Source organism: Eurytemora carolleeae, unplaced genomic scaffold (genome assembly GCF_000591075.1).
Source record: "Eurytemora carolleeae unplaced genomic scaffold, Eaff_2.0 scaffold301, whole genome shotgun sequence".
Lineage (NCBI taxonomy): Eukaryota > Metazoa > Arthropoda > Copepoda > Calanoida > Temoridae > Eurytemora > Eurytemora carolleeae.
The window spans coordinates 1,405-105,917 of record NW_019396211.1 but is presented as its reverse complement, the minus strand read 5'-3'; the positions used below and the strand labels follow the sequence as shown (position 1 = coordinate 105,917).

The 104,513-nt window shown below is 33.3% G+C and overlaps 6 protein-coding genes and 4 long non-coding RNA genes across 10 annotated transcripts in view; 8 read left to right on the top strand and 2 right to left on the bottom strand.

The window, feature by feature from the left end:
• LOC111698260 (nuclear receptor subfamily 2 group E member 1) overlaps positions 1-7,295 on the bottom strand; it is a gene marked incomplete in the record, with an annotated part of 10,234 nt that extends 2,939 nt beyond the window's left edge. The window contains 8 exon segments of the mRNA XM_023468548.1: positions 243-317; positions 1,497-1,591; positions 1,967-2,050; positions 4,338-4,622; positions 5,910-6,046; positions 6,324-6,485; positions 6,714-6,814; positions 7,267-7,295. Coding sequence (XP_023324316.1) covers positions 243-317; positions 1,497-1,591; positions 1,967-2,050; positions 4,338-4,622; positions 5,910-6,046; positions 6,324-6,485; positions 6,714-6,814; positions 7,267-7,295 — 968 coding nt within the window.
• Positions 7,296-7,376: 81 nt separating this feature from the next.
• LOC111698278 (uncharacterized) lies at positions 7,377-8,412 on the bottom strand. The gene is made up of 3 exons (XR_002764502.1): positions 8,318-8,412; positions 8,022-8,099; positions 7,377-7,450 (listed from the first exon to the last, which is right to left on the bottom strand). It is a non-coding gene; the product is annotated as an uncharacterized LOC111698278 (long non-coding RNA).
• A 15,612-nt stretch (positions 8,413-24,024) lies between these two features.
• LOC111698268 (cytochrome c oxidase subunit 7A1, mitochondrial) lies at positions 24,025-25,942 on the top strand. Its single transcript, XM_023468554.1, has 3 exons — positions 24,025-24,134; positions 24,755-24,840; positions 25,667-25,942. Exons 1-3 carry the CDS (start codon positions 24,050-24,052, stop codon positions 25,754-25,756), a joined length of 261 nt encoding a protein of 86 aa, XP_023324322.1. The 5' UTR covers positions 24,025-24,049; the 3' UTR covers positions 25,757-25,942.
• Positions 25,943-26,006: 64 nt separating this feature from the next.
• LOC111698270 (uncharacterized) lies at positions 26,007-27,814 on the top strand. Its single transcript, XR_002764499.1, has 3 exons — positions 26,007-26,024; positions 26,592-26,664; positions 27,791-27,814. It is a non-coding gene; the product is annotated as an uncharacterized LOC111698270 (long non-coding RNA).
• Positions 27,815-29,520: 1,706 nt separating this feature from the next.
• Positions 29,521-44,998, top strand: LOC111698259 (WD and tetratricopeptide repeats protein 1-like). The gene is made up of 20 exons (XM_023468547.1): positions 29,521-29,761; positions 30,523-30,610; positions 30,979-31,052; positions 31,630-31,750; positions 32,483-32,562; positions 33,297-33,382; positions 33,715-33,797; positions 34,931-34,997; positions 35,074-35,136; positions 35,461-35,577; positions 37,730-37,825; positions 38,843-39,040; positions 39,610-39,752; positions 40,383-40,474; positions 42,142-42,204; positions 42,836-42,891; positions 43,616-43,721; positions 44,160-44,237; positions 44,684-44,790; positions 44,926-44,998. The coding sequence occupies exons 1-20, from the start codon at positions 29,702-29,704 to the stop codon at positions 44,996-44,998; spliced, it is 1,851 nt and encodes a 616-aa protein (XP_023324315.1). The 5' UTR covers positions 29,521-29,701.
• On the top strand, positions 41,245-52,507 carry LOC111698265 (AP-4 complex subunit beta-1-like). The gene is made up of 9 exons (XM_023468552.1): positions 41,245-41,298; positions 47,181-47,268; positions 47,635-47,718; positions 48,764-48,849; positions 49,462-49,562; positions 50,032-50,117; positions 50,320-50,418; positions 51,102-51,214; positions 51,514-52,507. Exons 2-9 carry the CDS (start codon positions 47,188-47,190, stop codon positions 52,424-52,426), a joined length of 1,563 nt encoding a protein of 520 aa, XP_023324320.1. The 5' UTR covers positions 41,245-41,298; positions 47,181-47,187; the 3' UTR covers positions 52,427-52,507.
• On the top strand, positions 45,086-47,174 carry LOC111698267 (WD and tetratricopeptide repeats protein 1-like). The gene is made up of 4 exons (XM_023468553.1): positions 45,086-45,203; positions 45,470-45,573; positions 46,096-46,163; positions 46,837-47,174. The coding sequence occupies exons 1-4, from the start codon at positions 45,101-45,103 to the stop codon at positions 46,883-46,885; spliced, it is 324 nt and encodes a 107-aa protein (XP_023324321.1). The 5' UTR covers positions 45,086-45,100; the 3' UTR covers positions 46,886-47,174.
• Position 52,508: 1 nt separating the features above from the next.
• On the top strand, positions 52,509-53,644 carry LOC111698269 (uncharacterized). Its single transcript, XR_002764498.1, has 3 exons — positions 52,509-52,592; positions 52,912-53,004; positions 53,461-53,644. It is a non-coding gene; the product is annotated as an uncharacterized LOC111698269 (long non-coding RNA).
• Positions 53,645-53,664: 20 nt separating this feature from the next.
• LOC111698264 (probable ATP-dependent RNA helicase YTHDC2) lies at positions 53,665-82,304 on the top strand. Its single transcript, XM_023468551.1, has 35 exons — positions 53,665-53,865; positions 54,901-55,117; positions 55,454-55,569; positions 56,144-56,213; positions 56,780-56,826; positions 57,119-57,227; positions 57,840-57,941; positions 58,516-58,671; positions 59,075-59,203; positions 60,398-60,480; positions 61,858-61,954; positions 62,153-62,234; positions 62,486-62,790; positions 63,087-63,431; positions 63,849-63,961; positions 64,806-64,879; positions 65,468-65,553; positions 65,916-65,977; positions 66,348-66,493; positions 67,845-67,943; positions 68,129-68,216; positions 69,082-69,196; positions 70,338-70,439; positions 71,086-71,216; positions 71,511-71,607; positions 72,512-72,697; positions 74,569-74,648; positions 75,318-75,414; positions 75,847-75,938; positions 77,236-77,473; positions 78,475-78,546; positions 79,090-79,155; positions 80,768-80,833; positions 81,061-81,126; positions 82,012-82,304. Exons 2-35 carry the CDS (start codon positions 54,905-54,907, stop codon positions 82,063-82,065), a joined length of 3,984 nt encoding a protein of 1,327 aa, XP_023324319.1. The 5' UTR covers positions 53,665-53,865; positions 54,901-54,904; the 3' UTR covers positions 82,066-82,304.
• Positions 82,305-83,531: 1,227 nt separating this feature from the next.
• Positions 83,532-84,689, top strand: LOC111698262 (uncharacterized). Its single transcript, XR_002764497.1, has 3 exons — positions 83,532-83,620; positions 84,260-84,315; positions 84,581-84,689. It is a non-coding gene; the product is annotated as an uncharacterized LOC111698262 (long non-coding RNA).
• Positions 84,690-104,513: the final 19,824 nt, after the last annotated feature.

Here is a 104,513-nt window from a genome sequence, read left to right as displayed (position 1 = left end):
CCCCCCCGCCCACGCATACGTACACAGATACTCACATCTCCCATCCCCCCTCTAAACCCTCTTTATCAGAACTAATGCTATTTTGAACCAACGCTTTAACTAATTCATCTCCTTTGATCTATCTATCTATCTATAATTCTAACTATTTATCTATCTATCTATATTTTTATCTATCTATCTATCTATATCTTTATCTATCTATCTATATTTCAAACTATTCATCTATCTATCTATATATCTACCTGGAAAGAATCTCAAGCAAAGTTCTAATTTCTATTTCTCGGCCAGAATCCTTTCTCCCTCCGAGCAGGTTTAATCTAAAAAGGTTTATTAAAGGGACTGTAAAGTATTTAAAGGTTTAATCTAAAAAGGTTTATTAAAGGGACTGTAAAGTATTTATAAGTCGCCCTCTATTTAAAGAGCTGAATGCCCAATACTTTCAAAGTTTTGTCTGAGCAAAAAGGATCAAGAAATTTTTTTCAAGAAAAAACTTATATTTTTCAATCACGTTTGTTTAATCTGTTTTGATGACTTTTGCGTCAGAGAAAAGCAATATAATTGATTGAATAAAACACAATAAAAAACGAGGATATCCTCCTCATCAGTGCTCAGGGAAAAATGTAAAGGGTGCTGTTGTAAAACGGTCGTTTCATATTTTGTTGATTGTCCCTTTAACTGTAGAATACGATGAGTTTAAAGTGTTCTTTTTCTGATAGAGCATAATGGACCACTGTTCTACACTATACCTAGTGTATACTATTATAGATGTTAAATCCCAAGGTTTGGACCACTGTGCTATACTATACCTAGTGTATAATATTTATGCTAAATCCCAAGGCATGGACCACTGCACTATACTAAACCTAGTGTATAATATTAATGATGTTAAATCCCAAGGTATGGACCACTGCACTATACTATACCTAGTGTTTAATATTAATGTTAAATCCCAAGGTATGGACAACTGTGCTATACTATACCTAGTGTATAATATTAATGTTAAATCCCAAGGTATGGACCACTGTGCTATACTATACCAAGTGTATAATATTAATGATGTTAAATCCCAAGGTATGGACCACTGTGCTACACTATACCTAGTGTATAATATTGATGTTAAATCACAAGGTATGGACCACTGCACTAAACTATACCTAGTGTATAATATTGATGTTAAATCCCAAGGTATGGACCACTGTGCTATACTATACTTAGTGTATAATATTTATGCTAAATCCCAAGGTATGGACCACTGTGCTACACTATACCTGGTGTATAATATTGATGTTAAATCCCAAGGTATAGACCACTGTGCTAAACTATACCTAGTGTATAATATTAATGTTAAATCCCAAGGTATAGACCACTGTGCTAAACTATACCTAGTGTATAATATTGATGATAAATCCCAAGGTATAGACCACTGTGCTAAACTATACCTGGTTTATAATATTGATGTTAAATCCCAAGGTATGGACCACTGTGCTAAACTATACCTGGTGTATAATATTGATGTTAAATCCCAAGGTATGGACCACTGTGCAAGATGAAGAAGAAACAAATCCTTCCAGCTCTCCTTGAGTAATGTGACCTGAAAAGTTAGTAAAGTTCAGTTTAATGTGTGATCAAAAGTTTAACCCTATCCTTGCTGGGAAACTTCAATTCTGGGGTGGGGGGATTGTAAGTTAGTTACTCTCCTAATCCGCTCTTTATTGCGCAAATATGAAATTGATGCATGTTAAACAAGCTAAACAAAAAAAAAAGCCAAATAAAATCATTACAGCTGTCTCGTCTATGTATATGTATGTACTTTACTGTCTGTTTGTTTGTAACTAATAAAGTCACATGACCAGAGGGAAGGTTTATGGATGCTCAGTCAAATCTAAAGGGTTTCAGGTCGTTATTAAAGTAACCGTGCAGGAATAGCATTTTCTTGTTTGAGTTTCTTGTTTCCATACTGGCATACCTGATCTTCTTGTGTTAGGGTTTGGAAGGGGGTGAGGCATCTCGCCCATCGAACCGCCATAAAAAGAAGACGAGCCGCTGTTTCCTGAAACGGAGAAAAACTTTGACCAGACAAAACTTTTAAGGTTTACACCAGAGTGAATCGGACATTGCCGTATGGTCCCTTGAAATTACGTTTACAGTCCCTTTAAACTATATATTTCAGAGTAATATGAATAAGAGAGAATAGATATTTTCCACCCGATTTGAATTTATTATCCCTTGAACTGAATCTGTAGATTTCTTGAATAAATATTTAAATTTTACAGCACTGTGTCATATTTATTCCGGTTGAGTCCCTGGATGTACAACAACAAAAAGATTGACATCTTTAGGTTAAGTTTAGAAAATTGATCAGAGCTGAAAACTTTAGAATGGTGGATATTGAGATTAATGCTTGATCCTTTCTTTTTCTTAATATCGAGACTAATTTAATCTTGTATCCTTAAAAGTGTATAAAATTCAACCAATCAGACTCGCGTGTATGAAGCCGATAAATTTAAAAATTTTCGTGCCATTTAAGATTATAAACAGAAACGGGAGGGACTCTCTAATTTAGAAAAACCGGTTTTTGAGTTTTCTCTACTATATCCAAGAAAGAACGGTTTAAGAAGAAAATCAAAAGTGTTACCATCATGGATACTCAGATTAAGTAATTGGGATCAAGAATATTTCATTCCAAAGTTTTCAGCTCAGTTCATATTCTATTTACAAAATCACAAAAAAAAATTGGATTTTTTGTCCTAACCCAAAGCTTTGTTTTGTTTTAAAATTTTTGAATTGAGAAAACTTCAAAAAGTTGAATTAGCTGTACATTATTATAGCACGTGTGCTATAAAGTTTTGATTGGTTCCCGGATTTTCTCCAAAACAATTAGGATATTTCCAAAATATGTTTTTTCATTTGAAATGAAAATAGAATTGAAATCAACTTCATATTTTGACTTCTGCTTTGTTTCAAAGTTTATTTGATCTTAAAATAGCATGCACAGACGTTTAATAAAATTACCTATAACACTATTATTTTGGCACGACGTGCTATAAAGTTTTTGGACTTAAATTTTCTCTATATCTCGAAGGTGCTCGCCTTTTTAGATTATATTTTGTCCCTCGGAACAAAATTAAATCTAAAAAGGCTGTAAAATAAGGCATAACATTATGTAAAGGCACTCATTTGAAGTACTATTAGGTTCAACATAAACTTTCTTAATCTTAATCTGCTGTTGTGTTGGTACAGTACTTTAGTCAAGGTTGTTAATTAAGGTTGCTTACATGCCGTTTATATTCATTACGACATAAACTTTCTTAATCTTAATCTACTTAAGTGTTGGTACAGTACTTTAGTCAAGGTTGTTTATTAAGGTTGCTTACTTGCCGTTTATATTCACTACTACATAAACTTTCTAAATCTGCTTAAGTGTTGGTATAGTACTTTAGTCAAGGTTGTTAATTAAGGTTGCTTACTCTCGATGCGCTCCTATATATTTGGAAAATGTCGTCTCCAAGGTAATTGATAGTAAAATAACTTTGGAGATTGTTTACAATTGTTGTCATTGTTTTGATAAAACTTGGTTCTCTCAATCCAATTATGTCATAATTACACTTTTCTCTACTGTACTACAACTGTAGCATAGCATACATATCCTGACGNTTTCGTCCGACCACAAATGACGTCACAATTATTTCGTCCGACAATTTCGTCTGGCATTGTATAAATCCTTCTTAAAAGTACTTTCCATTATTTTTTTACGAATTTTGAGTTACGTCATGTCGTTTATAATGGCTTAGATATTTTATCCTGTTTTTTTCAAAGAAGAACATCTTATGAAGGTAAAATAGGCATAAAAACAATCCATGGACATTTTTATTCCATAATACCTTGAGCAAATCAAAACCACTTGCTATCATCCTTACCACAAATATGTAAATTTTATTTTTAAAATTCCAGCGACTATCACCTAAAAGTTGCAGTTTATGAGTAAAATACGAAAATAACAGAAAAAGTGTTTGATCCGAACGAGAAACAGGTGTGGTCTGGACGAAAAATAGGTATTTTCCGTTTTGTGCTGAATTGGGCTTGAATATCGTTTTATTTTTGAAACAAAATGCACCTTAAACAAAATCAAATCATATTGAATAACATGACGTTGCCTGAATTAAAAAAACACCTGAAAACGCTGAAGCAGTGCAAAGACGAAAAAAGGTGTGGCCGGAAGAAATAAATGCAAATTGTGACGTCATTTGTGGTACGGACGAAAAACTTATGCGGTGTGCCTTCCCCCGCTCCCCTGACGTAATGCATCTTCTAATCAGAATACTTGATCATAAGTTTACCTGTAGGGTCTCCCATGAAGCCGGGAAAGGATGCGCCGAAGGGGCGGAGAGAGGAGCAGGCGGAGAAGCAAGATGAGAGGTCGGAGCGGACAGATGGGAGGAGAACAACGGCGGTGGGGAAGAGAGTGCAAACGAGGACGACAAATCAGAGAATTTCGGCCAGATTGGCCGATTTTTGTCAAGGGTGGCGAGGGTTGATCTAAGAGAAGATTGTGTGAAGGAGAATGTTGGTATGTTAGGAGGGGAGGAGGGGGAACAGTTGAGGTTTAAGCTGGAAAATAAACCCTGGAATTTGCAAACATGAGTAGCAGAACAACTTGCAAGATATCTGATCAAACAGTGATAATGATTGCATGAAATGAGGGAGGGAGGGTTATACCACCGTAAGCCTCACAGATAGGGGGGAATACTATTCCGTGCCCCTTAGATTCTACTCCCCAACCTAATTTTAAATTACCCTTAAACTAAAGTGTGATATGCCAGCTTTATTGCAATACCCTTCAACCCTTTATGTAATTAAAGAGCAAGAAGATGTCATTGGTTTTCTGTTTCAAAAAGATTTATATTTCTTTGAATTTTCTTCCTGTCTCTGTTGCTTTTATCTCAAAGTCAATTGTATTAAAGGGAGGATTCGCTAAAAATTAAAGGGGGTATAGGCTTACAACGAACAAGTATCGATGGTGATCGCTACTAATCTTACTTCTATCTGTTGCGTCTATAAGAAAGTAGCATCCACACAAATTCAGAAAGTTGCAATATTCGACTTGGATCATAAAAAATCAATTTAATTCCAAACAAATTATTCAGATATTACAACTTATAATCATCAATAATTTAAACTGGAATAGATGTTTTTAAAAGTAGCTATCAGATCATAAAAAATGAAAAATATTATGAAATATCAACTATATACGAATGCGTCGATAAATTATTTGATGATTATAGGTTGTAATATCTGAATGATTTGTTTGGAACTAAATTGATTCCCAGTGAATATTGCAACTTTCTGAATTTGTATGGACGCTACGTTCTTTGGTATGAGTCGTTTTTAACAATTTTCTCCTTATAGACGCAACAGATAGAAGTAAGATTAGACCATCGATAATTTTTCGCCTATAAGTCTATACCCCCTGTAATTTTTCGCGAACACCCAATTTAACATTAATTGAAAGTAATCAATTTTAGAGAAAATAACAAAAGTTGAAAGGTTATTATTATTAAGTAGACTTAAAGCTCCTTTAGTGGAGGGGAACTAAATATTGTGTCTCATTTATTTCACTGTTTAGAATTTGTAATTAAACTCATGTTTCCCTGAGGTGTGGGTAGAAGAAGAGGGGTTGGTTTAGAGGGGAACTTAATAAAATATTTTCACTGTTTAGAATTTGTAATTAAACTCATGTTTCCCTGAGGTGTGGGTAGAAGAAGAGGGGTTGGTTTAGAGGGGAACTTAATAAAATATAATAATAATGTAATTAAACTCATGTTTCCCTGAGGTGTGGGTAGAAAAATAGGGGTTGGTTTGGAGGGGAACTTAATAAAATATAATAATAATGTAATAAAACTCATGTTTCCCTGAGGTGTGGGTAGAAGAAGAGGGGTTGGTTTGGAAATGTTTCCGAAGAAGTTTGAAGGATGATGATGATGATGGTGGTGGTGAAATCCTTCCTTAGAGATTTTTGGTTTCCTTGGTCCACGCTCATGTTGTACAGCTAAAAACAAAATCCTTTTTTATAAATTGTGGGAAATGTTTTACAAAACGCGATACAAAAATTTCAAAAGACCTATTTTAATCGCATATAGCGTACGTTTTTTTTATAGTTTTTACTTACAACTTAAAAGTTATTTTCGTTTGTTTATTACATTTTTTGGTAATTCTTAACACTCTGCATTTTGTGACAGAACGTTGCTCATTGTGCACTCTTCTTTCCACAACAACAATTGATTAAATTAATTTAATTATGATTTCTTCTTCAAAACTTGACCTACCATCTTTATTCATGCTGGAATCAAAACATTTCTTGAGTCTGCAGGCTCTGCACTGATTCCTGTGAGTTTTATCGATCGGACATCTTCCTTTGAGATCAGCTGCTGCTTTGCACGTGTACACGCGGTTCCGGTGAATTGAACGCTTGAAGAAACCGGAACAACCTGCACAGAGCTAGAAGTCAACTAGTTATTTTGGGCAATATTATAATGATAATTGTTATGTGTATAAGGAAGACATTTTGAAAAATGCATCGACTCAGAATTTCTTCTGGAATTTTTGGCATGGCTTAAGTCTTCCTTCTCATATTTGACATTTTAACTTCGGTTTTCAGGATCTTATATTTGGAAATTTATTATTGTTATTACTATCTTTATTATTATTATTATTACCATCGCAGCTGTATATTCCATAATGTTTTCCTGAACTCCTATCCCCACAAACTTTACAGGGAATATCCAGAAGTCTATCCCCTCCACCTCCTAGTTTCCTACTGAACCAACCAGGGTTAAATAATTCATTCAGATTGATGTTATTTGAATAAAAGAAGGGGATGCCGAATTTGTAAAAGTAGCAAACATTTTTATGAGCAAACGTTTTTAAGATATTCTTGGTGTATTTTTATCGGGAATTTGATCATTTCTCTGTATAAGTGACTTGGGAATCAATCGCCAGCAAAAAAGAAGTAAATTGTGAAAATGTAACTGTTTTCTAGCAGAAAAACTACGTTATAATTTCCTATGTGTAAAGGATAAAAAATGCTGGGAAGAAAATACTGATTGGAAAAAAATAGTTATAAAAGTCGCTGAAACACAACTTTTCAAGCATCTGTAGGGGGGGGGGGTGCATTCAACGCTGGTTTAAATCAAACCACACAAATCTACTTCGCGACAAGTTCACAGTTACACAGTACAATCTTAAATAAATTTAACAGATTTTGATTACAAATTAGTGTGGTATGCTTTCCCCCTCATTGTAGTTATATACTTAGGTTACTGCAGATTTGTATAATTGAGAGGGGGTCTCACTGTAGCTAAATTTAATACTGCTGGTTCCTTCGGCGTGCGCTCCAATCATCATGTTGGGAAAGAGTTGTTTTAAACTTCTTCAACTTGTCATCTGCCTCATCCTGTTTGTAATTATATTTAAAGATGTTTCAAAATTTAGAGTATTAACCCGTATATCTGTCCTATATACAGTATATACCTGTATATCTGTCCTATATACAGTATATACCTGTATATCTGTCCTATTACAGTATATACCTGTATATCTGTGCTATGAACATTTTATGCCCGTATATCTGTCCTATGTACATTATATCCCTCCTCGTAGTAGGTGGCCGGGCTGGTTCAGGATTTTTCTTACCGGTACGGGTCAGATAGTCCTGTAGGCGGTCTGGGTTGCCCAAGATGGGGCTTCTTGCAGATCTCATCTCACATAATCACACATATCCCTGTATATCTGTCCTCTGTAAAGTACAATGTATTCCTAAATATCTTTCCTATGTAATGTACAATGTATTCCTGTATATCTGTCCTATGTAATGTAAAATGTATTCCTGTATATCTGTCCTCTGTAAAGTACAATGTATTCCTGAATATCTGTCCTATGTAATGTACAATGTATACCTGTTATATGTCCTGTGTAATGTACAATGTATACCTGTATATCTGTTCTATATAATGTACAATATATACCTGTATATCTGTTTTATCATCCTGTGATGTTGAAATTGTATCTTCTTGAACATCTAATCCCTCTTCACTATCAGACTCCTAGATTTTATTCTAGTTATTATTCTACTCTACTCTACTCTACTCTACTCTACTCTACTCTACTCTACTCTACTCTACTCTACTCTACTCTACTCTCCTCTACTCTACTCTACTCTACTCTGCTCTACTCTACTCTACTCTACTCTACTCTACTCTACTCTACTCTACTCTACTCTACTCTACTCTACTCTACTCTACTCTACTCTACTCTACTGAACCTGTTTAAGATTAAGGAACTTATGAATCTGGAAGGAGAAAGAAGGAGTAGGTTTGGTTTGGCTGTGCAGTTTCTCATTAGAGAATATATTCTCAAAACTGAGAAAATTATAAATAATTTTAGTAACATTTTCTAATAACTGTAAATCGTAATAATCATGATGAGGGTAAAAATATTTCCATGAAAATATATCATTTTGTTAAGCACAAGCAAATAAAAAAAAGTTAAAATCTCAAACAGCAATAAACTAAATGAATTTTTTTTTAAAAACTACTCTAAAAATACATTTTTTTCTGGACCGGTTTTTTGCTTATAATTTGGTTGATTTTTAAGAGATCTTCATTTTTTAACCTGTTTGAATTAAGAGTTTCAAGACGCTATACTTGGATGTCTTTCATACAAAATGTTGACAACATTTTTAACAGACTCTTGTGTTTTAATCTTTACACAACAACGAAATGGGAATTGAAAAATGATCGAAAACTCACACAAAATTATGTCAAAGTTTTAATTTTTATGAAATCAAGCATCAACTATTGTTCTCTTATGTATTCATTGCTATTTGCATATCCTTTTTTGTAGCATGGCCATGACTGTTCTATAATTACCAATGTCTATGGGCATTTGAGGAACTTTGTAATTAGTTTAAGGTGGTTGACACTTCACAACATCTTCATGGTTATTTTTTATTATTAAGAACTCATGCACAGTGATTCAAAAATTGCAATTCTTAGAAAACTTTGCCAATTACTTCTTAAAAAATGAGTCTAAAAAGTACTTAAATTCTTAAAATGTACATGTTTAGGTCTCCAAAAAATATATTTCAGTAAGAGTGGTAAAATCAAATGCTAAGGCGTTGCGACACTTTAACGTCGATCCAGTCTTTTTAAAATGAATGCAACCAAATCTATCTGAAGCTGAACTATAAGCTGAAATGGAAACTAATTCTTTGAAAATTTCAAAAATCGTCCTAAGCTCGGCAGAAAACGACCTCTTGCATCGAACTGGTTAATCCTTGATTTGCAAAATGTATTCAATGTTATCCAGTTAGAGATAATTACAACACTTTTGTCAAACCTCTTATGGCACTGCAAACTTGAAGGAGAATTATGTTACATTACTTTGTGAGCTCGTAAGTCCAGTTTACTTTAGTTTCACGTGACGGTTATATTTAAATATTAGGTCCAGTTTACTTTAGTTTCACGTGACAGTTATATTTAATTATTAGGTCCAGTTTACTTTAGTCTCACATGACGGTTATATTTAAACATAAGGTCCAGTTTACTTTAGTTTCACGTGACGGTTATTTTTAAATATTAGGTCCAGTTTACTTTAGTTTCACGTGACGGTTATATTTAAATATTAGGTTCAGTTTACTTTAGTTTCACGTGACGGTTATATTTAAATAGTAGGTCCAGTTTACTTTAGTTTCATGTTGACGGTTATATTTAAATATTAGGTTCAGTTTACTTTAGTTTCACATGACAGTTATATTTAAATATTAGGAGTTTACTTTAGTTTCATGTGACGGTTATATTTAAATATTAGGTTCAGTTTACTTTAGTTTCACGTGATGGTTATATTTAAATATTAGGTCCAGTTTACTTTAGTTTCACGTGACGGTTATATTTAAATATTAGGTCCAGTTTACTTGTTGCATTTGTTGTTAGCTTTGGTTTTTAATAAGTAATTGGCAAAATTCTCATAAATTTTTTGCTTTAGAGCGTGATACCTTTAAATTACAGTGTATGGAGCTCTTTAAAACTGTTCCTGCATATTCATGGCTATTTATTAATTTTTGCAAACACTGAGATTTACGTAAAATAGTAAAAAAACCATTAAAAAATTGTCAAGAGACATTTGATAAATTCTTTCGATGTATAGCTCATTTAGGGTTTAACTGTACACGTACAACAACGGTTTTTATACAAATATTTTTCCACGACCTTTTTTTTGCACCTTAAAATTAAGAAATTGAAGTACAGGGTTTCCCAAAAAGGGTGAAATTTCAGAAACGATAGTACGGAACTTATCCATGTACTTTTTCTTACATTTTTGGTTTGCTTATGCAACATTAAACATATGAATATATTTGTCAATCCGATATTATATCGTCGACAGGATATATTCTAGTATTAGACCAATTTTAACCTTCATTAGTTTGAAAAAAATTTGTAAAATTTTGATAAAAATTTGAAAAAATTATTATTAATGTAAGTGAATTATAAAAAGGGAAATAGAAATGTTAAAAATTATTTATATTTTCCTGAAACTAGTCATGACCAATTATACAACGGGGTTCTCGTGTTAACTGACAATTCCCTCGGGAGCCAGGGAGCCAGAGGTCCCGAGAATTGGCTCTGTGACTCCCCCAGACACCATCCCGAGGTCAAACAAACCTCGGCCTCTCATTGGACAGCCTCACTGGCTCAAAGGACAAGTTCAGCCAATGAGAGACCGTGTTTGTGGCTGACAAGAGAAAATCAACCAATCAGAAGAGGAGTTAGTTAGCCAGGCTAAGCCCAACGACCAATGGAATTGGTTGCAAAACTGCCAAGTTTTTAGGAAAGTGATGGCACAAATTTTCATATTTTCCGAGAACAAAAAAAAAGCAATGGTATTAATTATGAATTTCCAAAATTATAAAAATAACTTTTAATTCTGGTAAATTTATAGAAAGGATGACATTTAAAAAATAGTAGAACAATAAACAATTATGGGATACATGACGATATCTTACGATTACTAAACAATAATATTGGAGATACTAGAATTAGAGCGCTAGCAGTATTTTTATTTTAGGACGCACTGAATGGGACACGAATACTTTTATTAGAACGTAAATCCAGGACACACTTCCAGGATATAATCCAGGACGCACTTCCAGGACACAGATCAAGGACACAGATCCAGATTTGACGCACGAGCTGTAAATATTATCAACTTTAAAAGGACTGTAGAGTGTAGAGTGTAGAGTGTAGAGTGTAGAGTGTAGAGTGTAGAGTGTAGAGAGTAGAGTGTAGAGTGTAGAGTGTAGAGTGTAGAGAGTAGAGTTTAGAGTGTAGAGTGTAGAGTGTAGAGTGTAGAGTGTAGAGTGTAGAGTGTAGAGTGTAGAGTGTAGAGTGTAGAGTATAGAGTGTAGAGTGTAGAGTGTAGAGTGTAGATGTATTTTCAAGTGATTCTTCATTTTTAAAAACTTTAAAATCTTTAAAAACTTTGTAGCAGATAAAGAATGAATGAGCTGATGTATACTTATATTTATGTAGAGAATCTACAATTGTAGAAAGCATAGAGGAATTTTTCAGATCGAATAAATACCTTTCAACATAGATCAGATAAAGACAGAAGGTTTTAACTAACACTAAACTAAACATAAGAAGAATAAGTTCAAGTTAAGCGACATTGTTGGTACGACTTTGGGACCTCGTAGCTCCTCTAGTTTGGATTTTAGACACAGTTATTAAAGTATAGGGTTTCCACGAAATGGCTAAATCTTTTGCGCAAAATTTGCGCTATTTTCGCAAAAGCGGAATAGGGCAATTTTGCGCGAAATGACTTTTGCGAATGATTGCGCAAATTGTTGTTTTTTCGCGCAAAATTGATGCGCAAAGAAAGAAAAATATTGCGTTTTGTTCCGCAAAAATTGCGCAAAAGTTTTGCGAATGGAAACCCTATTAAAGTACTACATAAGCAATATTTACTCTTTGCCACAAATTCTAATTTACTAATATATCTATATCTTTGCATCCCGTAGTGTACACCTTTTAATATTTCAAACTGATATTACTTGATGTAACAGAACATAGTTTGAAAAATCAAAGGTCTACGTTGACATTGGGTTGCAAAGATATAGGGATTTGAGTTTGTGACAACTATTCAATTTTTAGAGATACAAAACATTTTTGTTCTTCTAAATTGCTGTACAATAAAAGGAGTTGAAGTGTCGCAAAGCGTTGGGCTTTAATTTTACCGCTCTAATTTTTATAATCTTAGATATGTACATTTTAAGCTATAATGCTTTAGGTTTTAAGAAGTAATTAGCAAAATTCTAATCGAATTTTAGCTTGAGAGATTGCAACCTTTAAATCACAGTGACAAAAACAAAAATATAGTGCTTGGTACCCTCCTTTACTGTAAAACTTCCTGTTATTGGTTGACTTTCTAGCTGGAGGATTGAGTTCCCTGCTCTGATTGGCGTGAGGTTTGGGTTCTTTACTCCCATTGGTTGACTTACTGACATTCAGGGAGGTTATTGGCGGAGTTTAAACTCAAACCCCGCCTTGATTTTGTGCAAAATAATTCTAAAGGTTGGGGAGAATCCTTTTAGAGACACTTAGTTTGTAATAAAACTATGGATTATGTAAAGTCTCCGTTTTCAACCTGTTCGTTTGTTTGGATGTCCGATCATAACTCATGCACCCCGGACGATTTGCCTCAAATTGTGCACACCGTCGCGTACCTGGTTTCCACGCATGTAAGCTTTTATTTATATAATACTTAACAAATGTTTAACATGATCTTAATTTTTCTCAAATTCATTAACCATTGCCATTATTGAGAAAAAGTGCAAAATGTTCACCAATTAAAGGAAGAATTTTAGTATTTTATAGTATTTCATAATTTCGAATATTTAAGCATGTAAGGTTTTTTACGCTAGTTTTGACGGACTTTAAACGAAAATCACAATATAACTAAAAATATTTCAGAACAGACAGGATCTACTTCGTTGTAGTTAGTTTTACGTACCTATATACTTTTATGCACACAAGCAAAACATTTATTTGGTGACATACAATAAATTCAAAACATTTTAATTCTTCTTAAAGACCGTAAAAAATCCATTTAATTTCAAACAAATCATTCAGATATTACAACCTATAGTCATCGATTATCTTTCGCCACATTTGTATATAGTTTATATTTTATAATATTTTATTTTTTTTAGAAAACGTTTTAACTGATTTCGAAAAATGTGAGTGGTGTGCGGCATTCTTGATAGTTGCGCAAGCAATAAGAGAAATAATCAAATTCAAAACAAATTAATTAAAAAATATTATAAAATATAAACTATATACAAATGTGGCGAAAGATAATCGATGACTATAGGTTGTAGTATCTGAATGATTTGCTTGAAATTAAATTGATTTTTTTACGGTCTAAGTTGTATGTTGCAATTTTCTGAATTTGTATGGCCGCTAAGTTATTCGGTATGAGACGTCTTTAACAAGTTTCTCCTTATAGACGCAACAGATAGAAGTAAGATTAGTAGCGATCAAAAGCGCTTTTTTATCGCATTATGCCTATACCCCCTTTCATTTTTCGCGAACACTCCCTTTAATATCTCTTTAATAAGTGCAGTTGTTTATAAATATATAGTTCCTTGCTTCAATCTATTGTTATTTTACGCAAAGATAGTCCAATAGTAAAAGATAATGCATTTGGAATTTATCCCAATAGTGTGGACTTATATGACGTCATTGGCCTTTAAAAATAGTTCTGATACTATAAGGTACAGATATTTTTCAATTTTTACTAGTAATCGACTATAACTATCTTGAATCTAAAATAAGGGGTTTTCAACTTTTAATTGTGGCTTTATCTGTGTCATCCGTGAGCAACTTCTCCTTCTACAGTATAAAAAAAAGAAAAAAAAGTTTGCAGATTTCATAATAATTGTTTCGCGCATTTTCAACTTTTACAAGAATAAAAACTTTTAAGCACAAATTTCTGAAATTTTGATCATTCAATAAACCTTCCCTGGGGTCACGTGATGTCCCACGCAAAATTTGGGCCCGATCGGTTCAGCCGTTTTGACGTTTATTGAGTACAAACAAACAAACAATCAAATAAAAAACAGACAGGCAAGCAAAGTATATATATATTCATCAAAAATATATTCAGAACAGTGTACACTTTCTGATCTTTCTCTTTCTTTCCTTTATATTCACGCCATTTTGATCAGTTCCTCTTTCCCCCCTCTGATGTGATATATAATCCCTTTATATGTAATTTTAAGTGACCCTCATACAGAATTTCCATTTATCGATGAAGCAAAAATTCATTGTTTTTTTTTCTGCCGAAATCCGCAAAAACGTTTATCACGGGTTAAAACCGTAAGCACAGCAAACAATTTTACATTTAGACCGACCATAGAATTACTTTCTGTCCGGGAATTACAGAAAACAAACATATTTAAAACCCGTTTCCGACTGAACATATTTGATAATAATTTTTCCTTTTTTCTCTGTGTCATCTTCGCAAAGATAGATCCAGACTCCTTTGAAAAGTTTTTCAAGTTTTTAAGACTGGTTCGACTTCAAAGTGGCAGAACACTTTGACATTTGATTTACATAACTTACCCATCTTACTATTTTGTAGCCCTAGAAATGTGCACTTTAAAACTATAAAGCACTTGTTTTTAGCTTTAATTCTTATGGAGTAGTTGGCAAACTTCTCATCGATTTTTGCTTAAAAGCTTACAACCTTTAAATTGCTGCAGTGAACGTAAACACTGGAGATATGAAAATAGTTGTAAAGGTTACTTTGGGAATCGGTCATGTACCTTTTTTAAATAGAAATTTATCTGAAATTCTGTGTATATTTCCTTTAAAGGGACTGTAAAGAAAAAATGAAAGGGGTTTAGGCTGAAAGCTAATCACTTTTGCTATTGATCGTGACCCATGAAATTTATATCTGATGTTCTTGTCTCGAGAAATTGGTATAAAACTGTGTCAAAGGAATTGAGTCTTTGCCACAAACTCTGATTTTATCATCCTTATATCTTTGCAACCCACTGTTGTAGACCTTAGATATTTCAAACTATGAATGTTGTTATATCAAATAATTGAAGTTTGAAATTGCAAAGGTTTACACCAACAGGTTGCCGAGATATGAGGATTAGAAAATTTAAATTTGTGGCAAAGACTCAATTCCTTTATACAAAAATTGATATATTTACAATTTTGTATAGAACAGATCATATTTTCAGGAAATATGCAACCAATCTGAAAACGAAGATATCCCAGAGTGGTCACGTGTCTCTGTCTGTATCACGTGACCAATATACTATAACACTCTCATTGGTGGAAGTTCTTGTGGCGGAATTTTAAATAATATTATCAATTATATCTATTAAAAATAAAAAATATAAAATAATAATTGGAGAAATGCCAAGTTACAATTATGTTTTTCTGGGATATCTTCGTTTTCAGATTGTTTGCGTATTTGCTGAAAATATGATCATTTCTATACAAAGTTGTATAAATGAATTTTCGTATAAATTTGACAAAGTTTTATATCAATTTCTCGAGACAGGATTATCAAATATAATTTTCATGGGTCGCGATTAATAGCTTTCAGCCTATTCCCCCTTTAATTTTTCCTTTACAGTCCCTTTAATCATTTTTTCTTTTTCTCCCTTATCCCCCTGTGTTGTGGTATTGAGGTGTGAAAGTATATATGACATCTTGATCAGTCATCTTAGTTCAAGTTCATCTGTAGAGTTCCCATGTTTACAATACAGTGTATATTGAGTGCAATATACACACTCTATACCAATACTTAGTGAGGGATCAATACAGGGAATTAGGACTCAGCTAAGTTCTTTTAAAGGGACTGTAAGCGTCATTTTCAATGACCCTTAATGCAAAGATGACAATGCCCGATTTACAATGGTACCCTTGAAAACTTATTCTGTTCAACAATGTGGGAGATAAAATAGTTTTTCTGACACAAGAAAGTGTCCGTTAAAATTGCGCTTAAAGTCCCTTTTGTCTGAATAGAAAATAACTAAGATTTCCTCGCTTTTTCATCTAAAAATATGTACTTGCCTTTACAATTAGATAGATAGATAAATTATAGAACTAAATTGCATGCTTATTCTAGTACACAATTTAAAGCTTTATGAAATTTTATAATTTTTGCCAGTAAAAAATAAATTATATAAGTTTTGTAATATCATGATGAAGCTCTTCGCTCATCACTGAAATCTAGGAAACTCTGAAACTTAGTCATCAAATTTATAGACAGCCTTGACTTTAAAGTTTCGCAACGACTTGGCCTTTGATTTTACTTCACTAACTCACTGATACTTTTTGTAGCCCTAGATACGTACATTTCATGCTTTTATTTATAGCTTAAGTTTAAACGACTTTTAATAATAAATTGGGAAAATTCTCGATTTTTTTTGTTGGAGAGCATGCATGCGTAAGTTTTCAGTGTCATACATATATATTTATGATAGCTATAGCTGGCAAAACGACTGGACCAAATTGGCTAAAATTTTTAGAGAAAACCCCAAGGTCAGGGTTAACTTGGGTTAACTTAAAATATAGGTTTAAAAAATAAAATTTCTTTCAAAAATCGATTTTTTTCTAAATTCGACATTTTTTTTAAAAAGGGTTTCTAAATTCCAACGAGCAACGACGACACTTCATTAAGTAATAACATAATAGTAATGGAAAAACTTAAAGGTTAAATGGTTTCAATTCTAAAAATAAACGAAAGTATCTGTTCCTCAGTCTTTAACCAGTTTAAACTGGTATCGTGGTCTAAACCTTACGATACATATTGCACACAATAGAAAAATGTAAAGTTAAAAAGGTTCAACATTTTTCTTTTAAATATCTCCTTACAAACCGTTAATATTTTCAAAGTAACCAAAAAGGAAATTAAAAGTTTATTTTTCAACTTTAGACTTATTGAAGGCGTTTGATTGTTTAATTTAACATCGGAATGAGAAAGGAGGGAGGGGGGGGGGCTCGACGTAGTTTAAAGTAACCCTTTATAAATGGATTGGCATGTTACGATACTTTTTGAACTTTAGTCTGAACAAAGCCAAATGAAATATAATTTTTTTTCTTGCGAATAATTGGTTATTTTTAAATAGACTTTTACGGCGTTGCGCGCCCCCCTTTCCAGCAAATAATTTTAGCTATTACTGTTGCTCTGAAAGTCAGACAATTTGAATAATTTTCAAATTCCAGCGGTTTTTCCATTCCGAAAAAGCACATTTTAAAAAAAATCCAACTTTTTTCCAGGATTTTTTTCAATTTTGATGATGTTTCATGAATCTTCCCTTCCTACACAAAAATTTGGACAGGCAGACAAGTAAAGTAAATATAAAGATTATGTAATTTCGTCATAAAAGTGCATTTATGCACCGCAGACAAATATGAAATTACTTCTACTTTCCCTGTTAATGAATAAATTATCCTAATTATTCTAAAATGATTAAATATTTGAATATTTGCCTGGGTGGAGAAGAGAGAAGAGAGAAGAGAGATTCTCTTGTTTGTTTTCATTCTTTCATCTTTCTGATGGAACAATATGCTGGTATTTAGTCAACTTGATAGATAGAATAGATAGATACATCGGTAGATAGATAGATAGATAGAGAGAGATGGATACATAGAGAGAAAGATAGATTCATATATAGATAGATAGATAGATAGATAGATAGATAGAGATAGATGGTTACATAGAGAGAGAGAGAGAGAGATAGATAGATAGATAGAAGGATAGATAGATATATAGATAGATAGATAGATAGATAGATAGTTGAAATAAACATTTAAGTAATCAATTCATTTGTAAATGTTCCAAAAAATATCATTTTGGATTAAATTCCTAATAATCGCAACTTTTATAAAGAAAAGAATAAAAAAAGAGAAAAGTTAAAAATAGTTGATAAGAAGAAAGGATTAGTGAGCGCGTTTGAACTGCAGTGTAAACAAGTTTTCTTCATGGTTAAACCGTTAAACCAGTCCTGCGGGTAGAAAAAGTCTAAACAAAGGGCAACGACAAAGAATTGGAAACCAAATTGCTATTACAATTTAATTAATGTTAAAAAAATGGAGGGAAAAGAAAGGAAAACAAGTAAATAAACAAATCGAAATTTTAGTAACAGATAAAAAATTACAGAGCCGAACAAATGGGAATTAAAAGATAAAATTTGATTGCGTATGGGAAAGGGGGGATGAAGGATGAATGAGGGCGGGGGTAAGGGGTAGTTAGGGGGGATGAAAAGGGGGAGGATGGGATGAGGTTTCAACCCTTTCTCTCAAAGTTTAATCATTGTTTGCCTAAGGATCCAACCCTGATCCCTAGTCTGAGCCTTCTCATAATCCTCTCCATACACTCCTTTCATGAACCAACATTATTCATATTTTAGACATGTTTTCAAAACTAAGGACTCTTTATATTTCCTTCTTTCTTGTTCTTTCGGGGGTTTATTTCTTTTTAATTTCACTCTTTCATTAAACAGTCATTTTAGCGTTTATTAGATTTTTTATATCCTACAGTGGGGCCTATAAAACTGCGGAATAAGGAGACGAACTATTAAAACCAAGTTATGGTCTGCAGTGAACATGAAACACAGCAAGTGTGCAGTATACACAGACCCATATCAGTTAATAAGTTAATTTTTATAAAAAAAAATATTTTGTTTTGCCCCTCCCTGTGCGTTTTTACCGTTGTAACTTGTGTCCCCTATGTAGCCAACTGTTGTCTCAATTCAAGGAATTTATATTGCTATCCTAGTAGGGCACTTCGCGCCCATCTTCTATCTTAATTGTATGTTCTCTTTGTATACGTTGTAAAACAAAAACAAACAAAAATTTCGCAGATTTTCAAAATTTTCAAAATTTGTTATAGGCAAATTTTTGAAAATTTGATCATCCATAATAACCCTTCCCTTGGTCACGCGCGGTCCCACAAAAATTTGGGCTAGATCGGTTCGGCCGTTTTGATGTTTTTTGGACACAAACAAACAGACAAAAAACACCAATACACCCAGACAAGCAAAGTTTATATATAGATGATATACTACTGTGTAACCTTATACCATTCTCTTCTGCAAAAAAATTTATCTTTTTAAAATCTTAATGATATTTAATATTTCTTCATGCTTTTACACAAAATGGTGATTTTAACCCTTTTCTCAAACTGCGTGGACTCAGGTTTAATGCCGCGTCTTGTGCTTTGTCGGTAAAACTCCCTTATACTTTCAGGCCATGGACTCCCTGGACTTATAGATCCAGAACTCTATTGGGCCCTGGAACTACAAAACAAAATCTCGTCCTGGCCCCACAAATCATTGTCCCAGCCCTGGAAAACAATTGTCCGAGCCCCATATCGTTCACCCCCCCCCCCTCTAGTAACGGGTATAAGGGTATCTAATTCTAACCTCGTGGAGTGTGGAAGTTATGACTGTGTGAAATATCAGTTGTTAAAGACCCAGGATTAATTCCTAAACTTTGGTCTATCCGCAACTTAAACTTGCAACAATAACAAAATATTAGAATTTATTAAACGTTTTTAATTTCCATTTTCTATTTTTAAAAAAAAATAATGGACTTGAATCATTCGTAAAAACATAGATTTTTATAGAAAAAAAGTCGTAAATGTATTATTGTGAATCAGCATTCTAATTAAAGAACAGTGGTAACCAGAAAACTGTAGAATAGGAAAACGACATTGAAGCAACACCTGAGGTGCATTTGATGTTATTACTGAGCAAATATCTTTACTGGTAGGTTATCAAATAACTTATTCAGTGATTTGGGTCTGTTTACGATACACAATTGCTGTGTCTTATATTCATTTGACTATTTAAAGTCATAACTTGAGTTTAAAAGTCGTCTTCCTATTCCAGAGTTTTCTGGTTATCACAATAGTTACCTAGAATCATGGCAAACACCCTAATATTTGTTCACAGTATCCATCTTACCAAAAGTATAATTTATGTTACAAATATTTTGTTCTAAATTACGAATATAATGTGCAGATAGAACAAAATGTGAGAAAAAATCAGTGAAGATATATTTACACACATTGTAAAAAAAAAAAGGTTAAAATTAATATTTATCTTTAGATATATTTCAATTGTTTGTGTGGGTGCTTGTTTGCTGTTTGGATGGTTTGTTTGTGTCCATGAAAATGTTTGAATGCTCAACAAGGGGAGGAAGGCCAGCCACAACAATTTCTAGTCCGAGCCACATTCTCAGCATTTTCTCGTCCGAGCCACCTCGTTTTTTTTTAAAGTGTCAAAGCCGACAAGAAAAAACTATTTTTTTATGAATCAGGCAATAAATGAAATAAATGAAATATTGAATTTTTGTTAATCGAAAAAATAGTTCCAATTTATCTAAACTTTTTGAGTTTAATGTCTTTGAAAATGTTCACCTTTTTTACACGCATTTTCAGATATTCCTGGTGTAGAATGTCGCAAATAATTCCGAGTTTATAAAACTTTAATCTTTTTTAATGATTGTTATTTAAAAACCATAGAATTTTTCCGTTGGTTCCATGGGGAAAAATATAGGCAGAGGTATAATTTGCTATTTATTTCATATCGCGTATTGGTTAGCCATTATAGAGGCAAAGAGATTTAAGTTTTACCTGAATAAAGTTTGACATCATTCTCATGACATTAAAGATTCCAACTTGATGTAATACTTTAGTTTACCCATATTTTATGCCCTAACGTGGCCAGATTTTTAAAAATAATTTTATCTTCAAGAATTAGAAACGTAAAACAAATAATAATTGAAGGATGACGATTTTGTGGTTCAGACGAGAAAATGAGGAGAATGTGGCTCGAACTATAAATTTTTGTGGCTGGCCTTCCCCCCCTCGCTTAACAGATCAGCCGCAAATCTTTGAGGTAACTCTCTTGACCCCAGAGCCCGAAATTTAAGACCGGGTATTGTCATGAAACCCTGTGTCGGAATCCAGGGTTCATAAATGGGTTAATTTTGTTGATATATGATTTTTTTTTAAAAATATTATTTCATATGATTAGTCTCTTCTCTTTACAGAGTTTAATACTATTATAGTCATTCTGTTCAGTAATTCAAAAAGTTGGAAGAGTTTTTAAATTTACAGAAGATATTTTTTGTTGCGGATTTTCCATTCAAAATAATTTCTTTAAGTTTTTCATCTCCTTGATCTTGTCATTTAAAGCTGGGTCCCCTCACTCGATTCTATTTATAATGATCATGAAATTGTGGACCATATTTTTTCAAATATATAAAGAGAAAAAATATCAAAATATTTCTGTGGCGCTTCGTAAATGTCATTGCATCATACCTAATAGAAATTTGAACTATTTTCTCTTTTCCAACTTAAAGAAAGTCAATTGTTCTTAAGTAATCCTCTCACAAAAACCTGAATATATGTCTCTTTGTCTGCACAAGGTTATATAAAGAAACTGAAGATTTAAGAAACTGCATATTAATAACTACAGAACTATTAGAACTTTTACAGGCTTTAAGTTCCGTTCTTAGTTAAAGAACGAACAGTCATCCCATTTCGTTCCGTTCTCGGTGTTCTTAGTCGAAGAACGGTAACATCCCCCGGAAAAAAGGTGCACCGTTATAATCATGTCGGGGAGTTCGAAAAGCGGAACTCTGAATCTTCAAAAACAGAGGTTCTGCGGCAAACTAAAGTGATGCAATTGAGGTGCACCTCTCTTGGAGAATTTAAGGTGCACCTCTTTTGGTGAATTTGAGGTGCACCTCTTTTGGAGAATGAGGTGCACCCTAATTCTAATAGTCTTGCTGCTGTATTTTTATTGAAAATTGCTCTATGAACATACTTGAGTATTATAGCGACGTACTGCACTAAATAATTTATAGTTTAAACAGTTAAAATAAAACTTTATTTCAATTTAAAACAATTGTCTATGCAATGTGTTCATTGTTCAATACCCCCCCCCCCCCTACCCAGCTAACATTAAATCTTCGCCAGAGTTGGAGATAGATAGATAGATAGATAGATAGATAGAGAGAAGAGACGTGAAGATAGATGGATAAACAGGGGAATATTAAATTAAAGGGATCCGTTCACTAGATTTATTTTGGAACTGAGTTCTTCTAATCCCTGTATATTGGAACTGAGTTCTCGTCACAATCTCAAATGTTCTAATCCCTGTATATTTGCAACCTGGTGCATAATCCGCTCATATTTCAAACTTGATTTTTTCATCTAATATGAAGTCATAATTTGAGATGTCAAATGTGTGCTAAGTTGGGTAAGGGTTGCAAAGATATAGGGATTAGAAAATCAAAGTTTGAGGCAAAAACACAGTTACTTTGTGTCGAAATAATTCCAACGTCTTCATTAGACACTCAGGATTTCCAAATGAAAATATGATGCTAAAATTACCTTGAAAAGATTACATTTTAATTTTAGACACTTTTTCTGAAACTGCAAAAAGCATATTTTCCCAAAACAATAAAACACGTGAAAATGAGAGCTATGAATTTCTACGTATTTTTATGCCCACTCCCCTCTATAGCTGTATTTAATCATTGTGAAAATTTATGATTATCCGGCTTAGAATTTAACATCTTGTTTAAAACATATATCGTCATATTTCTTATTCCAAAAAATGTAATGTATTATGTATAATTTATAGAAAGTACGCATTCCCTTAAAAGATTGTGGGATAAAGTAGATTGTATTTGAATAGACTTAAATGAGATGATTTAGAATAACAGGTTTAACAACAATAAATTTTTCAGATTATCAAAATTTTCGTCAAATAATTCTGTCGTTTAAATCTTAACCTTAAAAAGGTTGGGGGGTTCACCCCTGAGTATGGTAGTAGTACGCTGACAATTCGGTGAGAAAGTCTACGATGTAGTATGTTGAATTCGGTGACATTTTTTCCGATATAGTATATTGATATCAGTGTATACCTCTCCGATATCGAATGTGGATTTTGGTGAAGAAGTCATCGCTGTAGTATATACTCCAAAGCACCGATGTCGAAGTGTAGATTTTGGAGTTCATTTGTGCGCTGTCGCATGTACGATTTGGTATATACGACAGTTCTGGGTGTGATCCTTTTACTATACCGCCAAGACCGACATCGAACCAGGTGATCGGAGCTCCGCCCAACTCCAGCGAAGCTTGTCGTAGAACGAGGTGGTATAACCGCCGTCGGTCTTTATGTTAGCTGGGTACTGAACTTCTGACCTTCTAACTTTCCGACCATACTGCAATATCGGACCTACACCAGCTGTTTCTTTTAGTATTATTTGAGGGTTAGGTTAGGTTAAGACAATTTCTGGGCCGAGCGCTGCGGCTAGGACAGGCTAGGGGCCGAGCGCCGCTGCTAGGACAGGCTAGGGGCCGAGCGCTGCGGCCACCAATTGTCCATATAGCTGCTGTAATACCACGTGCTAGTAAGTCGGATGTGTAGTATAGCGGATTTGGCGTAGGTCAGAAGTGGAGTATAGCGGATATGTGTAGGTCGAAAAATACACCACCAGAGCTGAAAACTTTAGAATGGCGGATATCGGGATTAATGCTTAATCCACTCTTTTTCTTGATCTCAAGATTAAATATTGGTTGTTCTCCTCTCATTTTTAATCTCCAGATTAATTATCCGATCAGGATTAAGGATATCCCATTCTAAAGTTTTCAGCTTCATGATTATTGGGAAACAAAATCGTCTTCGTTCAACGCCAGCTTTCCATATTTTGCCGCGGCATGTTATCAAAACCTTCTTCTAACGCCATTGTGGATTTATCAGCTGACATTTTCCCAGACCATTTCCATTTAAATTTTTCTAGTAATTTCTTTTCCTCAGGTCTGCGTCAGCTTTTTACAACCTTTAAAACATTTGGTTGATCTATATAAATTTCTATGTTTGTATTCTGAAAACAATATATTCGCTAAAATGACTAAACATGTCAAATTTATATAAATTGATTTTTTAGACAATATGAACGCTACCAGAGTTATTCTCCGTAACTTCAGCTCTACAGCTCGTAAGAATATTAAGGATGTCGAAGTAGACCTTCCAGCAAGTAAGTTGGGTCCGTCCAAATACACGGTTTTTTTCCCCCCCCCCCTTCCTATCCAATTTGTATAGGAGAACTAATCTTTAGCAAAAGTATTATCATCTATTTTTTATTATTTTAGGGTTAGGTTAAGACAATTTCTGGGCCGAGCGCTGCGGCTAGGACAGACTAGGGGGCCGAGCGCTGCGCCCACATGTCTTACATTTAATTTAAAATTGTTGAAAAAGTGGTCATGTACAAAATAGATAGGAGGGGGGGGGGGGTCCAAAAATCGTTCTCTAAGAAATTACCAAGACTTATTTCATTGTTGCATGAGGAAAGTAAATTATTGCGAAAGAAAACCGATCGATTCTGAGTAAACATGAGATTTATACTGAAGAAAAAATATAAAATTTTATATTATGAAAATCTTCTTGAATTTATAAACGTTAAATCAAGTTTCTGCGTTAAAGTATGAGGGGAGGATATTAACCGTCAATTTCCCCACCTCGTCTTCATAAAAACATTACATTTATTTCCCACAACTTACATGACCAAATTAACTTTACTGGGGGGGGGGGGTTTTTTTGAAATATACAAAACCTTCGGCCCCGAGAAACATATATATAACCATGACTTTTTAAAAGGCTACGCTAAGCTGAAGCAGAAGCAGAAGTTGTTCCAGATCGACAACGGGCTCAGAATTCACGAGAGGGGAGGAGCCATGGATAAGGTACTAAATTCTCTAAATATTTAGAATTTCCCCTCGCCCAGAAAATATTCGACCTAAAGGAATCTGATCTAGAGAATCTGACCTTGTATCCTAAATGTTAGGTATAGATAGATCGGACACGCTTCAGGTCGTTTCGTTTAAGGCACTTTTCATGTACCTCCCCCCCTTGCATGATTATATTTGTGTCGTAAAAAACATTCGAAATAAGGCAGGGACTCATTTAGAGATTTCATGGCTAGTGTGATACTTCACTTGCAGATTTTTATAGATTTTATAGATTTTATGATTGAACTTTAGTGGTGAGTCATTCTTCTGAATCCTTTTTACAGAAGTTAAGAAGTATTTCACTTCGAATTCTAAGACATGTTTAAAAAATACCTTTTTAACGAAATTCAAAAATGTGCACCGCACCTTTAATGGGATTTAATGATACAACTTGTAAAAAATAAAAATGTAATTGAAAATGAAAATTTTGATAATCTTAACATGGGTGATGGGTATTGGGTATCAATTAAACCGGCTTAAAACCGAAGTTTAAAACAATATACAAACTACAGAATTAAAAAGTATTGAAAATTGGGCAAGTTATTGTAACAAATTGTTTTTCCTCAAAATAAATTTCAGTTTTACTCTAAAATACTTTTTTTTGACCTAACTCAAACATTAAACCCCATTTGATGCAGCCATTATTTAATATTTGCGAAAAATGCATCTGATAAAGATGTCTTAGTATTCCTAGTAGAATACTTTTTTGTTTCTGTAAATTTTTTTTCAGAAAAGTTTGACACCCTTATTAAATATCTTACTATTTACATGTTTTATTTAGGTCCTGTACAACTTCTCAACCCTTCTCTGCATCGTCGGCGGAGCCTTGTGGGCTAAGAACGTTTACACCATGGCCTTTCCCCAGAAATAAATACTTAATCAGAGATTTACTGAAATTAGTATTCATATGTAAAGTAGTCGAAAGGGTTTAAATCTCAATATCATCTCGAGGTTTTATTTAATCCTTGATAGTTCATTGACCTGTATATTTATTTGATTAATTGACCAAGTGTTGATTTATTAAGATCAAATTAAGACCTGAGAACGATGTTTCAGATCAGTTTTCTTGTCTGATTCAAAATGTCCGGAGTTGTCGCTGAAGAGGGCTTCCTCAAACAAACTATTCCCTTCGATCCCAGGTTCCCCCCCCCCCCTTAACAAGATCCCCCATTCTTCTTCCGTCAACAATGGGTCCCCTTTCCCCATCTCTTTATTTTTTACCCTGAGCCCGTTCTCTCTATAGATATTGGTCCTGTAGTTCACGTACTTTGGGGGACGAAATGTTTGCCGCTAGATGTCTCGTGCTAAATTCTTATCTGATAGATAGATAATTTATCCGTACACTTGACGACCAATATATGAGACGTCAAGTTGTCGACCAATGTAGTTTATAGAAGGAACGGCCTCCGGTATATTCATTATTCACCCCCGACGCTCTTTCTTCGTCAAGGTTCTCAGACATGCACCCTAAACTCAGCCCCCCTCCCCCCCCCCCCCTATCATCTATTTAGGTCTCATTTTTACCTTCCCACTTTGCCTGCATAATATGACAAAGAGTTCATATCGATATATTCTGAACTTAAGTTGGTCGATTAATTTATTTATTTGATAATTTTGCTGATTCTAAAATTGATTTTATATTTTTTGTTGATTTATTAATTGATTTAATGTTTGATTGATTTATTTATTAATTGATTGACGTGTAGGTTCCCCAACCAGAACCAGACCAGGAACTGCTGGCAGAACTATGTTGACTTCCACAGATGTCAGAAAATAAAGGTTTGTGAAAACTTCAAATTTTTAGTTATTTCGCACATTTTCTGTACGGCTGGGCTGGGCGGATTTGACTGATAATATGATAAAAAAAAGTTCCTCAAGATGAAGGAGAATTCGTTTGTCGTTTTTTTTCTTTACAATTATTATCCTTATTATTAGTGGCCTTTATACAGGGACCTCCTTACATCGACTATTTTAGAGAAACAATTATTACGTTCTTTTGCCAATAGAAAGTTTTTTTAGAGGAGAGTTGGGAGGATAAAATGAAAAATATCCTTAGCTCGAAACTTCAGAATGGGAAGTCCTTAATCCCTATCGCTTAATCTGAGTATCCAATGTACTCACTTTTGATTTTCTTCTTAATTCTTCTACCCCTACTGTGTAAAAGTTACGTCGATAACAATTACAGATACGATGCTATATCGATTGAACTAATATCCGATTGGACTGAAGTCAGCTGTTCACAAGCCGGCTTTTAGAGCATTTAAACAAATATTAATTTAATTATGTTAATATGAATTTATTAAAAAACATTCTTTATCACATTTGAGGAATATCGTCATTTTGAACGTTAGTCTTGAACATTAATCCAAAACTTACGTTCCTTTAATAGATCATTAGTTCAATTGATATAACACCACAAATGTGGAAAAATTAAAAACCGGTGTTTCAAAAGTTCAAGAGCGCATCTTTAATCTCTAGAGATTAATCTGAAGTCTAAATTAGTCTTGAGATCAGCAAAAAATGGAGGATCAAGCATTGATCTCGATATCCACCAATCTAAAGTTTTCAGCTCTGTACAGTGTACACTTATTTTGTTTCAAATAATTGATTGATCATAGAATTTCATTTCACTCTTTTAACCTGTATTGTTGGTCACTCCCATTAAACACTTCTTTAGCTGTAAGCCAGCGGTCAAAACCGAAAGAAAACGGAATTCCAGAGTCCCGGGTTGAACGGGTTTCAAACATTAGCCTATGTTACCCCCGGGATTTTAGGGTTTTATTAAAAAATGTCGCCCATTCGGTCCAGCCGTTTGGCCAGCTATAGCTGACATATATACAAATATATCTGAGCGAAGAGCTTGATTAAATAGATTGTTTTTAATAATGATAATAATACTGTAAAGGGGGAGGAGTATGAACCGTGTCAGTTCTTCTACAGAAACTTCCATACTGTGTGTCCTAATGATAATAATACTGTATAGGGGGAGGAGTATGAACCGTGTCAGTTCTTCTACAGAAACTTCCATACTGTGTGTCCTAATGATAATAATACTGTATAGGGGGAGCAGTATGAACCGTGTCAGTTCTTCTACAGAAACTTACATACTGTGTGTCCTAATGATAATAATACTGTATAGGGAGAGGAGTATGAACCGTGTCAGTTCTTCTACAGAAACTTACATACTGTGTGTCCTAATGATAATAATACTGTATAGGGGGAGGAGTATGAACCGTGTCAGTTCTTCTACAGAAACTTCCATACTATGTGTCCTAATGCTTGGATAGAAAAGTGGGACGATCTTAGAGAGAAGGGAGCTTTCCCCGCCAAGCTGTAACTCCTCTAGGTCAGACTTTTTTACTTTTTTTTGCATCAGATTTTTTTCATTTTATTATTTATATGTTTGTCCTTTCATTTAGCCAATATCAGGGAAAAATGATGCATTCTTGTTTAAAATAGTTTTAATATTACATGTCATCTGTAATTGAATGTTTTTTTGGGGGGAAAATGTATAAAGGTATTTAGAGGATGTCTACGAAACATAACCGTAGCAAGACGACTTGAAAGTCGTCTTTGAACTTTTAATTTATTTGTGATTTTCAGTCGTGTGTATGATTCTTGAAACAATAACCACCTGGCATTTCCAAAATGCGGTGTGCCTTTATTGTGTTATTAACATTACCGGAGAATTTCATTCAAATTTCAATTTTATAAAATAAAACCAAAATTCTTGAAATCTGAACGGATTTCTTTATATTCCGGTGTCAAGCTAAATAAGGCTCGGGCGTTATATTTGGTCCGGGTGAATGTTACATGTGAAATCCATGTACAAAATTGATAGGAGGGGGAAGAAATCGTATATTAGGAAATTAATGCTGGTTATGTACAAAGTTGATNGTCCAAAAATTGTTTACTTTGACGGACCCAAAGCATGCACATTATCATTGTTATTGAAATTGTAACAATTTTTTGTTTCCCCCCGTTCTATCAATTTTGTACATAACCAGCGGTAATTTCCTAATATACGATTTTTGACCCCTCATATCAATTTTGTACATGGATTTCGCACGTAACACTCACCCGGACCAAATATAACGCCCGAGCCTTATTTAACTTGACACCGGAATATAAAGAAATCCGTTCAGATTTCAAGGAAAATGACAATGGAAATGACAAGAAAAGGGGGATTTTTATGATTTTGAACTTTGAATTTTACTTCAAAATCGTCGTTTAATTCCTCTTGCAACCTGTCATGTTTCGTGGGGCACACTGTTTTAAAACGTTGATACGGGGGAAACCCCCCCCCCCTTCCCCCACCACACGCAACCATGTAAGTGCAGTGTCAAATCAAATCTATCTAGATTTTAACCATAATAAAGTGCGCAATATCCTACAAAATTTGAACTACGCATCAAGCAGTTGTGAAGTTGTTCATTGTTTCCAATTATACGCATTAAGCAGTGCAGTTACCAGTTTACCTGGCAGTTTAATCAGTCTTATTTTTCTCGCGTTCATTTCATTGCCTCATGTTAATAGGAAATAATTTATTTATTTCAGTTTTTATTTTTCAAAATTTTCAATTGTAAATCAATATTTTTAATGAAATTTTATTATGCTAATTCTGATTATTTTTAGGATCCATGGACTGGTTTCAGAGTTAGTATGAATGTAGACATCTTAAAATTAAAGATAAAGCCAAGAAAACCTGAACAGGGGGATGTTATGATGTTTAACTAGGATATTATGATGTTTAACTGTTTCAGAAGAATGGTTATATTTCTTCCCAGGACCGGAGACGGGAAAGATTAGTGTAAAAATGGCGAAAAGACGGAGAAATTACAGTTTACCACATTTACTGAACGAGAGGGAGACGCGGGTAAGTTTTTTCTTTTTGATTAATTAATTGAAAATTTAAATCTGTTAAATTGTAAGCACTGCCGATTCAAGTTTGTGGGTTCACTTGTTCTACTTTAAATCAAAATACATTTTTAGCTCTTGATAACTAATCTGGCGGGAGATTATTATAACAAGTACAGCTATAAATAAATGATGTGTTAAAGTTTGAAAACGTGTGATGATATTCCTCATTCTCTTGATGTTAAAAAATATATTTTGCCTAAGGAAAAAAGATTATTTTTCTTGATTAAAGGGACTGTAAGCGTAATTTCAATTTACCCTCCATACAAAGATGGCAATGCCCGATTCACAACAGAACCCTTGAAAGCTTTGTTTGATCAAGTATGAATTAAATAAGAATTAAATTAAATTTTTGAAAAATTGATTAATTTTAATTGTGGTGTATTTACTAAAGTGACTAGCACATTTTTACTGCAGGAAAACATACAGGGATGATTAAAATCGAATAATTTTATATTTGGAAAACAACGAAATCTTCTACATTTTGATCTGGTAAAGGTTTGGTTTCAAGGATACCGTTGTGAATCGCGTATTACCATCTTTGCATGGAGGGTCACTTAGAATTATGCTAACAGTCCCTTTAAGTCTTTATCAGACAAAGCTTTGGTGGACCGTTTTGAATCGGACATTCCACTCCATTTATGAATGGTTACTAGAAATTACTATTTCAGTCCCTAAAGATATAATGTGTATCAAGAAATAGATTTGGTTTGTATTTAGGGTGATTTGGTTGCCAGACAACTAGAGAGAGAAAAGCATGTTACGATAGAACTGGTTGAACGACTGGGACTCTTTAAAGAGTTAGTAGGTAAATTTTCAAACTGTCCCCTGGATGATGCAAGGGGTAATTTTTTTTTTTAAATTTTGTTTCCTCTTTAAATTTCTTCCACGTTATATTAGGAATGTTTGATGAAAATAAATAATATTCAGGGCAAATCAAAACGCGGGGACAAATTTCCTCCCCCCCTCACGTTTGAAAAGCAATATTCAATACACACCCCTGGAAGATAAGGGAGTGTGCTCTCCTCCCCCTATCTAATTCTATCTTCATTTCTCACTCATCTTCATAAAAAAAACTATGAAAAATTTTCTCTTCAAGGGTGGGGGGGGGGGGTTCTCTTTGACTATAAAATGGCTGTTTATTGGCCTTTTCTCAACTAAATATTTGAATACTAGGTCATGAAGGTTGTGTGAACTGTTTGGATTGGAATAAACCTGGAACTATCCTCGCTTCAGGTTCAGATGATCAGGTTATTTTTTAGATATTTTAGTTATTCATGGTAAGAGAGGGGTATTTATTCAACCCTCCCTTATTAGCAGGGAAGTGCATTATTTTTAGCGGGAACAAACGTAAATTTGGGTAAGAAGTAGTGGAATGGCCCTATATGTAAAGCAATACTAATGTAAAATACTCGGCGTCCCTTTGAAAAAGGCTTTTCGACTTAAAAGCCTTTCTGTAGGTTCACCACATAATGAATCTTAATAAGTAATTATTCTTTTTAATACAAAATTTGAAAATAGTATAACCAACAAAGACGAGCTTTAAGTCGTCTGTGAATTGTCACTTTTATTTGGACATCCTGTTCTTTTAAGTATAGAGTTATCCTTTTAAGGAAACTTAAGGCAATCTGCGAATATTTCCAAATCTGCTGTTTCTCTTTAATGTTCATTGTACACAAAATCAACAACGACTTTCCTTGTTTAGTTAATATATATTTAGGCAATCTGCGTAAATATTTCCAAATCTGCTGTTTCTCTTTAATGTTTATTGTACACAAAATCAACAACGACTACCTTTGTTTAGTTAATATATATATATTTGTATAGAGTGTGATACTTTGGAACGGATTTACTGGTAAACTGAAGACACAGTTAAACACTGAACACCAGGGGAATATATTCTCTGTCAAGTTCCTACCGGAAACTGGGGACTCTCTCATTGTCACAGGTTTGGATTTTGTTTGGGTTAAAGTTTCTGGAAAAATCGCCCCCCCCCCTGAAAATTGGTTTTCCCCTAGTTGTAGGGTATGTTATTTGGCTTATTTGAGGAATTGGGTAAAACAAATGAATTTTTGGATTTAAAAAAAGCGTGAAAACTAGGGGGGGAGGGGGGTTTACTTTAAATTATATTTCTCTTAATATTTGACTAATTGCTTCATACCTTCCTTGGTATTTGACTAGTTGATTTATACCTTCCTTCAATTGATACAAATAACAAAAGTAACCCCAAGGAAAATCGAAAATTTAATCAAACTTTCTGACTAATCCGGATTTTTTTTAACAAAACATATCCTTAATCTAATTCCAGATCCGTATCAACATACAATGGATCCCAATCCTTGATAGAAAATTATTAAGGTGGTCAGGATGCCCGAGTATGTTAGCCAGACGTGGAGAAGAAAGTGTGTAAACGCATTTCCTGAAAAATGATTAATAATTATCTAGGTGGTCAGGATGCCCGAGTATGTTTGTTGAACGTGGAGAAGAAAGTATGCACTTCTCCTAATAAATGATTATCTAGGTGGTCAGGATGCCCGAGTATGTTTGCTGGACGTGGAGAAGAAAGTGTGTGAACACTTCTCCTAATAAATGATTATCTAGGTGGTCAGGATGCCCGAGTATAATTGTTGGACGTAGAGAAGAAAGTGTGTTAACACTTCTCTAATAAAAGATTATCTAGGTGGTCAGGATGCCCGAGTATGTTTGTTGGACGTGGAGAAGAAAGTATGTATAAGAAGTGCTGCTCTACACATTGGACGGGTAGGTTAAATATTAACAGATTATCATGCAATAAATCCAAGCTTCGTGCACATTTTTCAAGTGACAATTTTAACTTTCAAATTATGCTTTGAATGTCGCCCTGTTTCAAAAATACAAACAAACAGCAAAGCAAAATATATACCTAACCCGTATATTTTATAATTTAATAAAAAAAACTGTTACTTCTAGTGATTCTACATTTGAAATAGTGAATGTTCGAATCACAGCAGTACCCTTGAAAGCTTTGTATGATCAAGAATGAATGAGATATTTTATCATTAATTCAGTGCTTAGGATCCGGATCCGTTGGATTCGCAAGGTTGGTTTCCTTTCCTGGATTAACCAAAAACTTTTTAAATCCTAAACTCAAATCTGAACTTTTGAAAAAGAGAGATTATAAAAATTTCCTCATTTCTGAAAGGTTAATCAAGTTTCAGGATAAAAATAAGCGAAAAAAATAAAACAAAAAATTTGAAAATTATTTTTTGTTAAAAAAATTAAGTAAATCTTAAAGAAATGACCTGGATCTGGAGCCGGATCCATTTTTTTCCAGTGCGGATCCAGGATCCGGATCCGCATCAAAATCAAATAGATCCTAAGCACTACATTAATTATACATTTGACGTGAATATGTCGAAATAATTGGAAAGAACTTAATATCCGGGCTAAATGCGAATTTTAACGCCACACCAACTGAATTCTAAAATCTTCTCAAATCATTTTTAAAATTGCAGGTGAAGAGGTTAGCTGTATCCCCAGATACTAGCGGTATATTCTGGTCTAGTGCTGAGGATGGTACAGTTATGCAATGGGATACAAGGTACAGTTAAGGGTGTAAATATTTTGTTGAAAAAATAATCCCTCCATTCCCTTATGTTTGGAGAACCCAGACTGCCATATATAGATTAAATAAATGGGAATTTGAACCCAGAGTTACGAATAACTAAGGTTTCTGGTATCCATGCACCCGGGTATGCTTGCATGAAGGGATTAAGGGATTAGTTTTAGAACAAACCCTAGGCAGAGTAAACAGATGACCTCAGGCGGCATTAATATGAGTATCGTAAGGGGAAGTGCTGAGGGTGGAATTGCCTGGGGCCATAAATAGACCGCCTTTTCTTTAATAATAATAATAATAATAATATTATTAAGGGAGAAGTGGAGAGAAGGCGGAAATAATGTTTTGATAAATCTAGTAAAACATGTGGGTAAAGCAGAGATCAAGTCAATAGCAGGTTAATAGATAGATAATTGGAAATATACGCATTAGGGGAAAATGATTTAGCAATAAATTAGCAATATGTGTCGTTCTTTTCGGTGAAAGTCAATTCGTTGGTAAAAATCAATTATATAAACAATTTTTTTTTGTTACTTTTTGGTTTACGTGAGTCGTCTTCGTAAGATAACTTGCACTAAATGGCACACAGATCTCCGAAAAAGAGTAAAGTTAGGTCGAAACGACCTCTAATCAAACAGTGTCGACGAATAAATTGTTCATAGATTTGAATTTTACACAGGAACAGTCTTATCGCTGTATTCTGTGATGCAATTTTAAAATTCACCGCCCCCTAATACTCATTATTGAAAAAAGATGTTCATCCTATAATTTTCTTAAAAGGGATTGGAGACTTAATTTCAAAAGACCATTCTTTCATTGCTTCGTCATGGCAAAAATGTTATATTTTTTTCAAATTATCAATTGCGGTTCTCAAAATGTTTTAGAAAATCGACAATTTTCCAGAAAATCACGATATATTCGATTTTGTATAATAAATATTACTTTAAAGCCTTTGTGAATCTAACATGCTGCAAGACAAATGGAGGGTCAATTGAAATTACCCCACAGTATTCACTCGGAAACAGTCTACGGTCTCTGAAAGTGATTTTTTTATAAAAATTATATGTTTCTCAATAAAAATTAATTAGTGTTAACTGCCTAATTGTACGTTTTCCCAAACGGAATATCATCAGACCAAACTTTCGTTAAATCTTTAAAAATGTCCTTTAAGCATTGAAAATTCCAGAACTTCGTACGACCCAACTTATTAACACTTTAGATCTTGTATTTAAATATAAAGAATACAGGGTTATTTATACTAAGTACTGCGGTCCAATGTTTAAATTTGATCTGTGCGAATAAATCTGCAGGGAATTGCGAATGTAGAAAAATTATTTACTAAAATCCGTACAGTCGTCCCAGAGTCGCGAACTTTAGGGGTAAATCCTCATTTGGGAAAAATCTAAGGCGTGCAATTAACCACTGAGGAAAATGTCCTTGGTAATACAATTTTGTGCAATGCAATGGATTGGCCAGGTCGCATGGAGACGTGTCTTGATGTTTGTTGAATTCTTAAATAACTGTTTCTAGTGAACCCGACTAAACCAGAGTTGATTGCAATTGGAGCTAATGATCCCTACGTCCGAGTTTATGACAGGTACATTTTTTCTTTTGGTTATTTAATTATTAAATTAATAATGATATTATTCAAGTTTTACTTTCCCATTTTCCAGGAGAAGGTTAAGTCTACAGAAGCTTACCGAGGAGTCGGGAGAAACGGTTAGAAACTGGGAAAGGTAAAATATTATCAAATTTAGTACAAAGATGATTTCGAGGATTTTTCGTGTTTTTAAATTGTACATTTTAAAAGTATTGATTAGAGGGAAAATACTTGTCAGTTACTCTTCAAAACTTTTGTTACCAACACAAATGTTCTAACATCTGCTCTTCCCTAGGGCATACATACAGTGGGAGCCACAAAACTGTGGAATGGAAAACAAATGAAAAAAGAAAAAATAATAAAAGTTTTGAAATCGCAAGGAAATTAACATAAAAAATTTAGAAAGGTTGTCTTAGGAAAAAAAACTATTTAAGAGTTTTATGGGATTGACTGTATTCAGGAGAACCCAGCTAGCTGTGAGTGGGGGTGCAGGGGACAATACTCCTCATGATGCCGTGCAATATTTTACTCCTAAACATTTACCAGATCAGCAAGCAAAGTATAAATCTACACTCAGGTCAATAACAAAACTATATCTAGGCGTTTCTAAAGCTTTACACATTTAATTGATTAAATTTGATTTACTTAAAAATATCAGAGGTGTGCATTTTCTTGAAAAAATATCCCCCCTCTTTTTTTTTGAAAAAAGTTTTCCCCGAATTTCGGTATTTTTTAGGGATTTCTTCATTGACTTGGGGAAATGTATTATTTTTATGGGGAAATAACGATTTTGGGGGGAAAAGGGGTGGTGGTTTATTTTTAAAATTATAGGACCCAGAAAAAAATAATTCATTGGTTTCACCCATTATTTGGTGTAGAAGAAGAAAATATTCCTGTCAATATTCTAATAAAAAGTTTGCTGTTTGAACGTTTGGAGACGTATTTGAAAGTGCCCCTTTCAATAGCCAACATGGTTTTCTTAAGAATAAATCTTGCTTAACCAACTTGTTGGAATTTATGGAATTTCTCACATCCAAATATGATGATGGCAATGCTCTGGACATAATCTATCTTGATTTCTCTAAAGCCTTTGATAAAGTACCTAAAAATAAATTGTTGAAGAAAGCCGAAACATTGGGTATTTCTGGAAATGTACTGAATTGGTTGAAAAATTGGCTTTCAGATAGGCGCCAGAGAGTGGTTATAAACGGATGGGCCTCACTGTGGGCTCTAGTTCTGTCAGGTGTACCCCAGGGTAGCATACTAGGACCAATTCTGTTCCTCATATTTATTAATGATATAGATGATGTGGTCAAACCGCTGATTGACATAATATGCAAATTTGCTGATGACACAAAAGTAGCCCAGATAGTTAACACTGATCAGGACAGACAAATACTCCAAACCTGCCTTGATAATCTGGTCAAATGGTCTCAGAACTGGGGTATGGAATTTAATATTCCCAAATGTAAGGTTCTACATGTTGGCAGAAATAATAATATTTACACCTATTACATGAATGGTTCAATGGTGACAAATGTTAGCCAGGAAAAAGACATTGGTGTTATAACCCACGAATCACTCAAGCCGTCAACCCAGTGTTTATCTGCTGCAAAAAAGGCTAATTTTGTTCTTGGACAAATATCAAGGGCATTCCACTTCAGAGATAAAATCACATTTCTCAACTTGTACAAGTCTTATGTCCGACCGCACTTAGAATTTGCTGTATCAGCTTGGTGTCCCTGGACACTTGAGGACATCCGAGTCCTAGAAAATGTACAAAAGCGAGCCATAAATATGATCTCAAACCTGCAAAGTGTTTCATATGAGGACAAAATAAAGGAAGTTGGTATCCAAACCTTGGAAGCTAGGAGGTTAAGGTTTGACATGATACATACATACAAAACTCTGAACCATAAGATAGCTGTTAATCCAGATATATGGTTTACCAGGGTCCAAGACATCAGCCTAAGAACCACTCGTCAATCTGACAACTATATGAATCTACAAATAAAACAGTGCAAAGGAGAAATTCGAAGGAAATTTTTCAGCAATCGAGTTGTTCAACCATGGAACAATTTACCTGCAACTATTCAGAATGCCAAGAATGTAGACAGTTTCAAAAGAATGTACGATGAACATGTGAAAATGTGAATGATATAAACAATGATGGCCAGAACTATAGTGAACTAAAATCATTTACAGTTAAATCAAGAAATTCTCATTATACTCCAATAGGAGTCCTGAGAATCAATACCACATAAACATAAACATAAACATAAAGAGAGGATCGAATTCACAATTGTGCAGTTTGACTGATCAAGGATAGTTGCTATATCCTCATTTGTCCAACTAAACCAGATATTTTCAACTGTGGGTTTTCTGTAAAAACGATTGATTACTGCATGAAAAACACACCGTCTAGGGAATTGATAGAATCGAATACTTTTTAAGACTGGAAAACGGTGATAACTTCCTCATTGTTCCTTTGATACGTATTAAAGGGTTCCCTTGTGAATTTCACATGGAGTTCCTCAAATGGAGGCCGTAGGGCCATTTCCTATCAATACTAAATCTAGACTTTAATTTACTGGACGTTAGTTATTAACTGACTTTGACATCTCTAGAGTTAAGTGAATCGCATAAGTCACTCCATAAATGGAGAGTCACTTAAACTAACGTTTTTTAGTCCCTTTAATATGTTATATATATACCCTAGCTATGTTTAGAACCCTATCTTCAACCTACCTGAGTTATAGTACTGCTGGTACAGAACTACTCGTCAATACTGGAGGAGAACATGTCTATTTATATCAGAAATTTAGGAAACAAAATCTTAAACTTTCTAGAGGTCTTAACTCTACTTTTAAATAGCATTAACGTCAACGTTTAACTTACAAGAAATCAAAGCTTTAGTTTGAAATAGAACTAATTGTCAACGTTCATGATACCAGAGGTCAAAACTTTAGTTTGAAATAATGATAATAGTCAACGCTAAGCTTACCAAAGGTCAAAACTTTAGTTTGAAATAATTATAATCGTCAACGTTTAACCTTCTAGAGGTCTAAACTTTAGTTTAAAATAGCGCTAATAGTCGACGCTCAACCTTCTAGAGGTCAACACTTTATTTTGAAATAGCCTTAGTGGTCAACGCTAAACTTACCAGAGGTCAAAACTTTAGTTTGAAATAGCCATGATAGTCAACGCTAAACTTACCAGAGGTCAAAACTTTAGTTTGAAATAACCTAAGGTCTAAACTTTAGTTCGAAATAGCGCTAATAACCAACCTATATCTACCAGAGATCAAAACTTTAATTTGAAATCGAGCTAATAGTCAACGCTAAACTTACCAGAGGTCAAAACTTTAGTTAGAAATAGCGCTAATAATCAACTAAATCTACCAGAGGTCAAAACTTTAGTTTGAAATTGAGCTAATAGTCATGTTGAAGTTACCATAGGTTAATACTTGTGTGTTAAATATCTAACCAACGCTTTATCTTGTCTTCATATCCACTATGATAGCTTTTAAATTGAAAGAATTAAGACGTTATCCCTCAATTTGCTGGGTTCTAATTTATCATCAGAATTTTTTTTGGAAAAGATGAAAATTGATTAATTTAAAGCAGAAGTTATGTTTAGTGACGTGACATTTTATATTGAGATTTGCTGGTAAATTGTATGTGTTTTAGTATTGAAAACTTAAAAAAATAGTATATTGAGTCGGAAACCCATTGCATGGTTTTTTCTCCTCTAGGACGTTGTAACTGAATTGTTGTAAAGAAAATCGTGGGTTTTTAAAACTTGTCGAATTGAACCTTGAAGTATAAGATTGCTTGTTAAAGATTGTTTGAAAAGAATCCTCCACCAAGTTTATTAAAACAAATATCTGTGATACAAGGCTGTGCAGAAACTTCATCACAACCCTCCGCAGAATCTGTTCTACCGAAGGATGTGGAAACATTGAAACTTTCCGCTAATTCGGAGTTTGAATCTGGAAACCATTACAGAGCCATTGAGCTGTACAATTTGGCCATCTCAAGGTTTGATGAAAAAGACGAAAATAACATAAATGACGTTAATGACTAAAATGACATAAATTTCGAAAATGACGACAAGCACGACAATGAGTCAAGGACAACAAGCACGACAAGGAGTCTAGGACAACAATAACAACAAGAACAACAAGGAGTCAAGGACAACAAGCACGACAAGGAGTCAAGGGCAACAAGCACGACAATGAGTCAAGGGCAACAAGCACGACAAGGAGTCAAGGACAACAAGCACGACAAGGAGTCAAGGACAAGCACGACATGGAGTCAAGGACAACAAGCACGACAAGGACAACATTGAGTCAAGGACAACAAGCACGACAAGGAGTCAAGGACAACAAGCACGACAAGGAGTCAAGGACAACAAGCACGACAAGGAGACAAGCACGACATGGAGTCAAGGACAACAAGCACGACAAGGACAACATTGAGTCAAGGACAACAAGCACGACAAGGAGTCAAGGACAACAAGCACGACAAGGAGTCAAGGACAACAAGCACGACAAGGATTACAAGGATGACAACAAGGTCAATAATGACGATAACGATGATGTATTTAGGTGTGCTAATCATGTGCTGTATGCAAACAGAGCAGCGGCGTTGTTGAAACGCGCATTTCGAGGAGATGTTTATGCTGCGCTTCGTGACTGTTTGAGCGCGCTCAATCTCAACCCTAGATATGTCAAAGCACATCTTAGACTAGGTAAATCTCCACATTTCTGATTTGATCTGATAAAGAATTTTGTAAATAAAATATGTTTTCTTGTTTTTGGTGTGAAACACAAAGGATAAGATATCATTGACGATTGAGCGATTTTTAATCATTTTTTTCTTATTCATAGTTACCAGAATAATACACTTATTCCTTTAAATTAAGTGCAGAATTTCAAATTAAACCTTCAGATCGTTTTATTTAATATACTCGAGGTCATTTTGTTGGATACTCTCAGGTCTAATCAAATAAATCAAAAGAGAAATTTTGATGTTTTGATCTGAATGTTAATGTGTCCAGAGCAGAGCAGAGAAGTTATTTCAAAAGATGTTTGGCTTTTGGGGATAAAAATTAGAATACAAAAATCCCTTAAAATAGGGTTCAAGATTAAAAACTTTTTCTAATATTTTACGTCTTGTTTATTATTATTGTATGTATATATTCTACACGCCGTTACCCAATATCAAAAGCATATTTAGTCACTTAGTGTAAAATCCGCAAGTATTGCTTGTGTTACGTTTTTGCGATCTTTTCAATAATAAATATCATAATCCGTTGGTTCACATATCATGTGGATTAATGCTTTCTAATTGGATTAACCAAAATTCTGAACTATATTAGGTAGATGTTTAACAGACCTAGGATGGTTGGAGGAGGCAGATCTATGTCTTTCAAATTTCAAAACTAATTTCCCAGAACACAGGAAATCAAAGGTAAACAAGCTGGAGTTCAACTATGGAACTAAACTAAGAAACTGAAAATAGAAACTGAACCTAAAAACTGAACCTAGAAACTGAAACGAGAAACTGAACCTGGAGACTGAAACTAGAAACTGAACCTAGAAACTGAACCTAGAAACTGAACCTAGAAACTGAACCTAGAAACTGAACCTAGAAACTGAACCTAGAAACTGAAACTAGAAACTGAACCTAGAAACTTAAACTAGAAACTGAAACTAGAGACTGAAACTAGAAACTGAAACTAGAAACTGAAACTAGAAATGAAACTAGAAACTGAAACTAGAAACTGAAACTAGAAACTGAAACTAGAAACTGAAACTAGAAACTGAAACTAGAAACTGAAACTAGAAATTGAAACTAGAAACTGAACCTAGAGACTGAACCTAGAGACTGAACCTAGAAACTGAACTAAGAAACTGAAACTAGAAACTGAACCTAGAGACTGAAACTAGAAACTGAAACTAGTAATTGAAACTAGAAACTGAACCTAGAGACTGAACCTAGAAACTGAACCTAGAAACTGAACCTAGAAACTGAACTAAGAAACTGATTAAGAAACTAAAGTACAAACTAAAACTATGAAACTCAAACTAAGAAACACAAAATCTTAAGGTCATTTTTAATTGATATTTTCATAGTTGAAATCAATATTGGAGTTTTTCTCATTCATTTTAAACGCAGTTTGTCATTGCATCATCGCTGATAGAGAATGGCTGTTTCAAGCGACTCTTAGTGCGAAGATGACAAAGCCCGATTTACAACGACCAAGATCATTTTGCTTAATTCACTTCTACAAGAGCACAAACAATATAACTATCCAACTCTAACTTACTAATACAAATAACTGAATTTTTGCTCTTTTAACTATCGACTAACTAATACACAAAATACGCACCCTACACCGGCCCTAATGATTATCATGACAACAATATGAATTTCTTCTAAAGTCCGCCTTGAGTCCTGAAAATAATAACATAAACAATGGTACTCTTGAAACCTTTATCTAATCAATAATGTTGAACTTGAAGTCGTTCTTAACTGCGAGACAAAGCTTTTGTTGTGAATCGAGCATGACATCTTTGCATTAAAATCAATTTAATTCCCAACAAATCATTCAGATATTACAACCTTTTATCATCGATTATTTTTTAACGCATTCGTAAATTGTTAATATTTCATTTTATTTTTTATATACTATGCATTTAAAAAGACGATTTTTTCCCGCTAGGTGTTTGCCAGGTCGAATCAATAAGAGCATCAAGAGCAGAGACACCTGGCGGCCAGCGTTTCGGCGTTTTAAGTGCATTGTATATAAAACAAATAAAAATATTATGAAATATTAACTATATACGAATGCGTCGAAAAATTATCGATGGTTATAAGTAGTAATATCTGAATGACTTATTTGGAATTAAATTGATATTTTTTATGATCAGAGTCGAATGTTGCAACTTTCTGAATTTGTAGCACGCTACGTTCTTCGGTATAAGTCGTTTTTAACAATTTTCTTCTAATAGACTCAATAGATATAACTAAGATTAGTAGTGATCACCATCGATAATTTTTCGCCGAAAGCCAATATCCCCTTTCATTTTTCGCGAACACTCCCTTTAAGCTTACGTCATGGTTGCTCTGTTTAGTCATTTGTGCAATTGTTGAATGATTTCCAAAGTGCACAAGATGAGAAAGTTCCAAAGGATAAGGTAAGAAAGGATTTCCAATAATCTTTGTAATGAAGTAAAAAACAAACAAGAAATCATCCTTCTGAAACACGCTTCTCCATTCTCAATGTTTTCTTTATTATTATTATTATAAATGAAGTACAATTAGTAAGACTGAACTTGGAAGTGTTTGAAAATTGGCTTTATGAAATATCTTTACAAAGAACGATCATGCAAGTTAAAGTAAAGTATTTGGTAAATCATAAAAATCTAGGGAGAGTAATGGGTAAATTCTGTAACAAATGCAGCCCAAGTTTGAAAATTTGTATCTATTATTTCATTCAAAATTATTTTTTATTTTGTTCTCTCAAATTTAATTTAAGATAATTTTGTTTAAAATTAGAACAGGGGTCATTCCATGTCAAGTCAACCACCTATGGAGGGGATGTCACAGATTTTGCTGAAATTTTGCTATAGGGAGCCATCTTCAAAAACAGAAAAGTTAGAGACATTTAAATATAGAGGCCGTCCTTAAGATCTCAAAATATCGGAAACTTTCCGGAGCCATGACTCCGGCCTCGGAGGTCTTGAATGCTTATTTTCGGATTCTGGGTTTTTTATAAAAAAATTTCAGCAAAATCCGTAACACACCTTGATATGGAATGACCCAAAGGTTAGCCCAGTACCTGACCAGGAGGAGGAGAGAGAAGCATCAGTTCCTTACACTAGGGAGGATATTTAATCAACTATTAATTATATCAATTATATATGCGTGGGAAATTGGGGAAAATAATGGTTTATGCAAAAGCAAGTTGAGGCAGTGAAATATTGATTAAATTATGCATGACCTCATTCCTGCCAAATGATACATACTTTCTATAATAGAAGAAAGAACATTTAAAACTGCACTTATTTTGCTTTCAAGTTTTCGACCTCTTTTTATTACATTGAAATTTAAAATGTCACTTGACGTAAATACATCTGTTCTAAATACATACGAATCTTCAATGCCACCAATTGTACCTGATAATCCATTTAAAGAGACTAAGTGTAATTTCAGTGTCCCTCCATGCAAAGCAGGCATTAATATCCTTTAAAACGCTGTCTGATCTAGAATAAATAAGATATTGATGTTTTCTTATATTTTAACTGAAGAAGTAACTTATTAATATCCTTTAAAACGTTGTCTTATCTAGAATAAATAAGATATTGATGTTTTCTTATATTTTAACTGAAGAAGTAACTTGCGCATTTTTTGCTTATAAGAAACGATGGAGAAATTCTCAAAAAAATTGACGTTACCTTCCACATTTTTCATCAGATAAAGGTTCTAATGATACCGTTGTTGATCGGACATTCTTTATATGGTGGGTCACTTGAAATTACGCTAACAGTCCCTTGATAAGTATAAACGGTTCAACTTTATCTCGGTATTGATTAAATCTGGTTCCAGGGAGGACTTCCTGAGATCTGTAGACGGGGAGAGGGACAGAGAGGAGGAGGAGATGGAGGTGGACGAGGAGAGGTTTATACCGCCTCGGCTCAAGATATCTAGTCAGGAACAGGATACAAACATTCAACATTTTCTCAGTGTGCTTTTGTCGATATGGAACTTGTTTGGTGAAGAAATATTAAAAATAGACAATTTTAAGAGAAATAATCGTTCTTGCTCAGACAAGCTAGCAATCGGATGTTCCTTTCTATTGATAAAGATTCACGTCTTTGAAGCATTTCTTTATTTTAAAGCAAGAACTAAGACATCAATTCTACAGTTTTTTGTTTTAATTTCCCTTAAGTTTTCTCCATTGTCGGCTGAACAACCCCCAGGACTGGCCGACAGAGCCCAAAACTTGAGACAGGTTATCTTTATGAAAACCAGTTTTGGAACCCGGGTTTCACGAATAGGGTTGGCAGTTTTGTGGATATCATTATTTTTGGGGGGTATTCTCATCGTGGGCGTACATTCTCCACTAATTATCTCAATGTTTGACGTGTAGGAGATTAAATGGAGACGATTAGCCAGAGATTATTCATCAAGATTTGTTGGAGCGGCAAATATACAAACAGATATTAAGGTTAGATTATTTTTTCATTTTCTTCGTTTTTATTATTATTCAGTATACATTTCATTGAATGAATATTTCTAAACGCCCCTTTTGATTTTTAAACTAGACTTTTTCCCTTTTTTTTCTTCCCAGTTTTTCTTTCTCTCTTGACTCGACTCTCCTTTCTTTCTCTATGAGTTTATATGCATGTTTTTCCTTCACATTTTTCTTTTTCAATTTTTTTTTCTTTTCAAGCTAGAGAACCCAGCTTTGTATGAAAACTAACTTTTTGCCTTAAAAGTCAATCCAATAACCTTTAAACCAAGCTTAGAATATTCGTTATTCTATTGGGTTCCCCAATCAAAATTTGAGACAAATCGGCCTAGTGGTTAACTACTTATGATCGGACATTAAACAAGTAGAGATTACTACTGCTGTTTACAAGAAATTTGTTATTTTAACTCTTCTTTGTTTAGGAAGCATCGTTTTTCGGTTCTGATTGTCAGTTTGTGGTGGCAGGTTCAGACGATGGACGTATTCTCATCTGGGATACACGGACTTCTAANCCCCAACACTGTCAGATGTTGATTTTTATTTATTTACTTGCTGGAGTGGCCGGTGTTGCCCGTGGAATAATAATAAGAAAACGAATTTTGAGAAGAAAAAAAATTTGCCCATGTTACCCCCATAAAAAAAAAATTCAGCCCTTTTGGTCCAGCGGTAGGCCAGCTAGAGCTGACATATTGCGTCCTTACAATGCTATCCTCAATATTAGTGCTTCATTATTATAGAGTCTGCATAATTGTATAATTTTACTATTATTTATAACATCATAAAACTGATAATAATTATGAAAACTCGATAATAATAGGTTATTTGCCAATTTATGAAAGATGTTGATAAATAATGTTTTTCTAATTCTTACCTTTTTTTTCTATTTTATTTATGTTTTCCAGGTCCTTGCAGGGGACAATATAACTGTTAATTGTGTTCAAGGTAAATATTCTAATAATATAAAAATTAAACTTTATATTTGAGTAGAGTAGATTTTTGTCCCGTTACTTTTTCATAAAAATCTGTCAATTTTGTTTGTAAAGTAAATACTTACCATGATACATGTCAATTTTCTATATTTTCTGAATTAAATTCTATTTTTTCTAAATTAAATATCTAACATTATAATTTAGCAATGTTTTTCAAAATAATGACTGATAATTTAAACCCTGGAGTAATAAAAAAAATTAAGAAAAATTTATGTTAAGGACACCCTGGTGCCCCAGTACTGGCTTCTAGTGGTATAGAAGCTATTATTAGACTCTGGCATCCGCTACCAGAGAACAGCACCAAAGAATCTAGAAACATTCAGGTTAATAACAAAACCAATCTTCCACAATTTTGGAGCGTACATTTTATTTAAAGCGTTTTTTCGCAAATAATTCATTTTTGTGTTAAAAGTAACGAAAAAGTGAAAAATCTGCCAGTTGCTGCTCCAAGTTTGTAAGGTTTGTCTTCTAGAGCATTGAAAAACATTATAAAATGCATACCATACCCCTGCATTAAATCTGTATTTAATAAAGATAACAAAAATCAATTGTTGATTACCGATGGAATAATTTTGTTATTGTCAGAGTTTGTTTGTTTATTTTGTATGAAATAGTGCTGATCTGCGAACTGTTAAATTGGTGCAATATTAAGTACTTTATCCGTGTTAAACAGCGGACTCATATTAATGAACCAAAGAGGAATTTTTGTATTTTCTGACTGGTCAGTGGTCGATACACAAAAGTTTGACTTGATTCAAAGTTCAGGTGGGGGNTCATCTAACAGACTATAGGAACTCCAACTTTTCATCACGGACTTTATTATTCACCTACTGTTATTAATCTAGGAGATGGAGAAGGTGGTTCGGGAAAATCAGAATAGGATGGCACTAGATCCGTTCGAGTTCTTTATGAGGTTAGTTTTTTCCAGTGCTTATGATCAGGATCCGGATCCGTAGGATCCGCAAGATTTTTGCTTCCTTGATCCGGATCCGCAAAAATATGCGGATCCATGGATCCGGATCCAAGGGGTAAAATATCATCCAAAGACTTCAAAAATAAACTTTTTTACTCCTAAAACCCAAATCTGTACTTATGAAAAAAACGAGAGATTATAAAAATTTCCTAATTTCTGAATGGTCCATCAAGTTTTAGGATAAAAATAAGCAAAAAAAAATAATAAAAAATTTGAAAAAAAATTTTTTGTTAAAAAAATTCAGCAACTCTTAAGAAATGACCTGGATCCGGATCCGCATCAAATTTAAATGGATCCTAAGCACTGGTTTTTACCAGTCCAGTGCAGTGCTTGGAACATATCTCATCCGGTTCTTGGATTCCTTCGGTAGACAGATGGATTCGGATCCGGATCAAGATCTAAATCAAAAATGTTTTTTTTAAGTTTTGCTTATATCTCTTGCAAAAAGCGAAATTGCATAGAAATTTCCCATTTTTACAGTGATCTGTTTTTGTTTCCACACAAATAAATTAATATTTGAACAACGTAGAACATTTTTTCTGTCCTAAGGGGAAGTGATACTATTTAGACAAATAATCTTAACTCTGGTCAACATGATCCTTCATGATTTCAGGACTGCTGAAATAAGAGGAGAGGATGAAATGCAGTGCAGAACAAGTTGAAATTCTGCTACTCATCTTCCTGACTGAGCATCACAATTTATGCTAATTTTGCATTTTTTACTTCTGTATTTACTTCTCATTTTTCATGTCAAATTATCCAATGCCAAAATTGAAAATTATTATTCACATTACTAAGAAGAACTTACTAAAACGTACACAAGATGTTAAAACCTGTGCTTGTCAATCACAAGTTCGTATTTAGAATTTATTCAGGAAATTATAAAGTCTGTGATCATAATTCCATGCAAATCTATATTTTTTTCACATTTTGCCAGAAAAAGTGTTGTTATTTTATAGATAGGATGAATTCAGCAATCCTAGCTGAGTTGCTGAAGACAGAAACACTTCAGGATTCAGAGAGAACGCTTAAACTTTTAGACCAGGTAGGTTTCTTCTAATTGTCGTTTTATCCAGTCTATTCTTTTACAAATTATTGTCTTGGTTGTGGTTACAATGCAATGCACAAACATTCTATTATTTTAAGGATTTTTTTGGGAAAATGTCCTCGACTTTTTTGTTTCTTACACACTATACATAGTTTCATCTAATGGTTTTCAATTATGCCACTTTTCTGAGATGACGAGTGTGTTAAAGTCTAAATTTCTGAATAAGCAGAAGTAATTCAACCAAGTCTACGTCTTTTTTAAGTGTGATCGTGATTGCAGAAGTAAAATAATTGAACGAGTCATACCACGTTAAACTATTTCATCAATTCCGCTTTATATATAATATTTGCTATATCTGTTAAGGTAGATGAGCTTGTATCTAGAAATTGTATGGGACTAGAGGAATGTGTTCCTTTAGTCAAACTAACTGCTACTAACAATTGTCAGGTAACACATTTTTTATCAGAGGGGATTTATAATGTGAAGGGACTAAAGGCGTAATGTTAAGTGACCCTCCATGCAAAGAAGGCAATTCACAACTGTGCCTTTAAAGTTTTGTCTCATCCAGTATGAAATAGATATCAAATGTTTATAATTTAAAAACTGATTATTTTTCAATTGCGATTCCTCTACAAGAGTGACTATCGCATTCCCACTACAGGAAGACATATATGAATTAATATATGATTAAACAGTTTCTATATCTTCCACGTTTTTGATCATCATAAAAAGGGTTTCAAGGGTACCGATGTGAAGTGGGTATTGCCAAGGTTATAATGCAAGGAAAGTTAATTGCAGGTGCGTTTACTTTGCGTACATATTGAAACCAGTTCTCTCTGGGCGGAGTGTGTAAACAAGAATAGATGCATCAGTGTTCGTTTAGTATTCGAGGAGGATGAAAGCATTTAATTTTGATAATTTTGATAATTACATAATAGTTTCCTATGACCAGAATATTTCAGTGATTTTTCATGTGAAAGATGGATCCCATGCCAGGCGGTAACATCCGTCTTGTGTTTACATTACCGCCCGGAGACAGTACACTGCAGTACAAAAGATGCGTACACCTCTGTAATAACTTTCCTTGCATAATAACCTTGGGTATTGCCAGCTTTGCATGTAGGGTCACTTAAATGTACGCTTACAGTCGCTTACAGTCTCTATGTGTTTATTGAATCGTGGAAAGAGATGATTGATTAATTGAGTTGATAATTGAACGAGTGAGTGAGTGATTGATTGATTGTTTTGTTGATTAATTGGTTCGTTGATTGATTGCAGTTTGACAATTGACTGATTGATCTCATTGATCAATTGATTGATTGATCTCATTGATCAATTGATTAAGTTGTTAAAAGATTTGTTTGATTAGTTGATTGATGGTCGATTGCAGATGGTGGTTGATTAATTATCAGTTGACAATATTGATTTAGAAAATGTTGGCTGATATAGTCATAAAATTGATTAATTGATTGATTTAATGATGTAATCATAGATAAAGGGAGTTGTGTGGGATTTGATGGTCCGAGTATCAGCCGAGGTTCCGGATATACAACTCATGTTTATCTCTTCATTAAACAAGTTAGTACTTTTTATCTATCTATCTATTTTTCTAACTATCTATCTATCTATTTTTCTAACTAATGTTGATCTCTTTATTAAACAAGATTATGATAGTGCTTTACCTATAATCATCTAACAGACTATAGGAAGTGGTTTTAATTTATTTTGAAATTATTTAAAAGACATAACAAGACGATTCTTTAAAGTAATTATTTCGGTGTTAAAAGAAAAATATATCTCCCGAAGAAAAACCATAATTAATTCGATCTGGAAAAATATGAGAGCCTTTTTCTCCATTCTTCGATTAAACAAACCAAAACAAAAACTTTAAATTTAATTACGTATACTTCAATTGACAAATTTTTTACCTAATTTTTCCAATTTAGAAAAACCCTTAGAAAATGTTGCGCGCAAACATTTCTTACTGAGTGTGGAAAATTTGCTTTTAAAAGGGGGGGGGGGGGGCGTTTATTTAAAAACATATATATTTTCCTGTCTCCTTCTATAAAATTTTATTTTTCCTTCCGTTTTTTATAAATGATTTGGGGCTAAATTAGGAAAACCCATATTTCGTTTTGTTAAGTTCGAAAGTAACGAATATTTCCCGGATTTTTCAATTATTATGTTCAGGGATACAGTTGATCCTAATCCCGGAGTTCGAAGTATAGCAATCTCTACTCTCTGTTCAATACCAGGGTTGGAATTGTACACAGTCAACCCCATTATTGCAGGTTTGGTTTCTTAACTAAATCTTCTTCTTACTAAATCGGACTGTTCCAGAATGCGATATCAACAGTGGAAACTTATGATTTTCCTTAATTTATAAACAAGAGCTGACTAGTTTCTGCATGATCTTCTATTAACCTTAAGAAACATGCCTTAATCTGTCTGGCCCTAAAGAAATGGGTGGAGATAGCATAAAAGTTTATATTTATCCATCCTTAAAGCGTAAAACATATTCTTTTCCTTCATATTAGATTGAAGTGTTTGTCTACACTAACAGTTATGACAGAATGTTTTTATGTTTTTCGGAGAAAAGATTTTCATACTGTTTTTTTATGAGCCATGACAAGGCAGGAGCTGCCGTTCACACCATTGTCGATTAGGATGTTTTGTTTCATCCAATCCTGTCCATTTGAGGACTTAGTCTTGGTTAATATATTCTTATTTGTTTTAAGTTATGATAGGATGTTTGTTAAGGACTAGAGGATTCTGCTCCAACTGTACGGATATCAGCAGTTACTGGTATTGGAAAACTTTACAATCATGCTAAACATACTGTACAGGTGAATCCATTGTACAGTGTACAGCAAATTTATTTGGTTGCATAAATCCTAAAATGATTTAATCTATGTTTTACCTTACTTTTTATTGTTTGAGCTCAATTTCTGAGATTCTGTTGTTTCTTTTTTAACGATAAAAAAGTTTTTGTTCTTGGTCACATTATTATAATTATTACCACCATTATTATTGTTATTATTGTATTAGGAAAACGGATTGATAGATAAACTGTATTCTATGATACGAGATCAGGATCCAACTGTTGTCACTTTCTCACTTCAAACCCTTAACTATATTTTAGCACAGGTTAGTCAGATTCAATTATTCTCTTTTTTTATCTCTGTTNTACAAATAGTTGTGACACCCCCCCCCCCCCCCCCCCCCGCCTCCAGTATTTTAGGATTATAGAATTGGGGAAATAAATGAAGGATTCAATGCTTTCATAAATGCTTAATGCATTTTTGGTAAGAAAGGAGTAAGAAATGGAGAACGTTTATGCCCAGTTTCTTTTTTTAATCCAAAAATCTGTGAAAATTATTGAATAAAATTTACAGGGTGTGTCTATCTTAACATTCGATTGTGCTTATATAGCTCCAAATAGGGATTAACAGATAATTGAGAGCTCGTAGAAAATCCCAAAAATGAAGTATTCAAAACTAAATAAAAGTGAGGATTGGAGAAATAAACGTCCAAATTGTTATTATTTGTAGTAATTAGAAATTAACGCATTCAAAAATATCATTTTAATGTGTAGGTTAAGAATGCAGGGTTTCTGATGGTATTCTGCTCGTTTTATGGAATGAAATCCAATTTGATGGGGGCTGTTTTGTATTTGATTACATCCTTTAAATGTTGTCTTATGGAACTCTCAGCTTTCCTTTTTTTTTAGCATGCAAGAGTAAGAAACTTATTTAGTTGCACATCTTCTTGAGAAAAGATCTTCAGATAAAGGAAATTTTCTGAACATATGTAGGATGTAAAATATTTAGGAGGGAGGGTTGGTGATGCCTAGAAGTATGGTGACCTACCTTCTCTCCCGTATACCCGGATACCCGGAGAGAGAGTTCTGCTGTGTTCTAGAGTACCTTGATAAATCATCCAGGTATCTTTTTATTTATTATGGCAAGGCTAAAACCACGCACGGGATTAGACATCACTCCCATCAGCACGGATCTTCCCAGCAAAATGTTTGGGTCTGAAGGGTGGGGGTTGTCATAAAAAAATAAATATATTTTCCTAACTACCGAATAAATAACCATTTTTTGGGGGGGGGGGGGACTTAAACAATTATCATCGGTGAAGAAGTTAACTTTCCCCTACAATAATGTTTTTCTGTGCCATAATTTGGTTTTTATAATTCAAATATTTTACAATGACTCTCTGACACTTTAATATTTTCAGTGAATTGGAGAACGTTATTGAAATACTGAACTCCCTAGATGGATACTTGGACAACAAGAACGGAAGCGTGGTCCTTGCTGTGTCCAGGCTCTTCGTCAAGATCGTCCTTGATCACCCAAACCTTCAGTCCAGCCTCGTCCAACGACTTTGCCCGATTCTCGAGAAATTGATAAAATCAGCTAAACGAGAATTCCAGTCAGACCTGCTCGACTTTGCGCTTTCTCTTGACAAACAATATTTTGCGCATTTTTCCAAACAAGACAAATTTATTTTACTGAAACCAAAGGAAAGCGAGGACTTAAAGGAGAAGAAAATAAGGTTCATTTGTCGAACAGCGAGGAAAGAGAATTGTATAGAGATCATGAACTACTTGTTAAACCTAGTCCCGATGCCGGAGTCCCTAAATAAAACCGTGCTCAGCTCAGTGTGCACCATTGCAGCCCTGGATGAAAGCGCACACGAGAATTGTATTAGAAATATGCGCTTGCTCGTGAAGACTGATAGAAAGATGTATTTAAACTATATTCTAGAAAGTGATCTAAGATTAGAAAATCTGCAAGAAAATCATTACGAAACGGTTGAGGCCTTAGTGCAGACTTTGCTAGACCAATTTCAACCTGACACAGACTGCAGTACAGTACTATCATCTGTTCTGTACATACTAGAGAACTTTGGAAAGATGTACAAGATGTCCCCCTATGTACTCCAAGAAATATTTGAATCAGACAGATCTTCATGGACCGAAGATATGTACTCTGATGCATTGGCCGCCGGTTTTTCACTTTTCAGCCATTTCCCAGCGGCCATGCAGCCCATTTTATCAAACATACTGCATACAACTTATAAAGTTAAAAATCATAACTTGCATTGCAAGGTGATAACCTATTATAGATTATTGAAACTAATGGTGTAGCTAGAATTTAAATGCCATAAACTGACTGTGATAGATAATTTGTACAAATATTAGCCTAAAATGTTTTTATATTTTTTCAATTGTTTCAGGAAAATGGCTCTTAATCTTACCAGGACCGTTGCTAAGCAGGGTATCCGTACCTTCACTCACCAGACATGGATCTCAGGTGTTTACTTCAGGGGTTAATATTTGTCATTACAAGGTTCCCACTCTTGGGTTCATATCTGTCAATATTGGACCCCCTTGGATAATTGATTTGATTTGTGTAAGCTCACGGGTTTATAACAATATTTACAAGATTAATACTATGATATTTAGGCCCCCCAGATTAATATTTTGATATTTAGGGCCACCTAAATGAACATCTGATATTAAGATAAAAATTCGGACATTTAAGGCCCCCAAGATAGACATTCTCATTTTCAGGGCCCCAAGATTAATATTCTAATATTTAGGGCCTCCAAGATTATTAATTTAATATTTAGGGCCTCCAAGGACCCGTATCGCTTTCCCCGAGAAGGTTGCCCACGGTCTTCTGATCGCCTCTGGAGTCCTCGCCGGCCCTATGTGGATCTTAGGTAGGATATTTTTTATTTAAAGGTTTATATCTTTCTGAGAAATCAGTTCTTTTAAAAATAATACCCCCCCCCCCCCTAAATTTTAAAGGTTAAAATCGCGGAATTTCAGGAAATAAATCAATTTTAGGGTTCAAAAGTTTCAAAATGGATCACAAATATGCATTCAGATGTTCCATTTTTTAAAAATTTAAATTAGAGTACGACCCAAACAACTGTGACGAGCAGGATTAATGCTAGGCTCAAGTTATGATTTTGTCCAGTTTATAATGACTCATTTCTTTTATTATTCTAATTTGCATGCTCTGCTCCTGATGAAACCATTTTTTATAACATCAAATACTCCATGATTTTATGTCATCGCCTTATTCCATCGAGTTATTGGTTATGCTAATTAATAAAAAAAATAAAATCAAAATCTTTACAATTTAAAAAACTAAAATATTGTTTTTTTTTCAGCTCACATCAACGACTATAAGAAGAGGGATTAAACAGCCGGAGCCTAGACCATCCAGATGATCGTTAATGTTTTCTGTTAATTCGTGATTTAACGGTCATAGACTGTTGTGTTACAGATTAATTGATTCCGATTAATACTAGTAGTCGACATGTATCGTTGTAAAATAAACATTAAAACATAAAACAATTTATTCAATATTTTAGAAGAAAATGGACAACAAAAAATGCACTTCTATTGAGAAATAAATGCCATACTGAGGAATAAATGCGTACAGACTGATGAGAAAATCATAACAGACTGAGAAGTTAATGCGTACTGACTGATCAGAAAATCCTAACAGACTGAGGAATAAATGCGTACAAACTGCAAAATGAAAATTGACTGATCGACGAAAAATCAAAAAGGAAAGAAATATTTAAGGTTGCTCCCCATCTTAAAACTTAGGGACTGGATTTCTTGTTCTATTCACAGCGGTACCTTCACTAAACCTTATCATATCCTTTTCTCTGTTGGTAGGGTTGTATGGATGTTAATATTAATGTTCTTTGACAAATAAAAAAAGCTACAATTAGTAAATTCATGTGAAAATGCTACTTAATTAGGACATATACATTTATATAATAAGTACTAGCTGAAGGACCCGGCGTTGCCCGTGGAAAAAAGAAAAATTAAAAATTTTGATAAAATTTCTTTTAACCTATAACACCCACGGGCCACCCATGAGTGTCCACAAAAATTTTCAGCCCAATCGGCCTAGCCGGACCGATTGGGCTGAAAATAAGCATCATATATATACGAATGTCTTGTTTTATTATATAGATTTATACTTAAGGATTAGCGGTTTCCAGCTACTTTAATCGTCAAACAAAGGCTCAAAATGTGCTGTAGTATTTAGGTTTTAATTTTAAAATAGAGAAGTAAGTTGTTGTCGTATGATCCTTTGAACCCTGCACGTAACGTAGTTTTACCACGAGTAAAAAAAAGAAAGATTTTGTCGTTTTTTCATGTTAAAACGTGTCGAATTCCATCAATTCAATTACTTTTCTCTGCAGCATACATCCGCAATTAACTTTCAAAAGAAAAACCACACTGAAAAATTATAAATTTTAAAAAACTGAAGTGGCTGAAGGGTACCGTTGAGAAGCGAACATATCACTCATTAAATGGAGAAGGGGTAACTTGAATAAACATCTCTAGTCCCAGTCAAACTGAATCTGCATTTCAGATTAAAAAATAAAAAAAATTTAAGCAAGATTACTGTGTAGCGAACCAAAGAATTATGAATTTGCGCAGAATAAATTATGTGGGTTACCCTGTATAGCAGACTTAAACAAGATTTTATTTGTTTTTAAAGCAATTCAACAAGGGGGAAGGAGGTAATAATAAACAATAACCAGGGGAAGATATTTTTCAAGAAAAACCAAAATATGCTTAAAAAGAAAAATGTCCCGTCGAAGAGATTTTGAAGACGGAAGATGGAGGGGAGGAGAGGGGATGGAGGAGGAAGGGAGAAGAGGAGGAGGGATGGAGGAAGGATGGAGAAGAGGTGGAGGAGGAAGGAGGAGAGGGAGAGGGGGTAGCTTCGGAACTATCACAGTAACTGATGCAGTCAGGATTGGAGTCAACCTTGCTCTCAACAAATTCCGAAATGATGAGGTGTGATACATAAATTAACATAGCTTGCAGGATTGTTGACAACAATTTTCTTGGCATATAATCTACCTTTCAAGGCAGGGGCATATTTTTTGGTTAATGCCCCCCCCCCCCTTCTCTTCAAAGAATGTGTTTCCTCGTCCTTTGATAGGACCCCAGACATTTATATATAAACTTCGGGAAAACTTCTCTAAGAAAATGGCAATACCCCAAAATGTTTTAAACTTCTTCTAGTATACTGTCCGTAACCATGTTAACCATAATAATTACCCTAAAAACTTACTCATAAAAGTCATCGAAAATATTATAACAAACATTGTTTCTTTCTTAACTTTTCAGAACGAGACAGAACTAGAGTTTCCTTCGTCATTTACGAGCATAGAGAGAGCTTATGTTCACAAGATGGCCATAGAGCTAGGTCTCAAGTCTAAATCACGTGGCCAGGGACAAAACAGGTTTTTTTTTAAATTAATTAAATAAATTTTTTAAAATCCTTTACTGGGACGGCCACATTGGGAAATGGTTGGAACAATTAAAATGAGATGTTTTTATACTTCTGCTTAGAGCTAGCTGCTATAGAGGAGCTAGAGGCAGTCTTTTTAATCAGTTATTTTAAACATTTTGGTTTCGTTTTACAGATGGATCCTCATTATGCAAAAATTTAGCTGTTGAAATATTTTTTTAATAATACTAATGATATTGGAGATTTATTTTCTTCCATTTATGCAGTACATTCCATTGATAACGGTGCCCTTGAACTTTTTGAGTAACAATGAGGAAGATATCTTCGTTCTTTCTTGAAAACTTGTAAAATGTGTCAACTGCTTTCTTTATTTTTGTTAAATAAATCTCCCAAATTTGACTGGTTAAGTAACACCGAAATTGAAAAATATCAATTTTGAGGTATAATTTTAGGATATATCCATCAATTGGGTTTTAACAAAGTTTAAAAGGTACCTTTGGAAATCTTTTGCTTTGGGTTACTTTAAATTTCGTCAACAATGTGAGAAAATTATTATTTTGTTTCAGATACTTGACAGCGTTTAAGAAGGATGAAAGTACAATTGTGAGCAAGGATGCAATACTAACTCTAGTCCAGGTTAAAGAGACTGTAAGCGTAATTTCAAGTGACACTCAAAGCCAAGATGGCAATGCCCGATTCACATTTCAGTATCCTGGAAACCTTTTGGGACATTTTTGTGAAAATTCACATATTTTCCTGCAGTAGAAATACGCAAGTCTATTTTGTAGAGAAACCACAATTGAAAATAATTAGTTTTCCAAATTGTAAACATTAATATCTAACTCAAATTTGATCAGACAACGCTTTTAAGGTGAATCGGGTATTGACATCTTTAAATGGAGGTTCACTTGAACTAATTACTTTAGTAATGGTTTTAACAATGAGCAATTAAGTTTTCAGCCCCTTTCAAAACAACTGAGATTCTTCTAGACAAAAGATTTAAAGTTTGATTTATTGAAATATTGAACATTTTTTGTTGATTAATTGATTGTTGAATTATTTCGATTTTTTAGACTGTTTTTTTTACTTTGCCTGCTGATAGATTTTCTGGTTAACTAAACCATTGTTTCGTTGATTTACCGAGGTTTTTGTTGTTGATAAACTGAATTTTTGGTTGTTTGAATAACTTTGATTTACTTCAGGATTCCATCACATTGATTTCTAATCTTCTTCTTAAATATCCAATCAGGTATTATAATATATTTGTTTAATTAAACTTTTATAATCTTTCGTTAAGTTCTAATAAGTTTACTTTTTGTTCATTTATTTTTTCTATAAATTTCAGCAATGATAAAAATGCGATTTTTTTAAGGTTATATTTTAGTATGCGCGAGCGCTCCAAGTTACGCACTGTCAAATTCTAGTATTGGCTAGAGTGCGGAATTGCGCATGCTTTTATTGTTAAATTTCATTATTCGATAATGCGCTTTCATTAATATTTTACTTACGCGCAGAGTTTCGACTTAATTTCTGTATTTTAGTATGCGCGAACGCGCGGAGTTGCTGCCAATAATAGAGCGCACTATGACTGGTAGAGAAGGAATTCAAGCCACCAGGAGAACAGGCAGACTCGGCTCAGGAATACCTATGGTATAAAGTCCCCCCCCTATGGTATAAAGTCACCCCCTATGGTATAAAGTCCCCCCCTATGGTATAAAGTCCCCCCCTATGGTATAAAGTCCCCCCCTGCCCATCTTCTATTTCAACTTTTAATTATTGCTCAATCTTGCACCATTTTTTGCGGATTTGAGATTTGTGTTCGTATATTTCGAAAATTTTACGAAAATCAGAAGGTTTTGGAGAGAACTTTTAAAGATTCTGAGCTTCCCTGGGGTCATGTAAGGTCCTACACAAAATTTAGCCGTTTGGAAGTTTATAAAACGCAAAGAAGCAGGAAAGCAAAGTTTATATGATATTATAAAGATTATAGGTATAATGATCTCCACAGAAATTGTTAGAATTGTACCAATAAATAACTTATTTTTTACCCTGAAACATTCTAATATATACATTGAAGTATTCTAAAAACAGTGTTCCTTATTAAACTCAGATTGTTTAACGAGAGCCACAATTAGATTTTCAGCACTAGTTTAAGTCTCCTTTTATAACTAACTTATAATTGCTCAAATTTAAAATCCATCTGCATTGTGTTGATCCACTGAAATTTTAAAATTATAACTTTGATAATAATAATACTTCCAGATTCCTGACAAGTTTGGTGGAAAGGAATACCTTCAGAGAAGAAAGGAATTACCTATTTGGGCTCAGAGACAGGAAATCATAGAAACAATTAGAGACAATCAGGTATGATTAGGATCCGGAACAGCTTAATACTCAACTGGATCAGGATCTGCAAAAATATTCGGATCAAATTGCTTTAAAATTTCAATTAGCTCCATACTGAAGTTCATGCTTAGTTTCATATTTAAAGTTCTTGCATATATTCCGTTTATGGATTAAAAAAATAATTTGAAGATTTTAATACATCAATTTGTATAAAAAACAAGATGAAAATTTTTAATATTCCTATTTTTAGTTGAAGAGTTTTAAAAAAGCCATATAAGCACATTGTTTAATAACAAATTCACAAAGACTTCATACTATATTCTGGCCGTTTTAGATTATATTTTGCCCCTTTCTAAAGACTAAGACCTTCTCGCTAAGAAGCGCATATTGTTCCAAAAACATCATTGCGGACCAGAACAATAAAAAAGAAAGCAACGTTATAAGTTGGCTTTTGGTACATTTTGCACCTTTTTGCTTCGACAAAAATATAACCAAATAATGTTTTGAAGTATTAAAAACATTTGTGATTCTTGTGAAGTGAAAAAATCATTTTTTTGGTTTCCTCTTTTTCAATCCTTATAATTTTTTTCAGGTAATATTAATAACTGGAGATACAGGTAGCGGGAAAACTACCCAAGTTCCTCAGTTTCTGCTTGAAGATGCGTTTACCCAACAGCGCCCGGTCAGAGTTGTGGTCTGTGAACCTAGACGGCTAGCGGTCACCACAGTCTCAGAACGCGTAGCACAGGTATTCAAATCTGCTTTGTAGCAAGCTGTTATCAAATTATCAAAAACATTTTGTTAACTAATTAATATTTTTAAATCCTGAAATGGATTTTTATCGGGGTTTCATGTTATAGATTTTGGTACAAATAGTTGTGACACCCCCCCCCCCCCTCTCCATGGGGGGATCACATTTGTGATTTTATGGAAAAGCTAGTTTTAGAAATAATCAAATATTAAAAAATAAAAAGCTCTCAATTTTAGCCAACTTACTGATCAATTTCTCTTAAATAAAAATAATTTAGAATTAGATAACGCCAAGCATATATGAAGAGAATTGAAATCTTTAGTTAGAACCATAAAACTATGGAATATGAAGACGATGTTTTAAGATATTGATCTTAACTCAATAATTGATGATGTTCTAGGAACGTGACGAGGTTCTGGGTCAGACTGTCGGATACCAGATCCGTTTAGACGCTTGTACATCGGAGCAGAACCTTCTCACATTCTGTACTTACGGAGTTCTACTTAGGAGTCTCATGGGTGGGGATCAGGGAAGGGTTTTATTCAGATTAACCTTAGGAATAAATTACGCTGAAAATATGTAAAGTTCAAAGTTTAAATTCTATTTTCAGTATTTATTATTAAGAACAGAATATCCTAAGGGACTGTTACAGGGTGTCCCAAAAAATCATGGGAATTCAGTGACGAATTCGATATCGTCTTAAATAATTCTTTGATTTACTAAAGTGGTACCGGTACTGAGAAATCTGTAATCTGTAAGAGTTTCATCTGCTATGTTCACAATTTGTTTGTTGTTTGACTGCAAACGTTTGTACTTAGTAAAACAAGAATATTGCAGTATACAAACAGAGTAAACTTGTCCTTGTCTCACTGTTTATCTTGCGGAGACATTATAGACACACCTTTCCAGTCTTTTACAATTTTCACAAAATAAACTCTAGCAAACATAATAATATTATGGCTTTTGAAAATAGGTATTACAATGCTAATTCATAACAAAGACGATATCCAATTCGTCACTGAATTCCTATGTTTTTTGGGACACCCTGTAGTGTAGTTTAAAGTGACCCTCCATGAAAGTTGGCACTGTCCGATTTACAACAGTATACTTGTAAGCTTTGTCTGATCAAATATGAATTAGTTATCAATGTTTTTGTTTCTTTTAACTTGTTAATTTTATTTTGCGGTTTCTCTGTAAAAGTTTTTTGTTTATAAGAAGTAATGGAGAAATTCGCAGAGATAAACACTTAGTAAAAAACAAGACGGTATTTTTAACGTTTTTGATCAGATCTAGATTTCTAGGGTACCGTTGTAAATCGGACATTGCTATCTTTGCACGTAGGAGAACTTTAGATTATGCTAACAGTCCCTTCAAATTATTTCAATGTTTTAATTCTGATATATTTACTTATTGAAGAGACAGTTTACTCAACTTCGGTTAAAGAGTTACATGCTCGATTCACAATGTTTCCCCGGAAACCTTTCCCTGAACAATTTGAACGCATTATTTGATATAATTTAAATGAGGAAGATGTTTTACTATCTTGTAAAAAGAAAGATTCTATTAAGTTTCTTCCTTGTTTATGCTGCACAAAACAGGATATTATCAACATTTTTGTTCAGACAAATGTTAATCGGGCGCTTAACTCGTTAAATAGAGCGGAACTTGAAATTTTGTCTACAAACCCTTTAATTTTGCTGAATAAACACCTGGGTTGGTTTAGGTCTCCTCCAACTTCACCCACGTGGTGATAGACGAGGTCCATGAGAGAGATAAGTTATCTGACTTTCTACTCACTGTTATTAGGCAGGGTTTCATCCAGAATACAGGGTTTCAACCATAATACAGGGTTTCAATCAGAATACAGGGTTTCATCCATAATACGAACTTCCTTCAAAATACAGAGTTTCATTCAGAATACAGGGTTTCAACCAGAATATAGGGTTTCATCCATAATACAGTCTTCCTTCAAAATACAGGGTTTCATTAGGAATACAGGGTTTCATTAGGAATACAGAGTTTCATTCAGAATAAAGGGTTTCATTCAGAATACAGGGTTTCATTCAGAAAACAAGGTTTTATCCTGAATATAACGTTATCGACAATAAGTGTTTAATCCAGAATACAGAGCATTTCAAAGACAGAGTACAGGGTTTTATCCAGAATACATGATTTTATCTTGAATACAGGATTTTATCCAGAATACAGTGTTTTATGCAGAATACAGGTTTTCATCCATAATATAGGGTTTCATCTAGAATACAGGGTTTCCTCCAGAATACAGGGTTTCCTTTAGAATATAGGGTTTCATCCAGAATACAGATCTTCCTTTCGAATACAGGGCTTACTTCAGAATACAGGGTATCATCCAGAACACAGGGTTCCATTTAGAATACAAGGTTTCATACAGAATTTCATCCAGAATATAGCGGGTTTCATGCAGAATGCCGAGTTTTATCCAGATTGACGACCAAAGGGTTTCTTCCTGGATCCATACTATTGAAGCTAACATGAGATTCAAAAGTAGTTTCGCACTATAAAAAGAAACAATTGAAAGTAGGTTAAAAAAATTAATGGGATGTTAGTTAAACAAAAGTAACTGAGATTGTAAAATCAGTGCTTAGGATCCATTTGATTTTAATGCGGATCCGGATCCTGGATCCGCAATGGATAAAAATGGATCTGGATCCAGGTAATTTCTTTAGAATTTACTGAATTTTTTTAACAAAAATAATTTCAATTTTTTGTTTTATTTTTTTCGTTTTTTTATCCCAAAACTTGATAAACAATTCAGAAATGAGGAATTTTTATAATCTCTCTTTTTTCAAAAGTTCAGAATTGGGGTTTAGGAGTAAAAAAGTTTTTTTTTTACAGTTTTTGGGTGATATTTTACCCCTTGGATCCGCATCCGTGGATCCGCATATTTTTTTGGATCCGGATCCGGATCCAGGAAGCCAAAATCTTGCGGATCCTAAGCACTGATTGTGATCCAGGGCGTATACAGGATTCATTCTAGTGGGTCTCAGCAGCAGTTAGGGCCTGAAANCCCAATCTCCTCCTCATATACGTTTTGATAGGAATTGAGATAAAACAAATAATCAAATACTAGAAAGAGATCAAAACTTCTCTTATAAACTTCAAAACCTTGATTTTTCCTAATTATAACTGGATCTCTGATATTAGGGATATACTGGAGAAGAACTTAAACCTTAAACTTATTCTAATGTCAGCTACAGTAGATACCAGACAGTTTATCAACTATTTTCCTAACTGCGTCTGGGTAAGTATAATATTTTTAGACTTTTAGGACGCTTCGCGCCCCCTTTCTAGTTTACTCTAGAAAAACTTTGTGCTTTATAACAAAATCAATTACACACAAGATCACTTAAATGTCGTCTTCCCATTCCACAGTTTTATGGGTCAGTGAACTAATCACTATTGTACTATTGCACATGTGCCTCATTGTACCACTGACTAGGTGAGTGTACCTGGTCGTATGTACCCTGTTGAAGAGCATCACCTGGAGGATGTACTTCTTGCCGTACAGTACAACAATTCAGGAAAAACAATAGAAAACTTTAACTGAAAGGAAAAATAATGTGTCATATTTGCCTTTTTATCATAATTAAATATTAATTTCTTGGCTGTCAGGGAGATTCTTCTATTTTAATTGTGAACATTTTCTCTTTGTATGCATTGTAAAATAATAACAAAAAAAGTTGAAATTTTTATCATACATAAACCGGGGTTATTTCTCAGATTTTTTAACTTTAAATGAAATTTTTTTCTGATTCAATGGTTTGAAATGCAGGAGGAACGAAACCAAAATACAGTGGTGTAAAACCAACCTTGAGAAGTGAACCATCCATTGCTCCAGCACAACAACCTCCTGCTGTAGAGACTGATGACGATGTTCTCATCGAGGAGGACGGATCCGAGGTTAAATATGTGGACTCCAACCTGGACGGTCTCCTGAGCTCCGGATTCCTGGATGGGAACCAGGAGAGTATTGATCTTCTCTACTCTATTCTTGAATCTGATATTAGTGTGATGAACTACCAACACTCGGAGAAGGGTGTAACCATTCTGATGGTGGCGGCCGCCTGGGGTGCAAAGGCAGGGTTTATATTGTCTTGAAAAATAAATCCCTCTCCCCTTTTGATTTGTTTTTGTCGATGCTGGGTAGTTTTTTAGAGGTTTAGNGGGGGGGGGTAATTTTTATAAGAAAATAAATGAATTATCGGTGACCAGCAACCTAACATTTGGTCCAGGGTAAACATTATTTTAAAGGATGGGAATGTTGGAAAGGTTGTCAATTTATTAATAATTTTTTATTTTTCCCCAGAGCTAGCATCGAAGATCATTTCTCTCCCTGAGGGTCGTTCTTAAAAAATATAAATCACTGCTTTAAGGACTTACTGGAGTTCCTATTGGAGCTTGGAGCAAATATTCACATAACAGCACCCAATGGTTGGACAGCACTGGACTTCGCTAGGAATACAAACCGTGAAGAATCAGTCAAACTTCTTGAACAACATATACATCAACATCAGGATATCGTCGACGAACCGGAATCGTCCACCGTGACGAAGCTGACGGAAGAGCAGCGTCAGGTGTTGGAATTTTATCAGAATTCCTTTGATGATGATGAAGTTGATCATGGTTTGATAGCTGAACTCCTGGTTTATATAGATCAGCAGGAGCCTGGAGCTGTTCTTGTTTTTCTTCCAGGATACGAAGATATTGTCAGTATTAAGGCAAGTGCTTGTACAGGGTGTCCCACAAACCTTGACAATTTAGCAGGAAGACTTGAAGGTTTTCTTTGAAATAATTTGCAGCATTTATGCGTAAACCTAATTTTAAAAGTATATTTCTTGACTTGATACTCAAACAATGCATTTAAAACCATAACACTTTTGTTCTTTACATAAAGATAAACCTACCGGATAAAAAAAATTTTGACAGTCTAAAATTATTTTTTTCACCATTTTTTCTTTTGTTTTTAATACTTTCAAATAGCTAAATATAAAAATCCACATAATCCTTTATCAGACAAAGGTTTAAATGGTAGAGTTTTGAATCGAACATGCCACCCAATACAAAGAGTTTTCTAGAAATTACGTTTTCAGTTCCTTGAATTTCTAACTGATCGATAAAACTGGTTTTCTTTATAGGAGATGTTGCAGCAAGATAATCGTGCGAAGAACCTGTTAGTCCTCACACTTCACTCACAGATGGCGAGCAGTGAGCACAAGAAAGCATTTGAACCAACACGACCTGGGTTCAGGCAGGGGTCAATCATATTCCACAGATTGCTTAGGATCGATACCTGGATAATTATATATATTATATTGTAGATTTCGCACGTTTTTGTTCTTGTTAGTGTTAAAAATAATGTCGATAACAAAACCTCTTTGCAGACTTTATTAAACAATCAAGTGGAAATTAGCAAAAATACAAATCGTAAGACCTCACTTCATTATTGATTTGATAGTCACTTCAATTTTGGGGTGTGGGTGTAGGACGTCCCTAAATGCATGATTTGATTTGATTTGATTTGATTCGGATCGATAGATCCGGTGTGACGTCAAAAAGCGTCTGGGTAATATTGCGCACTTTGTAATAATTTGGACACTTTCCCCACAATTTTAATTTATGAACACCTGGTAAACATATATTGTAAAAAAATATTTGAATGTAGCAATACTAGATAGAAGTAAAAAAAAAATCCCTCTCGAATTTCCTTGTAGACTTGAAAACATTGATATTTTAACTTCTATCCCCTCTTGCACAATGCACACATGTTATAATTATGTAATAATTAGTCGTAGCATGTAAATTATTCTACAAAAATATTTTGACTTTTGATGCTTTAGTCCAAAATACGCCCGGGCATTATCTCCCGTCTTGATACTTTTTAATATGACACTGAATTCAAGTGGCAACATTTTAACCAAAACATTAAAGAACATATTCCTGATTATTGGATGGTAAATCAAGTCTCTGCGAACAAAAAATGGCGAAAAAATAATAAATAGTTGTTTTTGTAAAATAAATTAGCTGCGTCCGGATTCACATCTAAATGAAATGGATTCTAAGCACTGATTATGAATGACCCCTATTGTTTAAAGGAAGGTCATTCTATCCACTAATATAGCAGAAACTGGAATAACACTTAACGATGTTATCTATGTAATAGATTCAGGTAATAAAACTAAATATTTTATATTTAAATCAACTATTGCAAGTGACCCCCCCCCCTATTTGTGGAATGTCTGATTCACAATTGTTCTTTGTCTTCTAATAGGTTAATGAAATCTTAAGAGATTTTAGCAACAAAAAATGCTAATTTACAATTTTTTGTTGTTGATTAAAGCAGCAAAAAAACAAAGACGGGAAAGTCAGAATTGAACAATTTCATGCCGTTTTATTATTCGAAAGACACAAGATACAGAGTTGAATGTGTTACTTGTTTATCACTACAGTGAGAACCAGAAAACTCTGGAAAAGGTAGACAACTTTTAGACACAAGTTACGACTTTAAATATTCAAATGAACATGTGACACAACAATTGTGCTATGTAAACAGACCCATTTTACTAAATTAATGATTTAATATGTTACTAATAGAACTATTTGCTTAATTAATTACACTCTTATATTGCTTTTATGTCGTCTGCCGATTCCACAATTTTCTGGTTATCACTGTATTATTATTATTTGATAATTTTAAAATCCTTATTATTCTTAATTCCAATAATTTTTCAAAATATTATTTGTATTTCTTGTGAAGGCAAAGTGAAGGAGAAATCGTTTGATGCATTAACTAACTCGACAATGCTGAAATCAGATTGGATTTCACAATCATCAGCTACCCAGGTCAGTGCTATTTTTCTTATTGATTGTTAGCAACAAACTTTATCAACACCGTTATTATTATTGCAATAGATTTATTTGAGACTTAAACCTTCCATTTTATTTGATTTCATTTCATTCTGTTGGGTTTGATTTGATTTGATTTGATTTGATTTGATTTGATTTGATTTGATTTCATTTGATTTGATTTGATTTGATTTGATTTGGTTTGGTTTGATTTGATTTGATTTAATTTGATTTGATTTGATTTGATTTAATTTGATTTGATTTGATTTGATTTGATTTGATTTGATTTGATTTGATTTGATTTGATTTGATTTGATTTGATTTGATTTGATTTTAAGTTTTTCTAATTTAATATCTAGAGGAAAGGAAGAGCGGGAAGGTGTCAGCCTGGCAAAGTCTACCGACTCTTTTCCTCCATTAGGTACTTTTTAATCAAAAGGCCTTTTTTAGGCGCTGATGTTCTATTAGAAGTTTTAGCTTTTAAATCTTATTTTCCACTCCGTCATTTTGTATTCATACATCATCTAACTACATTCGCCGATTTTCCCGTTTTATTTGAGTGATTTCTATTTTTCAAGTAACAACACTTTTGGGAAGCTATGATTAAAAATACAACACTGTGTATCAATTGAAGAGTGACTTTTTGATTTTTTAATACGTTCAGTTAGGAATTAGGCTTTGACCGAAATGACTGTTATTGGAAAAAACTTCGCTCGTAAAAGTCCGGCTTTTAACTTCGGTAATTATTGGAAGGAGTTATTCTTAAAAAACTAAGTTTTGATTTTGTCAAGGTACTCCCACCTGGCTTCCTACCAGACTCCTGAGATACTCCGGACTCCTCTCCTAGAGCTCTGTCTCCAGTCTAAGCTCTTGGCTCCTCCGAACACTCCGATTGCGGATTTTCTGGCAAAAGTTCCAGAGCCTCCAGCATTTCTTGGTAAGTTCCAGAGCCTCCAGCATTTCTTGGTAAGTTAAAAATCTGTCTTCTTAGTTTTCGGCTTCCTGCCAAAAAGAATCTAAGCCAAAAAATGGTCGGAATATATTAAAGAGACATTCGCTCCGATTCACCACGGTACCTTTTAATCAGGGAATAGGAATAATTAAGGGAAAGGAAATGGCGCAGGTCTGGCATGAGAAAGCCAGTCGCACTGCTTTGCAGACAAGTTCGGTAAACACACAAACACCTTTGGTACAGACACACAACATGACTACAGTCAAGGAAATTGAAGAACAATGTTAATTAATTATAATTAAGCTTGAATAACGACTAGTTTATTGTAAACTTTAATCAAATTATATTCTTTGCTTGAAAATTTGGCTTATAGTGTTGACTTAAATATATAAATAATATACTACTTGAATATTAAACTTATTTTTAAGTAAACAATTAACAAAAAACAAATGTACTCTCCTAGACTGTACAAATACCGAGATTCTAATGTACTGTATATAGTATATACCTACAGTACACACCTTCAGTTCATGGGAAACAGTCAAGTCACTTTTTTGAGAAACCACAATTGTAAATAATAAATTTTAAGAAATGCATTCTTTATCAGAAAAAAAAGCTTTTAGTGCCACTCTTATAATCAGTCATTTAAAATTATGTCATCGTCCCTTTAAGTATGTTGACTTGGGAAGAGGATTTACCAAAAAATAAGGATTGGCCAAAAAATAAGTATTTACCAAAAAAATATGGATTTGCCAGAAAATAAAGATTGGTTAAAAAAAATGAGGATCGGGCAAAAAATAAGGATTAGCCAAAAAAATAAGGATTGTCCAAAAAATAAGGATTGGCCAAAAATAAGGATTTGCCTAAAAACATGGATGGGCCAGAAAATAAAGATTGGCCAAAAAAATAAGGATCGGCCAAAAAAATAAGGATTGCCCAAAAAATAAGGATTTAACAAAAAAAAATAAGGATTTAACAAAAAATTAGGATTTACCCAAAAATAAGGGTTTACCAAAAAATAAAGATTTACCAAAAATAAGGATTTACCATAAAATTAGGATTGGCCCAAAAAAAAGGATTGGCCAAAAAATAAGGATTTGCCAAAAAAGGATTGGCCAAAAAATAAGGATTTACCAAAAAATAAGGATTGGTCAAAAAAAAGGATTTACCAAAAATTGGATTTGCCAAAAATAAGGATTTACTAAAAAATAAGTATTGGCCCAAAAATAAGGGTTTACCAAAAAATAAGGATTTACCAGAAAATAATGATTCGCCAAAAAATAAGGATTTAATTATTCCATCGTTTTCTGGTTATTACTTAATATGTTTATTTCAGTAACCAGGAATGCTGTACAGTCTCTTAAAACATTAGAGGCTCTTGACCAATGGGAAGAGGTCACAGTTCTAGGCTCACATCTTCTAGATATTCCACTAGGTACAGGACAGGACAGGACAGGACAGGACAGGACAGGACAGGACAGATCGGGGTCAGTACAGGACAGGGTACAGGATAGGACTGGGTACAGGATCGGACAGGGTACAGGACAGGACGGATAGTCACTTGCCAATCACTTGACAATAACAGAATGTTCAGTATCAAATTGTGATTTATGTTTCTAGATCCTGTTTATGGTAAAATACTACTTTATGGTGTAGTAATGAGATGTTTGGATCCTATTCTAACCATCTGCTGTTCTTTATCCTACAGGTAAATTGCACAAGACATCACTTATCGATGTATTATTTATATTAAGAATCACTCCCAGGGGGATATGGAAAATACTTTTTAAAGAAATAGACTTCACCTAACCTTGGGTTTTCACCATTTCACCAAAAAGAAAGATTGGAGGGAAGAGAAATCATTTTAAGAAAGGGTTGAAAGGAGGGTTATCATTTTAAGAAAGGATTGAGGTAAGGGAATGCATTTTAAGAAAGGGTTGAAAGGAGAGTTATCATTTTAAGAAATGATTGAGGTAAGGGAAATCAATTTAAGAAAGGTTGGAGGGAAGGGAAATCATTTTAAGAAAGGATTGAGATAAGGGAAATCATTTTAAGAAAGGTTGGAGGGAAGTGAAATCATTTCAAGAAAGGATTGAGTTAAGGGAAATCATTTTAAGAAAGGTTGGAGGTAAGGGAAATCTATTTAAGAAAGGTTGTAGGGAAGGGAAATCATTTTAAGAAAGGATTGAGATAAGGGAAATCATTTTAAGAAAGGTTGGAAGGAAGTGAAATCATTTCAAGAAAGGATTGAGTTAAGGGAAATCATTTAAAGAAAGGTTGGAGGTAAGGGAAATCTATTTAAGAAAGGTTGGAGGGAAGGGAACTCATTTTAAGAAAGGATTGAGTTTAGGGAAATCATTTTAAGAAAGGATTCAGGTAAGGGAAATCAATTTAAGAAAGGTTTGAGGGAAGGGAAATCAATTTAAGAAAGGTTGGAGGGAAGGGAAATCATTTTCTAAAAAATAAAGGGAAAAGAAGTCATTATTTTTAATGGTAAAGGGGAAAAAATCTTTGTCAGGAAAGGGTGGAGAGAAGGGAAATCATTTAAAAAAATTATAAATCTTGATATTTAGGGATCCCTTCCTTTTACCGTCAGATAGTCGTGGGAAGAAGACTGCTGATATTATGAAGAAACGATTAGCAGGGAATACATTCAGTGATCATTATGCTCTTCTTAATGCATTTAAGGTAATTGTTTAATAAATATAAAGCGTCTCTTAAAAAATACGATGGAAAAGAAAATAAATGGAACCACAATTTTTTTTTAATTATAATTGAGCAAAATTAAATATTAAATTATAAATTTCAAAAAATACTTTTGCTTTGATGCTTTTCAAAACCTGAATGATATTACTTATTTTATAATTATATTCTTCTGAACATTGTTGTTATCACACTTTGCAAAATTTTGATTCTTTAGAACGATTTAAAGCTGAAGAAGATTAAAAAATATTTGTCTTTTTTTAAATGTCCAGTCAAAAAAAGGAATAAATTAAATTAAATAAGTTAAAATGTCTTTGATAAGTAGTTCAATCCTAGATCAGACAATACTTTCTTTTGAACTTGAAAATTTGTATTTCAATGAACTAAATAAAATTAAATATCATTAAAGTTTGTAAATAACAATAGTAAGTAGTAAGTACAATAAACATTCTTTCTCATATCACTTACAAATGGGGTCAATCTTATTTATACTGTCGAAATCATCGCCAGAAAATAAGAATTTTGCTTTAGGTTTTAGTCATCAATTAGAACAAAAATTGTCTATTTTACCAATAAAAAAATAAAAACTCAGTTAAGAACTTGAGATGCTGAGGATGCAAAGTCATAAAAGCTCTTTTTAAATACAGCTTTTCATTTATTACCTAAAAAAATAGAGGAATCTCAATGTTTATTGTTCAAGTCTAACTTATTAATTTATTTGAATGTGATTTTATTTACCTCGCCTCAAATTGCCTTCGCTTTTGTCTTTGCCCTTGTCCTTGTCATTGTCATTGTCATTGTCATTGTCATTTTCATTGTCCTTACCTTACCTTTACCTTGCCTTTGCCTTGCTTTGACTTTGATTTTGACTTTAACTTGACTTTGACTTGACTTTGACTTGACTTTGACTTGACTTTGACTTGACTTTGACTTGACTTTGACTTGACTTTGACTTGATTTTGACTTGACTTTGACTTGACTTTGACTTGACTTTGACTTGACTTTGACTTGACTTTGACTTGACTTTGACTTGACTTTGACTTGACTTTGACTTGACTTTGGCTTGACTTTGACTTGGCTTTGATCTTAAACAATGTCCATTTGTCCAACCTTTTTTTTATGTAAGGAGTGGGATCTAGCGCGGTCTAAGGGACAGGAGAGGGGATGGAGTCTCAGGAATAATATATCTAACTCTACTATGCTCATGATAGACGGGATGAAAGCTCAGGTGGAGTAGTTGAAGAGGGGATTGAAGTGGTTTAGGGTTAAAAATAAGAAGGATTTCGTGTTTGATACAGTGAGACCCATAAAACTGCGGAATAGAAATAAGACTGTTAACCTGTTAACTGTTATAAATTTATATAGTTGAATGATTATGAAACACTGACATTGTGTAGTGTACACAGACTCATTTTACTTAACAAGATAATTGTCAAGCTACTGGTCCCTTTATAACAATAAACACACACAAATACTATAAATATCGTCTTCCTTTTCCACAGTTTAGAATTCTACTCGGACTTGTTTTACTTCGAACTAAGTATTGGTAGCAACATAGTGGTGTTTAAACAACTTGATCCATTTTAAAGTTTAGTTCTGAGCCCGCAGTTTCATGGGTCAAACTGTATTTTAAAATCAAGCATCAAGAATCTGTATTAATTAATGATACAGTGGTCGGCGTTTATATCAATACAATGAAGACTTTTCTATTAAAGTTTTGATTTCTTACAAGCTCTTTTCCAATTACAAGTTTACAAGTAAACAAAGAGAAGCTATTAATTTACAGCTTCTCTTTGTTTCCATGTTTATGTGTATTCAATTATCCAGTTCTACTTTCATTAATAATGTTTTAATCTAAAAAGTTTTTTCTTCAGGTTTTAAACCATTTAAAGCAGAGTAGGTTTATACCCTGCAGTGGAGGAACGGGACGCTACAACTCCAACAGTGGAAACTGGTCCGTTGTTAAATCCTGCATTGTGGCAGGCCTTTATCCAAACCTTGCCAGGTAGATTTAAAACTTATTATTTACTAAGGCAAATATTTACGGGACAAGCAATTTTTTTTATCATGGTTTATCAGAAACATGAAATAAACTGCACAGTCCCTTTAATGGATGTTAGGTACTTCTTTCCCCAAAGGCAACTTCCCAGGTAGCCCATCCTAGCCTCAAAAGACCTAACCTAACCTTTAGGAAGTTACCGTATGGGAAATTTGTAAGTTGCTACTTCGGAAATTGTCACTGTTAAGTCGCCATTGGGAAAATACCTGACACCCTATAATGGAATAAATTGTATTCCAGGTATGACCGAGATGCCCGGCAGCTGAGAACTAGTCGTGAGAGTAAGGTTAAAATCCATCCTGGGAGTGTTTGCTCAGATCTAAATAAACAAATAAAGGAACATTATTATTTTAGAAAACTTATATTTTAAAAGAATTTACTTTTTCAAAAAATTTTGATGATTATGAAACCTTTGAATACAGGTGAAAATAAAAAAAATATATATTTGTAAGAAAATAAATAACTTTGTCTAAACTCTTTCTCTAAACACTGTTTTTCTTAATATGTTAAGATCATCCATCGTCATTTGCCATTGTAAGTTTTATAAATGATTTTTACTGCGGTCTAATTTGTAAATTATCCAGCCCCCTTCTCTTTCTTCTTCTTTGCCCCTGCCCAGGCGCGTACACAGGATTTAAGCCAGAGAGGGGGGGGGGCAGGAAGACTATCCCCCCCCCCTCTACTGCCCCTAACCCTACTGCTTAAACAGAGCCACCCCGGCCTTGTAAGCTGGGAAATTTGAATTCTGGATATCAAGATCAATGCTTGATCTTGATCTTTTGTTAATCTGCAGATGAATTTGATCTTTATTTAATATCCCAAAGAATAATTTTACCCTACAAGAATAACTGAAATTAAGAGGTTAAGCATTGATTCTCAAATTAATAGTGCTCACTGTGGATATGGGGATCACGCCATCGGGATTATGAGCATTCCGCACAAAATTTCCCAGCTCAAATTATTAATAGATAGATAGTCAATGATGGTTGCGCTTTTTCAGAGGAGGGGGGGGGGGAAGTACGGAACATATATAAAACACTAGCTTGGGAACCCAGCTTTGCCTTGAAACTACGTTTTCCTTATAAGATTAAATTTAGGACTTTTAAACCTAGCTGAGAACATACCCGAGGTTCTACAGAGTTCCTCAATTAAAATTTCTGAGTTACAATCGGTCAAAGTTAAACAGAGATTACTTCTTTCTATATAGATAGATAACCAGCTTTCTAAGTACTAATGTACAGACTCGTGGCCTACCTTCTGATTGGTTAATATTCACCGAGATGACACGTGTTGGGCGCACAACCTATATCCGTGGCGTGTCATTCATCACCCCGGCCTGTGTTGGACTACTCTGCGGCCCGTCCCGGCTACCGGCCAGCGTGTGGGAGACAGGAGAGAGGACGGGTCAGGTCAATCAGTATATAGAGGTGAGAATGAATTTTGCTGATGAAGGGACTAAACAATTAATCAGGAGAATTTATTTGAGTTGATTTAACAATTGATAATAATCGATCAGGATGATATCAATAATTTAATCGATCAGGATGATATCAATAATTTAATTGATCAGGATGATATCAATAATTTAATTGATCAGGATGATATCAATAATTTAATCAATCAGGATGATATCAATAATTTAATTGATCAGGATGATATCAATAATTTAATTGATCAGGATGATATCAATAATTTAATTGATCAGGATGATATCAATAATTTAATTGATCAGGATGATATCAATAATTTAATTGATCAGAATGATATCAATAATTTAATTGATCAGGATGATATCAATAATTTAATCGATCAGAATGATATCAATAATTTTATTGATCAGGATAATTTTGACCATTGATAATAATTGATCAGGATGATTTTGACAATTGTTAATAATTGATCAGGATGATGTTGACAATTGATAATAATTGATCAGGATGATCTAAACAATCAATATTGATTGATCAGGATAATTTTAACAATTGATTATAATTTTTTTTAGGTCTAAATGTTTATTTTGTAAAATTATGCCATAAAACATTATTGGTTTAAAAATATGTATATACTAAATATACTTGTAGGGCATTTTACATTTATATATATATTTTCACAGTCTATTAAACAAAGAAAGATAGGGTTTGGTTTTTGGGGAGGGAACTGATCCATCCAACTGAGGGATTAGAGATTCCCTCGGGAAGCCCACATCACAGGATGGGAAAGTTTCTGTGCAAGAAGCACTAGATAGTACTCCTTGATTTGGGGAACCTGCACTTTAGGGTCTCCTACAACGGAGGAACCTTCACCAGGCCTACTGTAGAGGAACCTGCATTAGGGGCTTCTACTGTAGAGGAACCTGCACCAGGGGCCCCTACTGTAGAAGAATCATCACCAGGGGCTCCAACTGTAGAGGAACCTGCATCAGGGGTTTTTAGTTTTGAGAAACTTGGTCCTTCTTTACTGAAACCTGCTCTGTGGGTTCTGAAAGCTCTAGGGAAAACTGGTCTCAGATCTCTGGATCCTGGAAGATTTCCTCTATGGGTTCCTAATCCAGTAGAACCCGCTCTAAGGGTTCCTGCGCTATCAGAAACTGCTCTAAGTGTTCCTCCTCGACCTGCACCTGTTCTTTTGGATCCTAACTGGCTGAAACCTTCCCTGCTGGTTCTTTCCTTGGATAGGACCACTCTAGGGGCTTCGGCTGTACAGGAACCTGCTCTAAGGTCAGGAACTGCTGAAGAAACTGCTCAGAGGGGGTTCCATTTACAGGCCTCATGATTTCTTTTCTTCTCTTTATCTTTCTCCGCAGGTTTCGATTCTAAGTTTGTTTATTTTGTTTCTCCTGGTTCCATCCTGATGATGGAGAATCCCTGGACAAGGGAAGAGGAGAATTTGTGAGTATGAAAAACTCCCGACTTCCCCTATACCACAGGTTTAGTGTATCATCTAGGCCTGATAGAGAGCACTGATGATACAAGTCTAGGATCCATTGTCTGAGTTCCATAATAACTATAAGGTGTAATTCAACTGATTCAGCTGACAGATTGTACTGCAGTCAGTATATGTATACATGTTGACAGGAGTAAGGGTATGGTGGAACTGAGAAAGGGTGGGGTGGAACTGATTTAAGGGTGGAGTGGAACTGATAAGGGTGGGATTGGAAAGCATTTATTTAAGTTTATTTAAACAATTGATACTAATTACTCAGGCTGATTTTAATAATTGATAATAATTGATTAGGATGATCTAGACAATTGATTATAACTGATTAGGGTAATTTAATCAATCGACCATAATTTATCAGGAGACTAGTGATTCTGAAGAGGAAGATCATGATCTCCAGGATTCTATAATAGTAAACCTTGATCCTTGGGTCTCCTTCAGGTCAGATATATATATACAACATTAAACAATAGAGGTCTTAACTCTAGTTTGTGATGGAGATAATCCACAGCACTCTTAATCAATTTCCTTTTTGAAGCGATTTAGCGCTTAATCCATGAAAAACAGATGGTGGCATATTTTCACCCTCCTTGATCGCATTTCAGAAATTTTCAGAATGAATTAAATTTATCTGTCATATTTTAAAAGAAATCAAAACTAAAATGTTCTGTCCTTTGTAATATTAAACTGTGGTCGGAATTTATGACCAGCTGTAAGTAGTTGAACTAAGTACGAAGAATGTTTACTAATTAGTTAATCTAAGTTTTGTACAAAGAGGGTTAAACTATTTTTTTGTTGGTGCAAGAAGGATCGGATATTTAATAGAACAATTTAATCCAGATTTGATTAATGAGTATAGAACAGTTTGATATATATTGTAGAAGGATCGGATATTTAATAGAACAATTTAATCCAGATTTGATTAATGAGTATAGAACAGTTTGATATATATTGTAGAAGGATCGGATATTTAATAGAACAATTTAATCCAGATTTGATTAATGAGTTATAGAACAGTTTGATATATATTGTATAAGGATCGGATATTTAATAGAACAATTTAATCCAGATTTGATTAATGAGTTTAGAACAGTTTGATATATATTGTAGAACAACCTCTTCGTATGCCCAGCGTCTACTACAGTTAAGACAGAAATGGACTCTGCTCTGGCACAGAACACTCTCTCATAAATATGATGCAGCACAGGTTTGTTAAAAATCAACATTGAGGACAGTGCTTTGTCTCCATCCCCCTCTAATGTACACTGTACATTCACTCTTCTAAGTAAGATTATGTTAAAGGGACTGTAAGTGTAATTACAAGTGACCCTCCATGCAAAGATGGCAATGTCCAATTTACAATAGTAACCATTGAAAGATTTGCCTGATTAAATATAAAAAAGATATCAATGTTTATGATTTTAAAACTCGGATTATTTTTAATGCTGGACCTTATCTAAAAAGTGACTTGCAGCTGACTTTTATGACATAATTAGCTTCAATTTTTCAAATGGCTTCAATTGGGACAATTAACTGATTTGTCTAACTTTCTAAACTGACTCCATTGTTCTAACTTAGGGTCTAAAATTAACGTCTTCAGTTCCTTTAAAGTTTAGTTTTGAATGATCGGGTGTTTAAGGAGATAGTTGACAATATTGTTGTGGCGGCTGTTGGTGAGGTTCTACAGCTGGAGGATCAACAACAGGGTCTTATCAGCCAACAACCGTACAGGTAGTGTCGTAAACCATTACGGATCGATTGTATTATGTTAAAGTTTACTTTTGTTAAATTTTGCAATATCTTAATTCTTTATCCTAAAAAAAAATAAAAAAATGGAAAAACGATAAAAACGATAGTTACAACTCGTACGTATCTGGGTCGTTATTTGCAATATATCTTCTGCTACGGTCAAAATTTGACATTGTAAGAGAAACAAATGTTAAAAATAGAATAAAATTTTCAAGACATTTTCTCTTTGTACATTATGCCAAATTTTGACCCTGAGAGGAAATATTGGCAAATAACGAACTAACTGAAGGCACAGCACTACTCACAGGTAGGATCTTTGGGATTATTATTACTAACAGAAGTATCTGCCGTTGCCTGTGCCAATCAGTCTACTTAAAGTTATCCGTTAAATTAGCAGTCTTGATCTATGTGCCCAAGCCTGGTCTCTTTGCTTCAAAGAAAATGACCCTCGTGTGTTTAAACGGTTAAATTTAAATATCCACGAACTTTGTTACCCAAGGTTGAGCACGGCGCATGACACAATTTCATTTTAATCGTTAAATGCTGAGTAACTTTGATTATAAAAAAGATATTGTTAAGGGGAGATGCCACTGCTTAAGAATTATTGGAAATAATTGATTTTGAGAATCTTATTATGAACCCTTGAACTCTTCATGAATCTTTAATGAACCCGTGAACTCTTCAGGAATCATATTATGAACCCTTGAACTCTTCAGTAATCTTATTAAGAAGCCCTCTTCAGTAATCTTATATGAACCTTTGAATTCTTCAGGAATCTTATATGAACCCTTGAACTCTTCAGGAATCTTATTTAAACTCTTGAACTCTTCAGTAATCTTATATCAACCCTTGAACTCTTCAGGAATCTTAAATGAACCCTTGAACTCTTCAGGAATTCTATTATGAACCCTTGAACTCTTCGGGAATCTTAAATGAACCCTTGAACTCTTCAGGAAATCTATTATGAACCCTTGAACTTTTCAGGAATCTTAATAGAACTCTTCAGTAATCTTATATGAACCCTTGAACTCTTCAGGAATCTTATATGAACCCTTGAACTCTCCAGGAATTTTATTATGAACCCTTGAACTCTATAGGAATCTTATTATGAACCCTTGAACTCTTCAGTAATCTTATATGAACCCTTGAACTTTCAGGAATCTTATTTGAACCCTTGAACTCTTCTGGAATCTTATACGAACCCTTGAACTCTTCAGGAATCTTATTAGGAACCCTTGAACTCTTCAGGAATGTTATTATAACCCCTTGAACTCTTCAGGAATCGGTTAGCTGAAGCACTGAGTAAGGTTCATCTAAATGATGCTGAGCCAAGACTTCAAGATATTCCACCCCCCTCAAGAGGCCTTGATGTCCCGCCTATGTTGAGACCCCCACCCAACCTTCCAACCACATATTTCCTGGTTCGACCTAGTCCTGGCAGCCTCAATGCCCTGGAGTCTGCCATGTCTCATGGTAACACAGCAGTTTGGTCTTTTTCTCCTGCTGTAGAGAGACGGGTAAGTAAACAGTGTGTCCTTTTGTCTGTTTTTCTTTTCCAATTTCAGTTTTCCTGTGTTATAGTGTGTTAGTTGGTCAGAGTGAGTCAGTTTGTCAGTTTTCCTGGGTTCTAGTGTCCTGTTTATCAGAATGGGTCAGTTAGTCAGTTTTCTTTTTTTTTTCTTTTTTTTTGGGGGGGGGGGGTTCTGGGTTCTTGTTTTCCATTTTGCCAGTTTGTCTGTTGTCCTGGGTTCCCGGGTTATAGTTCCTAGTTTGTCTGTTGTCCTGGGTTCAAGTGTCCCAGTTTGTCCGAGTAGGCCAGTTTGTCAATTTTCCGGATTTCCTGGGTTCTAGTGTTCCCGGTTGTCAGTGTGGCAGTCACTTGTCAGTTTGTAATTTTTTAGTTTTGTTTGTTTTTGTTTGTGTGTTACTGTGTCAGTTTGTAGGTTTGGCTGTGAGTTTTTGTTTTGTTTGTTTTTGTTAGTGTGTTACTATTTCAGTTTGTACGGTGTAATTGTAATTGTAACACTGACATAAGATATTATACCGGAACTACCATGTTAAATTTTTAAACTGTTCTTTTATATTTTCTGAACAATCTGGTTCCTAAATATTAGTCTGATGAATAATAAATGCATCTTAAATCAAGAGATTTCATATAAAGGGACTGTAAGGGCAATTTCAAGTGACCCACCATACAGAGATGGGAATACCCAATTTACAAAGCTTTGTCTGATAAAGAAGGAATTAGATTTTCATGTTTTTGTTCAAACTGTTTATTTTCAATTGTGGTTTTTCTGCAAAAAAGTTATGTGCATTTCCTGCGTAAAAGAAACAATGGAGAAATTCACAAAAATAAACACTCAATTACGGTTTCAAGGGTACCGTTGTAAATGGGCCATTGCTATCTTTGCATGAAGGGTCACTAAAATTGCGCTTACAGTCCCTTTAAGAAATATTTTAACACAGAAAAGAGAAATTAGGAAAATAAATCTGTCAGAATAAATTAAATATTTTACAGATTCTGGTTTCAATTCAGCAGGGTAGAAGTGTTGTAGTTCTATTCAACATCACTGGAACACATCAAATACAGGTGGGAACACATCATATACAGGTTGCAACACATCGAATATAGGTTGGAACATATCAAATATAGGTTGGAACATATCAAATATAGGTTGGAACATATCATATACAGGTTGGAACACATCAAATATAGGTTTGAACATATCAAATATAGGTTGAAACACATCAAATATAGATGGAAACACATCAAATATAGGTTGGAACACATCAAATATAGGTTGGAACACATCAAATATAGGTTGGAACACATCAAATATAGGTCGGAACACATTAAATACAGGTTGGAACATATCAAATACAGGTTGAAACACATTAAATACAGGTTGGAACTCATCAAGTACAGATTGAGACACAGTAAATCCAGGTTGGAACAATCAAATATAGGATGGAACACATTAAATAAAGGTTTGAGACACAACCTCCCCCTCTAGGAGCTCCTAGGGGGGGGGGGGCTAAAAAATTGCACTTAGCACATATTTGGCCACCCCCTAGATTTAGTTTTTGTTTATCATACTTTTATTGGAGTTGTCTAATAAACGATCATATTTAGGGCTCTGCAGCTGTCTTTGGACAAAGAGTGAGTGAAGGAAACAGAGTTGGACAACGGATTGAGTGGGTGAGTTCAAATAAGGAACTGTGTGATGTAGGTAGGACGTATGATAGGAAGTATGATAGGACGTATGATATGACGTATGATAGGACGTATAATAAGACGTATGATAGAACGTCTGAAAGGACGTAGATAGGATGTAGGATAGGATAGAAATGAGATAGTTTGTAGGATAGCAATAAGATTGCATGAAGGATAGCGTATAGAATAGCACCTAGGATAGCGTGTCGGATAAAAATAAGATAGCATGTAGGATAGCAATGAATAGCTTGGAAGATAGCATGTAGGATAGCATGTAGGATAGCATGTAGGATAGCATGTAGAATAGCTTGGAAGATAGCACGTTGGAAAGCATGTAGGATAGCATGTAGGATAGCAATTAGAATAGCTTGGAAGATAGCACGTTGGAAAGCATGTAGGATAGCATGTAGGATAGCATGTAGAATAGCTTGGAAGATAGCACGTAAAGCATGTAGGATAGCATGTAGGATAGCAATTAGAATAGCTTGGAAGATAGCACGTTGGAAAGCATGTAGGATAGCATGTAGGATAGCAATTAGGATAGCATGGATGATATCACGTAGAATAGCAATTAGGATAACATTAAAGGGAGTGTTCGCGAAAAATGAAAGGGGTTATAGGCTTAATGCGATAAAAAAGCGCCTTTGATCGCTACTAATCTTACTTCTATCTGTTGCGTCTATAAGGAGAAAATTGATAAAGACGTCTCATACCGAAGAGCGTAGCGCCCATACAAATTGAGGAAGTTGGATCATACTACTTAGACCGTAAAAAAATCAAATTAATATCAAACAAATCATTCAAATATTACAACCTATAGTCATCGATTATCTTTCGCCACATTTGTATATGTATTTAATATTTCATACTAGTTTTGATTTTGTTTTTTAAATTAATATTTAGCTTACAACTTGTTTTCGAACATTCCTGGAAAATATGGAAATGTCGTCTTCATTACCAAAAATCCTTGAAACAGGAATAAACATTTTTATAAGTAACTCTCAGATCATAACGATTAAAACATATTATGAAAAATCAGCTATATATAAATGTGGCGAAAGATAATCGATGACTATAGGTTGTAATATCTGAATGATTTGTTTGAAATTGAATTGATATTTTTACGGTCTAAGTCGTATGTTGCAATTTTCGCAATTTGTATGGACGCCATGTTATTCGGTATGAGACGTCTTTAACAATTTTCTCCTTATAGACGCAACAGATAGAAGTAAGATTAGTGGCGATCAAAAGCGCTTTTTTATCGCATTAAGCCTATACCCCCTTTCATTTTTCGCGTACACTCCCTTTAAGGATAGCAATTAGGATGTCAATAACGATAGTACGGAAGATAGCAATTAGAATAGCACGTAAAGCATATAGGATAGCAAATAGAATAGCACGTAGGATAGCAATTAGGATAGCATGGAAGATATCATGTAGGATAGCACTAGAGCATAGGAGGATAGCACTAATAATAATATACAGGAAACCAAAGGGAATCCTTTAATTACAAGGATCACCCAAGGTCCCTTAGGATACCAGGATCAAACAGGGGCTCTTGAATATGGGGACCCCGTGATAACATATTATTTTCTAGCTGAGTAGACAACCCTTGGATTTAAACCATCTTGGTCCATTGCTGTCAACTCCAGAACTGCAGCAGGTAGATTATATTGATAGATATTTTATTTTTCATTCAAGGTTTTTCATATTATTGACTGTTTACATGAAGATTATCTTTTTATTTGTATTTAAATGTAATTTTCTTTATAATTATGTTATGTCTTGTATCCTGCATATTGAAAATTGATTGCTCAAAATCTGTTGAAAAGTTATAGTTTATGTTATATATTTCGTGGGATATCCTGTATCTAATCTGTTTTGTTGTAGTGGAAAGATATTACGGAAATATCTGCAGACGCAGCTAGACCGTTCCTAACACAACATAACCCTATGGTGAGAAATGTATTACTTTATCCGTCTTTTTATGCACATATAATGAAGACGACTTTTTTATTTAAGTTTTAATTGTTAACAAGCTTTATTTGAATTACAGTGGACAAGGAATTAAAGAGAAGCTTTTTTAATTGAAAGTTTCACTTTGTATCCGTGTTTTGTGTATCCATGCTGTTTAAAAGCGTGTATTTAACTCCAAATTTAAATCGAAAGCCGTCTTCACTATATTGATATAATTGTCTACCACCAAATATGAAGTAGTAACCTTTGTCTGTCTGTTTGATTTTTTGAGTGATATATGTCTGACATTTTGATTGGAAACTCGGGAAGAACTACTGAGGCCGAATTTTAAAAAAAATTAACCGCGTCTCCGAACCGCCAAAAACCGGATCTTATTAAGCTCCGTTTCAAGCCTCGAAATACTGAATACAACCTTCCGTTTGGGCCGCGTTTTATGAATGTTTGTAGCTTGGTTTAAGATTAGTAAGTTGAGTGGTTTGACTTTAATAAAGAAAGATTAGTTTGCAGGCAAAGCTGGGTTCTAATTAGGCTAATCTTTAACATTTCACATTTGTTTTTAAGAACATGCCTGATTCACAATAGTACCATTTAAACCTTTGTCCGATCGAGGATGCATGACACATTCTAATGTTCTGTCTGTAAATATATATTTTCAAGTGTGGGTTGCGCATTTAACCAGAAGGGACAAAGAAGACAATTTTAAAACTTTTCCGGAAAAAAAACATGACGTAGTTGTCTCCCTCATAGTTGTTCAGATAGACGTAGATACCATTGTGAATGGGCCATGTCATACTTTTTAAATTCAGAGTCACCTGAAACTACGTCGACAGTTCCTTTCAGAATAAAATTTTGTTGTTTTCCAAGGTGCCTGGTGCAGGGCGGGGGGCACGACGAGGAAAATACTTGAGGAGAAATTAGTCAGTTTTATTTTTAAATGTAAATTTTTTAGCCAAATTTTGACCATTTTTTAGCAGAAAATTGTAAATATTAATCTTTTGTCTTTCATTTTTTTGTTTGTTTCGGAAAATTCTATCTAGTTCACGTGTTTTCAATTGTAAATTCTAGATTTTTCATTTTTTTTTTTTACACCTCATTACAAAATTTGTTTAATATTGGTGTATGACTTTTTCTGAGTGAAATAAATCTTTAGAACCTAACTTAACATTTGATTAAGTTTAAAATTGAAACCAAGCTAACAAAAATTTCAATTCGAATTTAGTAAATCAAAAATAATCTTTATCCAAATTTTCTCCTGCTTTTAATCAATTATAAATTTCGTGGTATTATTCCAACATAAATATTAAGTATCTTTCAAATTCTAAATAGTATCTATTTCAGTAAATAATTAAGTAATCCCTTCATTTAATCAATTAATATGTTTCTCCCCCCTCCAACCCCTGGAACAAATTCGAAATTCTCCGGAATTAACATTTTTATTGCAGTTCAATTTCCTGTCTTTACTTCCAGTGAAACCCCGGTTTAAAGGGATTGTTCTTAAAAATGAAGTGAATGTAACCCATCAAGATTTAAATTTCTATTATCTAAGAATGATTTAGTACTAGCGCTTTAGTATTACACAGAATTTGATGTGACATTAACCTCTCCCTAAACCTTTGCAGGATAAACTTATCAGAAAACGAAAGGTTTTTTTTTGCTCTTTAGGGTCTCTTCAGTTTACTTTTCTCCTTGGTGCCAATGTATGTAGAACTAAGGAGGGACTGGATGTATTATAACTAAGGTGGAATGGGTTGTTAAGATCTATTTACGCTGTGTAATCATGCATTTATATGCAGCTGCAGATCTACAATTATGCATGTTGTACAGTTAAACCCTAAATATTAATTTCATCGAAATGATTCATCAAATGTCGTATTTTTCACTTTCTGATAATGGAATGTTGCAGATATTTAGTTTTTTTAATTAAATGATTATATGGAGCTCTTAAAACCTTTTCCCACATATTTATGGCTATTTTTTTATTTTCGCAATTACTGATATTTAAGTAAAATATCATAAAACCTATTGAAACATTGTCAAAACAACATTTGATAAATTATTTCGATGTATGGCTCATTTAGGGTTTAACTGTATAAGATTACTGATATAAATAAAAACGTTTGTTAAAATCAAAATGCTGATTTGTTCTAAATGAATTATCATAAGAAATACTGAGTCGAAGATGTTTTCTGAACGGATTGTACAGAATTCTAAAGGTAAATAATGATTAACCTCAAGGCGACTCCGTAGAGTCTTCATCCTGATATTGACTACGTAGAACCTACGGATCTGTAGATATAATCCACGGATATACGAGGATCTGAGATACTGGAAGAAAGAACCAAGGATTGCGGGAATGCAACAGTAGAATTTAAACCGTTCTAGCTCTCAGGTCTTCTAGGGAACCTTTCTTTCCACTGTTTACCGCTCTCGGTTAAATAAACACGGTGTTCAGATATTCTGGTTTTATAACAAGGTGTTCTGATATTCTGGTTTTATAATAAGGTGTTCTGATATTCTGGTTTTATAACAAGGTGATCTGATATTTTGGTTTAATAACAAGGTGTTCTGATATTCTGGTTTTATAACTAGGTTTTCTAATATTCTGGTTTTATAACAAGGAGTTCATATAATCGGTTTTATTACAAGGTGTTCAGATATTTTGGTTTTATAATAAGGAGTTCATATAATCTGGCTTTATAACAAGGTGTCCAGATATTTTGGTTTCATAGCAAGGTTTTAAATAGTCTGGTTTTATTACAAGGTGTTCATATATTCTGATTTGATAATAAGGAGTTCAAATAATCTGGTTTTATAACAAGGTATTCACTGTTCAGATATTCTGATTTTATAACAAAGGTGTTCCGATATTCTGATTTTATAACAAGGTGTTCAGATATTCTGGTCTCATAGCAAGGTTTTAAATAATCTGGTTTTATTACAAGGTGTTCAGATATTCTGGTTTTATAATAAGGAGTTCAAATAAACTGATTTTATAACAAGGTGTTCAGATATTCTGGTTTTATAACAAAATGTTCAAATAATCTGGTTTTATAACAAGGTTTCAAATAGTCTGGTCATAGACCAATCAAAATAACAGAACTCAAATTACAAGACAGAGAGAGAGCCTGTTTACGTCGACTAATAACTTCTTTAGGCTTCTGCCTCAGGGTTATTGTGAACAAAATACTTCTAAATCTTTAAAAGACGACATCTAGTGTCCTATCTGTTATTTTTATATATCTATGATTCTGCTTTTATTACAAAGTGTTCAGGTATTCTAGTTTTATAACAAGGTGTTCAGATATTCTGGTTTTAAAACAAATTGTTCAAATATTCTGGTTTAAAGAATTTGTGCACAACACTGCATAGCCGGTCTGTCCCTTTAAAAGTTATCACTAAACACTGATTTCTTTCAAGTCTTTTTTTTCACAAGTAACTCTGAACGTTGATGAAACTGGGGAGGAGAGGAGACTGTAAAGTCCTACAGAGTATTTAAGAAATTCAAGCCAAGTGTTATTAAGTTAAAAAGGCAAAAGTAACTTAATAATTGTTCCTAAAAACTCCCATAAATGTTAGGCTATAAATTGCAATAAAGAATGGTTCATATTTAAACTTTTTTTTCTTCCATCAAATATTCTCTAAATCCTGTTCTAAAGAATTTTCTCTGATTTCCTGATAAACGTTGAATATTTGCTGATAATCTAATAACTGGGAACATCATCATTTTATATTGTTGTAAAGAAGTTTGCGGGGAGGTGGAAACTTTTGAACTGTAAGTCCCTTTGGAAAGCGCTAATCCGTTTCTTTTCTAGTGCTACGGATTAAGTTGAATATATATAAAATCCCAACTATTTAGAAGCCAAAACTTTCAACTCTCTGTCAATAAGAGTTAAGTACTTTATCCTAAAATGTTAGAGTTTACGCGCTGTTGATTTTAAATTCAAAAGGTTTGACTTCAGTTGAAAAAGTTTTTGTTCTAAGGATTAGCATTTTCTCTTGTAAATGTCAGGTTTTTACTAAAACCCTTTAATTAATCGGTTTCCCATTTCCTTCCTTTCCACTTTACAGGGGCGTACACAGTGGGTGAGGGTATGGGGGCAGAGACCCCTCGCTGTAAAGGTAAAAGGTATAATACCCGATATTTAGCCATCCACCACCCAGGAAAAAATCCTGCATACGCCCCTTTCGTGTTAGCTTTACACGTAATTTATACATTTTCTTTTAACATACTTTCATTTCTCAAATCTTTTTCTAGTTTTTGATTTCTTTTATAAATCATTCCTTTTCACATTTAGTTTCTTTTCTCCAACTTTTCCTGAACCATGTTTCTTAATTTTATTTCCCATCCTTACTCTTCTTTCATTTATACTTATTTATATATTTCATTTTTTCTTCCATTCTTTCTTAACTTCTAGATGTGTTTTTTTGCCTTTCCGAACCTCGACATTATCGCAACGCCGTGGTCTTTGGTTTCACCTCGAAAATTTACTTTTCTGTCAAATCATTTTTGTAGTCTTAGACATATACAATTTAAAAATTCAACTAACTTGGGTCTAGCTTAGGATTAAATGGAGTAATTGGAAAAATACTACTTGATTTTTGCGTGAGAGTGCCACATCTTTGTTTGCAGTCCAGGTTGTATATTTTACATACAGACTCAGATATTAGGTACTCTCCCAATGGTATTTTCCCAAGTGGCAACTTCCCACATGTGCAATTGCCCAACCGGCAACTTCTCAAGTCTGTCCTAACCGCTGCGCTCTGTCCCCCTACCGACTATGAACCACAAAAAATGAATCATTAAATTTTATCTTTAACTTTGTTTTCATGATATTCTCTATATTTGTTTTCATTTTTAATGTTTAATTTTTTTAAGTTTCTGATTTCCATTTTCTATAATTTTTCATTTTTTTGTATCATTGTATTTTTTTCGCTAAGTAAACAAGAAAGTCTGCTTAATTTTATTATTCGTATTATTATGAAATGTACAAAATTTATGTGATATTACCGGTAAAACTTTGAGACATCGAAGCTTTGCACAAGTATGAGTAAACCAAATGTATTCTGAAACATATTAGAAATGTATTCTGTAACATATTAGAAATGTATTCTGTAACATATTAGAAATGTATTTTGTAACATATTAGAAATGTATTCTGTAACATATTAGAAATTGTCAAAACAGTTTTATTCTTTTCTTCAATAAGAGGCGAATCATTTAGCGCTAAAACCGTGTAAAGTGCAGAACACAATGTAACTATTCAAAGTTCCCTTTATCTTCTCTATCTTTCTATCTTTCTTTCTTTAGTTTTGTTTGTCCACACCAGAATTATTTAATAGCTATAAACAAATCATATAAAAGGTTATTCACTACCTTACCCTGCCCTTTAATCCCTTAAAGGGACTGTACGCGTACTTCAAGTTACCCCCGGTCAAAAAATAGTAAGATAATGGTTATTTTTCCATTCTTAAAAATGTTTAATTCTGACAATTTTCTTTATGGCCCGTTATGAAAAATCCTCTGGTCTCTTTTAAAAAAGAAACCACGACTTGAAATCCTCAATTTTGAATGCGAAAACAATGTGAAACTGTATATTCCGCAAAAATATCAGAATATCAAATGCCAATTGATCAAAAATCCTTAAATGATCAAAAAATGTACGCTAAATATTTTTAAATATCATCCACTTTTACAATAAGGTTAATTTTAAAGTTTCTTCTATTTTCTTCTCTATTCTTCTCTTCTGTTTTCTTCTCTTCTCCTTTCTTCTCTTCTAATTTCTTCTCTTCTATTTTCTTCTCTTCTATTTTCTTCTCTTCTGATTTCTTCTTTTCTATTTTCTTCTCTTCTAATTTCTTCTCTTCTCCTTTCTTCTCTTCTACTTTCTTCTCTTTTCTTCTCTTCTATTTTCTTCTCTTTTCTTCTCTTCCATTTTCTTCTCTTCTAATTTCTTCTCTTCTTTTTTCTTCTCTTCTAATTTCTTCTCTTCTCCTTTCTTCTCTTCTAATTTCTTCTCTTCTATTTTCTTCTGTTCTATTTTCTTCTCTTCTATTTTCTTCTCTTCTCCTTTCTTCTCTTCTATTTTCTTCTCTTCTTATTTCTTCTCTTCTATTTTCTTCTCTTCTAATGTCTTCTCTTCTATTTTCTTCTCTTCTAATTTCTTCTCTTCTCCTTTCTTCTCTTCTAATTTCTTCACTTCTATTTTCTTCTCTTCTATTTTATTCTCTTCTATTTTATTCTCTTCTATTTTCTTCTCTTCTATTTTCTTCTCTTCTATTTTCTTCTCTTCTAATTTCTTCTCTTCTATTTTCTACTCTTCTAATTTCTTCTCTCCTATTTTCTATACTATTTTCTTCTATTTTCTTTTCTTCTCTTTTCTTCTTTTCTTTTTTCTTTTTCTCTTTTCTTCTTTTTTTTTCTTTTTTCTCTGAACAATGCAGTACTATCCGTTGTTATGATTTTTCTCTGATTTGTTTGCATTTCTAGCTTGTAGACCTAATTGAAACGTACAGCGTTTGTACTCTATAATTAGGCATTTGATCATTTGGCATTTGATATTTTGATATTTTTCCGTATATTCCGATACAAAAGGGTAAACTTTGATGTAGTTAGTTTGACGAACGATATGTGGCCATTCTCCGAACAGAACCTTGTATTATGTAGTTGACATTTAGTTTCTGCTTATTATTAACATAAAGCAAACTACTAAACAAATTATACAACAAACTTTTCTTCCAAAATAGAGACACAAAAATATGAAAATCTTTAATGGGAATGTTTAGAATTATCATGTTTCTTGTTAAATATTGTTAATTATACAAATGCTAAAAATAACAAAATTCGAGCTTTCCAAAAAATGTATAAAACTGGCCGCGCATTTAAAGTACATGATTATACACTGAATTTATCTTACCCCCCCTCCTCCTCCTTATCGCAGTACTTAAAAGGTATGGCTCTGGAAATACTATTTTTAATTTAAAGGAAAAACAATGTTCTATTTAATGTATAAAAAGAGCAGTTATAATAAATGATAAAGAAGTGTGTGTTATTGCAAATAAAATGAACAAAAAAGAAAAATGACATTGCATCCAATATTTTACAATTGGTCTTTATTGCCCTGTAACTTAAAGGGACTGTGAACATAATTAAAATTTGGAAGGTCTGATTCAGAAAAGCACCCTTTAAACCTTTTCCTAATCAACGACGACGATATATCCTTATTTTTCTAACTAAAAAATAGTGCCAGGATGCAGTGGTTGATTGGATTTTGTTGAGGGAGGGGGGGGGGTAGGTAGAGATATCAGGGGGGGAGGTCTGAAAATCTAAATATCATTTACGAAAGAATCTCATGCATTAAGAATAGAAGTAAGTGTTATTTTGTTAAAATAAAGAACATTTACTTGTGTACTGTGATTCACCTCAAAAAACATTTTTTTACAATTTATAATTTTTGGAATTTTTAGTCATATAAATTGGACACAGTTGATACAGACAAATTCTGATTTGATTCTTCTTCTGTCATCGTTTCTCTCCTTCTTCCTTTTTTCTTTTCCTTCTGTTGACAGTCCTTGATTCTAATAATTTTGAAATAAAATGAAAAATTTTTGAAACCAGTATTTATTCGGATACTGCTCAATCATATTAAATTCTCGAAACCAGTATTTATTCGGACACTCTGCTCAATCATATTAAATTCTCGAAACCAGTATTTATTCGGACACTCTGCTCCATCATATTAAATTCTCGAAACCAGTATTTATTCGGACACTCTGCTCAATCATATTAAATTCTCGAAACCAGTATTTATTTGGACACTCTGCTCCATCATATTAAATTCTAGAAACCAGTATTTATCCGGACACTCTGCTAAATCATATTAAATTCTCGAAACCAGTATTTATTCGGACACTCTGCTCCATCATATTAAATTCTCGAAACCAGTATTTATTCGGACACTCTGCTCCATCATATTAAATTCTCGAAACCAGTATTTATTCGGACACTCTGCTCAATCATATTAAATTCTCGAAACCAGTATTTATTCGGACACTCTGCTCCATCATATTAGTTTTCAGTTTTGTTATCTAACTCAAGAATACCTGACTTGACAAGCTGATTGAAGGTTAATACAGTGCTTACTCAGCTTCAACTCATACTTAAGAAATATTTTCTGAAATGGAGGCAAAATGGGGGGGGGGACGTCTTTCCATCCTATCTCCCTATCTTCCTATGAATTCTTCATTCGCCAACGGGAAAATTGATAATTGATGGTGTAGAGCTTATCATAAGAATTCCCTACCATTTTTTATGTTCAATTTTTATGTTTCTTCATGTTAATTGTTTGTAGGTTTCTGCGTTTTATTTTGAGTTCCATGTCTAAATCCTGGTTACGCCTAGTGGTCATAAAAATGGAGCTGACAACATTTGTCTACTAAGAATTCAATTCCAAATGCTGTGTGTGACAAATAGGCAGGGTTGAGGTGTAGGAGTTGGAAGTTATAATAGGTCAGGAAGGGTGCATCTTGTGATTACATAAATGCATTCATTATCTGTATATTCTGAACGTTAGTTCTAAAAAAATATCTATAAAGAGTTAGATCAACAATAAGAGGTAATCTATAAATTGTAAGTATAAAGTAGTAATCTCTGTCCGATCATAAATTATGAACTCCTTGACCAATTTGTCTCCAATTCTTTGATTTATGAACTCGGTAGAACCACAGGAATAATGTTGGCTTGGTTTAACAATTCTAATTTAAATTGGTTGACTTTTACAGAGAAAAATTGATTTCATAGGAGAATCAGGGTTCCTAAGAATATTAATAATAATGTTAATAATAATAATATTAATAATAATAATAATAATAATAATAATAATAATAATAATAATAATAATAATAATAATAATAATGGACGTGTATAGCAATGTGAGCATGTTCAATGATTTGTTAAGATGGTGTTTGTATGGATTAATGATTAATTAATATGAAATATTTGTCTGAACAGAAATCTTCATCAACATGAAATATAACAATCTCAGAATTTAATTGAATTCTTTAGATACGATTTAAAACTAAAATGATTTTTTAAGAATTTAATCATGTCTCCTCTTCTTGAAGAGAAGAGAAGAACAAACTGTTTTGAATTCTAATATGGGACCGGATAGATTTTTTTTTATTTTCTTTTATTTATGGGAGTAAAATCAAAACTATGAGGAGGTACGAGGTCACAAAGTCGTAGCTAGCAGTAACATCACACAAATTTGAGCTTCTCTGTCTGTCTAAATATAGTTCACATTTTGAATCTTTCTGAATATAACGTTCATTATTTTCTTCTTCTCTTGGATTTTAAATTTCCCTTTGTAAATCTAGGACAAAAAAATGGAAGCTTGTTTTTGAGTCGACTGACAATATTTAAAATAGGATTTTAAGGTGCTTCGTGCTACTCTTGATTATTTTAGGTTTTAAATATAAATTTAATTGCAAGAAGAGCTTTATCTTTTTATACATTATCAACAAATTGAAGTTATGGCAGATTTTTTTCTCTTTTCAATATAATTTTCTAATCCTTTTATCATTGCAACCTGATCATGTAATCCTATTATCATTGCAAACTGATCATGTAATCCTATTATCATTGCAACCTGATCATGTAATCCTTTTATGTTTCTTACTTTGACTTTAAGATCTAACAGAATTCAAAGTTTGAAAGGTTTACCTCGAGTAGCAATGATAAGGGATTTAAAATTAGAGTTTTTTTAGGGGGGGGGGGTCAATAGGTACCGCCATTTTGACGTTTTTTTGGCACAAACAAACAAACATACCAGCAAAATATATATTTCTATATTTATTTCTATATAGAAATTGTGGAAACAGACCATAAATATTTTACTGTATTTTAAATGTAAGTTCAGACTTTAAAGATTATCATAATCCTAGTTAACATCTGTGTCAGCTTTCTACTATTGTCTACAAGTCTACAAGATAAAAACTTTTCTTTGAAGGAAAAAGTTTATTTTAAGAAATTTTTACATTTTGCTTATAAACACATTTTTTTGCTTGCCAACGAAAAGTGAGCTCTTTATATGAGTTTCTTTGTCATAACTTTACAAGTCTGGATTTTGTAGGTTCGGGGGTAGGACTTGATAAACTTCTAAACGGCTGAAAATGATCGAGCCAAATATTTTCTGGAACCTCACATGTTACCCTACAGTCCCACTCTCCGCCAAAACCAACGAGGCTATAGTGTATAGAGTTATGATGTACGCTAATCCTTTACTAATTGTATAGGCCATAAACTATACCGAGAGCGTACTGCATATTTCTTTATTATAAGTTGATTCTGACCTAACCTATAGTATATCAATATTAGTAAACAGTTGTAAGTGTACAGAGGCCTAATTTAAAGAATTTGAGCCGCGGCTTAAATTTAAGCTTGAGGCCGGCGCTTAATTAAAACCGGTTTTTGTGGGATTTGAGACGCGACTTAAATTCATTAAATTCGGACACAGTATCATCCCTCCTGGCAAAACCCAATATTTATTCGATCAGTGTACTGCAGAACAGTGTAGTACGCACAGAAGTTGAAAAGCTAAGTTTAGGGTGCCAAGATAAGGTTTCTGACTGAAGAGAAATTATCTAAAAAACTGTGAATTTCATATTTTTACTTGTTAATAAGCTGGAATAACGCCCACATCTTCAGTACAAGTAGGAAAAGAGTTAATTAATCTGTGAAATTGTTAAGTAGGTTAAAGTACATTCAAGGAAAGATCAAGTTAGAAATTGCTTTCAATTTAGTACATACATCCACTGACACTAAAGTACACCCAAGAACTGAAAGGGTTAAGAAATGTACTGAGTTGAGTACATCAACTGACACTAAAGTACACCAAAGCACTAAAAGAATAAGCAACTTAAATTAATTTTGTACACCGCCTTTAAGGTACACTTAAAGGGACTGACAGAGTTATAAATTGTACTCCATTTAGTACGTCCACTGACACTAAATTACACTCAAGAAACGGAAAGGTTTAAAGAAAATACTAATTTTAGTACACCTGCACTAAAGTACAACCAAGTACTACAAGAGTAAACAACTTTACTTAGTTACAGTTCACTGACATTAAAGTACACTCAAGAACTGATAGAGTTAAAAATTGTACTCAATTTAGTACGTCAACTGACACTAAAGTACACACAAGAAAAAGGGTTAAAAAAGAAACAATTTTAAAATAAATAGAACTGAAAAAGCAATTTTCTTAGTAAACTCCCCCAAGGGATGTTATACACAGTTAAAAGTAATACAACATACATATACAATACAAACATACAAATATATATATAAGAGAAACTAGCGCTTTTTTCTTAAGAAACCCGTTCATTCTTCGATTTCTCATCTTTTGGTAATTTATTAAATCAAATTAGATATTATTTATTTACTCAGAAACATAACATTAAATAAGATAAATCGTTATCACAAGATTAATTGATTCATTTATGGTCGTTTCCGCTTCTTTACGAATCGATATAACTTTGTTCTTTAATTCTTTCGGACAATATAGTCATCAGAAAATTCTACTCGTTAGTTTAAAAAACGACCTCTCTCTGCTGATCCAGATCTAAGCTTGTTCAATGATTTGAGAATGTTTCACAGTTGTTTTGTGGATAAAAGGTCTTTTATATCAAATCTAACTGGGGAGAGGGAGGGGGAGAATATTTCCCCCCCCCCTGCAACTTATATAAGATTTAAATTGGCTGCCAATGCTGTTTTCTGGTTACCACTGTATATCTATAATATATCTATATTCTATAATTCTTTAAATATTCTTTTTCATGTTGGATGTATTAAGTATCTTCTTTTGTGTAAAAAATAGAGTGTAAGCATGTAATGAATTTATTCTAATATACATCTGCAGGTTAATAATATAATATTGTATTACATTGTACCTCGCATTATGTAGTTATATAATATACAAGCTTACCTTCTATACTAAATTGGGATTACTTTATTAAGGGTAGGGTACAGTTAGACTCTTAGTGGTAGAGATGAACGCGTTCGACTTTTTCAAGTCGTTTATTCATAATTGGGTTTTTTAAATTGTTCACTAAAAATGTGAATTCGTTCATTTTCAGAATTATCGTTCATATTCCATATATTTCATTTCTTTTCTAACTTAACGATTGTTCATTTCAACTTTTGTTCAATAAATGACAAAAATAGCAGATCGTTCGTTTTGAAATATTTCGTTGGTTCGTTCACGAAAGCAATGCATTGCTCTACTAAGGGTGGGGGGAAGGAATAGAGGGGGTTTCAGAGGGGAAGGTAGATTGTAGATATCTGTTTTTTTCTGGTAAAAATTTCTATAGTAAGCAAATTCCTGAACTAGAAAGTTTATGAATTTAAGATTCAAGATTTAAGATTTCATATTTAAAGTTTAAATCCAAACATTATGAAGGAAAAGCTTGGGTCTCAACTTATAATCTCTATACAAGATATAAACTTACTTGATCTCACTGGATTATACGGGAAATCCTAAACTTAGTCATCCCCATGGTTATAATGCAAGGGAAGGTAATTACATTTGAGTAAACTGTGCGTACAAATTGAAAGTAGTTCTCTCTGGGCGGTATTTGTAAACAAGAAAAGATGCATCAGTGTTCGTTTAGTTTCAGAGGAGGTTAAAAGCATTAAATTTGATAATTTTGATAATTTACATAACAGTTTCCTATGACCAGAATATTTCATTGATTTTTTATGTGAAAGATGGATCCGATTTCAGGCTTCGACATCCGTCTTGTGTTTACATTAACGCCTAGAGACAGTACACTGCAGTACAAAAGATGCGTACACCTCTGAAATAACTTTTCCTTGCATTAAAACCTTGGTCATCCCAGTGTGAATTGTTTGGAACTTTTCCCTCTGTTTGACCTATTGGTTGGTAATCGCAAATCTAAACAATAAGGAATGCTTAAATGGTACTGCACCATGACACTGTAAAAACGATAATCGTCTTATTCTTGACTAGTATCCTATCTTCTTTTGATCAAAAGGAATGTTTTTATCCAAATTGTTTGTGTGTATCTTCTGGAGATTTTAACGTGAATTGTGACATGCACTGGGCTCTGACTTTTTGGATTCGATACGTCGAGAAATTCAGCTGCTGAAATTTGTGTTGTTTAGTTTTTGTTTCTTTTTTTGCATATTTTCTCTCAGCGTAAAAGTTCGGCAAAGTCTGAAAACAATGTTTTTTAAATTGTTTAGGGTAAACATTAGCTTTTCTTACGGAACCACTTTGGAAAATTTTGACCGTGAAATAAAATATCTGTAAAAAACGAACCAAAACGACTGTGCTAAAACAATCTTTTTTTCTCGTTTTGTTTATTGGTAAAATATTGCAAAGTTTAACAAACATAAACTTTAACAAAATACAGTTTTGAAATCTTGGAAGTAATATTAAAAGTTTATAAAAACGAACCAATCTATATCTGAACTTGACATTCAGTAATCAAACAAAAAGATGTCGGATTTAATTTAGAATATACAGCTAAAGCTAGAAATCATAGGCTTAGCTGTAGATTCAATTAAAAAATTCCCAGCTCTGTCATTATGCAAATAAAGATATATTTTATAGAAAATACTTTATAAACTTTTTTCAAAATTAGACTGAGGAAAGACTTTTGACAGAAAAGCATTTAACTTGAGTTTCTGATATTTTACAGCTTTTCCATTTTACCTAAACATTCAGTCTTAAGCAGGGGGGGGGGGGGGTCATGTGCCCTCTTCCTCCCACACCCCCCTGGCCCTTTTTTAGGGTTGAAATTAGGTCAACAACCGTTATAACGTTGATTTTGATATGATTTCAAGTTGTCTATACTCAATGGTTTAATATTTGTTTAGAAATTAACACTTGAAGTCTATAAAATCACACACAATGTAACTCCACTAGACAGAAGTAAAATTTACGCAACTTTACTGGTACGAATTTGTAACCTCTTTACTTCTCTCCTTTTGATTTTACAATCAAGTATGACATTAAAATATATTTTGTAACGTACTGGAAATTCACAACATTTTTGTTCTTTATCATGGCTCTTCAATAAAATAAAATATGATAAAAACATTTAAGATTTCTGTCTAATGTTAAATTTGACTTTTTTTGACGCGCACTTGATAGAGTTCCTTGAATTTAGAATAAATTCTGAACAAATATTTGAAAAATATTCTATTTGAATAATGTTCAGTGTGTCTCTGCACTAATATTTGGAAAATATTCTATTTGAATAATGTTCAGTGTGTCTCTGCACTAATATTTGGAAAATATTCTATTTGAATAATGTTCAGTGTGTCTCTGCACTAATATTTGGAAAATATTCTATTTGAATAATGTTCAGTGTGTCTCTGTACTAATATTTGGAAAATATTCTATTTGAATAATGATCAGTGTGTCTCTGCACTAATATTTGGAGAATATTCTATTTGAATAATGATCAGTGTGTCTCTGCACTAATATTTGGAAAATATTCTATTTGAATAATGATCAATGTGTCTCTGAAAGAGTGAGTTTATAGTTATAGTTCACAAGCTCGCAAACAAAAATTGATGAGAATTTTGCCAATTACTTCTTTAAAATCAAAGCTAACAACAAGTACTTTATAGTACTAAAATGTATATGCAAAAGGCTACAGAAAAGCAGAATTGAGTTAGAGCGGTAAAATCTAAGCCCAAGGCGTTGGGACTACACTTTATAGTTGACACTGTCTTAAAAATTGAGGAGACTTTTTATAAGCAGGCTGACTCTATGTGATACAACGACCCCCCCCCCCCCATTTATAAGCATTTTACCTGCTCTATAAGATACACTTTTTAGTACAACAAAACGACGTTTAGTGGGTGATAAAGTAATTAACATCTTCGGATATGGGAGCGAGCACATTTTCGCATAATTTTGAATGTTAAAACGGCATTTTAGAGAAAAATATTTTATCGACGAACCACCGCCCCCAATTTAGTGTGCTTTTACGAAATAACTAGTAACCCTTTTAACACAATACTACGATGTTTGATAGACTAAGAAGCAAAAACACACTTTTTTCAGAGACACCCTGCATGTTTAAAATTTCAAGGGAATTTAAAGGTTTTAAGCACTCACGTAAAATATATTAATGTTTTGCCCCATACACTATACATACTAAAAATAAAAACAAGCACTCAATGTTGTAATACAATTTCTAGGGCTGCATAGTAGAATGTACAATGCAAGGTTATAATGCAAGGAAAGTTAATTGCAATTGCGTATACTTTGCGTACATATTGAAACCAGTTCTCTTCATTATGTAATTATTATTTTATTGTATGGAGGACGGTACTGAATGTTTCCCCTTAGGAGTTTACATCCTGGAGACTTGATATACTTTTCTTAAAGGGACTGTAAACATAATTTCAAATTAACTCTCCATTTATAGAGCTGCATGTCCCACTCACATCTTTTAATCTTTTGACTGATCAAGATTGACGGAGCTATCCTTATTTTATTATCAGATAAAAAATATTCGGGATTTTTGATAAATATTGTCTAGTTATTTGTGTGAATTTCACACTTTACACGTAAAGAGCACACTTTAGTTTCTTGTAAAGTTACAGAATACACTTTAGTTTCTTGTAAAGTTACAGAATACACTTTAGTTTCTTGTAAAGTTACAGAGTACACTTTAGTTTCCTGTAAAGATTTAAACACAATTTTTAAAAACGCAGAACTCTTTATCATCGATGATCAGAAAAAGGTTTAACAGGCAACATTGTGAAACCATTTATTACAATGAAAAATGAAATTTGTAATTTGTCTCCAAAAATATCTCGATAAAAGTTTTTCTCTCTAGCTCTGCGTATCACAATGGTAGCTGATAACTATTTCGTAGATTCATAATTCAATTCAATTTAATTAATTGATTCATTTGATGAACCGTCCCGTTTTGCCATTGTGTATTACACAACTTGCTCTGTCTGTTTCAGAGAATTCTGTTTTCTTAAATTATGATTTTGAAGCAATTAAAGTTTTATGAGATTCTATTTGAGCAACTCACTTTAAAGTTTTAACAAACAACAGGGGCGGATATATTTGTACTCGGAATTCTTTAATTTTTTTAAAACTACATCTCATGAACTTTTCGTTCGATCGCGACATGAATAGGGTTTTTTCAAACAGAGAGCCTAAAAAATTAGTCGATCCCCCTCTCTCGTTGATATTTTTTTCCCAGGGAGGCTATAGTTATCTTCCTGGACAGCCTATATAGCTGGAGTGTATAACATGACTGTAGGAGATTATAGCCAAACGTACAGTATAATAATCAAAAATCATAAATTTTATATGCATACATCTTTTTTATCATAAATTTTATGTGCAAAATTCTTTTTTATCATAAATTGTATATGCAAAAATCTTTTTTATCATAAATTTTATATGAAAAAATCTTTTTTATAATAAATTGTATATGCAAAAATCTTTTTAATCATAAATTGCATATGCAAAAATCTTTTTTATCATAAATTTCATATGCAAAAATCTTTTTTATGATAAATTGTATATGCAAACATATTTTTAATCATAAATTACATATGCAAAAAACTTTTTTATCATAAATTGTATATGCAAAAATCTTTTTATCATAAATTGTATATGCAAAAATCTTTTTATCATAAATTGTATATGCAAAAATCTTTTTTATCATAAATTGTATATGCAAAAATCTTTTTTATCATAAATTTTATATGAAAAAATCTTTTTTATAATAAATTGTATATGCAAAAATCTTTTTTATAATAAATTGTATACGCGAAAATCTTTTTTATCATAAATTGCATATGCAAAAATCTTTTTTATCATAAATTGTATATGCTCAAATCTTTTTATCATAAATTGTATATGCAAAAATCTTTTTTATCATAAATGGTATATGCAAAAATATTTTTATCATAAATTGCATATGCAAAAATCTTTTTTATCATAAATTGTATATGCAAAAATCTTTTTATCATAAATTGTTTTCTATCATAAATTGTATATGCAAAAATCTTTTTTATCATAAATTGTATATGCAAAAATCTTTTTTATCATAAATTTTATATGNATCGAGGGGAGGAGGGGGGGGGAGGGGGCATGGAAAGGCAGAGGAGGTGGGATGGCGTTATTTAATTTGAGGGTTTAGACGAGTTAAAGGGGCTTTGGAAAGAGAGAGAGAGAGACATCTTTTATTTATTTCCTTTCCTTAATGATGTTTGACTTGTGTAAACAATCTTCAGATTTCTTCAACATTTCACAAAAATCCAATTTCTAGGTTCGACAAAATCTTCTTATATTCTTTATTTAGGAAAAAACAAAACTAATAAAGGGATTGTTGCCTAAATGGATTTTTGCATAGATTTTTACAGTTTACAAACGGTCTCTTTGTAAATATCCGAAGTGAATAACTTATTTTTTAACAGAAATCCTTTGAACGAACGGATTAAAAAAGTTTGAACGTGCACTCCACTATATATATATATCCAACAAACTTGGAGAAGAACTTTCACATATTGGTTTTGAGCATTCAAATTAACTTATTTGAGACAATATTGTACTCGTGAATAATAAACAAGGTAGAGTACATTAGTTTAGATTAATCCACTCACTTCATAGATTACTTGTTATACCCTTTAAACCTGATGGGGGGGGAGGGGGTCTGAAACATATTTATGTAAAGCCCCAGGTGCAATATGTTTGGTCAATGCCCGACCAATTTTGAAGATCTAAGTGAGGGAGTTATTAATTTGGAGAATATGTTAGATAAATTAATTTTTCTTACAAATAAAATATCATCTATGAATTAATTTTTGAAAGGTACTTTACCTTAAAAGTACAGAATTTTGAAGACGTTTTTATAAAAAGGAGAGTAGTAAGAACAAATCTAGAAGGGGAGGGGCGTTGCATAAAACGCCCCCCCCCCCCTAATTAATAAGGCCTTTTTTAAGATAAGATTATAATCAATATCAAGATCTTTTTAGGAAAAAGTAACAAGAACTCTTATAATCGAATAAGTTTTCAAAAACCCCTTTATTACTGTTTTTATAAAACAAGACATTTATGTGTGTTTTATCCAAATCATGCCTCAGGAAATCATTGACAGGTTTGCCTCAAATTAATTTAAAATTCAAAGTTGAGTGGGTTGACTTTCATAAAGAATGTAAAACTCCTAGGCAAAGCTGGGTTCCTTTCATGTGATTAAACATTTCGTAACTATTAGTAAAATGTTTCAGAAGTTGTCAATTTCTAAAATGTTTTCGTATGATGAATGAAATCTCCAGATGATATGAAACAGTTGATATTCTTCCTTTTAACAGGTTACATTGCATACTGTTAAAGGAATTGTAAAACGTTATATTTCTAGTGACCCTTAAATTAAAGAGTTCCATGCCTGATCCACAACAGTACTCTTTAAACCAAAATCATTGTGCAACATATCGTTGTTTTAATATTTTAAAAAGAAATAGCTTTGTAAATTTCTTAACTTGCTTCTTTTGAAATTTAATCACTCAGTTTTTAGAAATGAAAACAAAAATTGGTTCAGACAAAGTTGTTTAGGGTACCCTTGTGAATCAGGTTTAGGGTACCCAGGTATGGATCTCTCAAAAAAGATAATAACTTGACCTTTTAAAGGATAATCAATTATCCTTTAATAATCTTAGCAACCTAATGTTAGAACTTGTAGCCCTTTGATATTTCAAACTATGGATTTCTGCTAGATTAGCCTAGGTTTGAAACACAATAAGGTCCCCAACACGCACCTCTGCCCCTTTAGTAAAAGTAAATTTAAGCTATATGAAGCATAACGTCTGACCGCGTCAACCTTGCTGCACCGGCTAGTCCTGTCCATAGAGCTAGGTACAGTACAAACTGGGACTGGAAAGGTTGACCCGGCTCGGAAATTCAAGGATTTGAGTTTAAGATAATTAATCAGTTATTGTTTAATTCTAGGTTTTTGTGTTCCCCCTGGTTTTAATCATGGGACCTCACTCCACACCAACAGGAATAGATCCAGACTTTTTACAACTTTAAAGGGAGTGTACACAATATTTGTAGTGACCCTCCATTTACAGCGGCAATATTTAATATAAATTAATAAGAAATCAAGAATTTATGTAGAGAGCTGCCATCATATTTTCCTAATTGTTAACCTGAAAAATATTTTCAGGATACCATTGTGAATCTGGCATGCTTTAATTTGTAGGTTACTTGAAAAGAATATTAGAAAAACATTTTTTAATCTTGCATAAAAAATGTCCACAATAAATATTAATAACAAGTAAAAATCTGAATTTTTTGAAGTGAGAAAATGAAATTGAATTCAGAGGAAATTCTTCGGAATATTACAGGTTTCAACAGATCTATTTTTCTATCTAACACTATACCTATATATCTATCTATCTGTCTGTCTATCTATCTATTTATCTATCTATAATCTTTATATCTATCTCAGGGTACATGTCTCAAGAAAAATCAGTATGGTAGTTATAGCATACATAATGCATGTGCACAAAAATGTTGGATAATTAATTTATAAGAATTACTATTCTCGTTGCTTCTCTAAATTATTCTGATTGTTTGACATTGATAGCTTTTGAGATCGTGCCCATGTTTGGCATTGATAGTTTACGAAATCGTGTCAGTGTTTAACATTGATAGCTTTTGAGATAGTGCCCGAATTTGGCATTGATAGTTTACGAGATCATGCCCGTGTTTACTTGATAGTGAAGAGTTGTTTACCTGATTAGCGCTTATGCCTCTTAGACCAACGAGAGGGATTGAGTTGTACCTTAATTGATACGGTTCTGAGAGATTGCATTTATTTTTTGGTTTTCTATCTATCTATCTATCTATCTATCTATCTATTTATCTATCTATCTATCTATCTATCTATCTATCTATCTATCTATCTATCTATCTATCTATCTATCTATCTATCTATTTATCTATCTATCTATCTATCTATTTATTAATCTATCTATCTATCTATATAGTGGTGGAGGGAGGTAAGTTTGACCTACACTGTGTATATGCTGAGCAGAGTAGAACAGATCTGGTTGTATGGCTTCATAGAGGAAATATTTCACATTCATTCATTCATCCTTTCATCCTGTCTTTGATTTTTATCTTTTTTTCTTTTTTTCTAACTTTCTAACTTTCTTTCTTCTTTTCCATTTTTGCTTCTTTCTTTCTTTCGGTCTTTTTATCTTTCTTTCTTTCATTTATTATTTCTTTCTTTCATGAGGTACGAAATTTCAGATATTTATATATATATATATGTTACCTAAAGCTGGCCAATCGGCTGGACCAAATTGGCTGATTTTTTTAAGGGAACCGATGGGTGGCCGGGGGGTAACAAAGGAAAAAAACTCGAGTCTTTTTAATTCGAAAAAAAATGTTAAGTGTTTTTTCTAAATTCCACAAGCAACGCAAGGCACTTCAGCTTAAAGTTAAAACTATAAATTTAAAAAAATGTTATTCTTTCATGAAACACCCTTAGTATAGAACTGTGTAAGTTTAGCTAATTACTGGTCATTAATTCTCTCCCCCTCGCCGCAGTCCATAAAACAAGAAAATATCATTTAAACAAGAAAATACCCTCAAAGCAAGAAAATATCCTCAAAACAAGAAAATATCCTCAAAACAATAAAATATCCTCAAAACAAGAAAATATCCTCAAAACAAGAAAATATCCTCAAAACAAGAAAATATCCTCAAAATATTTAAATATCCATAAAACAAGAAAATATCCTTTAAACAAGAAAATATCCTCAAAACAAGAACATATCCATAAACAAGAAAATATCCTCAAAACAAGAAAATTATCCTCAAAACAAGAAAATATCAATAAAACAAAAATATATCTATAAAACAAGAAAATATCTTTAAAACAAGAAAATATCCATAAAACAAGAAAATATACTCGAAACAAGAAATTATCCTTGAAACAAGAAAATATCTTAAAAACAATAAAATATCCATAAAACAAGAAAATATCCTCAAAACAAGAAAATATCAATAAAACAAAAATATATTCATAAAACAAGAAACTATACTCGAAACACGAAAATATCCAGAAAACAAGAAAATATCCTCAAAACAAGAAAAGAAAGTCAAACTTTGAGAGAGAACTTCTAAGGATTAAAGAAATATTAGAATTGAGAAGGATAAAAAAGGAAGTTGAAATGCATAGGAAGACATCTTACAGAATTTTAAATCGATCCGAAGCTATTTAAAAATACGGTGTACGGTGTAATAGTAAATTATTTAACTGTTTAATTCATAACTGTCAAGATTAATTTTCTTTAATAATTTTCATCCTACTTAATTATGAATTATAGTTTAAGAGAGTTACTTCATATTTAAACAGAAATTAATCTAGAATATCAAGGAATGCCAAAGTATTTATACAGAGCCCGCCATTTAATAAATTCGGGAAAATATGGCTCGGGTCTAAGCTGTCGTTGGGCCTTATTTACTGATTGAGCTTTCGGAAGCTGTATCTTATTTTCCACAGAGTTGAGTTCAAAAAAACGGTTTAGTATTCTATTTGGCGGATTTTCATTTTTCATGGTAGGAATTGGCGCATTCCGGGTTTTAATGAGAACAAGACTCAACATTGAAACCAAAAACTAAAACCAACCAAGGTTGGTTTTATTTAATCATCAGCCCTAACTTCTTAAGCCGAGCCGAAGATCTTGCGGCTGACAATCACGTGATACAAGCTGTCGTCAGAGTTGGGTCGAAGATCGGGTCTTAAAATCGGGTTCAAGGAATTACGGCTTGAGCCGAAATTTTTAAATTGCGGGCTCAGTCGTTGTAGTATTTATCAATACAAAGAAGACGACTTTCTGTTTAAATTTTATTTCTACTCAGATTTCAAACAGCAGATACACATAAATTTGTTAACAATTTTTCAATTGCCTAAAAAGCAAAAAATGTTAGTGAAATATTATTTAAAGACCGAGTGTTGACTGTTGGAGAAACAATAATCAGGAATCTGCAGTCAATTAAAATCATTAATTTTCTCATTTAATCATTAATTTTCTCATTTAACCAATCATTTTCTCAATATTCATTATTTACTTCATTTTTACGTCTTTCCTCTATTACTTTAATAATTCAATCATTCCTGCTTTCTTTTCTGTTTCTGATTCAACCTACCCTCTGCGTTGTTTCTTAGTTTAATATTTGTCCACAGCATTTAATGTATAAAGTTTAGATGTTATATTACATCCTTTGTATCATTTTCACCTCTTTTATTATTTTTTCTCCCTCACAAACTTATCTTTAGATTTCTTTTAAACAAACTTTAAACAATGCAGGGATGTGTCTTTTTTATTAAATTCTTTGAATTGAATTTGAAATTTGATTTTCATTTAATCTACATTTGAAACAGTTAGTCAACATTACAGCAATATCATTTTTCAAACATACTGATCAATTCATTCCTCTTTGATATCCCGCAGGCGGGATCAATTTATCCACCAATTTAAAAGTGTCCTTATTGGATATCGAGATGAAGCGATTAACGACACATACGTTCCGTTCCGACCTACAGTATAATTTTTAGAAAATGTAACAAAGTAATGGAATAAAAATACGCAAGGATATCATCAGAAATAAAAAATTGGATAGGTTCATTATAGATCAGGACATTTTTGATTACTTCAAAGAATTTTGACACATTATTTAATGGACCCGGTGAAGAGCAAGAATTTTCACCCTTGTAAAAGGAGAGCTGCATGCATGGATGTGAAGAAAGTAAGAAAAAAGTTCAGAAAGAAATTCTATCCCAAATCACTACCGTCAGTTTCGTACAATACTCATATTTTTTTAGAAGTTGCTTTGTACATTTGATTGTGTTTTTTTAACAATGGATGGGAAAATTCTAAAATATAAATTTTTTAATGTCCATATATATGATCTATATATGATATGATACAATATTTGAACAATTTAACTTCTATGGCTGATGCATTTGCACAGCATGCTTTTACTATGTTACATTTTCTAAAATTCATACTGTAATTTATTTTCACGATTATTGCAAACAAACAAATAAGGAATCTATAAATTTAAAATTTTAATCTCTGTTTGTCTGTCTGTTTGTTTGTCCCATCGTAAATAAGCAACTCCTGGGCCGATTTGCCTCAAATTTTGACAGGGGACCCCGGGAGAACCACGGGAATGTTTTTATTTTGAGAGTGGGTCGGTATACTTTTAATAGCTAAATCGTAATTTACGAGCAAGTGTGGGTAATCAGTGGGACTAACTATGACTACCATGAGAAACGCTGCGGGGGGGGGG

Excerpts from the sequence above, each read along its gene's own strand:
- LOC111698267 (XM_023468553.1), top strand. The coding sequence starts at position 45,101 with ATGTTGATAAATAATGTTTTTCTAATTCTTACCTTTTTTTTCTATTTT. Across the intron at positions 45,204-45,469 it reads AACTGTTAATTGTGTTCAAG|GACACCCTGGTGCCCCAGTA; the intron begins GTAAATATTCTA and ends ATTTATGTTAAG. Across the intron at positions 45,574-46,095 it reads AAGAATCTAGAAACATTCAG|GAGATGGAGAAGGTGGTTCG; the intron begins GTTAATAACAAA and ends TTATTAATCTAG.
- LOC111698264 (XM_023468551.1), top strand. The coding sequence starts at position 54,905 with ATGTCCCGTCGAAGAGATTTTGAAGACGGAAGATGGAGGGGAGGAGAG. Across the intron at positions 74,649-75,317 it reads GATCCTTGGGTCTCCTTCAG|AACAACCTCTTCGTATGCCC; the intron begins GTCAGATATATA and ends TATATATTGTAG. Across the intron at positions 81,127-82,011 it reads TAACACAACATAACCCTATG|GTGCCTGGTGCAGGGCGGGG; the intron begins GTGAGAAATGTA and ends TTGTTTTCCAAG.
- LOC111698265 (XM_023468552.1), top strand. The coding sequence starts at position 47,188 with ATGAATTCAGCAATCCTAGCTGAGTTGCTGAAGACAGAAACACTTCAG. Across the intron at positions 47,719-48,763 it reads CTGCTACTAACAATTGTCAG|ATAAAGGGAGTTGTGTGGGA; the intron begins GTAACACATTTT and ends ATGTAATCATAG. Across the intron at positions 48,850-49,461 it reads TTTATCTCTTCATTAAACAA|GGATACAGTTGATCCTAATC; the intron begins GTTAGTACTTTT and ends TATTATGTTCAG.
- LOC111698268 (XM_023468554.1), top strand. The coding sequence starts at position 24,050 with ATGAACGCTACCAGAGTTATTCTCCGTAACTTCAGCTCTACAGCTCGT. Across the intron at positions 24,135-24,754 it reads CGAAGTAGACCTTCCAGCAA|GCTACGCTAAGCTGAAGCAG; the intron begins GTAAGTTGGGTC and ends ACTTTTTAAAAG. Across the intron at positions 24,841-25,666 it reads GGGGAGGAGCCATGGATAAG|GTCCTGTACAACTTCTCAAC; the intron begins GTACTAAATTCT and ends TGTTTTATTTAG.